General features: G+C 44.3%; 3 protein-coding genes across 3 annotated transcripts; 2 read left to right on the top strand and 1 right to left on the bottom strand.

Moving 5' to 3' along the window:
* The first annotated feature begins 28,114 nt into the window (after positions 1-28,114).
* LOC136624830 (dysbindin domain-containing protein 2-like) lies at positions 28,115-40,776 on the top strand. The gene is made up of 4 exons (XM_066598760.1): positions 28,115-28,236; positions 28,810-28,945; positions 35,739-35,876; positions 39,515-40,776. The coding sequence occupies exons 1-4, from the start codon at positions 28,219-28,221 to the stop codon at positions 39,703-39,705; spliced, it is 483 nt and encodes a 160-aa protein (XP_066454857.1). The 5' UTR covers positions 28,115-28,218; the 3' UTR covers positions 39,706-40,776.
* A 6,618-nt stretch (positions 40,777-47,394) lies between these two features.
* POLR2D (RNA polymerase II subunit D) lies at positions 47,395-52,596 on the bottom strand. The gene is made up of 4 exons (XM_066598749.1): positions 52,450-52,596; positions 50,505-50,685; positions 49,082-49,177; positions 47,395-47,982 (listed from the first exon to the last, which is right to left on the bottom strand). The coding sequence occupies exons 1-4, from the start codon at positions 52,520-52,522 to the stop codon at positions 47,904-47,906; spliced, it is 429 nt and encodes a 142-aa protein (XP_066454846.1). The 5' UTR covers positions 52,523-52,596; the 3' UTR covers positions 47,395-47,903.
* Positions 52,597-54,423: 1,827 nt separating this feature from the next.
* On the top strand, positions 54,424-112,609 carry AMMECR1L (AMMECR1 like). The gene is made up of 7 exons (XM_066598740.1): positions 54,424-54,668; positions 78,346-78,672; positions 86,401-86,511; positions 95,605-95,719; positions 101,248-101,338; positions 101,989-102,085; positions 105,648-112,609. Exons 2-7 carry the CDS (start codon positions 78,359-78,361, stop codon positions 105,757-105,759), a joined length of 840 nt encoding a protein of 279 aa, XP_066454837.1. The 5' UTR covers positions 54,424-54,668; positions 78,346-78,358; the 3' UTR covers positions 105,760-112,609.
* The last annotated feature ends 13,268 nt before the right edge of the window (positions 112,610-125,877 follow it).

Below are 125,877 nucleotides of genomic sequence, written 5' to 3'. Positions count from 1 at the left end.
ACGACCGATGCGATTTTGCGGCTGCTAAGCTCCCTCCCACCTCCCTTTTCCAGCAGTTCCCATAGGAGTCTATGGGACCGGCCACCATAATGCGTCCAAAGATAGGTCCAGACTCCAGACCTATCTTTTCCGGTCCGCCTAAAAGCAGCTATATGCACTATTTTTTTCCAGCCAACCGATTTTACGCCCCCAGACATCTGAACAAATGCAATGGAATCCAAAGCTTCAGATGGTCGCCATTTTTAACCGATGTTTTATCGTGGCAAAATCGCAGCAATAAAACGCCCGTGTGGATAAAGCCTTAGTGACTGTTTACACGGAACAGCTGAGGCTCGCATTCACTAAAGCCACTCTTCAAACACTAGGCCCATGTAAAAACATCGGCAGGATAAAGGCACACAGCCTTTTTTTTTTTTGGTCCTGAAAAATCAGTCCGGTTTTTCTGCGCTATTTCCATCTTTTTTGTGTGTGTTTTTTACGTACATTTAAAATACACTTTCTGATTTTCTTTATTTAAGTTCTGATCGGCACAGTTACAGGCGTTGGAAACAGATCATACTCTCATCAGGCAAGTGCAATCTGTTTTTTTTAACACATAGACTTGAATGGGCGATTTTTACATGAAAATCGCACCAAATAGGTTCTATTTCTGTGCAATTTTGGACCAATTTTGATGCAAAATTGCAGGTTGCCCCCTTAAGTGACGAGCCTATTTTTCGCTTTAAGGACCAAGTGATTGTCATCGCCGCATTGCAGGAGCCATAACTTGTAGACATAGCCGAATGAGGGCTTGGTTTCTTTATGGGGACAAGTTGTCCTTTCTAATTGCACCCCTGGGGGGACATATATTGTATTGTATAACTTTTATTTATTTTTGGGGGGAGGGATAGAAAAACCCCTTAGAAATTCCTTGATTGTTTCCGGGTTTTGATCTTATGGCATTCGCCATTTGTTAAGAATAAAAAAATGATACATTTCTTATCTGGATCAGAACATTACTGCAATACCAAGTTTATGTAGATTTCTTTATTTTTTTACTACTTTTGCACAATAAAAACACATTTATAAAAAAAAACTATTGAATCTGCATCGCTGCATTCTAATAGTTCAATCGCTAGGAGAGTTCACTGCATTACTTATATAGTGCATTCTACTAAGCCTATGACAGCAGCCTATTAGACTCTGCCAGAGGCGGGGTGTAATAGGCATAGCTACATGGCAGACATGGAGGCTATTGTCGGGCTTCCAGCTGCCATGGGAACCTTGCAAGCACACAGCAGGATGCCGATGGGTGACAGAAGGAACCCGCTTTCCCTGTCATTTGCTTAAATGCTGTAGTTGCTATTGATTGCGGCATGGAAGAGGTTAAACTGCCTGGATCTGAGGTTCCTCCACATCTGGCAGTTAGAGCAGGAGGCTGGCTGTCAGTAGTTGGCTAAGTCATCTAATTTATGGTGCTCATACGGCAGGTTCCCTGGAGTCCACGGAGGTATTTCTTTTACTTATCCGGATCCCTAATCCAGGACTGTTACCCCTGTAAATCAGCGCGGACCGTGTAGCCAGTTTGCTGGCCGCACACTGTGTGCTCGCACTCCCATAGCAATCAATGGCACACCTGCACGCTCCACGCTGACTTTCAGGGGTGACAGTCCTGGATCAGGGATCCGGGTAAGTAAAAGAAACGCCAGTGAAAATACGCAACCATTTCTTCTCCTGAGACAACTTCCTCTCAACTGCGGTCACCTTTGTGCAGTCGGTGATTATTTTCTTCTTAAGAGCGGTACTGTGGGGATGTGTGTTCGGAGGAGAATGAGTCATTGAGTTACTGCGTTTCTATTTGTTCTCCAAAATGTAGACACAAATGCATTCACGCACTAGTGGTTGTTTCGCCAGAACCGCCATTGCCACAAGAGAAGTACACACAAGTACGTGAAGGACCTGAGGAGGTTAGATGAAAGCTAGAATCTGATTTAAAAAGCCCACCACTCAAAAACTTAATTCATTAATTCATCACCTTAATTAAAGAAAATGCAGAGGAACAATAGTGTGAGGGCTCTTTCCCATGAGTGGATATACAGCGACGGCGTTTTTACGTTTTCGTGCCTGAATGGGCGTTTTTCCACGATCACGGACAGCGTTTTCTCGTCCATTCCCACGACCACTAGCGTCCTTTTTAATGAAAACCCTCGCTCTGCCGAAATCCTCGGGATGTTTTCCAGTGCCTATATAGAGGCACCTGTAAACTTTTCGCAGCGTTAGATGCTGCAAAAATGCCTCGCCCTCCCTTCTCTTACCCTGCTGCCATAGGAGTTTGTAGGACTATGTTTGGCTGGAAGTAAGATTGGTTCCAATGCATCCCAAATTTTTAGGGCTCTTCTACACTGAATGATAAATCTTAACAATAATCGTTATGCGTAAACGCGAGCAGAGACTAATCGACAAACGACAATTCATTCACTGTTCAATGTCTGTAGACATAAAAATTAAATGATGACCGGCCTTTGTAAACAGGCCATCATTCATCTATGAACGGCGAATTAAGACGAGCAGCTGGAATGATCTCCGGCCCTCTCCAGCTCCATTCACTGAGCGAACCTCGCTCCTGTGTGTAAGCATAGGAGCAAAAACTGCTGAGACAATTGGCCTGTGTAAAAGGACCCTTAAATGCTGCAGATTATCTTAATGTTAATTGTTAAAAAGTTTCTTTCTGCACCTAGTTTATTTTGTGGATGAAGAAAAACTGCGCTTCACAGGGCAGCAAACTTTGAACATCCATATAAACTGTGGAGATTGCCTTGTCCCGTTTAGAAAGCTTGTTTTCATATATCCTATTAGGGCCTATTTGGCGTGCTTATTTATTGGCCAGAGTGTAGAGGGGTTACAAAGAAAACAGCTCTCTGGAAGACCAGACCTGTCCTGCATTACAGAGACGACTACTAATTTTAATAGGCATTGTGTAATGCTTAATTTGCCCTGTGGAGGCACTGCAGGGAAACTGAAAACTTACTGTCAGATTTCCCCACAAATGTCCCCCCAAGCAGGGGGAGATTTTGTGATCAGCTTAAGGTCAAAGAACCCTTCTAGCAAATAGGTATTGTTGAAGCAGAGAACTGCTTTAGGCTGCCTGTCCACGGGCGTAGCGATATCCCGCGGCAGATCTCCTCCGCGGGAGCCGCTGCCGGAGAGCAGGAGACAGCTGACGGTTCTGACAGATAGGCTCAGTGCAGAGAATCACGGCAAACTGCAGCATGCTGCGATTTGAATCCCGGGAGTTGAGAATCGCTATGATTCTCCACTCGTGGACGCCGCGGTTGCGCTTTCCATAGCAACGCTATGGAAAGCTTCAGACAGTGTGATCCGCTGGCGATTTATCACTGAAGGAATCACACTCGTGGACATGCAGCCTTAAGGGATTCTGGAGAGTTACAGACCTGGCTTGGATGCCACCACCCTACTTTGCTATAAGTCCTAATATCGGGTTTTTTAGTCCCACGCTCTAATTTTCTTTCTCCTTGTTTTATGTTTTTTCCACAATACTCTTGTCGGTCATGACAATGTTGTGGCATGGTGGCCTCAACACAGGCCAAGACCGATCGCCTTGTTATGCAGGTCAGGGGTTAATGCACCATGTGCAGAGACTGCTGGTGTTGCCTTTCTTTGCTGCATGGATTCATGCTGGACTAGTCATGCCTGGGAATAGGGTGGAGGTGTGGTTTTCTATTCACTCTGTTAGGGCTCCTTCCCACAGACGGATTTCCGCCGCATAATACGCGGCGGAAATCCGCTGCGTTGCCCGCAGCTATTAGGTTCTATTGAAGCTAATAGCACAATGCTTACGGTACGGAACTCCGCACCGTAAAATCACCCGTCCTCACCCGCGGCATGCTCTATTTGCCACGGGTGTACGCGCGGACGGCTTCCATTGCAGTCAATGGAAGCCGTCCATCACGCTATCTTCCGCTGTAGCACAGCGGAAGATAGAGTGAAACCGCTTCCCCGCCTACCGCCAGCCGCGTCATGTGACGCGCCGTCATGTAACCCTGCGGCGCGTCACACGCTCTATTGCGCATGCGCGCCAAAGCGTCATGCGGGACGTAGGACGCCGGATCCGGAGGTAAGTATTAGGGTCTCTGGGGGCTGCAGTGACGGGCTCCGGCGCGGAATTCTGCGGCGGAGCCCGTCACGGCCGTGGGAAGCCAGCCTTAGTTTTCAGGTGCAGAGTGGCTTTATATTCTCACCCCTCCTTGTGCTCAGTGCTGCTTATTCCGTTTCATAGTGGGAGTTTGGAGCTCTGCTGTGCTGGGTGTTTTTCTGCTTGCAGATAAGCTCCTGCGGATTCCTTTTCAGTTGTATTTTTGCTTTTCATTTCTGTTTTGCTTTGCTGTTCGGTTCATCTCTCCAGGGGTCCCATATACATGAAACATAGTCTATCAAGACATTTTGCAGAAAAACACAATAAAAATAGCAAAGGGTTAAAATGAGTTCCATTCGAAGTTATTAAACAAAAATCCATGGCGTCCCTCAGAAAAAAAAAAATGTATTGGATATACGAATTGAGCACATTAACACCGAACGGCTTAAATGAAGTTTTAGAAAAAATATAATAAAACAAAAAATAAAATATATAGTTATTTTTTAAACTTTGTAATTATATTTTTTATATATATAAAAAACTATAAAGTATTATAGACATTTATGTTTTGAGAAACATTTTAGATATATATACATGTATTTAGAATGTTTGTTTACGAGATTTTTAAATTAGATTGTAATTTATAGGATAGTTTTCCCTAACCCTTCGTGCACCAGGTGAGGTAATTATTCACCTTTCAATTGATCAATATATGTAAAAAATTGCCCGAGGCGCATTTTAATTTTATATGTTCCAGGGGTCCCTGTAGGAAGAATCAGGGTCCAGGATGTAGACCGTGGGGTAGTCTTGAGCTGGACATTGGTTTTCTCCAGCAGGTTTCGGGGTATTTTGTAGCTTCCAAATTGTATAGTGTGCACACATCATCGACCAGATCAGACACAAGCTATCAGTCTCATATCCAAAATGGCTCTCTGGGCAGAAACACCCAGACAGCCCCTTTTATTGTAAAGCGTAACACCTGCCCTTTAATGAGCGTGCAACAGATTACATCAGTAACATATAGGATTCTCATTTGTCGCATCATATAGAATCCCCCCTCCTTCTTGCCCACCTTCTCTCAAGTCCAATGTATAAGCAAGTCTTTGTCTTACAAACATGTGCTCAAACTTGAAACTGAAAGTAAGTATCTCTTTGTTGAAGAAGATTCTGTGTGGGGGGATGGGGAAGGACTGGGAAAACACTCAAGATGAACACAAGCAATAACATATAACACTGTGATTTAACTCTTTCCTTATGCAGCAGAGTTCCACATTAGGCTGAAGTCACAAAACACATATCTTTTCACCATTGTCCAGCAATTACTATAATGAAATTATGCAATCATTAGCCTCTAAGAGTTAAAGTCACTACAGCTGCGTAACACATCTAGTTTAGTACAAATCAATAGACATTTTACACTGACTTATCATCATGTCTATCACAATCCCCCCTTAAAATGTCTATCCTCTAACTCTTCCCGTCAAATTTTCACAGTTCTCTGCGTGTGAGCCTATAATCGGAGCGCGTTGAAGGTTCGATTTAGGGTCTTCAAAGGGGTGTAGGACTTGTCCACTCCTTCTGGGGATGCATCCTGCAAACTCATTGTGGGAGCGGCTTTTCCAGCATCAGTTTCACAGGTCTCTCTGACACAGGGGATAACACAGCAGACTAGAACAAAAAAGATAATCAGTTCACATACAACAGCGACGCCCGTCTGTGCCAGGATCCTTTACCACCCGCTCATCCATGGCAAGTACTGGTCCCAAAGGTTAGCTCTTTTTAGTTAGTGCGGTCAGCTTCTTTAATGGCAACTGCGTCTTTACCCGCGGGTCACGTGTCGTCTGGGATGTAGGTACAACAAGTCTCCCCTATCATCTTACAGACACTCCCCCTTTTAGCTAAAATCATATCTAAGGCCATTCTATTTTGAAAAGTCATAGTCGAGGTAGGTCCTATTGGTCGACTAGTCCCTATAAGGCGTCTCTAGTATAATTTATAAACCGCTGCTAATTATAATAAACATAATTAATCCAGTCAACATTTTATTTACCCTAATGATCAGGAAAATGGACTCGAATCTAGTTTTAACTTGGTCTCTAATTTTAAAACTCGTCAGGTACCCCCCTTGGCTATCCTATGACGTCAATGTACACGTGTAGATCAAAACTACCACCAGGAGTCTCTCTTCTCGCTCTAGTATAATGTTACAATACTAGTAGTATGCACAGGTACGCACAGCCTGGGACTCCCTAATCTTCACCCACACCAATGTCCCTCCTGGAGATAGCCCAGATGGTGGACACGTCCAGGCCGCCTGCACTGACCCTACACTACCTAGTGACAAGACTGGAAGGAACCGCCGTACCTATGCGGAAAACAAGAATAGACCAACATGACAGGATAACCACAAAACACAGACAGAGTTGGATCGAGATAAATTAACTATTGGGGGTAACCTCATTATCCTCAATGTTGTCTGACAGGTTGTGGAGGAGCATAAGGGCTTTACTAAGGCACACTCCCCTGTCCAATTACCCTCCAGGCGGGTCCTCTACCTCATGTCTCCACAAAGCCAGTAAACGTCTCCTAAGGACTGGACCTGATTCTGCATCCATTCCCCTCCTATCGTACCGTAGGAGGAGCAATCCCCGTTAGTGAGTTCCCCAAAAATCTCCCTCCACCCTGCCTATTTGCCTGGCAGGTGTAGTTTCCAGGGTAGTCAGTAATACTCTCTCCGGTGCAAAACACTTAAGTAGTTATAGAGTATTCTTTCTTCCACTTCTCACGGACAGTGTAATTAGCGGAAATGTTCGTGAAGAGACTAATAAACCACTCTTCAGCATCTACCGGGAGATTTAGGGGGACCATCCCCGAGTGTAGTCGGGCACTACCGCACACGCAACAGTTAGACTTGTTGCTCCTGTTAGCATTGTACCTCATCAACTCCAACCAGAGATTCTGGTCAGAGTAGCCAGTCGCTATTGTCAAGGTGTCCTCAAAGGTAGGGTCGGCTATGATCATCATGTTCGTCAAGGTCTTTATCTTACGGCAGAGGGGGTTAATTATGGGCACGGGACTAAGTGTGGCTTCCATTCGGGTGCATCTACCATATCCCTTATTTTTTTAAACTTCCCTAAGAGATCTGTCCTCCCGTACCAGTATGTCCCCAGACTGTAAGTCCCTCCATCCCCCGGGCTTGGATCTCCCATGGTTAATGTAAAAACTGCATTAAAACCAAGCAACATACCAAGTTCAGCCTTCCAATACCTGCTGTCATTATTCTCAAGGAGGGTTATACGACTAATTAGGGATTTCCCGCTCTTATCTTTCTTATTTAAGGCACTTCGCGGTTTATAGGACTAGTCTGTTCCTGCGTTCCATCCCACTAATCCCCAATAACGGCAGTCTTCTCCCCAGACGTTATCAGTGGCGCAAACATATTGTATTCCCTGGGTATATAAGTCATATAACCAGCCGGACTGGGCTAAAACTGGCCTGCGGTGAGATCTTGCGCCTAGACACGGGACCACAGTACAATAGTCGAAGGAATATGCGGCTACTTGTGCATTGGACGAGTTATACTAGAAGGTAACCATACCTTCATATTCTTCCGACTAAGGATTCCTGTTGCCACCCTCCTCTCTCACTAGCCCTAACCAGAGTAATGTCCTTGGCACAACTAAGACTGGTCTCCCGGATCTGAAGCTTTCTTACAGTATGAAGCATGGATCCATGTAAGTCTTTCGGCTAGTTTCACAGCTGTGGCAGTAGTCAGAAGCACCTGGTAGGGGCCATCAAATCGGGGCTCAAGAGGGTGTTTCCTGAGGAACTTCTTGACGCACACCCAATCCCCAGGCTGCAAGATATGTGTCCCAGTGTCTGCCTCTGAGTCTGGAAGAGAACACCTGTGCATAGGCTTTGGTTAGTTCTTTAACAACGGAAATCACATACTTAGTCAACACATCAGATTGTAATTGTAACTACTGAGGATAGTAACGACCTAGCCTTGGGGCTAGCCCAAACAATCTCGTAGGGAGATAATGTATGATCCCCCCTGGGTTCATATCTAACACTGAATATGGCTATTGGATGGCAGTCTTTCCAAAGTGGCGTCATTTTTAAGTATCTTACTTTTTAGCGTGCCACTACGTCTCTCCGCCTTTCCACTACTCTAAAGGTGATAGAGTATATAAAAAGGCCTGGGATACACCCAGAGCAGACATGACATGTTACATTCACCTGCGAAGTTTGTACCTCTGTCTGACTCTGAATCACTTCTGGTACCCCATATTCACAATTTACCTCGTTCATGAGCTTCTTTGCAGTTACCTACTTGTTTGCTTTGGTAACAGGGTCGGCCTCCAACCTGCAAAGACATCAACAACAAGCACGTATTCATACTTCCCAACAAGTGGGAGCTGAACGTAGTCAATTTGCAATCCCTGAAATGGGTAGAGTGGTCCCGGCAAGTGTGATGTGGCAAATGTACTTCTGCCCTGACTCACCTATGACATAGATCATGCTAAACTGGACAAATGATGCAGCAGCTACAGAGAACCCAGAAGTCGCCCGTCCTCTTTCAAGCGTCGACGTCATTGCTGCTTTACTAGGTGGGTCTTTCCGTCCATCAGCTGGGCCATCATGGGATACAGGAACTGTGGTAGGCAAGTGCTGTTGACTGTTCACCATACGCTGTCCTGTTTCTGCTGCTCCCATATTAGTCTATTTATCCTTTCCTTCCTTGCTGGCTTGTAACTGTAAAAGTCTTTAGCATATCAAAGTCCAAATTTTGTTAATGTCCAAAGTTTTTATCACTGACTCATGCTGTCAGTATCTTTCTTCTTTCTTCCACGGCTTGAGGGCCGCTGCCTTTGCTGTGCTGTTGGCGAGGGTGTCGTCTCTCGCTTCTCCAGTGTAGGAATCGGTGCGAACTCTCAACTTTGTCAGGTAGAAGTAGGGCCTCCATGAGACTCTGCACCGCTGCACCATTCTCAATTGGTTGTCCTGCTAAGGTAAAAACTGTCTGGCCTTCCATATTGGGCCGTAATCATGAGCTATGCCAGATGCATACCAGGAGTCAGTGTAAATGGTTGCCGTCTTACCTCTCGCCACTCTACTCGCCTCAGTGAGGGCCTTCAGTTCCGCTTCTTGTGCTGAGACATGCGGATGCAGAGTTTCTGCTTCTAGGACATCTTGTTGTGTGACCACTGCATATCCGATGTGGAGTCATCAATCCTCACCCTGGTACCATCTGCAAAAAGCTCAACATATGCATTATCAACAGAGGTTCCGGTAACTGTTTGCATACCTGTAGTTTCTTACTGTATTAGTACTAAATAATCGTGTTGATGTTCTATTTCACATGGCACGGAATCTTGTAGCACAAAATCATTTATTTCCTTTTTATCTTATTTTTTTTTAAAAACCCAATAGCTGATCTACAACACCTAGATCACCTATGACCCAGATCACCTATGCCTCCCCCCTTTTGAACCAGAATACTCAATGGAAAAAAAATAATCGCGTTCAAACTAGTACAACGTTGAAAAAGGAAACCAAGAGGCACAAAAACAAGCACTTTGTAGGTAAAGGTGACATTGTACGCAGCAAAGCCTGAGCGAAAATCTCTTTTTTTTTTTTTCCAGGTTGCAGTTAGCATTTTTTAACACAAGGGGGCGCAACACAAGTAAAATTTTACGTCACCCAGTGTAATAGTATTTCAGGGAATGTCCAGCTTTTAACTTTCACTCTCCTGTCGGAATATAATTATAGCTTCAGTGTAGACTGACACTAGAATATACAAAAGACTTAAGGAAAAAACTAAAGAATACGGATGAATTAACATCCTACTCTGGGCAATTTAGTCCCTCTTTCTCACATAAAAAGTAAAATTACTTCATCAAATTGCGTGAAAAAGTTTGCTGGGTGACTGTAAGGAAATTATTCCATCTGTAGGAGCCTTCCGTAACATCATCTGTCTGAACATCCATTGGAGAAGCAGGCAGTGGAAAACAGAGCCCCTGGGAACATGAGAGAGCGTCCCCTGTCATGGATTCCTGGCCTCTGTCCCCCATGCATCAACTCCAATCTTCCATGCACTATAAACCAGCTTAGTCATCTACTATGTCCCAAGCTGCATCTTCGAAAAGTTTGCTGGGTGACTGTAAGGAAATTATTCCATCTGTAGGAGCCTTCCGTAACATCATCTGTCTGAACATCCATTGGAGAAGCAGGCAGTGGAAAACAGAGCCCCTGGGAACATGAGAGAGCGTCCCCTGTCATGGATTCCTGGCCTCTGTCCCCCATGCATCAACTCCAATCTTCCATGCACTATAAACCAGCTTAGTCATCTACTATGTCCCAAGCTGCATCTTCACAAAGGTTTGTTTCCCTGAACTTATCACACATCCAAAGTGGCCACATCTTGGAGTGTAACAAAGTCTGGTCAAACAAAACCTTACTTCAGACAATCATGAGGTTAGCACTGGATACAGTGGCATTAGGGAATGTAGGCCTCCCAAGTGCAGCAAAATGGCCGCCAGAAGCAGAAAGGGGCGGGGCTAAATGTTTCCCAGGTGAGGCAAGATGGCTGCTGGAGGCGGAAGGGGCGGGGCTTAGTCCTATCCCGGATTGGAATGGCCGGAAGTAACATCACACACCCTGAAAGTGAGCACATGGGGGGAAGTAACTTCAGGGTGGGGGCAGGGCTCACCACATTTGCTGCAGAGTCACACTATGTGGGGTTTTAAACATTGCAAGTGCGGCCGCCATTACAGGGAGGGGCTGTAGTCAACACAAAGGCATTACATTGTTCATAAGCAATACACATCCCCCACTACACGCTTTGCCCTCTTGAATCTCTTTCCTACATTATACCACCTCCTAGCAAAAACTAGCTAAAACACCTTTCTTTCTGCTGGGCTTCCTGCTCATCTTCTGAAAACTTTCTACAGTCTATCTTACCATACTCATTTCTTTTCTTTCTGCTTATCTGTCCATAACCTGACATTTCTTTCTGCAACTTTTCCTGATCCTTTTCTTTGTAAAACGTTTCTACATGTTTTGCATATTCCAAAACATCCTGCACTGATCCCGTATTCTATTCTGCCTGCTTATTCTATCCTATTTGAAATTTCTGGACACAGTAAAACTCCTTTACCAAATTCCACCTCTTCACATTAACACTATAGGCAAAGGGAACAAACGGGTTAACTGGGAAAAGCTTTCAGTGGCTTAACTTCAGTCCACTCTCTTATCAGTAACCCTCCCCCAATAATAAACACTGCACATTAATTCTATAATACCGAACAGACAGGATTACTGGAGAATACCCACAACAGCTCAAGGTATATATCTCACCTACCTTTGCAACAACCCACCCTCTACTAGTAATCCCCAACAGCACTCCCTGCACACAATCTGAACAGGACATTTATCTACACACAGAGACTGACGATTATTTTCAATGACCAAGACCTCAACAATATCCGGAGATTTCTGCCGTCACACCACGGCTATAATTCCCGCGTATATACCTTTCCACATATGAGAACATAACACGCTCAATCATACAGGTGCATACGCGTATCATAAATTTTCCTAACCTCACACTAGTTACCTAGGAGTAAGTGTCTCTCTCTCTGGCGTGTTCCCTCAGACTTAAACAGCCAAGTCCGCCCTTCTGACACATTAAGCCTCACAGAATTTATCTCTTGGTCTTGTATACACAATCTTTAACCGTCTCAGACATATCATACCCAGCATACAGAATACCCCTAGACAGGTAACATGGTGATAATCGGGTGGACAGAACTAGAGTTATTACCTGCCTTTCAGTGAAGGTCTAGTCTGGATCAGATACAGGCAGATTAGCAGTTGGAAATCAGCTTGACACAGGTAGATTAAAATAAAGCAATCTTACCGTGTTCTGTAGATTTTTGGGCCCCTGAGTTCCGCATGCTATCTGCCGGTCTCTATACGTTCCAGGCTCTGACTTCACAGATCCACCTGCCCACCCAGGCACGCCACTGAGCTGGACATTGGTTTTCTCCAGCAGGTTTCAGGGTATTTTGTAGCTTCCAAATTGTATAGTGTGCACACATCATCGACCAGATCAGACACAAGCTATCAGTCTCATATTCAAAATGGCTCTCTGGGCAGAAACACCCAGACAGCCCCTTTTATTGTAAAGCGTAACACCTGCCCTTTAATGGGCGTGCAACAGATTACATCAGTAACATATAGGATTCTCATTTGTCGCATCATATAGAATCCCCCCTCCTTCTTGCCCACCTTCTCTCAAGTCCAATGTATAAGCAAGTCTTTGTCTTACAAACATGTGCTCAAATCTGAAACTGAAAGTAAGTATCTCTTTGTTGAAGAAGATTCTGTGTGGGGGGATGGGGAAGGACTGGGAAAACACTCAAGATGAACACAAGCAATAACATATAACACTGTGATTTAACTCTTTCCTTATGCAGCAGAGTTCCACATTAGGCTGAAGTCACAAAACACATATCTTTTCACCATTGTCCAGCAATTACTATAATGAAATTATGCAGTCATTAGCCTCTAAGAGTTAAAGTCACTACAGCTGCGTAACACATCTAGTTTAGTTCAAATCAATAGACATTTTACACTGACTAATCATCATGTCTATCACAGTCTCTATCAAGACGATTACGCCGCTTCTAGGCAGGGACCCTTCAGCTCCCCTGCTAGGTTAGGGCCAGGCTTCCTTCTCCCTGGAGTGGCGCTACCGTTCAGCATAGCATGGTGTGCGCCTATTTCCTACTGTGTGTACGTTCCCTGTTGCCGTGGGGTGTGTAGTACTCTGGTGTCGCATGGGCAACTTACTTTTGGGTTACATACTTCAGTTGTGGTGCGCAATGTTCTTCAGTGCATAAGCCTATCAGCTACTGTAGTTGTGAACATCACCCTGCGTCCGTACTGAGCGAGGTGCTCATGTGCTGCACGGACATGACAACTTTACTGCTCAGGTTCCTACTATACATATAGTTAAACCAGGTTATTCCTTCTGGCTCAGAATATCAGAAATGAACAGAATCCGGCTAAAATGGAGACCTATTGGTCTCATATCAGCACTACAATTGAATGGTTCCCTCTAGCTTCCATCTGAAACCCTTTTTCAGGGTCTCAGATGTAACCCATGACGTAAGCCTGGACGTATACCATAAACTTGATGTGAATGCCCCCAGATGTATATGTGTACCTACAGTCTGTATATCTTATGATATCAGACAAATAATGAAACAATACTCGATTACGTATGTGATGATCCACCGGGCCTCTAAGATGCCAACATATCTACTTCCATGTATATAGCAAATAATAGAATAACGATCTTAAAATATTTGTGTTGATAGTTTCTATCTCCGGTCATCAATAGTCCATCTGTTCTGTATAGACTTTAGAGCTTTGTTATACTTGTAAGCAGGAGTCTGTAAACACATTGATACATTGTTACCTTCTGAATGAGAGCAACGCCCCCCTCCGCTGCAGAATAGACACTCATATTTAGCAGAAGACAGACCTTCCTTCAGGAAGAATACTGTTTACAGAAGAGGCTGACAACTGGATTTAGGTTGTGTAAACTTGTAGTCTAGCAGAGAATGTTCTCACCCCAGTGGATGAATTATACACTTAGTGAGCGGTTTATTATAACCACAGGGATCTTTTATGTAGAGTGAGCGTGAAATAATTCAGCAACTACCAGAGGATATGGTCCAAGACATAATGGGTAAACAGCAGGATCTCCAAGCTTTAGATATGGGAAAAGGTCCCCTTCACACGAGCGTATGCGCATTTACGTGTGCTTCAGCGTAACATTTTTGCGCACTGAACGAGGCTTTTTTGCCTGTATATCGTAGTATTTTACTGTACTTTTCATTTGCGTAGGCAAACAAAGACACGCCACTATAAATGGCTAATTAGTCTAAGGAGTTTCAGATGTGTTCTTCCAGTGGAATTACGCATCTCTTAACGTATTGCGTGTGCATTTGTGCACCCCCCCCCCATTGACCTCTATGGTGGCCTTTCGTGTGCAAAAGCGCAGAACAGTAGCGCATGCTGCAGGTTTTTTTGCGTGACCAAAATGCGCATGCTTGTACGGAAATGTGAGCAAACCCACTAAAATCCATGGGTTCTTCTCCCTGCACATTACATGCATAAATACGCAGGCAAAGACGTGGGGCCTAATTGTGGGTGAAACACAGGAGCAAATATAAGAAAATCTGTTGCACTTATGAATTGTTCCAGACCATTAGTTATTAAAATTGTTAGAGGGTTTAGGAATAAGGCCAGTGTCACAGGGGTGTAAGCGCATTTCCGCCACATATTTGCAGAATGGGCATGGCGTATTTGCACATGCATTTGCGTTTTTTACTGTACTTTTTGCGTGAAAGAAAAAACAAAACGCAACCATGCTCCCATTTATAAAAATGTCAAATGAAGTTAATTAGCTCAGTATGTGCTATTTTCGTGTGCAAATGCTGTGTTGATGCGCACGAGAAATAGATTGCAGCATGCTCCATGTTGCACAGGTGCTTCATAAAGATGGCATTGGGCGAGAAAGCAATATTTTGCAATGTTTTATTTAAATCTGTCCCATTGTCTTTCCAGATAATCTCTAATCTATCATTAAATATCCTGATTTAATAATAATCTCACATTCAAGAATATCCCAAGGATTTTACTTATTATATTAACCCTAAGACCAAGTAACTTCCGTTGTTATATCCATAGATGATGTCAGTAATGTTGCTGGTCATTGCTCTTATTTTAGCTGGTCTTCTATTTCACACAATTTTATATAAAGGTTACAATTTTCCATTATTACGCCTTTTAAAAATGTAAAATGGAACAAGCACAATCTATATACCGCAGCCAAGCTGTGTTGGCTGAATGCCCGGCTGTCCCAGACAGTGCAGAAGGGCGGAGGCTCGTCTAATTAATAGAGGTCTTGCATATTGCCTAAAGCTGTGTCTTCAGTGTTATGAGTAATTCTGTCTAGGTTCATATGTTTGCGCCCATTTTCAGATGTATGACACATGCTTGGTTAGCGTCGGTTTGACGGATCTTTAGTTTATATGTTTGTTAAAGAAGGGAACATTGTGTGTTTGTTTGTTTTCTACAGCCTGTCTAAACATATAGGCTGGGTTCACACGGGATGGATTCTTCGTGGATTTGCTGCGGAATTTCTGTTCGGAAATTACACAGAATTTCTGCTTATGCGGCAAATCCGCTGACAAGCGCAGTTTGTTATCGAGTTTATTGTTGCGTATTATGTGCGTTTTTCTCTGCACGGAATTTCCGCAGGTTAATAAATCCGCAGAGCTTTGGAGCCAATTACACAGCACAGGATGTGATCCAACCTAATAGTATGTTTTTGGAGTGTGGGGAAAAAGCCATGCAAGCGAGTAGAATATAAGAATTGCATGCAGTTTTGCCTTTGATCAGATTTGCTCACCATGCTGCAAGGCAAGCATGCTAGCCAATGAACCACTGTGATAGATACATTTAAATACATCGGCACTAAAGATGAGCGAACCTACTCGGCCACGCCCCTTTTTCACCCGAGCGCGATTTTCGAGTACTTCCGTACTTGGGTGAAAAGATTCGGGGGACGCCGTGGGTGAGTGGGGGGTTGCAGCGGGGAGTGGGGGGGAGAGGGAGAGAGAGAGAGGGCTCCCCCCTGTTCCCCGCTGCTACCCCCCCGCTCCGCCACGCCTCCCCCCGCCCCCCCCGGCGCCCCCCGAATCTTTTCACCCGAGAAAATCGCGGCGCTCAATCGAGTAATTACTCGAAACGAGTATGTTCGCTCATCTCTAATCGGCACCTAACTTTCATTGGTCATAGCCATGCATCCCCGCACCCCTTTCCACCCACTTTAACAGAGTCCAAGCTTTGAAAATGCCTTGTATGGGTAGGGCTTTTAGGCCGCTCGCACACTGGGCAATGTTTACCGCAATTAGCACCGCACTGATCGTGGTACAACGTTTCCATATATTTCAATGGGGCCTCGCAGACCTGCGCTAAAATAAAACCCCACGATTTTCGATCACTGTCTGTTCTATTTTCCACGTTTTAGCGCTTTTCAACGGATGTTATCACCATCACGATGATTGGGTGCTTTAAAAAGTGCTGTCAAATGCCCGACACACATAGAATTATAGCAGAATTTGCCAGCATGAATGGAGCAGGAAAGCAAAATTCTGGGCGCAGATGTGAAACCACCCCAACATAGTTACATAAAAACTCTTTATAGGATACAAAAAGGTAAAAAAGAAAAGTAAGAAAGAAAAAATGTGTGCAATCAATACATTTTATTAAATGTTAGCTGAAATAATGATATAATTTTTTGTCATTATAACTGTAATGATCTGTACAAAATATTTCGAACACAAATTAGAATGATTGTTAAAAGGTATTAAAAAAAGTGAGGGCTTTTTTCAGCATTATCTCCATATAAAAAATTCATAAAAATTAAACCCCAGCATATATGTACCCCCAAAAAGTGTGCTAAAGTACAAACTGTTCTCCGGTTTTATTTCATACAGCCCTGCTGGAGTAAAGATAGAGAAAATATGAGAAGGCAAGAATCAAAAATTATTTTTCACAAGGGCTTATTCAGACAGGTGTATATTGGTCGGGTTTTCACGCCTGGCCGATATACGCTGCCCCTCTCTGCTAGGCGAGAAGGCGGGATGAGCTGGGAATGAGATTTTCTACACATGGCTTGTACTGTAAATGCTGCGGAACGTCTGCAGCATTTCCACCTTGTGAGAAGGCAGCCTTCATTTATAGTTAACATTTTTAAATTTATAGTCCTATGTACTCTTCTCTAGTCACTATCAAAGTGAATTCCTGCTGGTTTCCTGTAAAGTAAGTTCGCAATACGGCATTTTCCATGTACCTTTTTTTTGTGTCTTGTTGTAACAATGGTAGGAAAACGTTTTTCTGAGATTTTTTTTTTTAATGGCAAAGAAGTCCACTACTTGTGAACGTACTCTTACAGTACATATACTAAACATGTTCTATGTATGAACAATAGACCAGCAGGGGGCCACAGTGAGATGAAGTAAAACAAAGTATTAATATGTTATAGAAACATTTCTGTATATGCCAATGCAAGGCTAGTTTCACAGCTGCGTTGGAGTCTCTTTGAGGGCTTAGTCACACGGGCGCATCGGCGCCCATGTTACTGCAGAAGAAGATGGCCGCACTTCAGGACGGACGTCTCTCCGCAGCGCCGGAAGAAAGAACACATGACCGGCAATGGAGCCGGTCACATGTTCTTTTTTCTGGCGCTGCGGAGATTCGTCCGCATCTGCAGTGTGGCCATCTTTTAATGCAGGAACATGGGCGCCGATGCGCCCGTGTGACTAAGCCCTTAGGGTTCAAGTCCCCTACAGAGTCATAAAAAATGTAAAATAAAAGCAGTGTACCCCAAAATGGTACCAATAAAAACTACAGTTCATCACCACACAAAAAAACATGCCTTCACAGAGCTCTATCCATTGAAAAATAAAAAGTTATGAGACTTTGAATGCAACAATGTAAAAAAAAAATTTACAAAAGAAAGAGGCTTTTTATTGGGCAAAAATGGGAAAAAGCCCCCAAATAATAATTTCAGTATCATCGTAATTGTACCAACCCGCAGAAGAAAATGTATTATTTCTGCTGCATTATTAACATGATTAAGAAAAAAAACTAAAAAAAAAACAATGGCACAATTGGTGTTTTCTCTCAGTTTTACAAAAATTACATGTAGCCCAAAATGGTACCACTAAAAACTGCAGTTCACCACACAAAAAACAAGCCCTCATATGGCCATGTCAATGGAAAGAAGAAAAAAAAGTGGAGATGAAAATCCCCCAAAAATCGTGGCATCCTTTAGGCTGTGCCCTTAAGGGGTTAAAGATGATTTCCCTGAACTCCCTATTTACTGTAGTTTTCATTGTCCGTTCCCACAGTGACATCATCCTCACCCAGCTGGAAGTTGAAAAGAAACCCTTTATGTCTCAGCCTGTATCCAAGTTCAGTAAATAGCATGCGAATGATGCAATCTGACCCGCTAGTATAATGACACGTAACTAACTCGGCTGAAGCGCAAAAGATGACTGGCGAAGGGATAGACTCATGCATACACAGAAATGCCCACTCTACATAGTTTTAGTAATATCTCAAAATAGTGGTCCTAAAGGGCCATTCATCCTGAGACAAAACAGATATCACCCATAAATATGAATTGTAATAGCTGAAATTACTGTAGTGGTATAAGGGGTGCTGTGGTCGCAGCTGCACCCGAATCCTGGTGCCTAGAGGCCCTGAAACCACGTAAGAAGACAATATTATAAAGGGCACCTTATTACAGATTTTTGCATTGAAGCCCAATAGCTTCAGGCTAACCTTCCACTGATATGGCCAACAATAAGGATTCCAGAGAAGATGTCACACAGTTTTCTTTAATGCCAGATGATTGCTACCGTGTTTCCCCGAAAATAAGGCACCCCTGAAATTTGCAGAAGTCCCAAATATAAAGCACCCCCGATAGTAAGGCATAGTAAAGTGTGCAGGCAAGTCAAGAGGCCTGTCCCCTGCTGCCATCCCCGTTGTCTCCTACCTCCAGATGTATAGGTAGATCTGAAGTCTGCTGTTATCCTGTCCCTGCTGTGCTGTACCAGTGTGCTGTTGTGAGCCCCCCTTGCTGGCTGGAAAAGTCCATACTGTACGTTCTGTTCCTGCTGTACATGTCTGCTGTGATGAGCTCCCCCTGGTGGCCGGAAGCTGCAATACCATCCCTGCTTACAAGTGGTACAGGAACTTCTGTCTCCAGACAGGTACGTTACTTTACAGCCCTTATTTTTTTATGGCTCTGTGTGTGAGTCAGGCAACCTGTGTGTGATTCTTAAGGCTGGGTTCTCACAGAGCGTATTTCCAGCGGAAATCTCGCAGTTTGGCCACAGCGATAAACAGCGAGATTTCCGCTGGGAGAGCGCTGCTTCAAAACCCACAGCACTCAGCCGCTTGTTTTGAAGCGACCTGGCTGCACGCTTTTCCCTTTCTGTGACCGGTGAATCCGCACCACAACACCGGCTTCTCCCAGCTTTGCCGTGACAGATTTGCTGTCCCATGTGGACGAGATTTCTGATAAATTTCGTCCACAAAGCTGGCCAATTGAGGGATTAGCGGCCATAGATAGATTTGCCGCGGCGAAATAAGACACTCCCTGAAAATAAGACGTAGTGCATATTTGGGAGCAAAAATTAATATAAGACGCGTCTTATTTTCGGGGAAACAGGGTATTATTCTTAAAGGGGCTGTCCGAGTTATAGAATATGGGTAAAAGCCCTTCTGCAAGTAGATCTTTACTGAACTGACTCTTTCCTGGCCGGACAAACATCACCTGCCTACTCCGTTGTCAGAACTGCACAGATGCTGTGATCGTGGAACGCAGTATGTCTCCAGCGGGCGGAGCTGGAAACATCATGGAACTTTTAATGGGCGCATTTTTTTGGCAGAGAGAGCCGGATCGCAGGCAGAGGTGGACCGCCCATTGGACGGTCCACCGCTACCTTGCACTCAGAGCGCAACAGAAATGAAGATCTATATCTGAAAAGTAATCTGCAATGAAAAACTATAAAGGTAACCAAAAGTTCCTCATACCATAGAACATTTACCAATATGTTCAGTTTATACACCAAAAAGTAGTAACACTTTTTTTAAACCCTGTAATGACCAGCAACTTTTATTTTTTCATCCCCACTTTTCAAGAGCTATAACTTATTTTTTATTTTTCTGTTAACAGCCATATGATGACTTTTTGTTGTGGGATGGGTTGAATTTCAGACCAGTACTTTGTAATGTACCATATAAGGTATTGACAAAATGTTCTGTGGCTCAGTGTAAATGTGGCAATATTTTAATGGATTTTTACTTTTAAAAAAATGAAAACTTTTTTTCCCCCCCAAATTACTTTTTTTTTAGGAAGTGGGGTGCCAAAAAAGCTCCACAATTCTGCCATTAGGTATTTTATTTTTCTTACTACATTCACAGGGATAAATAATCTATATATATAAAATTGAATGTATGTCTGTCTGTCTGTCTGTTTGTCCTTTATGCGCTACTACACCATTCATCCGATCGCCATGAAACTTTGGGAAGTTGTTAAGTACACTCCTGGGAAGATTATAGGCATAGTACAAATATTCTATGATAAATGGCGCGCATGCGAGCGTCGACGACAGTTACGCCCCCCCACGTAGATCGTTCGATTTCCATCGTTGCCACTAATTCTCTCACTTCCTGATGTCGCAGAAACAGGAAATTTGGCACGAGCATTGATTATGTCATAAATAGGAAAAGGTAATGGGTCCCATCTGGATTATTCAATTCTAAGCGCCAAAGAATTGGCGTCCAAATTTTACGTACGGAATCTAATTTTCTCGCTTCCCAATGTCATGGAAACTTGAAATTTGGCACAAGCATTGATTATGTCATAAATAGGAAACGTTAATGGGTCCCAACTCGATTATTCAATTGTAAGCGCCAAAGAATTAGCGTCCAAATTTTACGTACGGAATGTAATTTTCTCACATAGAAACATGAAATTTGGCACGGGCATTGACTATGTCATAAATAGGAAAAGGTAATGGGTCCCAACTCGATTATTCGATTCTATGTGCAAAAGAATTAGCGTCCAAATTTTACGTACGGAATGTAATTTTCTCACATAGAAACTTGAAATTTGGCACGGGCATTGATTATGCCATAAATAGGAAAAGTTAATGGGTCCCAAGTCGATTATTTAATTCTAAGCGCAAAACAATTAGCGTCCAAATTTTACATACGGAATCTAATTCTCTCACTTCCTGATATATATAAATGAATGTATGTCTGTCTGTCTGTCCTTTATGCATTACTACACCATTCATCCAATTGCCATGAGACTTTGGGAAGTTGCTGAGTACACTCCTGGGAAGATTACTGGCATAGTACAACTGTCCTATGATAAATGGCGCGCGTGCGAGCATCGTCGACAGTTATGCCCCCCAGACAAAGATCGTTTGATTTCCATCTCAAGCACGAAAGCAAAAGGCATTACGAGCAACGGGATGAGTGTTCAACCAGAAAATGATGCATCCGCCGAACGTTTCACAAGACTATTGCTGGATATTGAGAATGCTGAGGTAACATGAAAGCTGTGCTGTGATTGGTGGCTACTTCTTATGCTACTGAGGTTGCATGAAAGCTGTGCTGCGATTCGTTGTTATATATAATACCGCAGAGGTAACATGAAAGCTGCGCTGTGATTGGTTGCTATTTTTTATATTGCTGAGGCAGAATAAAAGTTGCGCTGTGATTGGTTGTTATTTCTCTTACTGCTGAGGTAACATGAAAGCTGCGCTGTGATTGGTTGTTATATTTTATACTGCTAAGGTAACATGAAAGCTGCGCTGTGATTGGTTGTTATATATTATACCACTGAGGTAACATGAAAGCTGCTGTGATTGGTTGTTATCTAGATATATAAAAACGAATGAATGTATGTCTGTCTGTCTTCGCAGCAACGCGCGACGGGTAAGCTAGTGTAGAATAAATAATGACATATCTTAATAGCTCTGATTTTCAAATGAAAATATTTATTTTTTTATAAGAAAAATGGGAAAAGGTTTTTTTAAAATCATTTAAAAAAAATGCAATTGAACTTGTAATAGTTTGATTGCCTCTACATTATACTTCCTCCGACTGGCATCTTGGATGAACTATTAACTTTGACAGTGGCAGCTAAACACTTAACACCATTAGGGTGTTTTCCCATCTGCGCTGGGGATTCCAATTTCCTTCTCCATTTGGGGATCAGGAAAGGGGATCCCTCCCGCCGAACGGTTCCGTCTCTGGATGGAACCGAACAGTGCTGGGTGGTCCACATTGACTATAATTGGGTCCGCTCACTTTCCACCCAACTACCTAGCTTTTGGATGGAAGAAAAAGAGCTGCATGTGCATTCTTCTGGTATCTTTAGTCACATCTGTGACGGAACCTCTGATGCAGATGTGAAATTGCCCTAAATTGTGTGTTTTAGTAAATGCTTGTACTCCTCATGAAATAAGAATGCTGTTCTTCCTTAAAACTGAATGCTTTGCCATTCCTCTGCTATTCCTCCTAGAAATGTATGAATAAATTGACAAGTGGGTGTTACCAGTCAGAGGGTATTATAAGAAAAGATGTTCCAGCTCCAAGGGCATAACTAAAGGCTCAGGGCCCCCCGCCTATACCCATACCTAAATCGTGCTGCATACAGCTGCAAAAACGAATTTCCATACAAGATCTGCACCTTGGCATAATCTTTCCAAACATTACTCATTTCCTGCACTACATGAAAATTGGTTTGTAGCCCCTTAGGCCACTCTCACACACACAGACCGCTAACAGTGGTACAACGTTCTCATTGATTTTAATGGGGTCACTCAGACCTGCGATTGAACGCGATGTTTCTAATGCCGCGATTTTCGAGAACTGTCTGTTCTATTTTTGTGCTTTTTAACGTACCACATCACCCATCACAATAACGTGGTGCATTAAAAAGCGGTGTCAAACGCTGGACCATGTGTTCAAAAATACAGCTCGAAATTGCTGTAAAAATGCTATGATTTTGAGTTGCGTTTTCTGAACGCATGTGTGAGAGTGGACCTAAGATGTGTTCATGTTTTTTGTTGTACTTTTGAACCACAATTAAAAAAACACATTAAAAAACTGCATGCGGTATTCAAAGACCACATATGTTTTTAAGAAAGTTTATACACTACTAAAAACTGCATGTGTTTTTGATGCGTTTTTTTTTATTGTGTGTATAGTGTGCAATTATATACAGTATATATACAAGGAGATATATAACTTATAAGAGCCGTAGATAAATGGATTACAGTACTTACCACCACCTCCGGTCTCCTTTGCTCCCCGTCACTGCTGGCTGCGTAATTGGTCAGTGCACCACTGGCCGGACCAATCACGCGGCCGACAGTGCACTGATAGACTGCAGTTGTGACCAATCACAACTGCAGTCTCTCAGTGGAAGGGAGGAGCACACCAGGAAAGTCTGCAGCTTGTAATTGGCCGCTGGATCCCCAGGTAACAGCCCTCTCTTCCCCTAGCGTCACCCACTGCCAGCCCGTGGGCCGCGCCGGTCCCCCAGCATCACCCACAGCCAGCCTGTGGGGGTGAGACTGTATCTGGAAGAGGGCCTGTGAGCCCACGTTTACTTAGGGGCCAGGTCACAATTGCGACCTCTGTGACCTCTAGAGATATGCAAGTGTCTAGCGCACTTATTTTATCGGGAATACAAGTATGTATTAAAACAGACATGTCAGGAATGGTCACAGGTCCTCTTTAAGAGGAGGAAAAAAAGTAACTTCTGGTTCTTTCTTCTTGCTGGAATCGCTTCAAGCATGGACAGATTTCTGACAATGTTAAAGATATTATAACATGGTGATGGAAACTGTTATATGGGTCATGATCTATGCACCAGTTCAGGAATCTACAAAGTCTTCCAATGAGCTTTCAACAATTCTGCAGCATTCATGTGTTGTTGTCAGATATAAATATAATATGGTTCTGGGTTCAGCCACATCACAGAGAGAGGAAGGAGGGTGATGATGGATACAGCAGAATATCATAGGGGGGACTGGTGCAGTTCCTGTTGTGCTGCAAGCAGCAGAAACTAGTGAGTTACAGGGATTATTTATAGAAATCTGTTCCGTTTTTCTATAAGGCTGTACTAAAAATTCTTACCATATATTGTGGAACAGCACTTATAGCACGTGTCAAACTCAAGGCTTGCGGGCCAAATGCAGCCCGCCACATTCTTTTATGGTCCAGAGGCATAAGGCCCAGCGCTCCACTTTCCCTAGAGAATGCAGTTAGCACTTGGTAGAGGTGGTGGCACCAGCACAGGGAGCAGATGCCACATTGTGAAGTCATTAAACTGATTGGCCATTTCAATGGATAAGAGCATCTGTGCGCGTTTTTTGTACAAGCAAATATACAGTAAAAAAAACCAGTGCGCACGCAAAATACACCTCGTCCGATGCACAAAAAGGCTGGCAAATACACATACGCTGGCGTAACACAGACCTAAGAGTGAAAGAGAAAATGTACCAGATGATCCTCTGCACAGTCTCTCCACAGGATCTGAGACTCCCTTCCTGGCCCCCAGCTCATTGCCTCTGCTGTGCTGAGCTGTAGCCCATCAATGCCTATGCAGGTAATCAAGCCCCATTAAGCCTACCATTCATCCATGTTACCCAAATGGACAAGTCCAGGTATAGTTACATAGACCAACAACAGGTTCAGGCACCTCTCATGTTCTTTACTTCCACTACCACTGACCACCATTATTAGTGTAGTATGTCTCCACTGGAAGTATGGGTTGGCCGGGCTCACCTACAGGTAACGCGCAGGAGGCTACAGCCACGCCCACATGAGCTCCAAGCCTTAAACAAACGTTTTCTTCGCTGACGAAACTATGGCTGTGCATGCAATTGTTCCGAGAAGGCATAACAAAACCTGCTGAGCAAAAACTAGTAGCGCTTGGGAGGGTCATGAGCTCGGAGGTGGGCGTGGTGCCCACTCCGGAGCTTTGAGATTGGCTTGGCTGTAGCCTCAGGGCTAATCATTCACTCGGCAGCTCAGCTCGGGAGCTCGGAGGTTGGCATGGCTGTAGCCTCGGACTGATGACTCACTCGGCAGCTCATCTCGGCCCTTGGGAATCTGTGAAGGTGTGTGTGCGGGAGCTAATTGGGAGCTTTTGCCAGCTTTGGGCATGACCTGGGGTTACCTGTAGCTGAGCCCGGCCAACCCATACTTCTGGTGGAGACATACTACACTAATACCCTGACCACCTTACAGGATCAAGTGGTCAGTGTGAAAACCAGGATTTCTTTAAAATATAGTGACATGGAAAACTAAAAAGAAAAACCACCAGAAATTCATAAAAAATCTGTTTAATATAAAACTTGAATTTGCTGATGGTAGTTGTATGACTACTAACAGATGTAATATACCGTAGTACATCTGTGAGGTCTCTACTAGGGTCATTGGTAATGTCATCACCACCCTGCCATGATATTTTAACTCATAAATAACTTTCCCTCTGATGCCCTTCAGATCTCTGAGCAGCATATGTCACCTGTAGCAGTCTGTATTCTGTTTATAGAGCAGCTAAAACTGAAATGGAGCTCTTCAGATAATAAAACTAAATTAACATCTAATTCATTAAATTCCTTTATCCCCAAGGGGGTAACCAAAAGAAACAGGAATCTTCTTCTGGTGGACAGGGCAGTACTAGTACAGGCTACTGTTGCAGGTCAATGTCTGCGAAACCCTTCTGAGGCGGTATGCCAGCCACCACTGTTGGGGAAAGTTGCGATCGGCTCCAGTGATTTATTATTCAACCAGTTCTTTAGTTTTTTGTCTATTTTGGGATGACTGATTCATACAAGCAATGTGCAGCTGTAAAATTTTATTTCCTTTTGTAAAAGGGACACTTAAAATCCTTGTGCTGAAATTCCCCTGTTGTGATGGGGTTAAAATAGTAATTGTTAAAGATGCCAGCATGCTGCCAAAACTGCAGGTGACAATCGTGTGACAGGTGCCCTGATCCTATTGATCTATGTTTATCTCTAAAGTGCTGCCATGTTTTAGAAATAGCGTAGTACTAACACTGGCTCGTGGCCATGCTATGTACTAAGCTCAGGGCGAAATGTCCACTTGACGGCTCCCTTTCAGTGTCTCCCTGTCCTTCTTACTAAGATTGACAGTTCCCATTCGGGAAGGGGGGGGCGCCAGAGAGGTGCTGCCCAGCAGACATTTCTCCCTAAACTCAGCACATTGACGGCATAAAACAAAAAGTAGATCAATAGAATGGGGGCATATGTCACTAAATCATGTTACCCACAATTAGAATAGCTTGACCTTGCTGACAGGTTCCTTTTAAAGGGAATGTGACATATATATATGTATATGTGTGTGTGTGTGTGTGTGTGTGTGTGTGTGTGTGTGTGTGTGTGTGTGTATGTATGTATGTATGTATGTATGTATGTATGTATGTGTATAATATATATATATATATATATATATTATTTTTTACTAATTAAAACCAAATAGTGAAACATTTTCCATTTTTCTAGTGTGTTTTTATTTTACGATTGTAGATTTCTTTATTATATAGTCTGTGCATGGCTATTAGGGCAGCCATCTTGCCTTTGCTGCAGTTAACAGCATTTAGAGATGCTTTACAGCAGAACTCATGGGCCATTCACACAATGGACAGAAAGAGACACACTGATGGTATTAGTGTACCATGTCTCCAATGGAAGTATGGATGGAGACATGCGTTGGCCGGCCTCAGTTCCAAGGAACGCTCATGTCACGAGCAAAGCTGGAGATTGCCTCCTGCAGACACACCTTCCCGGCGGTGTACAGCCTCCATGCTCCTTCTACTGTTTAAGCGGCAAACTGGAAGAGCGGCAGCAGTGGCGGCTGAGCCCAGGCTATCTGTGACCCGCCAGGGCACAGGAGCGGAGGTGCGAGCGTGGCTCGCTGAGAAGGAGGCCAGCGGCGGGAAGACCATACTGCAGGACAGAGAGGGGCGGCATTGACGATGACAACAGGGCACCGGATACAGGGGCGACATGGACACTGACAGCGAGTCCGGTAGCAGCGGCTGGGGGTGGACAGGAGCAGAGATGGGAAGCCTCCAGGGACATGGAGACAGGAGCAGAGATGGGATGCTGACAGTGACATGTGTCAGCTGTCAGGAGCATTCTGTGGGCGTAACCTGGCCATCCCCCATAACTCAGGTCCGCCAACCCATGTCTCCACCCATACTTTCGATAGAGACAGAGTACACTAATACCCACACTGACTTCTATGGGAGAGTGTTCTAGACATGCTCTGTGACCTGTGCAGAGGTCGTTGTGCAGGGAGGGGAAGGAGGTGAGCTGTGATTATCACCTACTGTGATAATAGTGACATGAGTACTAAGAAGTGATCTCTACAGAACAGAAACTGTCAGGCTATTATTAGGGACCTTTCACACAACAGAGTTGTGGAATATTTCTTCCTGTGGAATATATTTAGAAACAAAATCTGCACTAAGATATGGATCTTGGCACGGAATTGAAAACCGCAGAATCCTGCCCGCAATTCCACATCAAAATCTGCAGTTAGCTGTGCGAATTTTGGTGCAGAATTCAGATACTGCATATTCCGCAAGGCTGTTGCAGAATATTCTGGCCTCTGTGAAAGGTTCTTCAGGCCTAGGGGTCATTGGGAAAACCGCAGCATATTAGGCCGCCTTCACGCAGGCTATAAATGTCTCAGGATGGAACCGAACAGCGCCGATCTGAGGTTTCCATGCAGATGTGAAACCGGCCTCACACAGTGAAACATAAGTGTCCCTCTTTGACCGACCAGAAAGTTGGGGGGTTAGTATTCTGCTCAGTATTCAACACCAGTATTTCTAAGCCAAAACCAAGTTTGAAATCTACAGAGAAGTATAAATGAATTATTTGCACCTCTTCTGTTTTTTGCACATACTCCTATTTTTTGCTTAGAAATTCTGATGCAGAATACCAGCCAAAGTACTGCCGTGTCAACGTGGCCTAAAGTGAAATAACAGTTGTGTGTCAATGGAATCAGCCAGAGCTGATGTGAATGAAGTTGTGAGAATAGAGCGAACATGCAGATGTAGCGGGACTAATTTTACCATATGGCATAACTGATACAGCAATGTGCTATTAGGGGTTTTACTGAGATCTTAATATAAAACTACTTCATTATCTTATCTCACCCCGAAGAGTTAAACAATGCCGCCTAAAGAGTTAAATGGCATATTCCGCTCTGTTACATCTGTATATATAGTCGGTGTCTGTGACACTCCATTCTCTGAGGATGAGTAATGGGACGTGAATGTTCCCGCCCCGCTCTGTGCTCACACTGTACGAAGAACTCCTGACAACTTGTGTACGGGGAGAGAGCTGCCACACTGCACACCCGGCTCCGACATGACGGCCAGATCCCAGGTAAGTATATCTGTACACTGTGTGCAATTTATATATATATTGTATATACTCTCTCTCCTGTCTGTTGGGGATCACCATACCATATTATAAGTCTGCAACCCCACCATGTGCGGTTCAGACATGTGCATGCCTCGTAGTGACACTGGGGGTGTTCCTGTATGATACAACAGCGTAGACTTCATTAGAGTGCTGCATACGCCCTATAGAAGCCCATGTATAGTAGCAGCTGTGCTTCCTATAACTTTACCTCCTTTCCGTTCTTCTCTACCGTAACAAATTTCCCATTCCTTGCCAGACTTGGGCATTTAAATGACCAGAAACTTTCCATAAAGCAAAAGTTTTGATACTGTCTTTACACCAATTATATTTTGCGGTGCTTGGAATAATGTTTACGCGTGAAAGCATACAGGGCACTCTAGTTTCGCATTGCCCTAAATGGAAAATCATCAGGAGCTGTTGATCCTCGTGGTAGTGACTAGCAAGCGAAAGACAATCTTAAGCCTTTCTGTTAACTGTATGAGTCTACGTCACCATATGCACTGTTGTAACACCTATATTTCCTCCGTCATTCAGGGACATCCTGTCTTCCAGAGCCAGAGCTCCAACACGCAGCACCTGAGGGATCGGCAGCGCTTTTTCGAGGATGTCTTGGCGCATGATGTAGACGTGTTCTGTCCTCGTATTCACCTGCTGAACGAGCGATGGAGACGTGAGTGCAGGGCGCTGGCTGCTGCTGGGTTATTCTACTATGAAGGGTTTAGCACTATCTCTTGAAACTATAAAATATACACAGCGGATTATTTTTTACAATTTTTCCACATATACTTACAACTTTTGTCAACAGCTTCCTTGCAAGCAAAATGCATAAAGTGCTGCATAGTGTGCGAAAAAGGAGAGACTGCAATCCCAAACACCTCCCATGTAACACTGAATAAAAAATACAGTGACAGCTATCAGAAGTGAGAATCATTGCAGTACAATCTGTGAATACAAGGAATAGGGTAATATACGGGAATTGACCTAAGCCTGACAAAGTGCACACATGAACAAGCCTAAATTCCCAGTAAAGGCTTATTCACATTCATTGGCTCTGCATATTTGCAATTGACTATACATGGACAGCATACTGACCCATTACAATCAATGGGGATATGAAATGTGTTTTTTACACAAATCAATGATCCGTGTAATAAAAATACGAAATCGCAGCATGCCCTAGTCTTTAGATATCAGTGACCTATTTAAATCAATGGGTGCACAAAACTATGGAACACACACAGGTGAAATCCGTAAGCGCTTAGTTCATCAATGATCATCGATAAGCAATACCAGAGAAAAAAATTGGCCCTCTTTCCTTTTGTTTTTTTGCACAGATGACACACAGTGCGGATATGCGCAACCAATACGGATGCAATATAGACATACACAGGGGAAAAAATTAGTCCGTTTTTCATGGACCAAAATCAGACATGCTCATCTAAATAAGCCCAGAGACATAGTGTGGTGGGAAGATGCATGAGCGCAGGTTAGACAAGTTTCATGGGTTGGGTGAGTCAAGGACCTTTCACACATGATGGAATATTCTGCAGCAGTGTTTCAGAGAATGCCATCCTTGAATTCTGCACCAAATCCGGACCCTGAATTGCTGGCAGGATTCTGCTATTTTCACTTGCGAATCAAAATCTGCACGTTAGTTGTGTGGATTCTGGTGCTGAATATCCCGCAGGAGGGCATATTCTGCAATGCATGAGAACAATGGGTGGAGAAACTACTTTAGGGACAAAAGGCAACTGTACCCATAGTATGTTCAAGGTATGTCTGGTGGAGCTATAAGAAAATATTATGGGAAGGAGCTCCTCTTACATTAGGGATTTTGTACATTATTATATAAGTGATATAGATGGGGTCCCACCTATGTGGCTTCCTCCTTTCCGGAGAATGAGGATATCTTGACCTCTGTCCTGCAAGCAGAATGGCTGGCTGCTGCCACATCCAAGCAGTGACTGGTTGGAGAAGCTGTTCGCATACATGCATAGCTATGTCAATTGGGAATTACAGAAAGAGCCTTGCCAATGTCGCTGGGGTCCCATGTCCTTCTAATAGTTGGGGGTCCAAGAGATCTGAAAGCCCCTAATGTAGCTCCTTTTCCATTTTTCCCCAACTGTGTTCTGCTCTGTTATTAGACTGCCCAAGCTCATAAAGACATCAGTTCTGATGTTGGGTATTAGGGCTCATTCACATCTGCACTAAGGGGTTTCCTTTCCCTGCTCAATTATGGGGGCAGGAAAACGACACCCAGTGGCTAAACAGATCTGTCTTATGATGAAACCGAACGGATCCTATTGACTATAATGGGGTCCATTCAGTTTCTGGATGGCCTTTTAGTATTTTACAGGTCAAAATAGCCTTTCCTGCTGTGCTATTTCATCCTGTATTTTAACGGCATTCAGCATCAGAGGTTCCCAACGGAATCTGTAACGCTGATGTGAACGAAAGATAAATATTGACGTAATGGTTATTCAAAGATAAATATTGACTTCCTGATGCATATACATGGGAAGAATGTAGTGAGGTAATAAAACTTAAAGATTAATAGTTACTTCTACTGTATCTATACAGTTCGAGAAAAATGGAGGCTATAGATGAGAGGTGTAAGAAGCCAAGGCTGGTGGCAGTAGGCAGATAGTGAAGGTGGTAGTATGGGATAGAGATGTGGAAAGTTCAGTGCTTGTGAAATTGCCAGTTTTTCATCAATTTGAGTGAATATAATTGTGTTGCAAGTTTAATGGGTTGGGTGAGTTTAGTGCAGGTGAGAACACTGGGTGGAGAACAAAGGCACCTGTACCAAATAGTCTAGTCAAGGTGTGTCTGTACTCAGCAGCACTGTCATACACATTCATCTGTACTTGCTCTGCTTTTTGTGAAAGGATTAATTATGTGTTTGCTGCTTTTTAATGTTGCAGATGATAAAAAGGAACAAAGACATATGTGAACTCTGAACATGTGCATTGAAACACAACTCATTGAGCACTATGGGCTAAAAACGGTATCCATACACATCTGTTCAAACATGCTGCATATTAAAAAAAACTGCCATGCACATAAAAAAGCACATAAATCCAGGTCGGATGTCATCGGGGTTGGAGGCGGAAGCGTCATTGAGGGCTTCAATCCCTTTGAAATCAGGATAGGTTATCAATTGTTGATCACCGAGTACCTGCTGCTCTGGATCCCCAGCGATCAGCTGATCACCGAGCCCACTGCAGCGTATGTCGTCATTTGGGTTATTAAATAAGACTTAAAGGGAACCTGACTTGCTGTCTTGTTGAGCAAGAATTCCAATCTGTGGGCAGCATATTATAGAGCTGGATGAACTGAAGAGATTGATATATAGTTCTGTGGGGAAAGATTCCGTTTTACTTATATTTTATTAATTGAAGTCCCTGCTCATTTTGAGCTTAGGGGTCCAGTGGGTGGTCCTATGAGTGATAGCAAGGTCTGTATGCACATTCATGCTGAGACGTTTGTCACTCACTGAGCAGGACTACCCGCTGGAGTCCTTCACACTGGCGAGTGCGATATCGCCAAAAGAAAAGTGCGTCAAAAATAGCATTTTCTTACACTTGATTTTTGGGTGTCAGTAATGCTTTTTCCTGAGAATAATATTGCATTGCTGCCTCACACGATTTTCTCGCGCGAAAGGCAATAGGAGTTTCCAATGATAAAAACGCATCGCACGAACACCACAAATTTGTGCATTGCGATGCAATAAATCTGAGGCTCCATAGGGAAATATGGGTGAAAAAAACCCTAAAAAAGCAAAAGATAGGACATGCTGCAATTTTTCAAATCTCGCAACATCGCAGGACAGGACACATCGCAAATGGAAATGAAACCATTGAAAATCATTGGCTTCTTTTTTCTGCGCTTTCACTCACTCTTGCATTGCTAAAAGATCGCGCAGGTTTCTCGCAAGTGGGAACACACCCTTAAAGATTTCTGCTTACTTTTAATAAATGGAAACATTAATGTTCACACCCCAAGTCCTAAATCTCTTAGGACAAGTTCACATATAGCAGAAGGGGAGCAGCAGAATACGTCTTACTGTGGACCCTTCCGTTAAAAGATAAGGGCCAGAACAACATGTTAGGTCAGGCATTGACTTGCAGAAATGCTACGTTCTAATAGCTTGTGCTGTGAAGACATTGTTCCATCTTTCAATTTGCATATATCTCCCAGAGGAGATTGCATGGCCTTATAAGTGTCCTCACACCTACTAGGTGCTCTCCCTAAGGCCTCATTCACACGAGCGTGTATTTGTGCGCGCGTATGTGAGTACAAACTCACGCGCCTATTAGAATAATTGTTTTTCTATGGTGTGTTCACATGTCCGTGTTTTACAGGCGTGCAAATGCGCAGCTACAAAAGATAGGACATGCGTGCACAGGATAGGTCCGTGCTGCATGTAAATATTCCCCGCGGGGAGTCCCCGCACAGTGCTGTCACAGTGTTCAGTGACAAGGGGACCCCTGCGGGGAGTAAAAAATTCGCTGTGACAGCTGTGGCAGAGGATAGTGATGTTCTCCAATTCATTGAAAGCAATGGGATGCAGGCAAGCGCTGCCTCCTGAATGCAGGCAAATCCCTGCCTCCTGAAAGGGCTGCGTCGAACAAAGACCTTTCAGGAGGTGAGGATTTTAAATTCCCGCCTGATGAAAGAGCTTCAGTACAGTGCCGGGGAGCCAAGCAACTAGAGGTGCCAAGCCCCAACAGCGCCGGAGAGGTGAGTATATATTTTTTACATTTTTTTACACCACCTAGGGATAATTTTCTAAATATAAGCCCTTCCCCGAAAATCACTGCAGTGCTCGCCTGCATCCCATTGCTTTCAATGGAGTCGCCAGCAGCACCAGGCCCCATTGAAATGAATAGGAGAACATCATGATCCTCTGCTACAGCTGTGGCAGCAAATGTTTTATTCCCCGCGGGGAGTCCCCTTGTCACTGAACACTGTGACAGAGCTGTCACACAGCTTAGTGATGAGGGGACTCCCCGCAGGGAATATTTACACGCAGCATGGACCTATGCGGTGCACGCATGTCCTATCTTTTGCAGGTGCGCGCATTTGCATGCCTGTAAAACACGGAGATGTGAACACACCATAGGGAACTAACGGTTCTAATAGATGCGTGGTTTTGTGCGCACATACGCACGCTCAAATACATGCTTGTGTGAACGAGGCCTGAGGAAAAACTCCCCCCCCCCCCCCCCAAATACTTTTTTTTTTTCATTTTAAAGCATTTTGATTTTTCAGGCTGTTTTTTTAATATGTTTTGAGGTTAAAAAAGTAACAAGACATCACCAAAAAGTAGAGGTCAGGCAAGTTGTTGGTGGTTGAAAAAAAGGCTTATGTAGAACAAATGGCAACTGTAAATTTAATTTTGATGACATAATATTTTTCGAGGTTGACAGTTTGCTACAATGTACCAAGTCTATGCAGTCTTCTGTGCCTTGACTTAACACTGATACATTAACCAGAAATTCCCATCTTAAAGTAATTTTTCGAGTGAAAAAAAAATGTGTTCCCCATGGATATAAATAATAGACAATCCTATACTCCCCTCTCCTGGCTCCACCGCAGCTCAACTGTGACGTAGTGTTGACAGTCTGCAGCAGCTTATGTGCGGGATGTCGCTGGCTTCTGCAGCCAATCACAAGCGCCTGTCTCTGATTGGCTACAGCAGACTGTGATGTTTCATAAACAAGCTGGAGTGACAGGCAGTTGTGCTGCAGGACACACAGGATGCCAGAGAGGTGAGTATAAACCAGTTCGTTATATTTGGGCATAGGAAAGATAGATGTTAAAAAATTAACTAAAACAACCCCTTTAATTATTTATGGCATTTCTGCACTTGTTTATGGCCCTCTTCATTAAAGTCTAAAGAACCGAGCAAGGAGGTTTTCAGAGGCTCCATGATATCATTTCTTTAGTTTATTAACAGCAAGCAGAGAATAGAACCACAAAGTATACAACGATTAAGTTTTACTTATGGAAATCACAGTGCTTTAATGCATTTGCCTTTTGTACAGGGTATTGTGCCCAGGAGATTGCAACATGACCTATTGCTCTCTCCCATGAGGATGGGCTTCCTTGGAAACCACTATTTTTGCTTTGTTTACGGGACATAATGTTCTATATAAAACGTGGCTAGGAGATGTGTTAGTAAGTCCCTGCAAAACAGTCATCCAGGATTTATTTTTTTTACCGGGTGTTGCAAAAACTACACCTCCCACAATGCCCCATTGCCAGTTAGTGACAAGTGCGCCTTCATGACTGAACAAACTGTGTCGTCATTTAAGTGTTTAACATGTATCAAGTGTGACAAGAAATATATCATCTGTCCGTCACAAAGAAAAAAATGATACAACATTGCACATGCCAAAATCTAACATTATAGGCTGCAATGTTAGACACAAATATATTTAGGCTTATAGGTGCATTCACATGGGCAAGCACTAAATTGGTCCAAGAAACTCGGACTGATAACGCGCTTGTAAAATTGCGATTCTGGTTGCTAGCACGGTATGTTATTTGCTTAACCATTTCCAATCCACTGTCTGACCTCTGAAGACATTATAATTTAAGGCTGTACAGCTCTGATGTTGGAAGACGCCCGTCAGGGTTCCCTTACTGTATATTGCCAGCCTCTCTGCTGCTGGAGCCTATCCAATGTGTCACCTCATGCAGTACTGGCTTTAGCCAGCAGATAGCACCGTTGTATAATGGCAGAAAAAGAGTAAGCCCCCTAGGAAAACCAGAATACAAATTGGATTGGAAAGGGGTAAAAAAATGCATTGCGTTGCTTCTATGTACTTCAGATTTTCACATGTGTGGAAAAAAAAGAAATCGCAGTTGTTACTAATAATTTTTAGTACAAATCACATCACACTCGCCTGCAAATCACAAGTGCCATGCAATTTTTTTTTGAAAGATCCCATAGGAAATAATGGGCTATTCCTTACGAGGAATCGCCCAAAAATAGGACTTGCAGCAATATTTCAATCTTCCAGCATCGCTGCAAGAGAAAAATAAATACATTGAAATCCGTGTTATTAACACGCGCAAGTTCCTTCCATATCACTATCAGATGGAACTCACCCATGTGAATTCACCCCAGTCATCAGATACGCATTATATATTGTGCATAGTAAGACCGCGTGCACACTAGCATATTTGGGTCTGTCCGCACACCGACCTATTATAGCCTATAGGGCTATGCAGAATGCAGTTTTTACATGCAGACTGGATATCTGAGTGAAAAAACTCATTGCATGTTTTATACTTGTCTGTCATGGACAAGAATCAGGACATGCAAAAGCACATCAATGTACGGGCAGTCCGTGTATCGGACATTGACATCCATGGGATCCATGTGGTGTCAGATGTGAGTTGCACCTGAACCTGTGTGCCTGGGCTAAAGGTGAATCTTTTCTCTCTTGCAGCTCCACTGGACAGTGTATCATCGATGGAAGTGAATATTGACTCACTGGAATTATCTGAACCACTGGACATTAGTGAGCTGGAATCCAGTGATACTTTTCAACAGTCCGAAGACCCCATGAGTCCATTAGTTACTCCTGGTTAGTAGTGTAACCTTCAGTTAGGTTGTCTAAAGTTACACGTATCTAGGTAACAGTCTTATATGAAGAAATAGAAAGTAATCCACTTTAGCAGCATTAAAATATAGCATGCTGCGCTATTCTGTCTGGGGTTTTTCACCGGATCTCCAAATGCAGCTTCCTATGCAGATGTGAATGCAGCCATAATTAGCTTGGCAAACTCCGCGTTTCTTGCTCTGATTGAGGTTTCCCCAGTATATTCTACACCTTAGCATAGTTCTGGTTGCCTAGCAATAGGTTATCTTAGTTATCTGCCATCCAGATAACTACCATTTGAATATATGTGGTTGCAAATACTGTATTTGTCACAGGAAACTAACCACAATGCACAACGCACACTCCTTGCTATAAAGGTTATTTTTGGATCCCTTTCAATTACACACTAGGATTGCGCAAGAAGAAAGGCTTGTGCGCCCATCGTCTGCTTTTCAGCTAATCGTTAAAATCAGTCCAACATAAAAATCATTATTCATTTTTATTAGCAGTTCCCCATGGGGAGTGCTGATAGCATTGTTTCCCGTGGAGAACAAAAGGATGCCTTCATTTGCATACGTAATTGGTATTTAAGTAGCTGAGTACCTACTTAAATACCAATTGATTTTCATGCAAAATGATGGCTCAAAGCTGTCGCTCAAACTGTCGTTTCAGCGATCTTTGAGCGATTATCTGCTCGTGTAAATGGGCCTTTAGATGAGGGAGAGCAAGATATTGAAAGGGTTGTCCAGTTGTTAACTATTAACAAACAGTTCTTTTTTTTCCATTTTTGGTTTTCCTCCCCCTTTTAAAAAAACATATCATCTATTTATCCATCGACATGGCTGTTTAAGGGTTTGTTTTTTGCGGGACGAGTTGTATTTTTCAATGGTGCTATTTATTGTACCATATAATGTTCTGAAAAACTTCAAAAAATTCTAAATGGAGTGATATGGGCTAAAAAAATAAAATTCCGCCATCCTTGGGTGCGTCTTGTTTCTACGGCTCGCAAATTGCAATAAAAATGACATGATAACTTTATTCTATGGGTCAGTATGAATTCTACGATACCAAACTTATATAGTTTTTTTGGCTGTTCTACTTGTATGTTTTACAAAGATATTTAATTTTTTTAATTATATTCTGCCGCCATCTTCTGACAGCCATAACTTTTTTATTTTTCCCTTGACATATTTGTGCGAGGGCTCCTTTTTTAAGAAACGTCCTGCACTCTCTATTGGTAACATTTTAGAGTACATATGATTTTTTCGATCACTTTTTATCACATTTTTTTCTTGGAGACGGGGTCGCCCCAGATGTAGTACCTCCTGTGCTTCTACACAGGAGCGATCATCGCTAGTGAATAGAAGTGGAGCGGCACTGAGATCATTCCAGCCCACCCGCCTCCATTCACAATGAACAGGCAGTTGTTCAGAGATGAAGAACTGCCTGTTTACACTGGCTTATACATTGTTCAGTTCTCTGCATGCAAAAACATGAATGACGAATGAGAAGCAAACAAATTCTCACTCATTGTTCTGTTGGCGCATGCATTTACTATGAAAGATAATTGGCTGGATGCAGGAATCCGAACAATTTATTGGCCCATGGAAAAACAGCTTAACACATGGATTTTTCTCATTCGCTTGATAGTCAGGCTATGTGAAAGGATGAATGATCAGTCAATGAATAAGCAAGCATAAAATCACTTGCTGGTTGGCTGTGCATCTTCCTATGCACAAGGGAAGACATGCAGCTGATCAATGACAGGTGTATGGGGACGAACGATTGTGTTAAAAAATGGTCATACCCATAGAGTAGTCTGCCGATTATCGGTTAGTGGTTATTAGCACAGGCCGTGGCGCTCTTCATTGCCTACCGTGTATATTTCATAGTGATGGTTCCTCTTATAGCTGCACTTAGGCCATGTTATAAATTAATATAACACTGGGAGCCTCTTCAAACAGCTGATAGGATGGTGTCCCAGGTAAATTCCCACCAATCGGATATTGATGATCTAGGTCATCAATATCTTAGTCCAGAAAAATGTCCTGTGGGCTGCATTCCCACGAACCTATATCGACTCGGTTTTCACGCCGAGCCGATATACGTCGTCCTCATGTGCAAGGGGGGGGGGGGGGGATGGAAGAGCCAGGAGCAGAAACTGAGCTCCCGCCCCCTCTCTGCCTCCTCTCCGCCCCTCTGCACTATTTGCAATAAAAAGAGGCGGGACGGGGGCAGGGCTAAGGGCCAAGAATTAGCCCCGCCTCTCCCGGTTGCAAATAGTGCAGAGGGGCGGAGAGGAGGCAGAGACTGGGCGGGAGCTCAGTTTCTGCTCCTGGCTCTTCCATCCCCCCCCTGCACATGAGGACGACGTATATCGGCTCGGCGTGAAAACCGAGCCGATATACGTTCGTGGGAATGCACCCTAAGGCTACTTTCAGACTAGCGTATTTAAAGCCTGTATTTGGTCCATGTTTTGTATCCGTAATGTGCCGCTAATGTCAATTTGTACATCCATTTACAGGCATGTATTCTTCAGTGCCGTGTCTTAAAAATGCAGTATGTGCTACCTTTATCCATATTCTGTAAAAAAAAATACACATTTTAGTCTATGGAAAGTGATTAAAATGCAGATACAACCGTATACCATCAGAATTTGATCTGGTTATGCATTCAGTGCTCATATTTTCTATTGGGCAAATACAGATCCCGATTTGCCTAGTACGAAATAAAATCAATGGCAGCAAATACAGATCAACTACCGCTGATATTACTTATGTTACACGCTTGCAATATCATCTGTATTATGGATGTGTTACAATGCACTTATGTGAAACTAGCCTAAAAAAGGTTTTCCAGTAATAGGACTTTTTGCCAAGTCAGGAGGGTCACATTTATGGGTGTCCTTGTTTGCTGTGACCATCCTTGATGTGTGAGGCTCCGGCTCTGCTCTAATAATGTTTGCATACTATGAGTTCATTTCATCGTTACATCACCTTTATTACATCCAGCTCTTATTATACTCTGTGAACATTGCCAACTTTTGATTATTGTAAATCAATTTAATGACCATTCTCTATATCGGGTCCATATGCAGTATTACTCCAAACCCCAGGTTAAATACTCCTCTCACTATTTGATACACAGTTTTTATAGCCAATTACTATAAAACAAGTTCTGGACTTTGAAAAGAATCCAACCTTCAAAAATAAATGCATGGAGCATATCCAGAACTATTAAGAAGTTGCCATGGTTAGTGTCTTAGCTCCATACTGCAATAAAGCAGTGACAACTTTTGAGCTGCTATGCTGTTGGTGACTTACTTAACCCTTTCCAATCCCATTTTAAATTCAGGGTTTCCTAAAAGACTTTCTCTTTTTGCTGTTATACAATGGTGCCATCTGCTGGCTAAAGAGAGAGAGGCTCCGACAGCACAGTGTCTGGCAATAGACGGTAAGAATACCCTGTCGGACGTCTTCTGACATTGGAGCTGTACATCAGAATGTAGGAAGACGTCAGACAGTGGATTGGAAAGGGTTCATTCTAATATTCGATGGTTTTGCTTTTGGAAAACTAGTCTTAGCACGGTGTGTAATATGTGTTCTTTTCTATTTTTATACCAGGCGACTTCCAAGGAATGGACTATTTTAGACTTCGCTTCCCATTTTCTCCTAGTCCTTCAGCACATGACATCAGCGGTGACACGAGCTGCAGACAAGAGGAAGCTGCGGATGAGCAATCCAAAGAACACATCCTCAATTTGGATTCTGAACACAGTGACCACAACAAGACGTCCTTGTCTAAAGAACAATAAGCTGCTGCCTCCTCTGAAAGGACTATGGTACTTCTGGGTAAAAAATGTATGATTGTAGATTATAAATGAGGCAAATGCAAAGAGCTGAGAGTTGTATGGAAGCTGCTGCCGTGTAAGATGGGCATTCATTAGCAATTAGCTCTTCACAATGCTGTATGCTTAGGAAAAATAGGTTTTTAATGCATTCCAGTGTTTTTTCACAGCACATTTCTGGTTTATTGCTAAGTACGGTCAGGCTGCCCTTTCAGGGGCCCATCTATTAATAATCATGTTCTAGGAAGAGAGTGTTGATTGGAACAAAAGTGTAACATCCTTCTATTTCCGTCCACACCATGTGAGGTCAGATGAAGCAGTAATATGACCTTAATCCTTAAGTGATTATATCACAGATTAAAATGTACCATTGGCGCCCTCTACTGAAAGTCCTGATGATGACAAGTGGCGATCCTGTGATCAGCTTCTGTCAGGTATGGATTGCTGAACTGTTAGATATCTGTTTCTATTGAAACCCTATTTGTGATACATTATTCAGGTTTCTAGACTGTTTTATTTTTTTCTAGTGGTAAAAATACAACATTTCTTATCATTCGGGAATGATATAAAACCTGAACAGATTATGTCTATTATAGCTGCGAAATTTGAATAATTCGTCCTGATGCAATCAATTAGCTCGGTAATATTTTGAAAAACTGTGTCATCATTCAAAGGAATTGCTGTTAGGTAAATAAATGCAATTGGGGTATGTTCACGCATTGAATTCTGCCTGAAATTCTGCACGCGGATTTAGCCCGGTCAATGGGCAAAATCCGCGTGTGGAATTCCGATACAGAAATGACCGTTTCCGCTTGAAGAAGTAAAAAATCCCATTCATTTGAATGTAGCTTGCTGAAATATGCTGCAGAAACAACCTGATTCAGATGTATGGGATGGATTTTCTGCTAAAAAGCTGCTGTGTGTAAATATATCCATTCTTTTCATTACTCCTTAGGATATATTGCACTGATAGGGTATCACTTTTAAGGGCACATTCAGACGACCGTATATCGGCTGGGTTTTCAGGCCCAGCCGATATACGGTGTCCCTCTCTGCAGGGGGAGGAGGCTGGAAGAGCCGGGAGCAGTGCTCTGAGCTCCCGCCCCCTCTCTGCCTCCTCTCCACCCCCCTGCACTATTTTCAATGAGAAGAGGCTGGATGGGGGTGGAGCTAATTCCCGAAACTTAGCCCTGCCCCCGTCCCGCCTCTCCTCATTGAAAATAGTGCAGAGGGGCGGAGAGGGGGTGGAGAGGAGGCAGAGAGGGGGCGGGAGCTCAGAGCACAGCTCCCGGCTCTTCCAGCCTCCTCCCTCTGCAGAGAGAGACGCCGTATATCGGCTAGCGTGAAAACCCAGTCGATATACGGTCGTCTGAAAGCACCCTTATGCAACATTTTTACCATTAAAATTCTACAGTGCAACACTTATAATATGCAGTTATATGAATCAGGAAAAGCTATTGAAGCCTACAATAAAATAATTAGAGACAAAAATGTTAAATAGTTTGTTAAATTTATTAAAATGATGCAGATTTTTCATGAAATGCTGTAAAATAAAATATACACTGATTATATTCAGCAGAAACCTTTTTGTTTTTCTTCATCTTGGCTGATGAATCCATGTGAAGTTTAATTAGAAACCCTTTTTTGGTCATTCTGTCTTCAAGAAAAAAATACAATAAAAAGTGATCAAAAAGTCATATGTATTCCGAAATGGTACTAACGCAAACTACAGGACGTCCCGCAAGAAATGCGCCCTTGCACAACTGTGTGGACAGGAAAATAAAGTTTTTCGGCGCAGAAGATGGCAGCAGAAAATAATTTAAATAAAAATTTAATCTCTTTGAAAAAAATAAAAGTAGTACAACAAAAATAAAACTATATAAATTTGGTATCGTAGTAATCGTATTGACCCATAGAATAAAGTTATCGGGTCATTTTTGTTGTAGTTTGTGCGCCGTAGAAACAAGACACACCGAAAGATGGCGGAATTTCAGGTTTTTTAAATTTTACTCCACTTAGAACTTTTTGAAAGTTTTTCAGTACATTATATGGTACATTAAATAGCAGCATTGAAAAATACAACACGTCCTGCAAAAAACAAGCCCTCATACAGCAACATCGAAGGATAAATAAAGGAGTTACAATTTTTAAAAAATGCTTTGTCACTAAGGGGTGAAATAACCTAAAGGGGTTGTCCCGCGCCGAAACAGGTTTATTTTTTTTTTCAACAGCCCCCCCGTTCGGCACGAGACAACCCCGATGCAGGGGTTAAACAAGAACACCGCACAGTGCTTACCTGAATCCCCGCGCTCCGGTGACTTCTTACTTACCTGCTGAAGATGGCCGCCGGGATCTTCTCCCTCGGTGGACCGCAGGGCTTCTGTGCGGTCCATTGCCGATTCCAGCCTCCTGATTGGCTGGAATCGGCACGTGACGGGGCGGAGCTACACGGAGACCCATTGAGAAAAGAAGAAGACCCAGACTGTGCAAGCGCGTCTAATTTGGCGATTAGACGCTGAAAATTAGACGGCTCCATGGAAACGAGGACGCTAGCAACGAAGCAGGTAAATGAAAAACTTCTTATAACTTCTGTATGGCTCATAATTAATGCACAATGTACATTACAAAGTGCATTAATATGGCCATACAGAAGTGTATAGACCCACTTTGTTTCGCGGGACAACCCCTTTAAAAATGAGATGTGCTGCTATTATAATTTTACAGAAACATTTCAATTACTTTCTGTTAAGAAATTTTTTTTCAAAAAACTCGTTGCACAGTGTAATCGTTCTGTTTAAAAGCGCCCTGCTTAATAGGCCATAAATGTATGAAAGATAGTATTTGACCATTTCAACCAATCAGAACCAAGCTGTTATTTTTCTAGCAAATTTTGGTTTGGGAGAACAAATTTTCTATTTGAGGAGAATGTCAAGTTGGCATAGGGAGTCTCATACATATAACCATGCTATGCTCCACGGGAAAAAGATATGCAGATAAGGGATGGAAGCCATCTTCCAATAGGTGGCACTGTGGAGGTACTTTTCCATCAACTATTTGTTAAGAGAAAGTGACAGGTGAGGGTATTATGTACCCAGGCTGGCTGACACTATGCATTGGGACCCTCTGAGCGGTACTGATGTCATCAGTATTTGATATATGCAGTCAGTTGCGGATGTATGCAACTATTTCTGCATACATTTGCATAGTTCTGGCCATACAACACAGAACGCAGTGTTTTAGCCCATGCTCTGTGGAGGGGCTGGCAATCTTACATAACATATGAATAATCAGAGTACGTGTATTTTCTGGCAGATTTTTGGTCAGAGCATCAAGTCAGGATGGAAGTAGGCAGCAGAAAACAACCGGATCTGAATTTCCTCCTCATACAATAAACCCCCATGAGGACAGTGTGCCTCATAGTGACGCAGCTATGGACGTCTGTTTACAGCCACAATAGCAAAATGTAAAATAGATGCATTTAATTGTATCAAAAAGTGTCATAAACATTGACTGGCATTCCATGTACCATTATTAGTGTGAAATTATGTCTATTTACAGTAGGTTGCTTTTTTGTACATTTTATTCCATTTCACCAATGCAACTTCCCAGGTGACCAGACTGAAAACTCAGAGAAAGAATAATCAAAGTCTACTTTTATTGAAAATCATTTATTTTTGTCTGAAAGTTTCAAAAATCATCAAGTCTAAAAACATGGCTGAAAGTTATATAATAAAAAGAAAAAAATTGTAATCTTTCCCTTAACACTTTCCAATCCAATTTCCCTGCCCCCGCACACTCCTCAGCTCTTATTTATTTTGGGTAGGAAATAGAGATGAGCCAGCATACTCGCTAAGGACAATTACTCGATCGAGTATTGTCCTTAGCAAGTACCTGCCCACTCGGAAGAAAAGGTTCGGCTGCCGACACGGGTAAGTTGCGGCAGTCAGCAGGGGGGAGAGAGGGAGAGAGAGATCTTCCCCTAGTTCCTCCCCACTCTCCCCCACCACTCCCCGCAGGCAGCCGAATCTTTTCTTCCGAGCGAGCAGGTACTCGCTAAGGGCAATACTCGATCGAGTAATTGCCCTTAGCGAGTATGCCCGCTCATCTCTAGTAGGAAAGCGTGTTGTGGATTCCTCAGAACTCAACAGAAACACATAAAAATGACCCGCCATGATTTTATTTGCAATTTTTTGAAAATTAAATGTGAGTTAATGTGTATATATAATTATATATGTATAATATACATATGTATATTACGCTATGCAGAAGAGAGATCTGACATCGGAGTTCTCTTCTGCACGTGTATATTACAGTATGCAGGAGAGAGGTCCAATGACGGAGCTCTCTTCTGCAGAGTGTTACAAATATGATGGACCTCGCCAAACTGTGGGGCTATGTAGGGAAATCTCAATGTTGGACGAGTTCTGACACTGGATTGGAAAAGGTTAAATTATTATCTGGAATATTACCCGATTGTGGCTTATTGTCATTATAATCACGTTATTCTGTTGGCACAAATTGTTTTAGGGCCTGCAAATCATTGTATTTGTGATGGCAGAAGAGTAGAATACAGATTGTTTAATGTAGCAACATCTTTATGTTTTCTGAGATTTGACAAAGTCACAATGCTGCACAGTAGGGGGCGCTACAGGTGTCATTTCACATTTCCCTGTTTTTTGAATACAAACAGGAGACTGGCACAGGTACAATGGGCGTAAAAATGCATCGGAATATTTCAACAAGTCCTGTTTGCATCGTTTTTAAGTAACTGATTTCTCTGCAGATGTGTAGATTTTAGAATAGTTCCTCTAAGGCCGGCTGTCCACCGGCGAGATGTCATAGCGAGATCCGCGGCGATAAACCGCACGAAAAGCTCGCATGATAGGATAACTATGGAAAGCGCAGCTCGACGTCCACAAGCAGAGAATTGTAGCGATTCTCTGCTCGCCTGATTCGCCGCAGTGAGCCTATCATTTAGATAGGCTCATCGCAGAGACCTTGTAGTGCTCCCCCTCGTGGTGGAATATTGCTAGCGATATTCCGTCCCGGCCGTGGACAGGCAGCCTACAGCGGCAACATTTGGTCAATGTGATGTATTTTGTGACCCCCCCCCACGTACGTATTGTGCTTCTGCAGTACAAGAACACTGAATCTGGTGCACTTCTAGATATTTTGCAACGTTTATAAGTGTGCCTCATTCAGACTAACTTCTAAAGAATCCTACAGATAGGTCTGATATTTGTTTAACATTTTTTATTTTATGGTAGAACGGACGGACGGCTTCCATTGACTTGGCCCGCAACAAAATAAAACCTGCTGCGAATTTTTTCCCCCGTGAGCAGAAAATTACAGTTGATTTCCGCTCAAGGGCAGGGAAAAGCGATTTTATATAGCATGTCTATAGGCAGTATTTGCTGCAGGATCCGTAGGTAAACGCCCGCTCCAGATCCTGCAGTACAAATACGCCTGTGTGCATTTGGCCTTATTGTTTAGCTTTAGGTAAATAAACAGTTAATAACTATAGCAAACAATCACTGCTGTCTTTTGGCATTAATTTGGATAATGTGTAAGCCAAACAATCCACACTTCTTGATACTTGTGAAAAGTATTTGATCTGAAAGCCATCAATGTTTCTATTGTGGCCTGAGCGGACAGTAGAGTGTGAAGGTCTTCCCCTTTGGGTGGTAGTTTGACCCTCCAATTCCTGGTGATTAAATTAGAAGGGTCTGATATTTGTGAAGGTTCCAAAAGTTCTCTGTTTGTTTGGTTTAAATGACATTCGTTCAGCGATTTGATGGGAGTGTCTAATTGTTTGGCGGGGCGTACATTTAGCCAGCTAACGGCAGAGCGATTGGCTGTCGGGAGGACAAAGCAATGATTTTAACATGCCCTCCTAGTGCATAACCATTGCCCGTACCGTTGTGACGTACCTTACAAGCAGCAACCAAGACCATTAAATTAATTCGCCTTCTTAAACGCACGCGCCAAGGTCTCAGATTCACGGATTATTTTTATTTAGGCTTGCGCAGATTTTGTTACTAGATTTTAGGTCACTAAAAGGCCAATACATAAAACTACATGCATTTTTGACATGGATGACCAAGAGATTATTTACATTCCTATGACAAAAATACTATCGTTTGTACCACCTAGTTTTTTTCATATAACTCTTGCGCAATTCCTTAACATAGATCGCCTAGAATAGGCATTTTTTCTTACTTGTATATTAACCCCTTAATGACGCAGCTCCCCCCCCCCCCCCCCCCCTTAAAAAAAAAAAATCTTATCTCCTTTATTTATCCATCAATGTCGCTGTATGAGGGCTTGTTTTTTGCGGGCCGAGTTGTATTTTTCAATGGTGCTATTTAAAGTACCATATAATGTACTGAAACGTTTAAAAAATTCTAAGTGGAGTAAAATGAGAAAATAAACTAAAACTCCGCCATCTTTCCGCGCGTCTTGTTTCTACGGCGCACAAACTGCAACAAAAACGACATAATTTTATTCTATGGGTTGGTATGATTGCTACGATACAAAACTTGTATCGTTTTTTCTTTTACACTATACTATTTTTTTTGTCAAAGACATTTAAATTTTTTGAATTATTTTCTGCGGTCATTTTGTGCGCACAATAACTTTATTTTTCCGTTGATGTAGTTGAGCGAGGGCTCATTTTTTGCAGGATGTCCTGTAGTTTCCGTTAGTACTAATTCGGAATACATATGACTTTTTGATCACTTTTTATTGCGTTTTTTCTGGGAGACAGGGCGACTGAAAGTGCATTTCTGGCGTTTTTTTTTCCCCCCGGACAATGTTCACAGGGATGGCTTGATAGGCAGTCTCCCAAGGCAGCCAGCAGCCATGACACCTACACGGCTCCCCCGATCTCACTGCGAGGAGGGGGGGGGGGGCGGCATTCAGGGCTTTAAATGCCGCTGTCAGAATTCAGCCACTGCATTGCAATTCTATAGTGAAAATCTGCACCATTAGTTCAATATATAGCAGATTTGTGCCACTGTAAGTAAATGATGTTTGTTAAAAACCCTATTCCCTTACATTGTACTGTACATTGCTGCAGAATTTGTGAAATCCACGGCCAACCTGCATATTAACTCAGACCTATGAATGTCTATTAGAGCTTAGAGCCAGTTTCACACAGCATTTAGCAGATTTGTCTTTAGAACTTCAAAAATAAAAATGTATTCTATATACCAACAAACATGACAGATTAAAGCACACACCACACACTTTTATTCAAACTAAAACAACCTTAACCCTAAAAGATTTTAAATAGTGGGCCATTTTAATGTAAATCAATAAAGGTATTAAACGTCTATTCTGTGAAGGGCTTTAATAATATGTAGATGGTTTTCTGCCCCTGTGATTTTATTTTTAATTAAAAGATTTTAAACAATTATTCACCTACAAGCAATTCTTACATTCATGTTAGACTACAAAGGGGAGAAGAAACAAAAGCCTTATAAACAAATCATATTAGAGAGTCTATTCTACCCACTTCCATTCTTGCTCAAAATAAGATTTCATACAATATGTAGAAGTAAACAACTTCATTGGTCTAATAACAGGACAATAATGTTTGAAGATGCAGCTAAATTAAGTGGGGATATAAAAAAAAAAAAAACAGTATTCTGTAAATAATTTGTTAAAAAATATTTATTCAAGCAACATTTTAGCTGGGACTTCTGTTCCACCTTCAGGATATTCCAAATAAGTCTGATAGTCATGGGTCCCAAAGATGGGATCTGCACCTATTTCTAGACTTGTCTCCACAGGTCCCAGTGTGGTTGGATGTGGTCATCAGAATTACAGACTGTTGAATAGTGTGTCTTATCTGCATCCTTAACCCCCCAGAGAAGTGAATGGGAGTCACAGAAACAGCTGCGGCAAGCTACAAATTTCTGAAGCTCACGATTGAGGGAAGCAGCATGCGCCGCTTCTGTAACTCCTATTGCCTCAAATGTTATGGAAGCAGTGTGGCGCAGCCCGCTTTGCTGTTCCCATATAGAAAGGCATTCGCTTCTTGACCATAACTGACCAAGAAGGGAATAGCCCTTTAAATATTAACACTGGAAAACAAAATGAATGAAGAGTCTCTACTGGAAACGAAGGCGGCTGTGTACATGGTGGAGAATGACGACTGGTCTTCAGTACTGGAAGCTTCTCTTTGTCTGAATGTCATCTAATATCTGCTGGAGCTCCTCCTCTTCAAATCTACCTTCAAGACTGGAGGAGAAAGCAGAAATAGCATTAGAAAAGTTGGATTAATATGGTATAATAGAAGAATTAGCAAAACAAAATAAAAACTGGAACGAAAAAACTCTGCTAATTATATGCAAAATGTGCCATGAGACACTGAAAACTCAAATTGAAAAATGTGTGTGGACAATTAACAAAAACCACAACCACAACCCCCCCCCCCCCCAATCAGTTTGTAGCCTAAGCAGTCACTTTTTTCCAAAAATGTAACAGGAGAGTGTGTCTGCTATATACAGATGGGGAAGGGGTTACCTGGCAGCAAACTGCAAATGGGGCAGTACAGCATGTGTAGCCTTTATATATGACATTTTACTATTAGAGCGCTGTCCTGATACAATGCAGCCCATACAATTCAGACAAGACACTTGACTAATACAAAGATATCACTTTGACTGGATTGAAAACTGTGCACTGGTTAAGGAGGATAATGGTAGGGCACGTCTGCTGTGGGAAACATCTCAAACCTAAGTGGTCCGAGATAACCCTTTTCTACAGTTTTCACGGGAAAGAGAATTTATAGGGGCTGGCGATAAAATTAGGCCACATTTCACTGCCAAACTTAAAAAACAAAAACAAAACTTGTCAAACTTTAACTAGCCCATTTTTACAAAGCAGACCATATCTTCATTGGCTGCTGCTGTTTGCACCCTCTTTCAGCTCTATTATTTCAGTTTTTTACTAAAAGGTGAGGGAGGAAAGGAGTCCTAAACTAGCCATTTTGCAAGTATTGTACTGGCCTGGACTCCCCTTCCCAGACTTCCCATAGTGACTAGCATAGTCCTGCTCTATCTGAGGCAGTGTCCCTATGTTGCTGTTACTGGTACAGCAAAATGCCAAACAGGCAGTGGATTTCAGAACAGCTGGTAGACAGATCCCTAGTGACAGACATTTCAAACTTAATTTTCAGTCGTGAGACAAGACAAAAAAATTAAGGCAAGTATATATTACAAGAATGATAAGACACATGTAGGGTGGGAGGTTGAGCAGGCGTTGTGTGACAAGTTAGTATACATTTAGATAAGAGTCTGTTTTTAAGAATTCCTCGGGAATCAGACAGTTCACGTACCTTGGAATTAAAGCTTTTGCCTCGTCTGCCGTTTCTGGACAAAGATTAGCTAAGCAAGCCAACTCGAACCTGTGCAGCTTCTTCTGTAAGAGCAGGCTAGGAGAAGAAATGAAAGTTTCAGTCTATTGCCATATCATAGGACATCTAGAAACATGCGGATGTACTTGTAACTAATTTTCGGAATCTTTCTTGCACATTTCTGTTCATATACACTTCACAATGAGGGTGAAGACATGTTTGCTGAGGACTTTGGACTGTGCAGACGGTAAGAATATATATGCACTGGGATTTGTATGCAGAATGTAAATAGCTATACACAAACTGCCATAGGGGACCTAAAGAACAACTACATCCCCAATCTCCTGAAACTACTGCTATACATATTGTGTACAGCCAGACAATTTTTCAGTGTGTAAACGACTGTCTCCGATTGAATGTAAGAGACAACGTTTGATATCCAAAAGATTTTAAAGTGAACCCGTCATGTCTTCACAACACCATAAACAAAGTTATGGTGCTGTTGAGGGACGTGACATGGAGCCTGGTGATAGAGATATATAATTATTTTATTATTATTATTATTATTTTTTTTTTTAAATACGTGTGCTCTCAGTGTCCTCCTTTGTAATCGCCGCATGGCACAAAGATTTGACTTTTTTCAGAGTCCGTGCACACCCTCCCCCCTTAGGAGTTATATAGGACTGTGCGCACACAGGACTCTGAAGAGCAAGTTTTTCGTGCTTCGTACCGACCTCACAGGAGAAAACTGCTAGATCGCGGAAGCAGAAGAGTATTAAAAAAAAAAAATAATAATAATAATAATAATAAAAAGAAAGAAAAAAAAAAAAGCTCTCAGCTGCCTGTCACATTCCCTAGAAGTTTATGCTGCTGTGGGGATGTTACTGGCTCCCTTTAACCCCCTTATGCTACAGGACATAAGTGCCTCTCACATAGGAGGTAAACTTACTGCATCGGGATGTAAACTTGTGTCCTGTGCATGGCGTGGGTTTAGGATTGAGCTTGCACCATCCTGCAGCAGAAGCCGGCTTCTCACTGGGACGGGGGGCCACTTTCCCTTCTTTGTTTAATAAAAAAATCCCACATATTTGGCATCATCGTATTTGTAACAACCTGTACAATAGATTGAACACACTATCCTGCACTCCAAAAAACAAAATAGGGGGAAAAAAACCCAAAACAAAACGACACAATAAGTCATCAAAAAAGCCATATGTACCCCAATATGGTACCAAAAAAAACTACAGCTACTCACGCACAAGAACAATCACTCACAGAGCTCTGTCCATGGAAAAACAAAAACATTATGGGACTTTGAATGCAATGATGCAAACCACCTCCCCCCCCCCCCCCCCAAAAAAAAAGGGGGGGGGTTACAGCGTCCATTAGCTCTAGTGATGGTTACCTTCTCACACTGGCAATGGTTTCTCTGTTCTTGAAGCGGCTGAACCTGGTTGTGTAGTTGAAGGTTTTCATAAAAACTTCAGATAACTCTTGTTCCTCTTCTGCACTTTCATTCTGCTGTTTTCTGTGATCCAGCAACATTTGCACTTCAGAATTCAGCAGCGTTTCAGCGTTCTCAAACTCTGCGCAAAAAAAAAAAATATATATATATATTTAAGCGAGTCGTCTGCTGTTACAGAGAAGATTTTGTATCCAGTAAACAAAGCTGAATGAGTTTCTGCAACCCTCTATAAAAAGCGTTCACTGCAGCTGGATTATTGCTGCTGGGAACGCAGGGAAAATTCGCCCGTGGACAGGAGCCCTTCGTGTTCACCGTTTCTGCCTTCTCCTTCCCAGGCTACATAGCACTATGTATTAGAGAGTGAAAGTATAACTTCCACTCTGCGCACTGGTGATCACGTGACCGTCAGGTGCCCACGCCACAGCAGAGCTGCAGGGTGGTACTTGACCCTTATGAACTCTGGTAGTGACTACTGTCACTACAGGGGGATGTTGTAACTGTGGCTCCTACGGACGCTTCTCTTATGGATGCCACAGCTACAGTGGAAAAGTGTGAAATAAAAAGAAAAAACCCCAAAAACAATGTAAATGACCACCAGTGGTCTTATGACATCTTGGGGATGTAGATGGTAAAAAAAAAAAAGTTACAAAAACAAAAAAAAAATTACAGAGGATAGATAAATAGAAAAGATGACCCACTGCCCATGCCAACTAAGACTGTCACCATATGCGCCCCGTACAAGCTATACAGATTATACATCAAAAAGTCTAACAAAATCAGGAACCCATTCCCATACTTCATTTTAGCGTAAATATACTAATTTTAAAAATAAAACTATAAAATGTAAAAAATAAAAAAAATTAAAAAAAATAAAAAAAAAAAAAAAGGCATTTAATTTTTTTTTAACACCAATAAAAAAAAAAATAAAAAAGAGAAAGTTAAAAAAAATTGCCCTGTATTATCACAGGGAGAGAGAAAAGAAGAAAAAACAACAACACATGGAGCAAAAGTAAATTGTTGTAGCTGAAGAAGAAAAACAAACAAGCAGGGCAGTAAAACAATCACTTGGGTCAAATCGCTAAGGCCACCTGCAGGCGGGCAGGTCGGATCCCGCTGCGAGACCCGACCCGCGCCCCTGCAGGGACCAGCACGGCGCTCACCTCTCCCTCGGCTCCAGCTCTATGATGTGCCGGCTGGCGAGTGACATTTGTCTGCGGGGCTCTGCAAGCCCCGCACAGAGATCGAACATGCAGCGATTTATTTTCGGCGTCTGATTTCACGCAGACAAATCACGGCCGTCTGCCTAGGATTGCGTTCTTTAATTCTATCTATTGCAGCTTCCATGGACGGAAATTCTGCTGGAAATCCCACCGCAGAATTTCCGCCCGTGTGCAGGGGGCCAAAGGCTGAGCTCACGCAGGGCGGAAATCCCACAGAATGTTTGCAGTGGGACCGCATGGAAATTGCGCAGCTTTAAGTCCCGCGGGTCCTCAAGCGGCTCCCTCTGCTGCGGACAGCTCTTCCCCATAGAGAGGAGAGGCCACAGCAGAAATGGCAATAAGATTGACATGCAGCGGCTCTGAATTCGGCGCAACGTGTCAGTTTCAGCGCGGCGTGGCTGCAGTGTGGGGGATGGGAGTTTTGCAAATCTCGGCCACTTTGCTGCTTTACCCTGGGACACAAGTTGCAGGCAGAGTTGCTTTCAGAGAGCCCGCAGGTAAATAATGCCCCGTGTGACCCCAGCCTAAAGAGTGTCTGGTCCATTAGGTGCATTAGCTGATGGCACCTCTGTGGGGCTTCTCTAAACAATAGTCAATGGAAACCGCAGCGGCGAAGGACAGCAGGCGCGCCCGGAGCAGACAGATACTCGGGGCATAAGTCTTACCTTTCGGGAAGAGCAGCTGGGAAGCATCCTCCTCCACATCCCCGGCGCGGGGCTCACTACCTCCCGTTGCCATGCTAGCTAGTGCACCGGAAGTCGCTGGATGATAGAGCAGTATTGTAAACACTGGAGGTGGGCAGCGAGTGCTGGCGCTCTAGCCTGTAGCGCGTCTCTATGGTAGGGGAAGCCCTGGCTGGGCTAAAGTCCTAGCTGCAGTGGGTGGAGGCACACGTGACGTGTGCGGCTGCTCCTATAGGAGCCGGTCATGGCTCTATCTGCCTGAGATCTGTGAGAGGGGCTTATTAGCATAGGAATTGTGTATTGCACTTCTCTAGCCCGCCCCCCCTCCTCTAGATACGGCTAGCAATGTGACGTCGCGCAAAAGTTACACAACTTTTTTAAAAAGTGTCTAAAAACTTCACGTTAGAAAAGGGTAAATATCTGTTTTGGGTTTTTTTTGGTGCAAATCAATAGTAACTTTATCTAAAAACTGGCTTTACACGAGTACAAGTATATGTGCGGTCACACAAGAGCCGTGTATTTGCAGAATGAACAATGCTTTTTTTTGCGCACGCATCAGCGTAAAAATTAAAAAAAGCACCGATGCGCCCGGCCAATGAAATGGGTAATTATTAGCCTAATGAGTTCCAGATGCGTTCCATTTTCTTGCGCAATTCCGCAGTGTTTCACACTTCTAGCATTTTGCTCTTCCCATTGACTTATATAGGAACTTTTAGTAGGCAGGAAAATGGAGTATGTTACGTTTTTGCGCGACCAAAATGTGCAAGAAAAAAAAACACGAATGTGAACAAACCTATTAAAACCAATGAGTTCTGTTTACTGTTTATTGCATGCGCAACATTTGCGTGTGCAAATACGCTCGTGTGATCCTGACCTTCTGCTAGATTTCTGGCTCACCACCACTATAGTAAATGCACCATTATGTTTTCCAGAACCCCTGGTCATAAGGCCGGCGACACACGGGTGATCCGATTTCTGCATGCGGGAGGCCTGAAGTGGAATCCGGCTCTGACCCCGGCCGGCGACCATGCGTTCCTTCTTTGCTTTTACTGCGGATGACCGTGGACTCTCGCTGTCAGTCATGCACAGTACAAGGTTCTTTTTTCTTTTAATATTTTTCCTGCGCCGTTGCTAAGCGATGACGGTGGTACCTGCGGCCTATACGTAATATCAATCTGGGATGGGCTGCTGGTCGGACACCCTCCATTGACTTCACTTTTATTTTGCCGCGTATTACGCGTAAGAGAGACCATTGTTCTCTATGGGCGCGTAATCAACGCCGGCTATGCGCATATACACTGAGTATGGAGATTTATAATCTGTATTCGGTCCATGATTTGCGGATTGTAATATGGCGCTAATGAAGATCTATTTACCTGTACGTATTCTTCACGGCCATATTTTATAGACGCAGGTACTTTTGTCCGTTTTGATCAAAAATATGCCATTACAGTCTATGGAAAGTAAATAAAATACGGATGCATCAGTATTTGCATTCATTGACGATTACTTCACACGGGCGAGCGCGATATCGCCGCGAGAAACGCATGGCAATATTGCATATTTGCTCATGCGATATCTGAGTGTCAGCCATGCTTTTTCCTGGAAAATAATCTCCTGCGATTTTCTTGTGCGATGAGTTTGTGAGTTCATGAGTTGCGATAAACCGGAGAGAAACATCACAGATGGGAATGAATCCATTGAAAATAATGGTTTTCATAATTCTGCACTTTCTCGCATCGCTCAAAAATTGCGCGATTTTCTCGCCCGTGTGAAGGTCTAATTTTTTTTTTTTTATGGACAAAAAAATAAACCCAACGAAAGCGAATACGGAGGCAAATACAGATGCGATACGGACGCAATTTCATGTGTAATAAGTCTGTATTACAATCCGCTCATGTGTGGTTACATAGGCATGCACATTACAGACACAGCTCTGCTGTGCATACAACCGCACACACACTCAGCTCTGCTGCATCGGCACTCCCTGCACACAGCAGGATGATGATGTCCTCGCATTGTCAGCCCGCAGGCTGAGTCCTCCCCTGCATGTGACCGACCACATGGTCCTGACATCATCAAAGGTCCTTTTGCTCCCTCGGATCTAGCATCTACCGGCCGGTTCGGTTCGGCTGCGGATGGCAGAGTCCGGCCTGGGGGCTGGAGAAATACAGGAAGCGGAAGCAGCGCTAGGCGAAGCGGTGAGATCTTGTATACACGTTCACAGCAGAGCAGACATTATTCCTCTCCAGCAGATGTGTCCATGAGTTCTACCAGTACTCTGATACCGTATTCTGCCACGACAACCGCCGATATAACGTGCGCACGTTCTGTGTAATACGTGGCGCTACTTTGTATCTCACCGAACGTGATAGTTCAAGTCATAAATTGCAGGTTGAAACAAAATGATCTATTTTGTAGCATCTTTTATTTAGAATCCTGCATTGTGCTATTCCTCTGTTATTCCTCCTGGAAGTATATCAATATATTGACAATTCGGTGTTACTGTGGCTGTCAGCACTGACGGGGTAATATCAGACGCCCCCAACCGCTAACACCCACTCGTCAATTTATTCATACATTTTCTAGGAGGAACAACAGAGGAACGGTACAAGGCAAAACTCTGAGGCCACTCTCACGCACGCCGTTCGTAAAACGTTGTGTTGCAAACGTGGCGTTTTACTGCTATTTTGATTGGCGCTTTCGAACGCATGTCGCAGTGTTCAACTGCGTTTTTTAACACACCCCAGCATTGTGATGGGTGATGAGGCGCGTTAAAAACCGCTTAAACACACGAAAATAAAGCAGACAGCACTCAAATATCGCAGTGTTACAAACGCCGCGTCCAAGCCCTGGTCTGTGCAGCCCCATTAAAATCAATGGGAGTATTGTACCGTGTTCGGAATGCCGCCGTAAAAAGCGTTCTGTGTGAGGGCAGCCTAAGAAAATATGCTCCAGAATCTCATGGTCAGGATGTTGTCTTCTTAGTTTATACAGTTTTTGTAAATATTTGTATTCCCCATGAAATAACAATTCTGGAGCACAGTGTGCCGTTCCTCTGTTGTTCCTCCTAGAAATGGATGAATAAATTGACGAGTGGGTGTTACCGGTTGGGAGCGTGTCTGATATTGTCCAGTCAGTGCTGTGTAACGACTAGAGATGAGCGAGTATACTCGCTAAGGCACATTACTCGAGCGAGTAGTGCCTTAGCCGAGTATCTCCCCGCTCGTCTCTAAAGATTTGGGGGTCGGCGTGGGTGCCAGGTGAGTTGCGGCGGAGAGCGGGTGGGGAGGGAGAGAGAGATCTCCCCTCCGTTCCTCCCCGCTCTCCCCCTGCCATCCCTGCCCCCCGCCGGCCCCCGAATCTTTAGAGACGAGCGGGGAGATACTCGGCTAAGGCACTACTCGCTCGAGTAATGTGCCTTAGCGAGTATACTCGCTCATCTCTAGTAAGGAAACAACCCTTTTGCACAGTATCACCAAATTGTCAATATATTGATACACTTCCAGGAGGAGTAATAGAGGAATGGCACAATGCAGACTTCTAAACAAGATGCTACAAAATTATTTTATGGGATGCAACTATTTATTAAAACAGACATGTCAAGACTGGTGGCAGGTCCTTTGTAATGCCTGAGGCCAGTATGAGGGGTTGGGGGGCCCACTTAAAACCCCCTGTATTAGCCAGAGTGGAGAGTCGCTGCAAACAGTAGGGGAGTCCTTGGGGATCCGGCTTGTCTGTGCATTATATGGACAGCCCATCTATTATAGAGGATGCTGTATCTGCAGCCTTCCCTCTGTAATAACTGCTGATGCCAGAGGGACGTCTCCTCCTAATCCGAAGACTGAGTTTTAAGACATGTCAATTCAGCATGTCGTATGACTAAGGCCGCCTGTCAATGGGTGTTGCGTAATACCGCTGCGGATTTCCACTGCGGGGGAGCACTAATGTCACTGTGATTTTTTGTGCAATTTTACAGAATGAACTTATCTTGTTAGGCAAATCTCTGCATACCGCGACTTTTAGACGCAAGCATTGGGCTGCACTTTCCATAATTATCCTATGGAAAGCGTGTCATGCGTGCGCCGCGTGCAATTTATTGCCGCGGGTCACGCTATGACAAATCGCTCCGTGGACAGCCAGCCTAACACCTTACCGTCTTTTCACAAGTGAGAACACAACGTCTCCAGAAATATGTAGGACTGAGGCTGCTTTCACACGACCGATAAAATAATGCGAGATTTGTGCGTTGCGAGACAAACAAATCTCTACGAGTATGGACCCCATTCTTTTAAATAGGGTCATACACATGAGCGATTTTTTTTTTTTTCCTGCATCACGGTGCGGAAAAAAAAAAATTGCGGCGTGTCCTATCTTTGGGAGTTCCCTCTGAACGCATCGCCCATTGTTTTCAGTGGGGCCAGCAAAGCATCACATGGCGGGCAAGCTTTCCAATTGAAAAGAATGGGAAACACGACTTTGCGCAGTAAACTAGATTGATTTGCGCGAGTATCTGTGTCCCTATACTGTGTTCTCACAGCGGCTTCTTGATTGGTATAAAGTGATGTTATCAGCTTGACTAGATGTGCTGATACACCCAGCCCTTATAGGGCGTGCCATAGCTTGTCATGGTCGACGCAGTCAAAGGCCTTGGTGTAGTTGATGAAGCACATGGCATTCTCGAGCTTTTTCCAAGGTCCATCGCAGGTTTGCAATATGTGCATATACCCATTCAAATAAATGTGTACCACCTCTACGATTTTCGGACCGAAAAGTAAACAGAAAAATTGTCTGTGTGCATGTACCCTTAACCCTTTGCAATCCTATTTTGGATTCAGGGTTTGCTAGGGGGCTTTCTCTTTCTGCCATTATACAATGGTGCCGTCTGCTGGCTAGAGCCAGTACTGCGGTATAGGACATGCTGCAGAAGCCACCGACCACAGTGCGGCCAGTAATATACAGTAAAAATACCCTGACGGACGTCTTCCGACATCTGAGCTATACAGCCTTCAATTAGAATGTCTTCAGATGTCAGACAGTGGATTGGAAAGGGATAAAGGGGTATTTCCATCTTGGCAGGATAGATTCCTTTACCACAAGATAGAGGATAATTTATCTGCCCACTGAGACCCCTACTGATCCTGAAATATCCCTGGAATTTTTTGACATTGATGTCCACACATGTGCAGTATCACTCAATGAACTTCAACGTGACCCGCTGGACAGAGCCGAGTTCAAGCCTTCTGCAATCTCATGCAGTCCAATTCAATCCAATGGAGCATATGTCACCAATGACCTGTGGGGGAAGGGGTGATATCTTGGAATCAGTAGGAGTCCCACCAATCAGCAAGTTATCCCCTATCCTATGAATGGGGGATAACTCGCTGAGATGGGAATACTCCTTTAAGGAAAGTCTACACATGAGCCTCCTCAGCAATGGAGGGGGTCCCTTCTGCTCCTATGCCATAGATTAGACATTTATCAGATGTCTGAACAGCTCCGCAATCTCAGGGACATTCATTGTATTCTCAGGGACTGTTTGCTCCACTGATCCCCTGGTCATGACATGTCTAGTGAGACCTTTAATCCCCAGAGGTGGAACTAAAGTATATCCGCACTAGACATGGACTTTCTCTTAGGCCAGTTTCGCACAAGTGTATTGTAATGGCATTCTTGCGCCTGTGATATGAACGTGTGTCCCGGCCCGCCTGCGGGGTTTACTGATCGTAGCAATCACTTCAGGTCAGTAGATCTGAGATCACGCTCAGACACATCCGTATTACGGGCGCATGAATACGTTGTTAATAGGGCGTTTTCCAGGGAAATACTATTAATGAACTATCATCAGGATAAGTAATCAATAGTTGATCAGCCATGGTCCGTTGCTCCGGACGCCGACCAATCAACTGAGTGGCGCAAGCTATCAGTACCGCAATAAGGGCTCACTCCCACTGGCGTTTTACTCTCTCTTGTGCTGCGAGAGCAAGTGAAAACACTCGCCTTGCAGCGCAAGGAAAAACACTGTAATATCGCCAGTGTTTTCAATGGGGCCAGGGGCAGCAGCGCTAGCCCCATTGAAAACATAGGGAGAATACTGCGGACTTCTGCCACAGCTGTGGCAGGAGTTTCCTTCATCCCCGCCACAAACCACTGCTTTCAATGGGACTGGCAGCAGCGCCGACCCCATTAAAAGCATTGGGATAGCATGCTGGACTTCTGCCACAGCTGTGACAGCTGTGGCAGGAGTCCGCGGTATTTTCCCTATGTTTTCGATGGGGCTAGCACTGCTGCCCCTGGCTCCATTGAAAACACTGGTGATATTACAGCGCTTTTCTTGCGCTGCGAGTGTTTTCACTTGCTCTCGCAGCGCAAGAGAGAATAAAACGCCAGTGGGTGTGAGCCCTAACACAGAGGTCGGAACAGAAGCCTACACGCCAACCTCCGTATAGTGGCCGGCGCTTGTAACTGCAGGCACAGCTCAGGTTGATTTCAATGGTAGCCATGCCTGCATTTACAAGTGCCGGCCACTACACGGAGGTCGGAGCAGAGACTTCTGATGCTTCTGCTCCGACCTCTGTGTATTTGCGGCGCTGACAGCATGCGCCCACTCAGCTGATCGGTTGGGGCCTGAGCGACAGACCCCAGCCGATCAACTATTGATGACCTGTGCTGAGGATATATTGTCTATACTGTCTGACCAGCCTCTAATAATAACCCCTTGCTAATGTCAGACTGGGGTACCCAGGGCCCACCAGTAACATTCATCCTGGGGGCCCAGTGAACAGTAAGTGCAAATATTCATATTCATATGTAGCGCAGTGGGTGTAATGTGCCTTGCGCCATTCATGTGATAAGTGGGGGACCCACTCCTGGCGCAGGGTCCACCGGGGATTTTCCTGATACCCGTGGGGCAGTCTGAGCCTGCCGCTTCTGTCACATACATAGTAGGCTCTTTTAATCTGCAGCTTTCATTGGGTTACACAAGAAGGGTGCCGAAGATTGCGCTCATGCTCATGGGTGTATGATAAAGCGTTGTGGATATCCGGCAGCATTTTACCGGTGTTCTGTGCCGACAGAGACCATGTATGGCAGCAAGCACATTGCGCATGCCTGTCTATTACACACACACGGCCATGCGCAGTGTGACTCTGTCAATTTTATTTTTTTATTCCCCACTCTATTTCATAGCGAAGTTGCCTTGACTCGCCGCCCGTACGCAATCTATGGCGTATGGACAGCATTTACATAGGCTGCCCATACAAACGGATAGGGCTCACGCTGCACGGTACGCAGAGAAATAGAGCATGCTGCCATCTATTTCTCGCACGTATCTACACGCTAATGTGCATGGATCAATGTAATTCCATTGACTTTCATTGACTCCATTCCCCGCGTGTCATGTGGCCGTGAAAAAACGCCCGTGGAAATGAGCCCTAAACTGGAGTGTCTTGCTGCTTAAGGGGGCGTCTGGTTAACATTTACTTTTTAAATATAGAGCCAAATGGGTTAAAAACAACAAAATAAATGGTATTTATCTGTCCTCAGTGCCATCAATCCAGCACTGCAGAGCCACAATTCACCCAATTTCTGTTGACAGCGGAAGTCAGGTGACCGGCGCCTGCCAATCAGAGGCTGTAGTATCACTGCTCGTTCTCCTAGCATCAGCGCTCACATCCTGGACGCCATGACACCAGGAGTTCTACACGGTGACGCTGTGGCCTCTGACTGGCAGGCGGCGGTTACCCGTCTTCCACTGGCAGCAGAGACCAAGTGAATAGTGCTGAGGACAAGTAAGCTCTAACCCATTTGGCTCTGTATCTAAAATATTAATTTCTAACCCGACAAGCCCTTTCACTTATGGAGTCTCTGCACATCTGGACCCCCTGCCCTTATTCAGTCTTTACCGAGTGCCAGAGCCTCCGGCAGAGTCCAGTTAACCCTTTCCAATCCAATTTGTATCCTGGTTTTCCTAGGGGGGGGGGCTTACTCTTTTTCTGCCATTATACAACGGCGCTATATACTGGCTAAACCCAGTACTGCATGAGGTGACATGATGGATAGGCACCGACAGCAGAGAGGCTGGCAATGTTCAGTAAGAGAACCCCAACGGATGTCTTCCAACATCGGAGCTGTACAGCCTTAAATCATAATGTCTTCAGAGGTCTGACAGTGGATTGGAAAGGGTTAAAAGCAGTCTCTTTATGGACAGCATACAGACCCATAGTATTCAATGTGGCAACGCACAGACTGCATGAAAAAACTCATGGCATCCACAATTCTGATCGGATTATTGGAAGAGACAGCCCTCAGATGCCATCTACTTTTTTTTTAAGTAAGGCTGAAACAAAGTGAGCCTGTTTAAGTTTTTATACTTTTACGGACGTGAAAAATGGATGGCATACGGAAAAAAAAACCGGACACACGGGCTGCAAAAGGACTGCAAACAGATGGAAAAACATCAGTTCTTCACAGAAGCAATGCAGACGAGATTTTTATCACAAGTGTGCACCTTGCACATGTTCTAGACACACCGCAGCTCTAGTCTAGGCGCTCTGGTATTGCAGTTTTACCCCATTAATAATGTTGTCTGATTTGGACAATGCCTTTGGGTTAGAAGGGTCCCCCAATACTAGGCTGTTCACAAGGTGTCTCGCAGCTGGGTCGGCCAGGGATACTCTACAGGTCACAGGTTAAGGCCCCCAGTCCACGGACGTGATTTTGCTGTCTGAAGCTTTCCATGGTGTTGCTATGGAAAGTGCCGGCCCCGTGTCCACGAGCAGAGAATCATTGCGATTCTTTGCTCACGGCCGGCAATTCTCCGCATGCTGCGAATTGACGCAATCCTCCGCAGTCAGCCTATTTGTCAGATAGGCTGACTGGCGGAGATTCAACTGCCGGATCCTGCTCTCGGGCGACGGCTCCCGCGGGACTTCTCAGCACTCGTGGGCTGGGGACCTAAGGCCGCCTGCACACAAATGGGTTGGATTCTGCATCCAGGAGCCCACAGGAGAATCCGACCCTGTGCCTGGCCGGCGTCCGCGCTATCTATATTTTGTCTTCATAATCTGTACTGCGGATGATGCACATGGCTCGCTTTTGGACATGCGCATTTCAGATTTTTTTTTTAAAACTCCTGCTTTTCCCACGTCAATTGCGGAAGTGCCGCGGGTCGGACAGCTTTCATTGACTTTGCGAAAAAATAGAGCATGCTGCAATTTTTTTTCCACGAGCTGAAAATCGCAGTCGCTGTCCACTCATGTGAGCAAACATGCGGATGCTCTATTGGTTTGAATTTATGTGGAATGCCATGGATCGTCCGTGCGAGGGATGACTGCAGATTCCACAATTCAAACCCGCTTGTGTGCAGGCAGCCTAACACTGCAGTAAGTGTTCAGTTTCCCTGCATGTAATGCACTGAGTTGCCGCCTCCTTGACAGCACCAGACGCTCGTATACCCACTATTTTCCTTGTTTCATAAACAAGGGTCTGGATCAGGACCCTTCCGTTTCTGGGAATCATCCCGGAAGGCAGACAGACCTCCTAATACTCAATGCAGTCTGTCGGGGTCTTTTGCTTCTGCTCCAGTGTCCTTCCTCGAACCCCAAAAAACCAACAGAAACCCACAGAGCTAGTGTGAACCTAGCCAGAAGGGGTGAAGGGAATAGCTGAATGAGCCTGTTGTGCAAAAATGGAATCTGTCCGACCTAAAAGAAGAGTTAAAAGAACTTTGGCACAAAGCAAGATTTTTTTTTATATCTGAACGATTGCAGTTTCTTAGCTTTATTTAAGAAGTCCAAGTTTATTGCTGTGCTTGTTCCGATACAAACCGAACTACATGACTACTTGATCATTGATCTTTATGTATTAATGTGTCGTATAGGGTTTGTCATGGGAGATCCTCTTTAAAGGGACTATATCACCACATTTTTTTTATTAATTAAAACCAGATAGAGAAACATGTTAAATTTTTCTTATGTTTTTAATTTCTTATTGTAGAATGTTTTTATTCTGTTGACTATACATGACTATGGCCGCCTGCAGACGGCCGGGTGAGATCCCGCTGTGAGAATTCTCGCAGTGGGATGCGGACCCCTGCCGCTGCAGAGACCTACGGCTCACCCGTTCCCGGCGTCTCCTCTCTGTGCTGTGTGCCGGCTGCCGGCCAGTCGGCGCGTGCGCAGAGCAGAGCCGGACCATCACTACTGACATTTCTGTGCGGGCCTCTGCGAGACCCGCACAGAAATAGAACATGCCGCAATTTGTTTTCCGTGTGTGTTTTCATGCGGACAAGTCATGGCTGTGTGCAGAATTTCCGCCCATGTGCAGGGGGCCTTAGGGGGCTGCCATCTTGCATGAGCTACATTAAACAGCATTTAGGGCAGGTTGCACCAACCACGCTGTTGATCGAGGTGACGTTAAACAGCAATCAGCCGTTGAACATGATTTAAGGAAAAAGTGTTGTACAAACACCATTTGAGCTAAGATTTGCAAAACTAAGTTCAAGTGATCTGTGAATAAAGGTGATTCAAGGAGCAATACTTAAGGGCCATTTAAACGGGACAATTATTGCGCAAAATTGGTTAAAACGTTTGAACGAATTTTGAGCGATAATCGTCACATCACAAAGTCTAAAGATTGCAAATTACATCATATCATTATGTATATGCCATGAGACAAAAAAACCCAAACCTGTTGTATGCAATCTTTAACTAAAACGTACACAGCTGATCCTCCTCCCAGACACATGATAACATAAGCCTTTATTGTGTGCTAACTTACTAGATATACACATCTTCATTTTATTACATAGCCATAAATACCTCTTTTCCCACAACCCTTAAACATGGACTTTAGCTCTCTGTCTAGTACAGAAGATAATGCTAGTTCATTCATGGCTGAGAGAAGCAAACTGTAGTCTAAAGGCCCATTAACACACAGTGGTAATCTGTCCCTGATTGAATTTTATGGACCATTTACACGTAACGATTATTGCTCAAAATTTGTACAAACAAACGAATTGGAGCAATAATCGTGCAAACTATATGCAAAAAAATGCTCACTGTTCATTCACTTGTCGTTATCACTGACTTTTAGTGAGCAAAAAAAAACTATCACTGGCTTCTCGCTACGTGCAAATGCTCCTCTGAGAAGCCGCGATCTAGTGATAAGTCTGTCGGTCTAAATGCTCTGCACAAGCGCTAACTATCTTAGTGACAACGTCAGTGCCCATGTCAGCCCGTGTAAAAGGAGCATTAGTTGCTATAACTATAGTTTGCTTTCCAGTTTTATTAATGAATGACTTAGCTGGATGTTAAACATGCTCAGAAGCTAATGTCACATCTATTACACTGGTCCCTATATTTTCATTTGCTACTAACATAAAACCAATTTGGTCAAAACTAGGCTCAAAACAGCAAGAAAAGGTGAAGCACTGAGCGAGAAGCCAGTGATGTATTTCAGTCTAAACGCTCTGCACGAGCGATAACGACCTTAGCAGTGACATCAGCGCTCGTGCAGTCGGTTAGACGACTGTTGACCCGTGTAAAAGGGCCAAAAGAACAGACCTTAATGCTTCATTAGTACAGGAGGACTATCTTATAAACGAGCACAAGTGGGTGACGTCACCACTAGTTGTTTGCGCTCGCGCAGAACGTTTAGACAGGCAGATCATCGATGAGTATCGCAGACTTCTTGCTCAGTGCTTCAAATCCTGTATGAAACACCGAGCGGGGAGCGTTTAGACGCAGCGAGAAGTGAGCGAACCAGCGATGATTTTTATGCTGGTTGAAAGTGAGCGACAAATGAAGAGTAAATGAAAAGCGCAGGATGGCTTTGTATTTAGATGGAATGATTACTGCGCATTTTTGTTTGTTTGAAAGAATTTTGCGCGATAGTCGTTACGTGTAAAAAGCCCCTAAGGATGAAGCTGTCCCTGCTATTTACTATGGTAATGGTCTGTCAGTCTTTTTATCTCCTCTTTTCTCCCTTTCGATGGGTTTGAGGAGTGCAGGTATCCATGGCTGACCATAGAGCCCCTCTGTGCTTTATAGCTGCCATTGTTCAAGATGTCCTTTTTTACACCATTTGGAACCTTAGGTTTTCAGAGAGGAGCTTTTGATGTTTAGCTCTCCTTTGACTTACCATCAGCTGGCCATAGGTGCTCTGCAGAACGTCTGATGAGGTTCACCTGGTGACATTTTAGCAGCATTTGGGCACTGTTAAAACTCACATCTCAACATGTCAGTTTTTCGGGCTCGGTTGGATGCATTCTGCACTTAGAGAAGATGACATTTAAAATCACACTTGAAAAGTTCCAACGTCCTGCCAGAAATAACGCACTTCATGAATTTACTTGGTCCAAAGTAAACTTCATTGAGAAAAATTCAGTCCATGGCAGATTTAAACAAAAAAAAAATCGCAGTCCTGGGCCTTGTAGTCTTTACTTTTCTCCACCCCTTCATCATATGGATGAAGTGAAGTTCTGTATGTCAATTTTATCAACCCAACACACTCGGCCCAGAGTGATCTTAGAAGTTTTCTGCTGTAGCAAACAAATATTTCTAATGTTTCTAATCTATGTATCTTCATTACATCATGGATAACTACTATATACAGTATTCCTATAACTCAAGAATTATTACACATTTAAACAAATAACATCAGAGAATTATGATCATCAAATACTGCAAATCAAGTCAATCAAGTTACAATATAATAATCAGTATCATCCGTACTGTTACTTATTTATCACATCCCATTCTTAGATTTATCATAAGACGTTTTCACAAGTTGATTATTATGCAATTATGCATAGTTTACCCCCAAAAGATATACTATTAATCCAATTCATGCAAATGATTTTGTACATAGCAGTATGCTAGCATAATATACACATAGTTATAAATCATTGTCCACACATAGACTTTCCCTGTCTGCACTAATCTATTTATTTAATATGCAAGAACTTTTCTTATTTACGTACAAAGAGCCTTACATGTGATAAAGCACACACGTGCATTGTCTCAGGTGTAGATGCAAACGTGTTACAAAGGATCCACAAACATTTAACATGGACACAAACAATAAATAAAAACAAAGGCCCTCCTACAGCAAATATTCCCATTGTCTGTTTTTTTAACTCATATGCACTGGGGCTCCACAAAATGAAGAGACTAAAAAAACAAAACCCTTATCTAAATTAAAGTATTTAAGTTCACAATATTCAGCACTGAAGCAAAGCCAGTGCTATCTGTTGTAGTGATATCACATGTTAATGAATGGCCAAGATTCTGCTGCTCTATTCTTAACCCCTTAACGACCGGGCCATAGTGTTTTTACGTCCTGCAGCTGCAGGACGTGTATGGAGGGAGGTAGCGCCGCTATCTCCCTCCATACAGCGCGGGCGTCAGCTGTTTATTACAGCTGACACCCGCGGGCAATAGCCGCGCTCGGCCGTTCGCACGATCGCGGCTATTAACCCTTTAAATGCCGCTGTCAATTCTGACAGCGGCATTTAAATCCCCCGAACGCTGTTTGGGGGTCCCGCACAGCCCCCCCCCGCGGTGAGATCGGGGGATCCGTGCAGGTGTCATGGCAGCCGGGGGCCTAATGAATGGCCCCAGGGCTGCCTTAGCAGACTGCCTATTAAGCCATCCACACAGGGTGGCTTGATAGACTGCCTGCAAAAAAAGCAGTATGACGTAATGCTATAGCATTACGTCATACTGCAGGAGCGATCAAAGCATCGCATGTTAAAGTCCCCCAGGGGGACTTCAAAGTAAAGTAAAAAAAAGATCAATGAAGTTTTTTAAATTGTAAAAAAAAAAAAAAGTTATAAAAGTTTAAATCACCCCCCTTTTGCCATATCTATTATTAAAAAATCTAAATCATAAAATAAAAATATGTATTTGATATCGTCCGTAAAAGTCTGATCTATCAAAGTAGTGCATTATTTTTTCTGCACGGTGAACGTCGTCCGAAAAAAAAAATAAAGAACGCCAGAAATGCATTTTTTTAGTTACCCTGTCTCCCAGAAAAAACGCAATAAAAAGCGATCAAAAAGTCGTATGTATTCCAAATTGATACTATCGGAAACTACAGGACATCCCGCAAAAAATGAGCCCTTGCTCAACTACGTCGACGGAAAAATAAAAAAGTTATCGCGCGCACAAAATGACCGCTGAAAATAATTGAAAAAAATTTAATATCTTAAAAAAAAAATACAAGTGCTACAGCAAAAACAATACTATATAAGTTTGGTATCGTAGTAATCGTACTGACCCATAGAATAAAAATATCAGGTCGTTTTTGTTGCAGTTTGTGCGTTGTAGAAACAGGACGCACCGAAAGATGGTGGAATGTCGTTTTTTTTTCCATTTCTCTCCGCTAAGAATTTTTATGGTTCAAAATGTCTTTATTAATTTTTTGCATTATATGACAAACTTTCTTATCTTATCGAATTAAATCACATTTGTTACAATAAAATTATTAAATTCTAAACTTTAACTTTCTTCTGGTATTCGTATTCCCTCAACGAGCCCCTTTTTGGCCGCCGGGGTTGTTATTATTACTGTTAGTTGCATTATACAATTTTCCGGAACTGTCAGCTTATAAAACAAATACTAAACACATACCTGCATAACCTGCAGTTTCAAGAAGAGAAGAGGGGGAGGAAGAAAGAAAGAAAGAGAACGAGGGGGAAGGAGGTGATAATTAGGGAAGATTAGGACATGGGGGGGGGGGGGGGGGCTCGGGGGAGACCGACCCACTCCACTTCTATTAGTTTTAGCTGGTTTAGGTGAGAGCTCTCCACTCCTAGGGGCCCGCGGCAACCAGTTGTGGGCGTGGTCGGGGAGGTGGAGTGGTTCCATTTGCCACCCATGTGGCCACCTCCTGTGAGTCTCGGATCTGAATCCAAGTGTACCACACCGCCAAAAATTTGTTGTATTTCATCTCGTCTCTGGCGCATAACTCCTCTAGATGCCTGATATTATCTAATGCTTCTAGCCACATTGTCCGCGAGGGCGGATCCGTAGATTTCCATTTTCTAGGGATCACCTGTCGTGCTGCTATTATGAAGAATCTCAATAGTGAGCTTTTGGCCTGTGCCAATGACCCGGGGAACATGGATAGTAAAGCTAGTTCCGGGGTTAGGATTGTTTGGTTGCCACTGACCCACGCGTGGAGGACCCCCACCTCTCGCCACAACGGGCCTATTAACGTACATGTCCACCATATGTGAGTAAAGGTACCTTTCTCGGATAGGCATCTCCAGCAGACATCCGGACATTGGGGGCAGAATCTGGCCAGTCTCTCCGGGGTCCTGTACCATCTCGTAATGACCTTGTAATTTAGCTCTTGTAGTCTGCTCGAGATGTTTATTTTGAAAGTCAGTGTGTAGGCCTTCTTCCACGCCTCCTCTGTATATGTGACTCCCAACTCTCTCTCCCACGTCCTCTCTAAGTCCCTTCCTCTATCCCGTGTGTCCTCTTCTAATAGGAATTTGTATAGTTCTGAGATTTTTTGAGTTTTTTTCGGATTATGAATAAACTGCTTCTCAAATGGTGTCAAGGGCATATTTAACTCTTCGGGCCTCCCCAGGGATCTTATATAGTGGCTTAATTGAAGGTACTGGTACCATGCTCCAGCCGGGGGTCCCCGATCTCCAATTACCTCCCTCAAGGGCTTAAGTCCCCCTGTCCCCAGCATGTCCCCCACCCTAGGAATCTCTGTTGGCCGTGAGTCTGTCATTATCTTTGTAAGAGATGATCCCTTGAAGAATAGAGGGATATCTGCGTTACCTACCAAGGGCGTCAAAGGGCCCGGTCTCGCTATTAGCTTTGTTTTTGTAGCTGATCCTATCCAGGTCACCGTGATATTTTCCACAAAGGGCGACAGTCCCAGATTTCTCAGACCCTTATGTCCCGGTAACCATATCAGACCCTGTCCTTTATATGGCACCGCGTCCTGCTCCATTCTCACCCAGCGCTTCTGAGGATTCTTTTTTGTTAGCTCTAAAATGCAGCGAGATAAGGTGGCCCTATAATATAGTGCTATGTTTGGGATTCCCATCCCTCCATGCTCCCGCGGTCCAGTAAGTGCCCTCCAGTTTCGTCGGGGTTGTCTGCCCCCCCATATAAACCGCATCATCATCCTCCTTATTCGGTTCAAATATGCCCCTGGTAGCTGAATCGGGACAGTTTGGAGGGTATACAATATTCTGGGTAGAATGTTCATTTTTATTGTGCTTATTTTGCCGAACCAGGAGAGGGGTATCGCCCGCCATTTGTCCAAGTCCTCCTCTAATTTAGTTAATAGTGGTTTATAATTTTTATGAAACAGATCAGCTATATCGGGTGTAATTGTAATTCCCAGATATTTGAAGCTGTCTTTATTCCATGTAAATGGGAAAGCGGACCTTATTGCCTCTATTTCCTCTTCTGGAATGTTTATGTTAAGGATCTCAGACTTGCTCAGGTTCACCTTAAAATTTGAGAGTCGGCCGAATATTTGAAATTCCTTTAATATGTTTGGGAGGGCGATTCTGGGGTTAGTTATATAAATTAACAGATCATCGGCGTACAACGCCGTTTTCTGCTCATCATTATTCAACTGTACTCCCTGAATGTTCTCATTTGCTCGCAGGGCACTCGCCAGAGTCTCCATAACAATAATATATAAATAAGGAGACAATGGACACCCCTGGCGGGTGCCGTTTTTGATCTGAAGTTGTTGTGATAGCCTTCCATTTACTCTAATCCGGGCCGATGGACCAGCATATAATGCCATCACCCATCCCAAGAACCGCGGTCCCAGCCCGATTTGCTTGAGGGCCGCCTCCAGGAACCCCCACCCCACCCTGTCGAACGCTTTCTCTGCGTCGACTGTCAGAAGGCATAATGGCTCTCCCGTGTTCTTAGCCCTGGACAGGAGTGATAGCGTTCTTATTGTGTTATCTGCAGCTTCCCTGCCAGGGACGAATCCCACCTGATCCCCATGTATCAGGTTGGGGATATGGGGCTGGAGGCGGCCCGCGAGCATCTTAGAAAATAATTTCGTGTCGATGTTCAGCAACGAAATCGGCCTATAACTTCCACATTGGGCAGGGTCTTTCCCAGGCTTGGGCAGGACCGTGATTACTGCCTGTAAGGCCTGTTTCGGGAAGGGGCAATCCCTGGTGACGGCATTAAAGGCTTCTAACATCATGGGAGCCAGTTGGTCACAAAATAGTTTAAAAAAGCGGGGTGTGAAGCCATCTGGGCCCGGGCTCTTCCCTAACTTTAGTGATCTTACTGCCTCCTTCAATTCCCGTGGGGTAAAGTCGCCTTCAAGGGCCTGCTTGTCTGAATCCTGGATCTGATTGGCAGTATGTTTTGCTATATATGAGTTCCTCTCAGTTATCCGTTCCTGCCCCTGCTCCCCCTGTCTCTCCTCTAGGCTATATAGGTCCTGGTAGAACGTTTGGAAGCTTTCTAGTATGCCAGCATTATGGTGAACCAACCCCTCTCCCGGTTTGTCAATTGCAAATATATACGACTGCTGTATCTTGGGGTTCAGGGCTTTTGCTAATCCCTTTCCGCACTTATTCCCAAATTCATAGAACCACCCTTTTGATTTATCTCTCTGGCAGAGAGATGCTTGGTCTAATATGCGGAGTATTTCCATCCGCTTAGAGGATATCTCTGAGACAACATTATCTGTCGGCAGTAGTTTATTGGTAGTCTCTAATTTATTGAGGTCCGCTATTAATTCCTCAAGCTTGGCCGTTCTGATTCTCTTAAGTCTCGCCCCATGTGCTATAAAAACTCCCCGCAAGACGCATTTAAGAGCCTCCCATTTAATAGGGGCTGGGGTGGGGTCCGTTTCGTGATTAGCTCTAAATTCGTCTAATGTTTGCTGTATCTCTTGTTTACAAACTGCGTCGTCCATTAGATTGTCGTTCAAGCGCCAACTGAATGGCGCACTATCCCTCTTGCCTATCCCCAGGGAACCCCAGACTGGAGCATGGTCCGACCATATAAACGAACCCATTGTTGAGGAGGGGGATCTATCTAGCAACCCATGTGAAATGTATAGATAATCTAACCTGTGATAGCTATTGTGTGCCCCTGAGCGGTAACTATAATCTTTTTCCCCTGGATGTAGTGTCCTCCACATGTCTATCAGTCTGAGGTTTGCTAACTTTGTTCTGAGTTTGTGTGTGGATGTTGGGGAAGTCCCCGACTTACCCCCAGATGAATCTCGTGCTGGGTCCATGCTGAGATTAAAATCGCCTCCTAGGATGGTACTGGATCCGTCTGCAAAGTTCGCCAATGCCCCCAACATCCGGATGCCGAACTGCTGCTGACCCTGGTTGGGGAAGTAAGCATTTGCCACCGTTAAAACTTCATTATGAACCAGTATCTTTATGAATACATATCTCCCAGATTCGTCTACCTTTGAGGATAAAAGTTTGTGAGGAAGACTTTTATGGATAGCGATCGAGGTACCACCTGCCTTCTTAGTTGGGTGTGGGCTGTGAAACCATGTGGTATAATGCCGGTGCTTACATTTGGGGACTTTCGTTTCCTGAAAATGAGTTTCCTGTAGAAGGACTATCATTGTTTTTTCTTTATGTAAGTGGTCAAGGATTTGCCCTCTCTTGGCCGGTTTATTCAGGCCCCTTGTGTTGTACGAACAGAATTTTAGGTCCGCCATCTAGGTTCGGAATGAGTGGCGTTTCTTACAAGTCGGTCTGAGAAGTTAGGTGGGTGGCTGGAGGGGGGGTGGGGAGGTATGGCAGAAAGAAGGGAAAATAAAAGATGGAGGTGTAGGGAGGAAAGGGGGGCCGCTAGGCGACCCCTGTGCAGCATTAGGCCGCTGCACGTGTAGAGTAGGTGAGCTACTGGCCTAACCTTTGCCAGTATGTGCACTGAGTGCATTTGGTCACCTAGGATGTGAGGCGTGGAGGGCTGGCTGTACGAGCTGCACCCTCCCGCGTCCCACCCCAGGCCGACTAGTTTTTAATAAGCAATAGGCCTCTGTTAACAGGCCTTGTTAGCTAACTCTTGAGGCACCTATGTTAATGTTAACATCCTCGCTATCTACATCAACATTTTAACAATAACTAAACAATTTCTTGCTCCACGGATTTGAATTGGGAAGGTTCGGGGGTGCTTAGGCTGTCGCGTCGTTTCGTCTCCCCCCGGACCGTGACTTAAAGGGTGGCACAAAATAAAACAATGAGGGGAAGAACTTTGCTACTGTAAATGCTGAGCCGTAGCACGTATGGAAAGTTAATCAACTAGAAAGCAACCACTTCTTGTGGCTCCCATAACGAGTGTTGTTTCAGTATATTCTGAGGGTCTTAAGTCAGGTAGTGTCCTTTGCTGATGTTCGCCTGTCTTGGCGTGATCTTGCTGGGATGGTTTGCCACTGTTCCTGAGCGGTGGGTGCTACTACAGTCGGTGTTTCAGGCCACTCTGGTAACGCTATCATTGGCAGGTTCAGTGTGCCTAGGAAGTTTGGTAAGTCCCCTAGTGAGCGAAACGTGGCCGTCTTCCCGTCCTTCCTGGCCGTTAGGGAAAAGGGGAACCCCCATCTATATGGGATTCCCTGGTTTTTCAGGGCTGTTAGTAACGGTCTTAAGGCCCCTCTTAAGCGTAGAGTATGTTTAGCTAGGTCCTGCAGAAGCAGGATCGGTTTGCCTTTGTAGTTTAAGTCCCCCTTTTCTCTGGCTTTACGGAGAATAATATCCTTTATTTTAAAAAAGTGGATCCTGCAAATAACGTCTCTCGGCCTGTTGGGGTCCGTTGGCTTGGGGCCCAGGGCTCTATGAATGCGGTCGATTTCGATGTGGCGCTCTGCTGGATAGTCTATGAGCTGCTGGAAAAATGACTGCGCCCATGCTTCTAAATGTTGCCCTTCTACTTCTTCTGGCAGGCCGCGTATTCTTAAATTATTCCTGCGGTTCCTGTTTTCCAGGTCGTCAATATGCATAATAATGCTTGTTATCTGATCGGCTTGGGCCTGTATAGCTTGCCTATGTGTTTCTAAAATGGCCGCTGTACTTTCTTGTGTCTCCTCAACCTGCAGGATTCTATGGCCCAGGTGCTGCATATCTGCGTGCATTTGTTCCATCACTTGCTTGTTAGAGGCTTCCAGCCTCTGAAAAAGACTATCCAGCTCTGACCGTGTGGGGATGGCCATGATACGGCTTTTCCACACTTCCTCTCCCTCTGTTGCTGGTGGGGTTCTCTCCCCTTTTTTTTTAGGGGTGGTGCCTGTGGTGTGGGATTCAGGGGTCTGCAGGGCCTGGGACCATGTTTTGGGGTTTTGGTTTTCCCCCTCCATATATGCTGGGGCTAGGGGAGAGAGTGCGCTGTGTGGGATGTCTGGGCTACTGCCCGCACTACTCACGCGTCCCCTGCCCGGGGGGGTGGTCGGCGGAGCTTCCCCTTCTGCTTCCTCTTCACTCCTGTGTCCTTCTCGGTCCTTTTCTCTGCCTCCCGGCGGCCTGCTGCTGTTACTTCCCTCAGGTGAGGGCTTGCTGTGCCGCCGGAGCTTATCCCCTGCCGGGGCTGCGGCCGGCGCCGTGGTCTCTGGCTTCGGCGCTCCCGCTCTCGCGAGAGCGGGCGCCATCTTGGATCCTCCCGGCGCCTCAGCCGGAGCTCCGAGAAAACGCTCCAGGGCGCCTTTCTTATTGCTTGCCGCGGGACCGGAGGATCGCGGCTGCCTTCTCTGCATCCTCAGACGTCCGTGGGTCTTTTTTTGGTCGCTGCTCGGTGCCTCAGAGCTGTCGACCGGGTGGTGGGCCGCTAAGAATTTTTAAAAAGTTTTTCAGTACATTATATGGCACAATAAATAGTGCCATTGAAAAATACAACTCGTCCCGCAAAAAACAAGCCCTCAAACAGCGACGTCGATGGATAAATAAAGGAGCTACGATTTTTTAAAAGGGAGTAGGAAAAAACAAAAATGGAAAAAAGCAAAAAAGCCTGGTCACTAAGGGGTTAAGGCCTCATGTCCACGGGGAAAATCAGTCCCGCTACGGATTCTCCATGGAGAATCCGTAGCGGGTCCCTCCTGCCCCGCGGACACGAGGGCTGAAAATAAGAATAAACTTACCCGCAGCGAACCATGCAGATCTTCTCTTCTTCGCGGCTGGATCTTCTTTCTTCGGCCGGCAGATGTGCTTGGCACGCCGGCAGCGTGCCGCGCGCACGCGCCGGGCATATCCGCCGGGCCGAAGAAAGAAGATCCGGCCGCGAAGAAGAGAAGACCACTGCGGGTAAGTTTATTCTTATTTTAGGTCTCCCGCGGATCTGGATAGCTTCCATAGGCTTCAATAGAAGCCTGCGGGAGCCGTCCCCACGGGAGACCCGCACCTCAATGGAGCATGTCCATTTTTTTTCATGCTACATATTTTTTTTCATTCACTTTTATTGACCATCCGCGGGTATTTATCTACCCACGGGTGGTCAATGCATCCCTATGGGGTGCGGATCCGCAGGCGGGAGAAGAGTTAAAATCCACCGCGGATTTTAATTCTTCTTTTCTCCGTGGACATGAGGCCTAAGGCCAATTTAGACACAACAATTCTCGCTCAAAATTCGCTCAAAGCCTTCTTTTGAGCAATAATCATTGAGTCAAAATGAACGGAACTTGTGGAGTTTTTGTGCACGATTCGTTCGTTGCTCAATTCTAGTTTTGAGCGATAAACTCTTACCAGCAATGCAGGCTGTTATCACAGTTGGCAGCACTGATAAGATTCTTTCAGCTCGTGTCCCGCTGGTAGTTCACAGCGGGGTGCGAGCTGTAAGCGCGGAGAGCAATGCAGCTGTTTGCTTATGTAAAATAGCTGTATTGTTCACCGAGCAATAGCGGCGGTGTCCCGCTCTGCCTTCATAGCTCTTTAGTAGCTATTTAGCTATTATAGGCTATGCAAAGATGATCGCTCAAAACTGTCACTCAGCCACTGAGCGATTTTTGAGCGATCATCTTTCAGTATAAATGGGGCTTAACAAACCCATTCTCCCAAAACAAAAGATTATAAAATTTTTAACCTTAAGGCCTTTTTACATGGGCCTACAGTCTTTTAAACCACTGCCCGAGCGCTGAGGACTTAAACTGAAAGACTAGCTGCTGGATCGCGGGCTCAGCGCTTCACCTTTTATGTGTAGGGCTGAGCAGGGAGCGTTTACACAGGACGAGAAGCCAGCAAGCCAATTAGGTTTTTTAAGCTGACTGAAAAGTTAGGTTAAACAACAGCGAACGACAAGTAAGCGATTTTTTTCGCATTCACACTGAACGATTATCACTCAAATTTATTCATTTGAAATCCAAAAAAAACGCTGAAATTCTGCTATTTGTTTTTTGGATTTCATTTTTACGGTGTTCAGTGTGCAAAATAGATAATGTGATAACATTCTTCTGTGAGTCGGGATGATTCTGGCAATACCAAGTTTATACAGTTTTTTAATGTTTTTTGCTATTTTTATACACAAATTTGTTTTTTCTTTTTACAGATTTGCTTTTTGTCGCCGCATTCCAAGGGCCATAGCATTTTTATATTTCCTTTGACAGAGCTCTATAAGGGCTTGATTACTCAACACTGTGACAGTGCTGCTTCAGTGATGAGGGGACTCCCCGCGGGGATTCTTTATGCGCAGCACGGACTTTATAGTCGTGTATTATAGGCACACTTGTCCTATCTTTTGCAGGTGCGAGTATTTTGCGCCTCTAAAAGACGAACATGTAAACACTTGATAGGGAACCAATGGTTCTAATAGACGCGTTTTTTTTGTACACATAGGCGCGTGGAAAAAATGCTCGTCTGACCGAGTCCTCAGAGTGTGAGGGGAAACCAGAATACCCAGAGGAAACCCAAGAGGAAACATGGGAAGAACATACAACCTCCACACAGATGTTGTACTTAGTGGGATTTGAACCCAGGATACCAGCGCTGCAAGGCAACCACTGAGTCACCAAATTTCAGCACAAAACAGGATAAATTACCATAGGGGCACACAGTAATAGGGGAACTGCAGGAACTTCACTGATAAATATTGTTTTATTTTTATGTACATAAATCTTTTCTTCTTCTTGGACTTTTATCTGTGAAGCTAATATGTTGTTTCATGCTCCACATTTGGGTAAGATCTTATTCACACAAACGAGTCCATGTTCTATCCACAAAAAATGGACAAGAAAACCATTGGATCACACATGGATGCAGTCCATGTGCTGTCCAATTCCCATGGATCTCTTAAAGGGGTTGTCCACAACTTTTACTATTAATTACATATCCTTAGGTCATCAGTAGTTGATTGGTGGGGGTCTGCTGCTCAACATTAACTGATTGCCGGGCCCACTGTAAGGCCTCCCTCACACAGGCGTTTTCAGCAGCATTGTCATGCATTATTGACAACGTTTTGGCTGCGTTTTCAGAGCAGCTGAAAACATAGCCAAAGATGCTGTTCTCTGGAGCTCCCGGCACTTGTCATCGCCGACAGAGGATATTTTACTAGTGACGGGGTTTGCCACTCAGCGGGCTCAGCCAATCAAGCCAGCGCTGGATGCACCAATCCCAGACATTCATTGAATGGCTGTGATTGGTGCATCGAGCGACGGCTCTGATTGGCGGAGACGACGCTCCTAAACCAATCAGAGCAATCTCTCGCTGGGAGGCGGGGATTTCAATCCCCAACACTAGCAATAGATGCTTTGTCGGCCATGACACGTGCCCGGCAGCCTGCCTGGAGCTCAGGAGAACAGCGGCGGGGACCTCGACTGCACCAGCTAGGTGAGTATTCCTTTTTTTTTAAGGCCGTGCAGCTAGTGCTTGCTGAAGGCAACAGGAATTCTGTGCAGCGTTCATTAGAAAAATGGAGATCCACGCAATGTAAACATACATTAAAGGGACAATTCTTATTTGTTAGACCTTATTATTATTCTGGTTAAGGAAAATGGAGGGATTTTAATGTGTATGTCCACATTGCATCTCTTGGCATAGCTTGTGTCCTTTTGCTACTTCTCTGTGTCATCAGTTTTTTTTTTCTCATGCGCAAGATAAAACTGAAAACTTTTTTTCTAGTTTCGCTCAGCAATGATCCATGAAGAACAGAGCAAACATGGATGTCATTCATGTGCTTTCCAGGGTTTTGTTTGTGCAGCCATTGGCTGAATGCTTGACTGTCACTTAAGAAATCAGACCAGAATAGGATATGCTGTGATTTTAATTTTTTTTTGCAAATAAGGAAGATGGAACAATACCTCTGCAGCGCCACCTATTGGATGGCAGCATTCCTGCAAATCAATGTCAGACCCTTTATACAGGTCTTTATAACAATGATTGGGAATAGGAAACCAAACCAGAGAACCATACACAGACAGCTGTTTTTGCCCCTCATCAGTGTGCAGTAGGTTTCTGGCTTCGCTGGTGAGAGGCCTATGACGTGAGTCAAGAGGGGTATTGTCTCTCCTTAAGGAGCATCCAAAAAGGAATGCCGTATAAGTCTCCTCAATCACCTCTTAGGTGTCTTCTCTCACCTTTTCTGGGTGCTCTTCTTGGGGAGAGACAGTGCCATCCCCCGACCCACTCACCCCCTAGGTGTCTCCACACACTTTTTGAGTGCTCTCCTTAAGGAGACACAACACCCCTCTTGACCTACCTTAATTTTTTTTACACAGCCCGTACAAAGGATTTTTTCACAATAAGGGTACACAGAAATAGCACTTTTAACTTCTTTGCTTGACCAAGACCCTAAGTGGGTCGAAACGTCGTGATAATGGAGGAATAAATTCATATCTGAATTTGCACGCCTGGTATGCTGTCACTGTTTTGATACATGGTGTCCCGACTTTTAACAACCAAGTGCAATCTGTGTTAAGGCCAGGCAGTGAATGTTTGGTTGCCCTACAGCACCTCCACTGGGGAAATTAAACATTACACCCTGCCCATTTAACTCAATGAACAGGACAGGTCCTCCGGAGCAAGAGACACTCTGAGACAAGAAATGAGGGTTCTGAACAGAGTTCCCCAGAATTCCATGATAAGGTATGAAAAAAAACTAGGCAACCCAGATAAATAGTCCACCTATAAAAAAATATTGCTATAGCTTATCATTAAAAATCTAATTATACAAAAGTGCATCGGTATACATGCACACTTACAGATTAAACTTATTACATTTTTTTTCTTTTACAGAAAAAAAAACGTATAAATCTACCCCCTACGTGATTCCACTGTCAATAGTTTACATTCGTCCTTATGAAGTCATGTCATATATAGTAGCATGACGCATAGCCGAGAGTTGCATTTGGCTACCCCTGTCTGCCCCATAAAAATAATTGAAGTGGCACCACTCCATTCATTTCTATTGGTCGACAGAAACATTCGAGCACAGTGCTCGGCTATGTGTCTTCGCCATTGCGTGGAATGGAGTTGCTGCTGTGCATGTGCGACCAGTAACACTACAGAAATGGGAGCCTGCATCTTGAACTGTAAAATAGGGGGTTCCATTTTTGAGATCGTTGGCGGTTCCAGCAGTCGGACCCCCACGATCTATCAGTTTTCACCTATCCAGTGATTGGGTGAAAACTTGGAAAAAGACAACTACAATCAGAATACCCCTTTAAGCTTCACTTACACAAACAAAAGGAAGATCCCATCGTAGTAAATAAGTGGTTTGTAACTCTTTTACTGCTTGCACTGTGTTGTAATTGGTGTTAAAATAAAGTCTATGTGGGTCAGATCATTACTGAGTCTGAAAAATGTATAACTTTTTAGTTTGAAAGTGGTAAAGGCCCAAAACGTGTTATCATAAGGCAATGCCAGTTCCAAGAAATGAAAAGCAAGGATACATTGTAATCACCTGTTCTACTCTCTGTTATCTGCAGGGTGCGTCACAAAATGGGGAAGAGACGCTGCGTGTCTGCTACAGAGAATAAGCCATCTTCAGGCTGCTGTGGAGTAAAAAAGCCCAAACTGTGCCCCTCTCCTGCTGGCAGTGTTCAGCCCCCAGTCCCACATAACTGCCAGCCTCACGAGGAAAAGACAGTGGGGCCAGGTGCTCTCACCCCACTCTCCCGCCCTAATGGGACCACAAGTGGGAGGGAGCAGTTGGTGGTGACAGCTGAAATGGGCTGCTACTGCTTTGATGTTCTTTATTGTCATCTGCATGGCTTTCCACAGCCACGTCTGCCACGTTTTACCAATGATCCCTAGTAAGTATTGAGGTTATACCAATAATTGTCCTACTTATTTCAGGATGAGTACAACGCTCAAATATGTTGCCGAATGCCGTGGGAAAATTTCACTTCTTAAGTTGTAATTTCACAGTGCATCCCCAAATGACGGCCATACACAGTCAGATCTGGTTGCAAATCTGCAAGGAAAAATATTTTTGGTATAAGCAATTTTAGCTACTCTTTACGTTGTGATGGTATGTTCACATGTAGCATGCACGCTAGGCATTTCCCTCTGCAGATTTGTGTAAGGAAAAGATGCTGCATATTACAGTACAAAGAAAGAATGAGATTTAAAGAACTTACTGTGGAAGTGTAGGAGGTTATTCACATGAGTGTATATCGACCGGCGTTTTCACGGCCGGGCAATATACGGTACAATGTCATGCATGGGCTCAGCTTATATGTAGTCGGGCGGGAGAAGACAGCTTAGCTCTGCTAAGCTGTCTCCCCCTTCCCTCCCCCTCACCGGCTCCCCTCCTCTCGGCTGTTTGCAATGGGTGGGGCGGAGCTAAGCTACCCTCCCCGCCCCTTGTCCGCAGCCAGCAATAGGAGGGACGAGACGGAGCTTAGCCCCGCTCCCTCCTATTGCAAACAACGGCAAGGGGCGGAGAGGAGAAGGGGGAGGGAGTTTAGCAGTCACGCTGCTAAACTCCCTCCCACCTCCCTTCTCCGGCCGCAGTCATTGGCTCCCATAGGAGTCTATGGCAGCAGCCGTAGTCAGACCAAGAAGATAGGATAGTCCTGGAATTATCTGCCCGGCCGCAGGAATACGCCTGTGTGATCTGATGCATTGGAATCCAGTACATCAGATGGTAGCGTATATCGGACGGTTGTGAAAACGCAGGCCGTTGTATGCTCGTGTGAATAAGCCCTAAGACTGTATTCACATCGGCAATTAGCATGGGCTTGTTCTTTCCAAGTTTGAGATGGACAGAACTCGCACGGAAAATAATCCATTCATTTGAATGAGTCAATTCTCACATGCAAGCTTTAACTTGAACCAATAGTCCGAGTTTAAAAAATAAGTGCATGTCCTATTTTTGTACGATTGTTGTTCAAGATTCTCCCAATATTTTCTATGGGAGTATTTAAACAACAAATCATACTGTCATGACGAGTGCGATCCATTTTTAATGCATTTTACTATGAGGACCACATGGAAAAAAAAAATGAAACAGGAACTGCATAGTAGTGAAAACAGATGTAAAGGGATGCAAATCGCGCATGAAAATCACAAAAACACATGAAAATGACATTAAAATCAAAGAAGAATGCTCCCATCCCCAATATCCCGAAAACCACCAGAAAGTTAATTTACTACATCTTCTTCCTCTTGTGGCCCTTTTACACGGGACATGTTAAATGACCGTACAAGCGCTGACGTCACCGCAAAGGTCATCAGCACTCGAGTATAGTGTTCACACAGGCAGAGTTCGCCACTGGATTGTGGGCTTTTTGTTGGCTTCTCACTTAGAACTTCACCTTCTATGTGAAGCGCTGAGCGGGGAGCGTTTACACGGAGCGAGAAGCCAGCGATCCAGCGATGGTATGCTGACTGAATAGTGAGTGATTTTTTTTGCATTTACACTGCTCAATTATTGCTCACATTTAGAGCAATAATCATCCTGTGTAAATGGCCCATTGGAGGGTGGATAAGGGTGGATAAGGGTTAATGAGCGGCTCACCAGCATAGTGCAGGACATCGTATATAAATGACCTCTAATTTGGTGTGTTTCCTTAAAAAGCTAAGCCTTTGAGCCCTCCCCCTCCCTTGTATGTATCTGGTGTGTCTATTGTCAACTCGAGCAGACTCATTCTTTACATACCTTCTTACCTTGGAATTTGATGTGTTGTTCATTATGTCCTGTTTGTTCTCATATCGCCAACGACATTTGTCTATTCTTTTAAAAAATCATTGAAAACAATATTGCACAGAAAATTGTCAGTTTTTAACTGACCAAAATCACACATATCTATGTAAATATGGCCTGAATTGACCCGCAGTGCAGATGTTAAAGCCTCAACATGTTTAATTATGTTGTGGATTTCAGCCCTGCAAATAAGTGGGATGAAATCTGTGACATATTTACATATCACATAAGCAGATGTTGCCATAAATTCAGTGCAGAATTGCAGCAAAATCCAGCCCATAGCATGCTATGGCAAAACGCAATTTCCTGCCCACGAGCGGAAAGCGATTGCGTTTTTCCACTTGTGAGGGACAAATCGCAGAATGCTGCAATTTTGTGCAGAATGACGCGGCTCCCACGACCATTGTGATGTCCTCTGTACTGCGAATGTGCACCAGGACACCGGCCGCACATCCGCAGCAGAGAAGAGAAGACAGCAAAGAGGTAAGCTGGGGTCATCGGCCGGGAATCGGGTTGAACTCTGCATGCGGGGTCCGACCTGCCCGTGCGCAGGAGGCCTAATATATAGTGAAAACAGCTTAAAAAATAATACACAGTCAGCACATAAACAGTATAGCAATGTATTTACAAACACTGTTCCCTCCAAACTGTGAACTTATGATAGAGTAAGGCTGGGTTCCCACTGGGCAGATTCCCGTCGGAAATCTCGCGGTTTGGCCGCAGCAAAAACCGTGAGATTTCCACCGGGAGAACCGCCGCGGTCTAAGCCGCGGCGGCTTTGAAGCGGCCCGGCCGCATGCTTTTCCATTGCGGCTGGCGCTCCCATAGAGGAGAGCGTGGCCGCGACGTAAATAAACAAAAAAACGAAAGTAAACAGACATGCTGCTTCTTTTGAAACCGCTGCTGCGGCCGCCGCAGCCGCGGTTTCAACCGGATTTACCGCAGCGGATTAGCCGTCCCGTGTGGACGAGGTTTCTGAGAAACCTCGTCCACATGGCTGGCTAATCCCGAGATTAGTGGCCGCGGGCGGTTTTGCCGCGGGCGGATCTGCTGCGGCAGAACCGCGGCAAATCCGCCCTGTGTGAACCTAGGCTAAGCGTACCCAAGTTTTCAAAGTAAGCTGCTGTGTGCGTACATGAGGAATAACCCTATATCTGGCCATTATCTGACTTGCATCATACATTTTATTATCATTTTTCCTCTCTGCAGGTTATATCTGTCATTTTCAGTTGTCTCTGAGCTGGTGAGTGGAGACTAACTGCAATGATATTTCTCATACACTGTGCACATAGGAGAGCCGAATATCTTCTTCTCTATCTCTCTGTAGCACACCCTCATAATAAAAAGTATCATGTCGTATGCTACAATGGTACTCAGCGGTGTAGATATAATTTCAGTAGCTGTAAAAGACCATAAACCTATGGCCGCCTGCACTCGTCTGCCTCAGGATTCCGCAGCAAATACCGCCAATAACATGCAATGGAAAGCGATTTTTCATGTACAGTAAAAATCGCAGCATGCTCTATTTTTAGGCGGATTCCATGTGGACTGCTTCTGTTGAAGTCAATGGAAGCCGTCCGACCTGCGACCCTTCCACAATCATCATTGCCTAGCGACTGCGCGGCAAAATCTGTACTGCGGATGTGCATCGGCGCACCTCCTGGACCATCCGTAGTACAGATTAAGAAGATTCTGGACAAGTACACCGGGTCACCGGCCGGGCACAGGGGCGGATTCAGCTGCGGGATCCCGCATGTGGAATCCGACCCGTTCGTGTGCGTGCAGCCTTTACTAGTTATCTGTTGCAGTGTCTGTGAGAGGCTGTACTTCTCTCCTTCCTCTCCATAGACTTCTGTGGGCAGCACGAGTCATCAACCTACTTAACTCCCTGCAGGTTTGTGAAACAAATTTAATGAAAGGTAGTGCATACTAGGCAATGGCTCTGTTGCAGAGAAGAAATGAAGAAGGTGAAGGTTCTTTTTGCACAATAAAGGAGAGTTTTTTGCACAATAAGTCTCTAGAGCCTTTCTGATCTCCTCTATTTTCATAGTTAAATGATCTTTCCAAACCACAGACTTTGGTCAGAAGGGTCTCCACTGTTACATCAAGGTTTACCTCATTAGTACTTAAAGGGGTTGTCCCGCGGCAGCAAGTGGGGTTAAGTACTTCTGTATGGCCATATTAATGCACTTTGTAATATACATCGTGCATTAAATATGAGCCATACAGAAGTTATACACTTACCCCCTCCGGTGCTGGCGTCCCCGTCTCCATGGCGCCGACTAAAGCTGCCTTCTCCTTCCATTAGACGCGCTTGCGCTGTCTGGTCTTCTGTTCTCTTGAAAGGGCCGCTCCGGCGTGCTCGCGCCTCACAGGTCTTCTGCGCATGCGCAGACCAGCTCTCCGGCGTGAGCACGCCGGAGCAGCCCCATTCAACAGAGCAGAAGACCGGACAGCGCAAGCGCGTCTAATGGAAGGAGAAGGCAGCTTTAGTCGGCGCCATGGAGACGGGGACGCCAGCACCGGAGGGGGTAAGTGTATAACTTCTGTATGGCTCATATTTAATGCACGATGTATATTACAAAGTGCATTAATATGGCCATACAGAAGTACTTAACCCCACTTGCTGCCGTGAGACAACCTCTTTAACACCTTAAGAACGTAGGCCTTTTTATTTTGATTTTATTTTGTCCCCTCCCCATTTCTAGAAAATCATAACACTTATGTATCCATCAACGTAGCTGTCTGAAGGCTTGTTTTTTTGTGGGCTGAGTTGTATATTTAATGTACCATATAATGTACTGAAAAACTTCAAAGTGGAGTGAAATGAAAAAAAAAATTAATTCCGCCATCTTGTCGAGGGTGAGTCTTGTTTCTACCATGTACACACTGCAGCATAATTGACATGATAACTTTATTCTATGGGTCGTTACGATTACTATGATACCAAATTTATGTTGTTTTTTTGCTGTACTACTTTCAAAAAATAAAATAGAAAAAACGTAAAATTGTTTTCTGCCATCTTCTGACAGACAGAACTTTTTTATTTTTCCGTTGACATAGTTGTGCAAGGGATCATTTTTTGCAGGGCGTCCTGTAGTTTCTATTGGTACCATATTGGAGTACATATAACTTTTTGATCACTTTTAAATTCATTTTTTCACCGTGCGGGATGAATAATGCATTATTTTGATAGATCGGAATTTATAGACACAGCGGTACTAAATATGCTTTGGTTTTTTTTTATTTAGATTTTTTGGTTTTAAATATGGGGAAAGTTTTTTTTTACCTTTTATTTATTTTTTAATAATTAATAAAACTTTTTAAATCTGATTTTTTTTTTTAGTCTTTTAAGCGACATAAACTGGCGATGGTTTCATCACTCCTGCAGTATGATGTAATACCGTATAATTACATTATACCGCGATCTGACAGGCAATTTATAAAGCCATTCCACAGGCATGGTTTGATAGGCAATCTGCAATGACAGCCCCGAGGGCTTTCAGAAGGCCCCCAGCTGCCATGGCAACCGAATGGCATCTGACGAGTTCATCGTACAGAGCCGTTCTGGAACCCTGAAATCTAAATGGGGCATTTAATGGGTTAACAGCTGCGATCACCAGGAGTGTTGATCGCAATGGTTGCGGGTGGGTGTCAGGTGTAAGAAACAGACGGCACCTACATTGTATGGAGCGGGATCAACTCCCGAACCACCATGATGGCCCTATACGTCGTAGAGTGTTAAGGGGTTAAAGGGAACCTGTCACCTGCCTAAAGCACCATAAACTAACTTATAGTGCTGTTAGAGCAGGTGAGAGCTGGGTGAGGTAATATTCATACTCACCTGCTTCCATGACTTGTATAGGAGATCTCGCGCACGGAACTCTGATAAGAGTTGGATTTTCAGCCGGCCTGTGGACTTTAGCGCAGGACAACGTGGGATCCAGGGAAGAGGTAAGTATGAAAAATATCTCACCCAGTTCTGTCACCTGCCGTGACAGCATCATAAGTTAGTTTATGGTGCTTTAAGCTGCTTTAACACTAGGGAGCGCGATATAGGGCTGTAAATATCGCCCCCATATCACACTCCCCGCCATGTGAAAGGGATTATCGCAAAATTTTAAGTTATCCCCTTTCCACAGAATAGGGGATAACTTTATGTTCAGCTCTGCAGGGATGCGTCTCCCAACTGTAGTGACATCACGCTGAATGTAGAGAAGGTCGATCATGTGCAGCTGCCATAGCATTCATTTCAATGAGGCTGATGGTAATTGACAAATATTTGTACCTCTGCTATCTCCAGCAGTCCTCTTGAAAGTGAATGGAGTGGCACTGTGCATGTGCAGCAAATCTTCTCCTCACTGTGGGGGGATATAGGTTGCAGTTAGCCCAAGGTAAGGAAAATGGGGAGGCCTCCATTCTTGGGATCGGTGAGGGTCTCAGAGGTGAGACCCCCACTGAATATAAAGTTATCTTCTGTTCTGTGAATAAGAGATAACTTTAGATATTGTGATAACCCCCTTATAGGTGTTGTCTTAAGGCCCAGGTACACGAAATGATGATCGCTCAAAATTCGCTCAAGCGACAGTTTGAGTGACAGTTTTGAGCAATCATCTTTGCATAACTCTAAGTAGCTAATTAGCTACTTAAAAGTTAATGCAGGCTGAGCGGGATACCATCGCGATAGCTTCGAGAACAATGCCACTGCTTTGTATATGCAAACAGCTGCTTTGTTCTCCGTGCTTTCAGCTGGTGTCCCACTGAGAATTTCCAGCGGGATACCAGCTGAAAGAATGCTATCAGCACCGCCCGCTGAGTTTCATACACAGCATGAGGGGAAAAGCCTCAGTTTTTTTCGTGCGGATCCAGGCAAAATCTTCGTTCTGAATTTCAACATGGAAAATTGCTTTGACAGAGCAAAACCCATGTGCGGATCCGCGCCAAAAACCGCAGCAGAAAGCTTGGGATTTTGATGTGTTTTTTGAGGCGGAAGTTGAAAAATTCCTCTGCGGTTCCTCCGTCTGAACATACCCTTATGGATTGCTGAATAATTAAGGTCATGTGAAAGAGACCTACTGCAGCCTGCCAAGTACTTTCCTTGCAGCAGAGATGCAGTATAATATTTAAATGTAGAAGACATATGGCGGGAGATTTATTAAGACTGCTGCATCAAACATCGGTCTTAATATGAAGGGCTCAAGGACAGAATTATTAAATTCCACTTTTACTGAAAGTTGATCATTTTAATTTGAAAGTTTCGCAACTCATCAAGACTGATGAGTCTGATACAATGAAATGGAACTTTGTACAATGTAGTACATGCCTGGAACATTTCCAAAGGTGAAAACATGGCTGAAAGTTATATAATAAAAAGAAATCTTATTTATCTTCCCCTTTATCATGATTTTACCCGATTGTAACTAAGTGTCATACTAATCATAGGGTGACATTTAAAAAGGCTTTACACCAGTCAGCGAAAGTGGATTCTGTATAATTTATGCCAAGGCACATGAAGCTGCTAAGTATGTGCTTAATACATGAAGAGGAGAGCGCCTCTTCCCTATAGTATTCTACTCACTGAGTAATACATTCAAGTATAGGGTCAGATCCACCATTCGCGCATAGAGAAGTGTCCTGAGCAGGCAGCCCTCTACTATGCCCATAAAACATAATAAGCTTTCCATAACACATACCTTACTTTTTATGTGCAGTTTTTTTCTTTTTTATATGTAACGCCACCACCTGAGCCGGGATCCGTTTTGTGTGCGCATGTGTATTTGTCAGGTTGTGCTTCATCTTACTGTATCTTTTCATTCCCCTTTCTCATCTCTAGCCCTCTTTTTGTCACATGGAAGGCTGGACGTGACAAGCGTCTTCGTGGCTGTATTGGTACTTTTTCCGCCATGAACTTACACTCAGGACTCAGGGAATACACCTTAACCAGGTACTTTAGGCAACATCAACATTTACTGTGCATAATCTTATCATATATAGAGTGTTGAGGTATCATATACATTGCTTCAGTAAAGGGTGTTTGTCATTTGAAACTAAATGTCATTTGAAAAAATGTGTGACATGTCGAAGGTTTTGATCGGTGGGTTTCAAATGATGAGACCACCCTTGATCACTGGAACAAAGGGACAGAAGCCCATGGTGCAGTGCTTGTGTCCAGGAATTCGGCACATGGATTTTGCCCATTTTGATACGGTTTTTAGAGGCGGAATTCAAGTAGAAAATATTGCTGTGCGTTCTGCTGTGAACATACCTGTAAAGATTAGTAAAAGCTACATAATCACCTACTTCCCACATCTCAACTTTTTACATTGGTGGTACAGCCGCACAAGGTAGATCTGTTGTGGAGCTTCCACTGCAGAAAATCTACAACGAATTGGCAGAAAATCTTCTGTGCCATTCTGGGGGAGGGGGGTTTTGGTGTGAAGAAGCTGCAGATTTCACCCTTTGCATTGTAAATGGTGAAATCCATACCGAAAATCGGCAGAATAAATTGACAGGCTGCAGATTTCAAAACCGGACTGCAGATTTTCGGTGGATTTTTTTGGCAGTGCATAGAGACAAAGGGTGAAATCACTGACAAATCCATAGTATTTCTTATTTTAAGTGGTTATTGCCACTATGGATTAGCTGCGGATTTTCACAGTGGATCTGCCTCATGTGGCAGTACCTGGAGTCACTTGAACCTCTTATATGTTGCTGCCTGGTAGTTTCTAAGAAGAACTGAAAAGAAATGGGTGGTAGAGGCCGTGACTCGTTGCCTCTTTTGCCTATGATCCAACACTGCTTCCACCTGAAGACCCTTTTGACCAGGCCAATGGTTGTGAACGAATGTTTGCCCCAACATTCATTCTCTTGATCATTGCCACATGTTGGCTGATCTGATATTTTGTGCTGCTACAAAATCATCAGTCAGCAGCACATTTCACTAAATGAGGGATGTACTACTAATGGCCCTTTTACATGGACAGACAGTCAAGGGCTGACGTCACCGCTAAGCATTTTCAATGATTTGAGGGAAGAATGATCATATGAACGATCGTTCACCCACCTTACAGTCTGAATCGGACCCTCTGAAGACCATTTAAACAATTTCCCATCTCATTGATCAGTGCTCGTCATCTGGCTCAGATCAAGCCATGTAAGAGGGCCTAAAGAGTCTGAGTATATTAAGCAAAACAGCAATATTTATGGAAACTTACATAGTTACATTGTTGTTGGTTAGAGAGCATGTTGCTGATGAAATTGAAGCACAAAGCACTTATGCCTGATGTTAGTTTTTTGCAGTTCGACACTTTGTTGCACTACACTAAAAAGTACCTTTGCACATTAGTCAAGTCATCCAAATCTGCCTATTTTGGTGGGACCGTAGGACTCTTACATATGTATGAGGACCTCCTGACTTTTTCCCCCCGACAGATCATGCTGGGAGGGAAAGAAGGATCAGTCGCATTGATTTTGAACACCCTATCCACCTATCCCCCTGAAGATAAGCTGCCGCCAGAGCTGTCTGGGTGCGGCATTCCCTACTTTTCCTAGTATGGAAGTTCAGCTGAACCAAGTTTTCGTTTCTATGGGAGGGCCTAGAGATATAACGGTATGCCGAATAAAAAATGTTTGGCTGACCGCTAGTAAAGGCGCTTGAGCAGCTTTGCTTTTACAATATAATTCCCTTAAGAAGGTTAACGTTCCTCAAGCCCACATGATCATACATGGTCAGTCAGGGTTTAAATCAGTGAGATTAGAGGGTCACTTTAAATCAAATTATAAATAAGGCTAAATTGAGCTATTTATATATTTATGCCTAATCATTTTTTTATTGAAACATTTTGGTTTTTACATAGCTGTAAATACACATTTTCTATCCTCATCATTGCACGTATTTGTCATTAAACCACCTATTACATCTGAATACAATCAGGTAGTAAAACAACCACAGTGATAAATTCCTAATTATGCTAATAACTCTTAATTAGTATCATTTATTAACAAATAACCCAAAAGTTGCTTATGCCTACACTTTATTTTTTAAGCTTTCCTGTGAATCATAGATCTAAGTACAGCTACTAGAACTAAAGAGGGAAAGGAAAACTATTTATATTGCTTTTATCATTTTTATATACCCTATTCCGGCATAAGCAGTATTACAGGTGAGAGCAAAGTAGGGAACCTCTGAAATCAGTTTTTCGCACCCTGGAGGACCCCCAGCATTTGTGCATTGAATGTTCATTGACATTTAAGAATTAAGGTCCATTTAGGCACAATGATTATCTCTCAAAAACCATCCTTGTGTCTAAATGTGCCTATCTTTCAGTTTTCTGCAAAACGATGGTCTTCAGTTTGTCTTAAAAACCATCGCTCAGCAGAACAGCTGATAAGCAGGACCGCACGTTGTGCTTTGCACGGGGACCGCTGATAACTCCTGATTGCATTGTCTCAGCTTTTCTCAGCTGTCAGCCCCGCCAGCAGAACAAAAGGAATTCAGAGACTAGCGGGCGGTCCTCTGAATAAATTCAGCTCCTGGCGGCTCACACGCTACTAATTGGTACTAATAGGCATTAGTACCAATTAGCAGATTATGCAAAATGATCGCTCAAAAGTCATCTTTTGAGCGATCTTCTGTGTGTCTAAACGGGCCTTAAGTGAGCTATTGAAGAGTGTCTCCCCAGCAATAACAACTGATCACAGGAGGTCCCAGTAACAATGCCCCTTTTCATCAGCAAGTTGTTGGCCTAGTTGCTTACTGAAAAGTGAGCAACATACCTATATATTGACTTTTTTTCTGAATCCCCCCGCCCCCCCACATAAATCCAATCTTCTATATAAGAGAGAGCATTATTATTGTACACCTTGTGTACACTTATTTGCTGTAATATTCATATAGAGCGGTAAAAATATGAATAAAGAATGGGAAATGTAACGCTTCATACACTGGACTCTGACCTCTCCTTTGCCCCCCATATCCAATCTCTGGCCCAAACATGCCACATGCACCTCAGAAATATTGCTAAAATACGTCCGTTCCTAACCACGGACACGCTAAAGACGCTCGTGGTTGCGCTCATCCACTCCCGGCTTGACTACTGCAACTCGCTACTCATTGGCCTCCCCCGCACTAGACTCGCTCCACTCCAATCCGTACTAAATGCAGCAGCTAGACTCATTTTTCTATCCAGTCGTTATTCAGACACCTCTGCATTATGCCAGTCGCTGCATTGGCTGCCCATCCACTGCAGAACTAAATTTAAACTCCTCTGCCTCACTCACAAAGCTCTGCATGGCGCTGCGCCACTATACATCGCCTCCCTACTGTCAGTACACCAGCCAGCCCGCTCACTCCGATCGGCTAACACCCTCAGACTAAACACCCCTGTAATACGAACCTCACATGCTCGCATACAGGACTTCACCAGAGCAGCACCCATCCTCTGGAATGCTCTACCCCAAGGCATCCGGACAATTCCCGATGCACGAAATGTCAGACGTGCCTTAAAAACGCACCTCTTCAGGGAAGCATACCAAATCTCCTGACCTAGTCCCTCGCCCCTCCCTATGGTGCTCCACCCTGTTTTGCCTTCTGATAAATGATCTGTACATAAAATTTCCTATTGCCTGTGTTCCCCAACCCCTGCACCTCCTGTACCACCCCCAACCCATTTGTGTCTAACCCAATGTATCTCACATTGTAATTGTTGCAATTGTTGTATTGTTTTGCATTTATCCATGCCTGAAAGCGCTGCGGAATAAGTTGGCGCTATACAAATAAAGATTATTATTATTCATAATCAGCTCTGTAGTAATAGTCATCACTGGTGGTTGTCAACAGCATTTGATTCTCATATACTGTACAGTATTGGGCAAAAGTTTTGAGTCTGACACAATTTTTGGTTTTCACAAAGTTTGCTGTTTCAGTGTTGTTTGATGTTTTAGTCAGATATTTGTATGTTACTGAGGTACAATTATCAGCATTTCATAAGTTTTAAAACTTTTATTGACAAATACATCGAATTATAGACAAAGACTCAATATTTACCCTTATTTTTCAAGACTTCTACAATCCATCCAGGCATGCTGGATATCAGTTTCTAGAACAAATCCTGACTGATGGCAACCCACTCTTGCCTAATCACTGTTTAGAGTTTATCAAAATGTCTTTATTTTTGTTTGTCCACCCGCCTTTTTGAGGCTTGACAACAGGTTCTCAATGGGATTGAGATCTGAAGAGTTTTCTGGCCATGATTGTTACATGGTGCTCCATCATGCTAGAAAAAGCATTGTTCATCACCATTCTTTCAAGTGTCCAAAACAGTCTGAAGGGGTCTTCATCAGAGAAAATAACTTTACCCCAGTCCTCTGCAGTTTAGTCCCTGCGCTTTCTGCAGAATGTCGTTCTGTCCTTGATGTTTTTCTTGGAGAAAAGTGGCTTCTCTGCTGCCCTTTTTGACACCGGTCTTCAAAAGTCTTTACCTCATTGTGTGTGCAGATGCACTGACACTTCTCTGCTGCCGTTCGTGGCCAGCTCCGCACTGGTGTTGAACCTATCCTGTAGCTGATGCCTTTAGGAGATCGTTCCGACACTTGCTGGACTTTCTCAGGTATCCTGAAGCCTTCTTCACAGAAATTGAATCTCTCTCCTTGAAGTTCTTGATGATCCTATAAATGGTTGATTTAGGGACAATCTTACAAATAGCAATGTCCTTGCCTGTAAAGCCCTTTTCATGCAAAACAATGATGACTGCATATGTTTCTTTGGAGATAACTATGGTTACCAGAAGAAGACAATGATTTCAAGCACCAACCCCATTTAAAGCAGCCAGTCTGCTCTTATACCTTTAGGCCCGTTTACATGCAAAGACAATCTTTCAAATAATTGAAAGATGGACAGTTTTAGCGATCATTATGCATAAAGTGTTAATGGACAGTAATGTCCATTAACACTTTCACCTTTATTTGCGTGTAAAAGGGCCTCTAGGGGCTGCATGCAGAGCCCAGCATGTGGGCTGAGCTCTGCACACAGCTGCATTGTTCTCTCACAGGCTGTCGGCAGAATACAATGTAATCTCCCCCACTCGCTGAGATCACAGCATGCGGTCTGTGTTATCTCTCTCAGGCTGAGGGATGGATTTTAAGCTCACATTAAAATCATTGTTCAGACGAAAAGTGAATGATGGCTGCGTTTACACGCAACGCTTATGACTAATTTGCTGCTGATTTAATGAATTTTGAGCGATAATCATTGCATGTAAATGGGCCTTTAGTCAGCATAACAGAGTGCTATCCACTGCCTTATCCTCGTTAACATTTATTCCTGAGCTAACGAGACGATCACTGAAATTATGTTAGTAGATCTTTTTGTGGCAGGCCTGAAATTCAGTGGTAATGGGGTTTTTGTGATTAAAATGACCCACCAGGCCTGGAGAAACTACCTGATACACACTGTGTATTAGTATATATCATTAGTCTAAGACACTACACCTGCTTTGATTAACCAGTGCTGGCCAGTCAGAGCAGCGTCTGGTGTTTTTGTTAGGGCCCTGGGTGTGAATCCACTGTGATAACCACCCAAACCTGGCTTTTAGACCAGACCTGGTACAGCTGACCCCAGTGGTCAGAGGCATGGAAGTAGAGAAAACTTATATGGGTAACTTGGTGTTAGCTAAGCAAGACGATGGGAAGACCACTGTCTATAAACAAGGAAGGCGTTCTGATAAGAACAGCCCTACACTGGAACCCTGGGGCTAACTATTCTTGACAGGAAAACAGGGACAGTGTACACAGAAAAGGACTGACTACCACAGAAATAGGAATGATGCACAGACTGGACAGAAATAGACAAACCCACACAGGCTAAAGCATAAGGCAAAGAACATACAAAATAAACAGATACAGATACCGGCTCCAAAGACATAACACTCCTAAAACAGGCGATCTAGATGTGTTGGGTGTCTGAAACAAACACACATCAATTCTGAGGCAAAGAAGGAGAGTCTCCAGCTCACTTAAATAGGAGAGTAGGGCGATGCCGAGGGTGACCTGGGTGAATGCCCTGGAATCTATTAAATACATGGAGGAACTTGTGAGATCGGACCGAGATCCGAGCCAGACAACAGATGACACACATAGCGCATGGAACGCATGGATAGACTTCAAGGGTTCGCCCGCGTTCTCCATGTGGCTCGAAGAGGGGGCGACTTAGGAGACGGGGACGGAACCCCCTCAGTGGACTGATGGACGGAACTTAGCCTCAGCCTTGACCTTAAGCCAGGCCTGGTACTGGGGTTAACCTCAACATAGTGCTAAGCACTTACCATAACGACACCTTAACCACAACATCTACACGAGAGAGATGTGGGAACCCAACACCCTACCCACTACCCAAGCCCAACATCCCTAACATCCCTTTCCCCCCCCCCTATCCTCTGGCTTCCTTTAAGCCTCCTTTTCAACCTGCTCTAATCCACTTTCACATTCTATTCTATATTCTTCTTTATACAGTTTTTTATTTTTTATTTTTAATACTAAAATTTATTTTGATTCTGGTTTAAACTAAAGATGGCTCTATATTCCTCCCCTCGGGAGGCCCAGCCGATGGGGATGCAGGGCGGATCGCCCACCCGCCTGACGGGTCTCCTCATGCCTGGTCCTCTGGAGGGGTACGCTTAAAGGTAGTTGGTTTCATAGTTGAAGGTTTTATTGACCGTTTAGTTATCTGATGGAAATTAGCAAACAATGGGTCTATGTATCATTACAAGATAAACATCCAACATTATTGTACGTAGACCTGCCAACAATGGAGATACAAGCACGTAACCTGTTACATGTAAAGCTAAACGAATAAACATATTTTGAAACAATAAATAGGAGAGTAATTGCTATTTAAGCTGCAGCCAGGCTGTGAGCAGTGAGAGAGCTTAACTCCCTCATTGCTAGTAGAAAATAGAACAAAGACTACATTTAAACATAAGAAGCAGAGCGATGTCTGCATCTGCCTGGAACAGCAAGAGGGCGGCAGACACAGGTAGCAGACCTAACAGTTGTAGACTACCGCTACAAACTATGCACAGTGCACATCAGGTAGTCAGAGAAGGAATTCGACCATCTATGTTTCTCCAGACCCGGAGGGTTGCTTAAAGTTATTTTTCATGGCAAGGAATGACTTTATTCCTTGCTATGGAAATGAACTGCAATTTATTGCAATTCATCTGATCAGTCTTCATAACAATCTAGAGTTATTGCAAATTGCCACTATAAAAACTTAAGCAGTAAAAACAAAAATTTGTGTCAGTCTTAAAACTTTTGGCTACGACTGTAGAAGAACAAGACCACTTAGCAGTGGCTGAACTAAATGCTTCACAATTATTTAGGGAATTGTATTTCCATGTATTTGGCTTATTTTAGTTGGGAATGTTCTTAAGGCAAGGTGCACGCTAGAAGTAATGCAAGTTGCACCGGAGACTCGGGTGCAACTCACATCGAACAGCACACAAACAACAGTCTGTGTGCTAACAGATATACATGGGCTTTGCACATTGACATGCATTGGCATGTCCTTTTTTTCATTTATGAAACAGATAACAATAGGACATCCCACACTTTTTTTAACGCCTACCATCCGTCTGTGTGAAAAAATGCCCATGTACCGTAAATATCGGCGTATAAGACTACCTTTTAACTCCAGAGAATCTTCTCCAAAGTCGGGGGTCGTCTTATACACCGGGTATAAGCTGTAGAGAAAAAAAAACAATACTCACCTCCCTCGGCATTCTGCAACGCTGCTGCAGGCTGTCGCTCCCTCCTCCTCGCCAACAGAGCATTGCTTTCTGAATGCGGGGCTTGAAATCCCCGCCTCCACAAAGCTAATGCTGTGATTGGCTAACTGAGGCGGCATCAGCGAATGAAAGCTGGTGCTGCGTTAGCCAGTCACAGCCATTCAATGACATTATTGAATGGCTGTGATTGGCTAACACAGCACCAGCTTTCATTGGCTGACGCCGCCTGAGTTAGCCAATCACAGCATTAGCTTTCTGGAGGCGGGGATTTCAAGCCCCGCATCCAGAAAGCAATGCTCTGTCGGCGAGGAGGAGGGAGTGACAGCCTGCAGCAGTGCCGCAGAACGCCGCGGGAGGTGAGTATTGTTTTTTTTTTTCTTACACCGTATTCCCGGCGTATAAGTCGACAGTTGGGGGGTCGTCTTATACGCCCAGTCACCTTATACGCCGGAATACACGATATATAGCCTTAAAGGCTATAATGGCGCCATGTGTTGTCTGTGGATAAGTACATGACCACAAATATATGTGTATTTAAGGACTATAGGGTATAATGAGTTTTAAAAAAATTATGCTATTTTAAAATGCATATGTAATTTGATTTAAAATAAATAAAAATCCTTTTGAAATTAAAAATGATGCTATTTTGCACTTTCAGTACAAGTTGTTTAACAGACTCCTCTCCAGATATATTTGTTTCTCCGGACAATTTGGCGTCGTTCTCTTTCCAGGGGTATTTCCTATGACTGTTGTGTGGGCATGTGGACAGTGGATGTACTGATTGATATGCACTGGGTGAATTATTAAAGGAAGCCTGTCACATTGAACATGCAGTCCAATTAGAAGGTGACTTGTTTTAGAGCAGGAGGAGCTGAGCAGATTGTGGGAAAAGATTGAGTGTATCTAGTGATTTCTTAATCTGAATGCTCACTTTGGGTTTAGGAGTCCAGTGGGTGGTCCTGCTCAGTGACTGATACGTATGTGACACCGCCCACTGGACTCCTAAGTCCTGAATCGGCAGGGACTTAAATATATAAACAACAAGTTATACAAAGTTTTTGCCTCTTTAAAACTATATATCAATCTGCACAGATCCTTCTGCTCAATAACCTGTTGCTGGCAGATCAGACACTATGTTCAACACGACAGCTTCACTTTAAGAAGCAAATGGTGACTTGTTTTATGCACATTTGCCTTCCATAACAGTAGTCTTTGTATTATTTAAAATAAAAACATATATTCCTGTTAACCTGCAGTGCCCTTAAGGACAGCCGCTTCCCTCCTCTAACCCGTGAGGAGCTGCCCAAGCTGTCTTGCTCCGTGTCTCTGCTCACCAACTTTGAGGATGTAGGCGATTTCCTGGACTGGGAGGTAAAAAGTTCCATGTGACTTTGGCTTGAATCCATACTGCACTATCTGCTCAGTTGCCAGTATTTTTGCAATGTCAATGACAAAAATGAGCATCTTCTCACTACTCATTTTTCTTCTGCATTTTTAATTGGACACAGAGGCCCTGGTGCATAATAACTGTTCTAACAAAAAAGTGCTGATATTGCCCTGGCAACCAATCAGAACCCAGCTTTCTTTTTTTTCCACTGCAGGGTGGAATATAAAAGAAATTATCTGATTGATTGCTATTCGAATGGATTCTGAAGTGTCTAGACTCTAAGATGGTGTCCTCAAAATACAGCGTGCATTTTCTGCAATATTTGAAGGATGTTGTCTGTGTTATGCAGTATTGTGGAGATGCAATAGTGAGCTTCTCCATACCTGATATTCGCAGTGTACTCTTGTGCTATGGGGGATACAGCTTCTTCACAATAAGTTCCTTTGTCTGAACTTGAAGAAAAGCATGAGGTTCTGTAAATTGCCTCAATGAGGCAGAGGGCTGTTTGTCAGTATTTAGAAGATGAGATGAGCTTGTAAAAATGGGAACATACCTCCATATATGATGCCACGTGTATACAGGGTGATTCAAAAAGAATGGTGCAAAAGTAAAGCTGATTTCTTTATACATGTATTGACATACAACAGCCAGAATGACATGAAAAGATGAACTCTTCAAGTTTTTATTGCACCTTACAGATGTTCCATGTTGGCATCATTGGTGACACAGTAGATGTCAAATTGGTAGTCCAGTTCTGCCCTGACACATCCTAGCATATCCTCTGTTATTGATACCACTGCAGTGGTTGTTTTAGATTTTCTAGTGTCACCAACGGAGCCCACATCAAACATCTATCAGGTGCAATAAAAACATGAAGAGTTCTTTAATCTTTTTATGTTACTCTGGCTTCTGTATGTCAATTCATGTATGAAGAAGTCAGCTTTACTTTTGCAGCATTCATTTTAAATCAACCTGTACTTTAGTATTACATGCATGGATGTGGCATCCCAAGTAAAGTAGTAGAAAATATTGTAAACAACACATTGTAAGAGCCCACTAAAGGCCCATTTAGACACAACGATTATTGCTCAAAAGCCATCTTGCACTTTTCGTGCACTATTTGTTCATCGCTGACTTTAAGCAAGATTAAAGTCAGCAATGAGCTTTCTCAGCGCTGCACACTAAGTTCTTATCAGAATACCGCTGATAGTATTCTTTCAGCTGGTATCCCGCTTAGAGTTCTCAGTGGGATACCGCTGACGGCTCAGAGAACAAAGCAGTTGTTTGTAGATAACAGTGCTCCTACTGTCACCTGCATACAGCAGGAGCCTTCATTTACACGCTAATAAACTCTTAAGTAGCTATTTAGCTACTTAAGAGTTTATGCAAAGTGATCACTCAAAACTGTCACTCAAACTGCCGTTTGAGCAAATTTTGAGCGATCATCTTTCATTGTAAATGGGCTTTTAGAAAAACGTATTTAGCCTGTGTATTATGCGAATATTTTACGCATGTAATATGTAGAAAATACACATGTAACATTTTTATGCGTACTTTATGCACTGGGCTATGATAATGGTGCTTAATACGTACCAAATTAGGACATGTTGTGCTTTTTTTCACAGGTGTAAAACGCAGGTGTGAATTGTAATGTAAATTAATGGGCTTTTAGCATTGCGTATTACGCACACAAAAAATACATCCTTTATACGTATGCTCATGTCAGTGAGCCCTACGGTGGTATTATATGTAGGCTGGATGGGGTAGGACCAGGTTGCTATGGGTATGCCATTTTGACAATGACATTGTGGGTGTACAGGAGACATTAGGCCATGCTGCCGATGTGTCCCAAAGTAACCGTGTATACAGTGTCCTGTTCCGGGTACTATGTAGTTGATTAGAGGCGTGAGAAGAGATATAATAGTGATACCGGAAGCATTGTGGCCCCCTTTACACCACTGAATGGTGCTTAAAAATAGGGAGCAGATTGTCCAGACTTACCAGCGAATACACCTGGAGATGAATGAAACAGGCAGTTTGCCAAATTGAGGGACCTTTTTAATGAGAATTTGGTTTGATCCAAGGAACTCAACACTAAAATACCACTGCCTGCCCTGTGCATTGCAAACTGTTAAACCACAAGTTCAGAGACTGACATTTATTTGTGGTACTGTTGCCCACCATGAAAAGAGCTTTGTTTATGGAGTCTGGGTTGTCTGGTCTTCTGTGTTCGGCAACCTGTGGTGTGGCCGGACCTCCTCCTGGTCACGTTACAAGCTCATTGGCAGTGCATGGAGGATGCTGTGAGATCTTTCAGACATTGTGACCTCCTGTTGTAACTTTCCTATTCCACTCAATAAAGGAATTGAGAAAAGCAGTGAGTAAGTTGTGTGTAGCTAAAATCTAAAGGAAGTAGTTGGTAATAATCTCCGTAATATCCCAACAAAGAGTAAATGGGAGGCGGTGGCTATGTGTGCTGTTATAATTTCACTACTTCGTCTTTTTTTTTTACATACCCACAGAAATGCCGATTTATTTTGATCTATATCTTATGTGTTGTAAACTGTAATAAAAAGTTTCTTTACCTCGCCCCCACCCCCCCAAAAAAATGCATGTGGAGAGATGAAGGGTGGCTCTATATGTTAGCTATAGAATACAGGAAGATTCATTGTAGTATTTGGATCTGGAAGAAAGGTTGGCTGTTTGGTGTATGATGCTGCTGAAAAGGGTTTTTCTTTTTATGACAAGTACGATCATCTAGAAATTGCTACCAAATCAGCATATCCTTATAGCTATTTTACGATATTATAGGCCCAAGCACGATACTAAATAATAGCAGCGTTTTGGTTTCTATGAACCTTTTTCAATCATAGGTATACTTGAAAAAGGTTCCTAAGAAGCTAAACTTTGCTATTTCTGTAATGTTTGGGACTGTAATGAAAGAACTGCAAGGATATGCTGATTTGGTAGCAATTTCTGTTGGTCCTCACTTCTGTGGTGGACCAACTCATTTTACAGTCTGGTATATTATTGTGGTGAGTGGATAAGTCACATCTAGTATTGTCCACATGTCTATATTGGTTGGATTTAAGGGCCTTTGACACCTATTTAACAGCACGTATTTTGGGCTAACTCATTTTTACAATAGGGTTTGATTAAAAATGTTGTACTGTTTGTTGTCCCCAGCTTCTACATATTACTGTATATAGACATTGCAGTCTAAATCTCTGTAGGACATCCATCAGTGAGGCTGGACCGATGACTTAAGGTAGCTTAATACAGGCCAAGAGTCGCTCAAATGAATGATTACGGGTGACTGCTGGCCCGTGTACATACAACCCCCAACAGGGCACTAAGCGAGAAGTCGCTCAGTAGTCGTTCCATTTCAGTGAGCTGATCACAATCTCTGAGCGACTACCTGTTTGCAGTGAATGGAGGCGGTCGGCCGGAAGAAATCTCTGGCCCACTCCTCATCCATTCCATTCTCTGAATGACTATTGCTCCTTTATGCAAGCACAGGAGTGATAGTTTATGGAACAGCTGTCGCCCAACAGTCGTACATTGTAAAGGTACCTTAAGGCCTCATGTCCACAGAAAAATCAGGCCCGCCGCGGATTCTTCATGGAGAATCCGAAGCGGGTCCCTCCTGCCCCGCGGACATGAGGCCAAAAAATAAGAATAAATTCACCTCTCCGGACGCTGTGGTTCTTCCTTCCTTCCCAGGCACATCCGCCGAGCCGAAGAAATAAGATACGGCCAGGAAGGAAGGGAGACCTGCAGCGTCTAGGACAGGTGAGTTTTAATTCTGGTACGGGTGTTCCGCGGATCCGGACGGCTTCCATAGGCTTCAATAGAAGCCTGCGGGAGCCGTCCCCGCGGGAGACCCGCACTAAAATGGAGCATGTCCGGATTTTTTCCCGCATGCGGATCCGCGCCTGCAGGGAAAAAAGACATCCGCAGGTATTTAACTACCTGCGGGTGTCCAATGCATCCCTATGGGGCGTGGATCCGTGTGTGGGAAAAACGCCGTGGATTTTAAATATTAATTTACCCGTGGACATGAGGCCTTAGTTTTCAGCACTTATCTCTTCTCTGTTGCACTTTTTATCAGGCAATTTATGACGACAACAAAAAGAAACTTTGTTGTGGTTATAAGTTAGCTGATAAGAAGGTCCAGGAGAGTAGAGAGTAGAGGGAAACTAAGCCCTTGGTACAGCCTCACTGACAGATTTTCTATTGAGACTAAAGGACCTTTTACACGCAACGATTATCGCTCAAAATTTGTTCAAACTACCGAACATGAGTGATAATCGTTACATGTAAATACGGGCATCGTGCACTATTCGTTCAGTTTTTGTTAGCCAAGTTTTTTAGGCTGGCATAAAATCCATAGTTTAATTGCTAGAAATTCATTCATTCATTTTGAATGCAGTTAGTTCAGTGTTTCCAGCAGCCACTGATAGCTTTGTTTTGCTTTGCATATTCAATTAGTATAACGTTTACTCAGCCAAGAGGAGAAAAATGGAATGTGTCAGCCAGATGTTTGCTCAGCTAGGAGAAGTGTTTATGCAATAACCATCGCCTAAACACACACCCAGCTGAGCAAACAACTTCTGGAGGAAAATGCAGGAGATTAAAGTCATTGACTTCACATGTTATTTTATGCAAAAATGTTGGCAGTTCGTTCATTTGTTCGGCTCTTTAAGAGATTATCTTCGCATGTAAAAGGGCCTTTAGACTGCAGTTTCTATATACAGGGATATGTAGAAACAGCAGAAAACAAATGATGCAACATTTGTAATTAAACCCTATAGCAAGAATGATTGTCAGCCCAAAATACATGCATTCAAGTAAAAAGAATGGCCCGACAAAGGTGTCCAGCGCCTTAAGGTCTGGCCATCTGTTCATAAGATGAACCTGAAGTGTTATTATTTTATATAGCAACTTAATAATACGAAAACAAAATCATCAGTTGAACCAAATAAAAATACCTGCAATAAGATGTAAACAAGACTGGGATAAGATTCCTCAACAGCTATGTGAAAGTTTGATCTCAAATTACAGGAACGGTTTGAATGCATTTACTGCAGCTAAAGATGATGCGATTGCATTATTGAGGTTGAGGGGCCAATAACTTCATTTTACACGAGTGACAAGGTTGTTGGATAAGTTTGCTCTTTGGAAACCCATTGCAGTGTAGTGGGATCCTTTGTACTACAACAATGTGTAGGATGTGGAGGAACTTATATGATTTGGCTGAAGGCAGTTCATGTACCAAAACTCATCTATACATAGTATTTCCTATCATCAGGATATAAACTTCAATTATCCTTTTCATAGGTAGAATTACATGTCATTTCTACATCTTTGACATTGTACGGGTCAACCAAGGCCCTGCTTTTAAGGGAAGCATAAGTATAATGTCCTGTATAAGTAAATACCATAATGCTTTTATATAGGATATTCACATTTGCCCTTTAAGAATGTGATTAAATTATTCGTCTCATTTTAGGTTGGAATCCATGGGATCCGGATTGAGTTCCTTAATGAAAAGGGGGTAAAACGCACAGCCACCTACCTACCAGAAGTAGCCAAGGAACAAGGTACATTTCTATGTGTAGAGTCTGAGATTGTCCTATTTGACTCCTACATATATTCCAGACATCAGCATTTATCACCTAATAATGGAATAGGTGATAAATGTTAGATTAGTGATATCTTTACGTGATGTGAGCACAGCAGTCACATGCAAAGTCTATGGAAACTGAATAAGATACAGGGCGATTCAAAAAGAATAGTACAAAAATAAAGCTGATTGATTCATACATGAACTGACATACAACAGCCAGAATAACATGAAAAGATAGAAGAACTCTTCAAGTTTTTAATGCACCTTAGAGATGTTTAGTGTGGGAGCCATTGGTAATACAGCAGATGTCAATTCGGTAGTCCAGTTCTGCACAGATGCGTCTTGGCATAGCCTCTGTTTTTGATTTCACTGCAGCAGGGATGCATTTTTTTATGTCATCCAGCGTCACAAACATCACCCACATTGAACATCAGGAGGATGCAATAAAAACTTGAAGAGTTCTCCTATCTTTTCATGTCATTCTGGCTGCTGTATGTCAATTTATGTGTGAAAAAAAAATCATAATGGATTATTATTATACTTACATCATAAAATATGAAAATCACATAACTATAACTTATAGATGGATTATATTTGTATTTCTCCCTATGCATCTCTTCTCAGATTGGGATCAGATTCAGACAATAGACTCTCTGCTCAGGAAAGGTGGCTTCAAAGCTCCCATTACTAATGAATTTAGGAAAAGCATCAAACTCACAAGGTGAGTAGTGCCATATACATCCTTTTTAAAAGGGGTTTCACCATAACAACATTTTTAAAATTGAAGTAGGCTCTGAGAACTGTGTCCAATAGGGAGCTTTCCTACACTGTACATTCCTGTTTCTGACATCTTTCCCTATGTACCCCAATGTAAGTTTACTTAGGAAGCCGAGGTCTCAGTTCTTGGTAAAATCTAGAGATGAGCGAGCATACTCGTCCGAGCTTGATGCTCGTTCGAGTATTAGGGTGCTCGAGATGCTCTTTACTCGAGACGAGCACCACGTGGTACTCGTCTCGATTAAACGAGCACTAACCATTGACTTCAATGGAGCCGGCAATACAGCCGGCTCCATTGAAAGCAATGGGCTGCCGGCGAGCGCGGGATGAATTTTCGGGAAGGGCTTAAAAATATAAGCCCTTACCTGAAAATCATCCTAAAATGTGTAAAAAGTAAAAAAAAAAATATACTCACCTTGTCCCAGCAGAACGATGTTAGCCCATTGAATTCAATGGAGCCGGCAATACAGCCGGCTCCGTTGAAAGCAATGGGCTGCCGGCAAGCGCGGGATGAATTTTCGGGAAGGGCTTAAAAATATAAGCACTTACCTGAAAATCATCCTAAAATGTGTAAAAATAAAATGTATACTCACCTTTCTGCTGCAGCCGGAGTTCAGCCGCGTCTGGCTGGCAGTTCTCCTGAACTGCTTTCTGTAGTATTCAGCAGGTGGGGATTTAAAATCCCCGCCTGCTGAATGAGCTGCCTCTGATTGGTCACAGCCTCACCAATCAGAGGCAGCTCTCACTCACACCCATTCATGAATTCATGAATGGGTGAGTGAGTGCTGCCTCTGATTGGCTCAGCGCTGAGACAAGGTGAGTATATTTTTTTTTTTACTTTTTACACATTTTAGGATGATTTTCAGGTAAGGGCTTATATTTTTAAGCCCTTCCCGAAAATTCATCCCGTGCTTGCCGGCAGCCCGTTGCTTTCAATGGAGCTGGCTGTATGGCCAGCTCCATTGAATTCAATGGGCTAACATCGTTCTTCTCTGCCACAGCTGTTACAGCTGTGGAAGAGGAGAACGATCGTTATGCTGACAGTGTGTGAGGGGGGTCTCACTCTTGCCACTATTGTGGCTTAATAGTGAGACCTCGGAGCCCGAAATGCAGCCCTGCATGTTGCTCCTCGCCTGCCCTATCCATTTTTGTGTTTTTTACATGACTTTGGTTATTTGCTAAGATTTTCACAAATGAAAACCTTAGCGGAGCACCAGTCATATACAAAAATGCTCGAGTCGCCCATTGACTTCAATGGGATTCGTTACTCGAAAAGAACTCTCGAGCATCACTGAAAGTTCGACTCGAGTAACAAGCACTCGAGCATTTTGGTGCTCGCTCATCTCTAGTAAAATCCTCACACTATAGAGCTACCTTAGCTGCCCCGTGTCTGTCTGCTACTTGAAGGCAAAAGTGGTCATCAAAGAGTGTGAGCACTGCAGCTAATCAGCAGCTGAAGTAAAGGCCCATTTACACGGGACGAATGTCAGGCAAACATTTCCCAACACTCGTCCATATGTATCCTCGCTCCCATGCTCTTACACAGGAGCGAGTATCACTGGCTGGCTCACAGACTGGCCAGCAGGGAGGATGGGCTGCTGTTTACACTGAACCATTTGTTCGGGATTTTAAGTTGCTTAAAACTGAACGACTCTCATCCAGTCATTCAGTTTCTGCATGCTTTTACATGGGACGACTATCGTTCAAAACCCCACGGGAGCCTGAACAACCAAAACGATAATTGCCCTGTGTAAAAGTGCCTTAAGCCAAGTTACCTCTTTAAAGGGGTTGTATCATTGCAAAAAAAAAATTGGGCGTTTTGTCCCATCGAATAAAACAAAAAAATAGGGCATCCTTACCTGTCTTCTGCCCCCCGGTATACATCTGAGTGACTCTTGCTGCCCCTTACAACGCACCTGCTGTGAATGTCCACTGGAAGTCAGGTGACCACTGTGGTCAATCAAAGGCTGAAGCATCACCATCTGAACAACTAAAATCAGTGCTCATATCCTGGGTGCCATTATGCCAGGAGTTTGGGATGTGGCCTCTGATTGGCTTGATTTGCTGCAGCAGTCACCTGACTTCCAGCGGATGTTCACACTGGTTGCCTGGGTGGGGGTGCGAGAGCCACTCAGCTGTGTACTTAGGGGCTGAAGGCAGGTGAGTATGTCCTATCCCATGTCCAGCTGTTCAGTTTTTTTATTTTGTAATCAGACAACCCCTTTAATTCCTTAGAACTGCAGTGCCACTTTTTTTGGTTATTATTCCTTCATACAAAGATAGACACATGGACAGCTAAGATAGATGTCATGTGAGGACCTTATCAAAGAGTAGTGTTGAGCAAACTGAAACAGTTGAACCCCATTTCAGGTCGAACTTTGCTAAAAGTTTTGGTTTGGAGTAAACCTGAACCTCGGGCATTTCATCTTGGCTGAACCCACTTTTCCTTCTTTCTTTTTTCCTTATTAATTTTGCCTTAAAAACAGCTTAAAAGTACTTAGATACTCTCCTAAATGAACTAAGAGTTTTATACGGGGCTTTTATGGCTCTCCGACTGTGTTATACATCAGTTTTAGGGGTATTTGTGAAGTTCTGGTTCAGTTCAAAGTAGTTTGGACCAAACCAAACTTTTTCTGAAATTTAGCAAACCAGCCAAACAAAACTTTTCAAAAGTTTGCTTATCACTACCAAAGAACACCACATTTCTCAGCTTCTTAGACCTTGGTCATTGTGGGGTTAGGAAGGACTTGGATTGATTTTAACTATAGACAATCTTGAATTTTATGGCTTAAGGTGGCTTTACACAGGACAACTGTCATCCAAATAGTCGCTTGATAGAATAAATGTAAGCAACAGCTGTCCACCAACCAGATGGCGAGCAAGATTCATTCACTAGTTGCTTCATTGCAGCTCACCTAAAAATAGTCACTAGTTGACTATTTATAGTCTTGTGTAAACAGGTGATTGTTCGTTGCAGAGAGGTGTGTTCTAGTTTGGCATACTCTCCTAAAGAGTGCTGATTGGTTCCCACCTTTTTTTGAACATTTTGTCCTTTCAATGCTCATTAGTCCTTGAAAACACGTAAGTACGTGCAAGGAATCCTCAACAGAACAGTCCCCATTGGTCTTTGAAAAAATATTTACTGCTACGGTCTCCGGCTAGTTTAGATCTTCGAAGATACACTCACTGCTGCGGTCACTATCTAGTTTTGCCTTCAAAAGAATTAGAGCTGCGGCCTCTTACATGAGCGAGTGATCACTTGAGGACCGCTTTCATGTATTTATGTGCGTTGAGTGGACTCAGCAACTAATGAGTGTGTGTTGGAGAGGTGTCGAAATTTCAAATACACTCCATCAAAGTACTTTACACCCACTAACTAGTCAGTGAACAATATTTCGTACACTTCAGCAACTGTTTCAAGTGACTATTCAAACAATAGTTGTGCCGTGTAAAGCCGTCCTGAACTTACGCTTTAACATATTGCAACACTGTGTTTTCTTATGCAGGTACCGCAGTGAGAAGGTGACAATCAGCTACACAGAATACATGGCCTCCCGCCAGAATGCACAGCAAAATGGCACTGTGCATGCACTGCCTCATTTTACGCATTACTCCTGACACAGCGCTGCCTACGCCGCAGCCCTGTTCCCCGCTCACTGGCAATGCCTGTGATCTCCTGACATCTGACTCCTCCTCAGCCCCCTCCTCCTGGTCCAGTTATCTATACTACTGCACCATCTTATGAGCTCCATCAGAGGAGGGAGCAGTGCCCAGAGACTTGCAGACACAAGCAGCCTTACCTCACCCCCGCTCTCTCCAGGGACCTTGAGTGGGAGGGAGAGCTAAATGGGAAGTTATGGTCTCCTTCAACCCCTCCAGTGTTAGGGGTCACTCACCCCAGACAAAGCACTTTTAGGTTTTTACATTCTATATTGATTTTTTATATATATATATGCATATATAAATACGGATATATATCTTTTTTTTTAACCTAAAGAAGAAGCGCTACTTTGTGGAACCTGCTCCCTTATTTCCCATCTTTGCCTGGAATGTGGCCGCATGACCTTTAGTGTGTTGCTTTACAACTTTAACTGACAATACAAGTCTTGAGCTGTAACTGCGACACAATGATAAGAGTGAAGTAATACACATTAGTTTGCCAGTATAGAAAATTCCTTTATATAGGGACGCCAGTTTCTATATATCACACCTTACAACATTTGAATCCCAAAGTTTGGGACATTTTAAGCCATTCCCCAAAATTGCATAGAAACTACCACTTTCCATGCAATCTAAATAGCTTTTACCATCTTGTTATCCGGTTTCGTGGGACAGTCCTGTGAAAAACGTGGCTGTTGGGAGGTGCAACATTAAAAAAGTTCTAAGCCTATCTTTTTGGTTATGCATAAAGCTATTTAGTTGTGTTTCTGTTTCCTATTATTTTCCAGTTCTAATAACAGAGTGTCAATGTTCAAGGGGTTTTCTGGACCTGCCGCTTGGGATCCTTGGCAATCAGCTGGTTGCCTGCCCTGCTGTCAGTGCAGTGGGATCAGAGGCGGAAGTGTCATAGATGGCTGCCTCCTATTACACCTCCATCACTTCTGCCTCCAACATTGGGGTCAAATGTGGAAGAGTAATAGAAGGAGGTACTCCCAATTGATTTCAATGGCAGTGAAGGCCTCTATGATACCTCCAACCCTGATGACGATGTCCGGCCCTGCTGCGCTGACAGCGGTCCAGGCGATCTATTGATTGCTGAGGATACCAAGCGTCCGGCCTCCAGCGTTAAACTATTGATGACCTATCCTGATGATAGACAATACGATTTGCCCAGAAAATCCCTTTAACGATAAATGTTTTAAAGGGGTTATCTCAAGATTAAAAGTTCTTCCCTATCCGTAACATAGGAGATAACTGTTTGATCAGTAGGGTTGTTTGGTCGGTATACTAATATACAGATGCACTTTTTAAAATTTGTCACGGTTACAAGACACATAGATGTGTTTTCTGAAACACAATTTCAGTAGAGATCTATCCATAATCATGGACATATCTATGGCAGCCATCAGATAACTGTGCAAAATGGCTTTTGTTAATCCCCTTAACGACACAGGACGTAAAGGCCTTTTAGACGGGACGACTGTAGAGTAAATGATGCCCGACACTCGTCCCCGCTCATACTAGCTCCCGTGTTAGTATTTTTCTCCTCGCGCTCCCCTGCCCCTCTGCATTGATATAACATAGCGGTCGTTCACTACTGAACAATCAGCGTTCAGCTCATCGTCCATCGTTTATGCTGCAGTACTGAACGGCCGCTGTGTTATGTCATTGGAGAGGGGCAGGGGAGAGCAAGGAGAGAAATCGCCTGCAGCCGCCCGTTCCCCTGCTGACCGCTCTGTGAGCGAGCTAGCACTACTAGCTCCAGTGCAATAGCACAGGAGCCAGGACACACAAGGACAAGTGTCGGGCATTGTTTGCCCGACATTTGTCCCGTGTAAACCCATAATCTATGTCCTAGCTGCCTGGTACTTATGTCAACAGGATGTGTGCATGGCATGGGCTCAGGAGCTTTAAAAAAATGTAATAAAGGTTATACAATGCATTATATGTATCAAAAAATGGTACCAATAAAAATTACAGTTGGCCATTCAAAAAACAAGCCCTCATATGGCCATGTCGACGCAAAATTTTAAATTTATGGCTTCTGAAAAGTGGAGATGAAAATCTCCAAAAATTCGTTGCATCCTTAAGTCCAAAACAGGCCGTGTCATTAAGGGGTTAAGAAGATTACACGGCTTTATTTATAACAAGGTTTAGAACAACTCCAGTAAAAAAAAAAAAATGCCCCACTGGTTCATACAGAAAAATGCAGTGAAAACGAAATAGAAATTTATATATTTACCTGGCAGCCTGCAGTCCAGCTCCGATTCCTAGCTGCCATTTCCCTCTTCCTGGTAGCCATGTCTGCAAGTGGTCTTTATATAACTAGCAACACTGGATATGCAGAATATGCAGATCGGATGTCATCAGCAGGTTGAGCTCCAAAAAAGTCATATCCATGTAACCTTGATAGTACTTGTGATAGGCTATATCAAATTAATGTATTAAAAGCTCTTTGCGACTTTCCTATTAACATGGTATAATGTCCTCAGAGGTTAAATGGGTTGTCTGGTTTCTAAAATTTTTTTTTAAAAAACACATAGAATGCTGTAAAGTTATAAAAGAAATAATACCTTACTGATCCCACACTACTCCTGATTTGATGCTTCCCAATGTTCCCCTCTAATCTGTACTTTCTGTTCCCTGTTGACAGAGACATCTGATTGTGGCATCCAATCACTGAGCACAGTGGTGACCTGCTACAGCCATTGATTGGCTGAAGTGGCCACATGTCTGTGTCAAGAAAGACTAGAACTGTAAGTGATTGGCTGCAGCAGTCACATGTCCATGCCAACAGGGAGCAGGAAGTAAAGAGATCAGCAAGCGTTAGAGCGATAATGTCGATGGATCAGTAAGGTGAGTATTACTACTTTTATTATCTTAAAGTATTTAACAGATTTGTTTGTTCCATTTTAATTTGCCAGACAATTCCATTAAATACTAGTTTTTAAAAGTGCTTGACAACTAATCACGCTGTCATTAGAGGGGCTGCAATCCAGAGTTCAAATCTGCCTTGTTACACACCAAACAACCTTGTGGCTGCAGCACATTTTTGCAGAAATTTAAGTTTAAGGGGTTGCCTGAGTTGTAAGAACTCTGGACAACCCCATCCCCATTAAAACAAGAAATGATCATATACTTACCTGTCCCCGCTTCCGCTGTGTCCCAGGATGGCACTTGGTTTTGGCTTGTTGCTGTTGACAGCTGCAGTCCCGCCCGGTTTATGGGACATCACAGAGGCTCCAGCCAATAACAGCTGAATGATCGATCACACTTAGCTGTATTATTGGCTGTTGTCCAGAGTTCTTACATCTCAGACAACCCCTTTAAAGGAGTTGTACCAAGATTGACTTTTATCACCTCTCCATAGCATAGGTGATAAAAGTCTGATCTGTGGGAGTCTTACTGCTGAGACCCCCACCGATCCCAAGAACAGGGGTCCTGTTCTCCCTCTACTCTTCACTAGAGGCTCACTGCACCCAGCTAAGGTAACATGGAGATTGAATGGAGTGGTGGTCGCACATGCTCGGCGCCTCTCCATTCATTTCTATGGGGTTGGTGGAAATAGCCGAGAACAAGAGCTCAGCTATCTTCAGCAGTACCATTATAGATAAATAAAGTGGCACCGCACATTCACGACTGCCAGCCGCAGTAAGGAGGAAATGGGGACACAGAACTATCATTCTCAGAATTGGTGGGAGCCTCAGCAGTGATTCCCCCACTGATCAGTCTTTTATCACCTATCCTGTTGGTATAATCCCTTTAAGGACAGACAACCTCTACGGTAACTGTAATTGTGGACATAAAGTGACTGTCCACATTTTATCTCCATGTCATTTGAAGGTCCAAAGCTCTGTTCTGCTTAATTTCTTAATACATCTTTTTAGCAATCGGCAGTTTGCTTTTGTGATAGAGTCTAAAATCCCCTACATAGGCGTAAAGTTAAAAGATACTTTTATGGTTTTCTGCAGCCACCACTAGAGGGAGCTTAATGCATACTATACTATTAGTAAGTTTAGTTTGTAAACAGCATCCAGTTAGCTCTATGCAGTTAATTTGGAGATATGATTAGAAAAAAAAAACACGGCTCGCAGGGTGCGTTCACACGAGCGTAGGCGTATTTACGTTCGCACGAGCGCAGCGTATAATCCCCGGAAAGAACGTTTTTCGCCGATCACGACCAGAGCTAGAAAGCGTTTTTGCGTTTGTTCCTACTTTTCAAACGGTCTTTTCGGCCATCGAATATTCGCCGGAACGTATTTCGGTTTTTCCGCGGGTTGCCGTTTTTACGCGCCGTAAAATCGCCCATGTGAACGAATACATTCGAAACCATTGCCTCAGATGGTCACGTATATACGTTTGGTCGCAATAACGCGGCGTTTATGCGCTCGTGTGAACGCACCCTGACCTTGCTACAGCTATTTCATTAAATACTTGTACTCTCCATGAAATCACAATGCTGGGACATATTTTCTCATATCTCTGATGTGCCGTTCCTGTTATCCCTCCTGAAAATGTATGAATGAAATAGATTGACCACTGGGTGTTGTCGTTTGTATTGGCAAAGGAGTGTGTTTCTACACAGTCTGGCAGCACTAATCGGAGAATGTCAGACTATGTAGTGACATCTGCAACTGGCAACACCCAGATGTCAATTTATCCTTATATATCTAGGAGGAAGAGTAGAGGTGCAGCATAACCTAGAACTCTAAGGCCGCCTGCAGACGGCTGGGTTGGATCCGGCTGCGAGATTTCTCGCAGCGGGACCCGACCCGAGCATCTGCAGAGAGCAGCGCGGGCACTCACCTCTCCCGCGGCCCCGGATCTTCATGTGCCGGCTGCCGGGCAGCCGGTAGGTGCGCAGAGCAGGGCCAGCGGCCGGTGAGTGACGTTTCTGTGCGAGGCTCTCGAGCCCCGCACAGAAATAGAGCGTGCCGCGATTTGTTTGCGTGCGAGATTTCGCGCGACCAAATCGCGGCCGTCTGCATAGGATTGCGTTTGGTAATGAAATCCTATGGCAGCTTCCAGGGGCAGAAATTCCGCGGAATTTCCTCCCGTCTGCAGGCGGCCTAAGAGAAGATGCTCCAGCATTGCTATTTTATGAACAATACAAGTATCCAGTAGAATAGACGTGTCAGATAAGCCGACAGATGCTCTTTAAAGGAAATCTGACATCTTGATCAACCTACCCAATCTGCAGGCATGATGTTACAGAGCAGCCGAGCAGACTAATATATAGTTTTATGGGGAAAGATTCAGCATAACTTGTACACTTGTATTTTTTCATTTTACAATGAGCTTAGTGGGCAGTCTTATCAGTGATTGGCAGCTAGCTGTATAAAGGCTCTTTCACATGGCTGTAGGCATTTTTACGTGTGCCCGCTGGCGCCGTAAAAACGTGTGAACAAGCGCACAAATCTAACGTTTGTGCGCCCGTTCAGACAGCACAGCCCCAGCTCATATACGACGAGGTTGCAATGCCGTTGGGCATGGGGAGACAGCTTAGCTGCCTCCCCCTTCCCGGCTCACCTCCTCTCCTCCGGCAGTTTGCAATGGGAGGGGGCGGAGCTAAGCTTCCGACCCTTTTCTGCAGCCAGCAATGGGAGGGTCGGGACAAGGTGGAGCTTAACTTAGCCCCCGCCCCACCCCCTCCTATTGCAAACAGCTGGAGGGGAGGAGAGAGAAGGGGAAAAGGGGGGAGAAGTTTAGCAGTCACGCTGCTAAACTACCTCCCTTCTGCGGCCGCTGTCATTGGCTTCCATAGGAGCCCATGCAGCGGCCGACATATTCCGCATGGAAAGTTAGTTCCAGGACTATCTTTCTGGCCCAGCGTAAAAGCACCCGGCGCTATATTGGCCCAGGCGGGCGCTTTTACGCCATGGGAATATGGCCATGTGATCTCATGCATTGGAATCCAATGCATCAGATCACAGTGTATATCGGCGGCCGTGAAAACGGCGGCCGATATACGCTCATGTGAAAGAACCATTAGATTGTGTATACAGAAAAAGCTGTCAATCACTGATAGGACTGAGATGTAAATGTACAAAATACAAGTTATACTGAATCTTGACCCATAAACCTATATATCAGTCTGTTCAGCTCCTCCTGCTCTATAACATCATGCCTGCAGTTTGGACAGAATATTCAAGGCAACTGAATCCCTTTATGAATCAGCCAGTATTTTGGACTTCTCTAGTCTAGATCCAAAAATATAGGATGAGATTTATAAAACTGTCTTAAAGAAAAAAAGAAAAAAAAAAAAAAAGAAATTCTCTGTTGCCTATAGCAACCAATCACAGCTTTCATGGTGCTCTTCAAAAATGAAAGCTGATCTATTCCTCTTTTAGGATACGTTCACACTGAGTGGAAATGGTGCAGAGTATCCGCAGCAGAAAATCTGCACCAAATTCTGCATAATTTCCTATTTGTTGATGCGGATCTACAGCTGATTTCACCGGTCTGCTGCAAATGCATACCATTGGTGCGGATTTTGCTGTGGATCCACAGCAGACGTTACCTCTTCAATTGCAAGGGTGAAATCTGCTACAGAGCTGAAACAGACGGTGTTGAAAATGGATTTTTACACCAAAGCACACTATATGTGAACGCATGTAAACAGGTTTCATGAATCTGCTCCCAAGCCTTCAAGTGTTGGCATTTTCCTTGCCAGGCACAAATCTAACTAATGGTTGACAGGAAATATTTAAATTAATTAGTAATTTTTATCAATTACTTTGTTTATATTTTGTTCATTTTAGCAGGAAATGCTTTTGTTATCCCTTTAAACATTACAATCTTATTTATACTCCATGGATTCTGTTTCTCTGATGACATATTTTATATTGTTCTGCCTGCTGGTAAACTGGAGAGGCAGTTCAGGGGAAGAGTGTAACCTCGTGTGGCACAGACAGGGAGACATGTCCTTGGTGTCAAGCTCTGTCTTCATCTTTGTCTTACCTGAGAACGCACACCATCTCGCTTCTCTGGCAGTAGACGAATAAGTATCCTGCCAGGCGCATCCCCCCCCTCCCTCCGAAGAATCATGCAAGATTGTTTTTCCTTTCATGCTGCTGAGAATAAATTTGAACTGATTGGATCAGGCAATGAAATGTTGTTGTGATTTAGAAGTCCTGGACTTACGTAATCTGTATTAATACACAAGAACACCTCTAAAAGAGCACTCTGCTTAAGGCCTCCTGCACACGGGCGTATTTGCATTGCGGAGTGCATGGCGGGGGCGTCCGCCTCTGGACTCTGCAGTAAATACAGCCCATAGTACTCAATGGCAAAATGCCACTTCATCTCCATGAACGGAAAGCGATTGCGATTTTCTGCTCGGGGAGAATAAATCGCAGCATGCTGCAATTTTGTGCGGGTTACCCACGGCCGGCTTCCATTGGAGTCAATGGAAGCCATCCGTTACACGGCACTTTTACACCTAGCACTGTGGAAGTATCGCTGGATACGTGTCACCCCCCCAGCGCCAGCCAACACATCCGCAGCATGTGCAGAAGCCGCCAGACAGGTAAGCAGGGGTCACCGGCCAGGCATCGGGTCCAACCTGCCCGTGTGAAGGCCTTAGGCCTCATGTCCACGGGGAAAATCAGATCCGCTGCAGATTCTCCATGTAGAATCTGCAGCGGGTCCCTCCTGCCCCGCGGACATGAGCGCTGAAAATAGCAATTTAAAAGCATTTACCTTTCCGTAGCGGGCGGCGAAGATCAGCTGTTCCTCACGGCCGGATCTTCATTTTCGGCCGGCGGATGAATTCCTGACGCCGGCGGCACATCGCCGGCACGTCGTCGACGTGCCGTGCGCATGCGCCGGGCACATCCGCCGAGCCGAAGCAAGGGAGATGCAGCCGTGAGGAAGAGCAGAGCTTCGCGGCCCGCTGCGGGTGAGTAAATGCTTTAAATTCCTATTTTAGGTCTCCCGCGGATCCGGACGGCTTCCATAGGCTTCAATAGAAGCCCGCGGGAGCCGTCCCCGCGGGAGACCCGCATGAAAATGGAGCATGGTCCAGATTTTTTCATGCTCCATTTTTTTTTAAATGCCTTTTATTGACGATCCGCGGGTATTTATGTACCCGCGGGTGGTCAATGCATCCCTATGGGGTGCGGATCCGCGCGCGGGAGATCCGCTGCGGATTTTAAATCTCATTTTGCCCGTGGACATGAGCCCTTAGTTGGTTTATGGTAGTCCACCCCAAAATGTTTGAAATAACTTAGACCAGTGATGGCAAACCTTTTAGAGACCGAGTATCTAAATTGCAGTCCAAAACCCACTTGCTTATCACTAGTGCATTGGCGCACTGACAGCAGGAAGACTATGGAGGAGGCAAGGGGAGCACTGGATAGTATGAACTCCGCTGCGGATACGCGGCCGATTTACAGTCGCAATCTGCACCAATGGTGCAGATTTTGATTGTTTTTGGATGCAGAAATTTCCACTGCAGACATTCTACATCATTTCCACCACATGTAAATATACCCTTTGAGGTATGCTGACATGTGCAGAGTGGGCTCAGTAGTAATAGTGTCCTATATATTACTACTGGGGCAGATATAGGGGACACTATTACTAATAGTGCCCCTCTGATACCCATATACTTACCTCTTCCCTGTCTTCAGAGCACCACTGCTTTTCTGCTCAGTGCTGCTGCAGGTGGAAGTGTGTGCACCTGGATGCCTCCTCCCTTCTCCTGCAGAACCAAGGAGGAGAGGTCAGGGGAGGAGGATCCCAGGTGCACACACTGCTGTCAAGTTTGTGCACCCGTAACACTGCCGCTGAGTGATTACCTGCCGGTGGAGTTGCGGTACCCTGGCTAGTAATCACTTTCATGGTGACATCGGTGCACGTGCCCACAGAAAGGGCTTTGCGTGCCATAGATTTGTCACCACAGACCTAGACCCATGAATGGCCGGAGTACAATCTCATCTACTACTATGCTCTGATCTTCTCCTGACAACAAAGTGACAGTAAATGGGACTGAAAGATTTCATTCCGGCTTACAGTGACAACCTAAAGTCCCTTAGTTTCTGGTTTGACTCTATGATCTCGGGTTTAACTCTATGGCAGCCTAGGAACTTCTAACATGTTTCTTTGTTAACCACTAGGATGTGGACTTGACATCTCACATTTTCCTAGTAAATTTCCCAGAGGCGCACGTATGGTCTTCTAAATCTTCTCACACCTACTAGGTACTCTCCACAAGGAGAAACTATACTATTCTCGACCCACATCATAGGACTCTCAGCCAGCAATTGACTGTACACGGATGAGGGAATATTACATGTTATATCCACGAATTACTTCAGAGGGGTTTTTGATGCACGGCGTTATCCTGATTGTCAGATTGGAGTTGAAAAGGAATTTTTCTTTTCCCCTAAGGAACCTTTCACACAGGCAGAATTTTCTGCACCAAAATCTACACGGCTCGATGCAGAACGAAAATAGCTGAAAATCAGTGTGCAATTCTGTATCAAAATGCGCAACTAGCCCTGCAGATTTGGTGTGGAATTCCACAGCATTTTCACAGAATAATTATACCCATGTGAAAGGTCCCTAAAATGAGGAAAATTGGCTTCTAACTCATGGGGGGTTTGCATTCTTCTAGATAAACATTGCAGAATTGGCTGAACTAGATGGACATGTCTTTTTTTTCAGCCTTACACACTTACTATGAGGGACAAAAACACAGAAATAGCAGTCTGTACATGAACATATTTTCATTTTGGAGAAGAATGGCTTTGGCTTAATGTTGCAAGGTCTGTTAAAAGGTCAGACACTGATTGGCAGGAAAGCTACCTTCTAATAGGTGTACCATCTCCAATTTGAATTCCCAAGAGAAGCATTTATGACCTTTCACACAGGTAGAATTGCTCCACAGGACGCAGGGGAATTCAATCACCCTGTATAGCCTCTCACCATCTGCCAGTAAATGAGAGCCCAAGCACTTTCAAGTAGCTCACTGCATGCTGTAAGTTGTAGCTTTGTGGACACACAATAGGGAGACAGGCCTTGTAATAGATCTTCTTGAACAGGGAAGAGCCACAGAGTGGCAATGAGCCTGTTGATGAGGTCCCATACCACACGTGACAAGGCCAGTCTTGCGTAATGCGAATCACCGGCAGGCCCTTCATCTTGACCTTCTTGAGAAGTTCAGGTATGAGAGGAAAGATGTACAGGAACTGGAATTCTGCCCAAGGAATTACTAGGCTATATACTTCTCGCGCCTGAGGGTCCTGAGTTCTGGACATGTAGATTGGAAGTTTGTGATTGAATGGATCGACTGGATGCCACAACATTAATGTCCAGATGACCCAATCTCTGATAGAGCGCCTGAAAACATGGTGGAATGTAACTCTCATTCTCCTGAGTCAATTGTTTTTCTGCTCCGGAAGAGGACTATCCAATCGTTCACACCCGGTATGTAAACTGCCGAGAAGGCTAGACAATCTTCGGCCCATGTCAGGATCTTCACTGCGGGTTCCCCTTTGGCGATTCATGTACATGATGGCCCTCGTGTTGTCGAGGAGACCCGTCACCTGGGCGCAAAGTGTTTAAAGGGGTTGTCCCGCGGCAGCAAGTGGGGTTATACACTTCTGTATGGCCATATTAATGCACTTTGTAATGTACATCGTGCATTAAATATGAGCCATACAGAAGTTATTCACTTACCTGCTCCGTTGCTAGCGTCCCCGTCGCCATGGTGCCGTCTAATTTCGATGTATTCTGGTGTTTTTAGACGCGCTTGCGCAGTCCGGTCTTCTGGGTGGTGAATGGGGCCGCTCGTGCCGGAGAGCTGGTCACCGCGTCGTCATCGTAGCTCCGCCCCATCACGTGTGCCGATTCTAGCCAATCAGGAGGCTGGAATCGGCAATGGAACGCAAGGAAGGAGAAGAAAATCCACGGAGCACCATGGGAGAAGACCCGCGGTGCACCGTGGGAGAAGACCAGCGGCACCATCTTTAAAAGAAGAAAAGAAGAAGCTGCAGAACGCTGATGCAGGTAAGCGCAATGCCATTTTTAAAAACTAACCTATGCTTTCTTTTTAACAGGGCAGAATGCGGGGGTAAGTGAAAAAAAAATAATTTCGCTTTCGCCGCGGGACAACCCCTTTAAGTAATAAAGGAATGTCCCGCATTTCCAAGACGGTTATTAGAAAGGTGGACTCAAAGTGCCCTACGCAGTGAGTTTCTGCAGCGTACTGCCACGGTTGAGGAGACAGACGTTCATTTTGAGAACCTGACAGTGCAGCGTCAGTAAGGAGGTGCTGATATGAATCTATGGGGAGTCTAGGCAGCAGAAAAAAACGGGAATTTTTTCTTACCGATAATTCCCTTTCTGGAAGACATCATGACAGCATACGCTGGAGGTTGCTCACCTGCTGACCTGAAGGGACAGGAAGAGGCAGAGTATAAAAAGAACCTCCCCTCCACCAACACCAGTGCGTTCCAAATGACCACAGTGACCAGCTATTTAACCAGAAGGTTTGTTTTTATTGACATCACACACCTCAGAAGTCAAAGCATACACATTACCTCGTGTTGGACAAACTAGGGTAACCATGTTGGTAAGGGGGGGAAAAAAAGCCCGTATGCTGTCATGATGTCTTCCAGAAAGGGAATTATCGGTAAGAAAAAATTCCCGTTTTCCCCATGACATCATGACAGCATACGCTGGAGGAATACCAAATAAGTGGCATGGGCTTTTTAGGGAGGGATTATGGCTTGGAGCACCTTCCTACCGAAGGATGCGTCCTGACTATATTTAATGTCCAGCCTATAATGTTTAATGAAAGTATGGCCTGAAGTCCATGTGGCTGCGTTACAGATTTGCTCAATCGACGCGTGCGCTCTCTCTGCCCAAGAGGATGCCACCGCTCTCGTTGAGTGGGCCTTCAATCCTTCTGTAGGGGGGATGCCCTTGGCCTTGTAGGCCTCCTGGATGGCTCTCCTGAGCCACCTGGCGATCGCATCTTTAGAAGCGGCCTTTCCTTTGGCCTGCCCCTGAAATTGAACGAAAAGTTTGTCAGACTTCCTGAAACTTTCCGTTGCCTCAAGGTACGCTAGTACCGCTCTTTTGACATCTATATTGTGGAGCTTTTGTTCTTTTCCATTTTTGAAATTTTGGCAAAAGGCTGGAATAACTATTGGTTGGCCCTTGTGGAAATCTGACAATACTTTAGGCTGGAAGGACAGGTCTAAAGAAAAAACTATTTTGTCTGGGTGGATAGTCATATATGGGGCCCTTCGTGAGAGGGCCTGGATTTCCCCCACGCGTCTGGCCGACGTAACTGCCACAAGCAGGGCTACCTTGAACGTCAGCCAGGCGATGGATAGATCCGTAATCGGTTCGAATGGGGGGGTCGCAGAAGGCCTGAAGGACTATGGTCAGATCCCAGGGTGGTGCCGTGGGCCGTGTGAATGGATGTAATCTGCTCGCCCCTCTAAGAAATCTCCTAATCCACCTGTGCTCCGCCAGCGCGAGATCGAAGAATGCCCCCAAGGCCGCAATTTGGACTTTGAGGGTATTCGGACTCAAACCTTTATCCAGGCCCGCCTGGAGAAAATCTAAGATTTTACGGACGTCTGGCTGGTCCAGCTGCTGGATGTCCTGGCCTAACCACTCCGAAATTTTTTTCCAGACTTTGGAGTAGATTTTGTGTGTCGAGGGTTTAAGGCTCTCGCTAATGGTGGAAATAACATTAGGGGAAGGACCCTTCCCTAGGAACTTTACCCGCTCAAGCACCAGGCCGTAAGCCTGAACTTGTGAACTTCCGGGTAAAGAAGAGGGCCCTGCGACAGTAGGTCCGGTCTTGTTGGAAGGTGGAAGGGCTCTCCCACTGACAGGGATCTCAGGAGGGGGAACCACGGTCTTTTGGGCCAATATGATGCTACAAAAATTACTGTTAGGGTTGACTGCAGTAACTTCCTTAGCAGGAGCGGGATTAGTGGTAGAGGGGGAAAGGCATACGCTAGGTCCCAATCCCAGGGGTGAGAGCGTCCGTGCCCAAGGCCTGTTTCTCTGGGCCTCTGGAAAAGAAAAGCCGGCATTTGGTGTTTGCGCTTGACGCAAAGAGGTCTACTTCTGGTACCCCCCACTTCTCCACAAGAAGGCTGAACACCTCTAGATGGAGTTCCCACTCTCCTGGGTCCACTTTCCTTCTGCTTAAAAAGTCCGCGGCTGAGTTCTCGGCTCCTTTTATATTAAAGGCCGATAGGGACTTTGTTGTGCCTTCCGCCCATTGAAGGATCCGCCCCGCCAGTCGTTGTAGTGGAGGATTCCTGGTGGTACCCTGGTGGCGAATGAGTGATACTGTTGTCATATTGTCTGAGAAGATCCTCACATGCTTCGCCACTAACCGTGTTTGCAGGCTACGCAGGGATTTCCATACTGCTTTAAGCTCCCTAAAGTTCGATGAGCTAGCTTTCTCATGAACGTCCCAGGCCCCCTGTACATAACCGCCTTCAAAGTGGGCCCCCCACCCTTTGGCGCTGGCATCGGTCGTGATTATTACTGCCGGGTCCAAATTCCAATCGGATGCCTGAGACAGGTTGTCCGACGACACCCACCAACGGAGTGAAGCTCTGGCTTCCGCAGAAATAGGGATTGTCTGATCAAGCGAAGCCTGCAACTTGTCCCAATTCTGGAGAATTAGTGACTGGAGTCCGCGACTATGGAACCGGGCCCAGGGGACCACGCCGATGCACGACGTCATTAGTCCCAGGATCCGCATTGCGTCTCTTATCGTTACCCTATGTTTTTTATAGAGGTTGGAACATTCCTCTATGATAAGGTGTTTTCTTAGGGGAGGAAGGGACGAATTTTGTAGACTGGAATCCAGGATGACACCCAGGAATTTCTTCCTGGTTTCTGGCTCCATGTTGGATTTTGACTCGTTAATAATCCAGCCAAGCTCCTTAAATAATTGCAATGTGGACTCCAAGTGTGATCTCAGAGTAGACGGGGAATCTGTCACCAATAGGAAGTCGTCCAAGTAGGGGATGATCATGACACCCTGATTTCGTAAGAAGGCCACCATTTCTATCACGACCTTGGAAAAAATTCGCGGAGCCGAGGAGATTCCAAATGGGAGGCAGACGAACTGAAAGTGGCAGATTTCCCCCTCCACCCCCAGCGCAAACCTCAGGAACTTTTGTGAGTTGGCGTAAATAGGGATGTGAAAATAGGCATCCTTAAGGTCTATTGTAGCCATTACATTATCTCTGGCAATTAGAGGAGTTGCAGTTCTAATGGTTTCCATTTTGAACTCCCTATATTCAATGAATCTATTCAGTTGTTTGAGATTGATAATGGTGCGGTGGGAGCCATCTGGTTTGGGAACCAGAAAGAGGGGGGGATAGAAACCTTTTCCCTGTTCCTTCTTGGGGACCGGGATAACCGCGCCGAGACCCTGCAGGTTCCGTACGCCCTCCAACAGAGCCTGTTCTAGGCCTAGAGACTGGGTTGGGGTTATCATAAATCTGTCCGGGGGGCGGGATAGTAGCTCGATCCTGTACCCCTCCGACACTAGGTGCAGTACCCACTCGTTAGTTGTAATACTACGCCAGCTATTGGAACAGCGAGCCAGTCTTACCCCTTCCGATAAGACCATCTTCCGGTCTTCCCCTTCCCGGCGTACGTGGACGAGGGATGAGGAGTGAAGGGTCTCTTGGGTGGTCTGGTGGCAGGCAGTCCGTGACTCTTGTCAGCTGCTTTCTCCAGCAGACGATCCAGGTCTGGTCCAAATATGCGCCCGCCCCGGACCGGTAGGGTACATAGCCTATTTTTGGAAGCTGAGTCCCCCGACCACTCTTTTACCCACACTGCCCTTCTGGCGGTGTTCGATAGTGCTGCTATGCGGGCTCCGAAGCGGACTGTTTCCATTGAAGCATCCGCCAGAAACCCTGTTGCCATCCGTAGCAGAGGGATGCCACTTGCGAACTCCTCCCTAGGGGCTTTTTGATCGACTAGGGCTGCAAATTGGTCCAACCAGATTGCCATGGAACGAGCCACGGAAGTGGCCGCGATGTTGGATTTCATGATCAGACCGGAGGTAGACCAGGCTTTACGCATGGTTGTGTCCACCTTATGGTCCAACGGGTCCTTTAAGTGGGACGTATCCTCAAAGGGTAATCCGGACTTTCTGGATACCATGGCAATTGCCGCATCGACTTTTGGTATCTCGTCCAAAAAGGACACCTCATCTCCCGGAAATAAAAGGCGTTCTTTGAATTCCCTAGGAATTAGCGGAGCCTGATCCACGCCCTCCCACTCATTTAGAATCAGCTGCTTGAGCCTGGCGTTTACGGGGAATGAAGATTTCCGTTGCGGGAGTAACCCCGCGAACATATCCTCCTGGACTGTGCGGGGTTGCCGCACGTCTTCCTCCACCTGCATGGTTCTGCGTACAGCTTTTAGCAGTTGATCCATGTCTGAGGTAGAGAAAAGATATTTTTTGTCCTCCTGCGTCACTTCCCCGTCAAAATCCATATTTTCCGCTATGTCGGAGTCGGACTCAGACACCGCCGGAACCGACCTGCGTGTAACCCCGGAAGGCCCAGGTTGGAGGTCCGAGAGGGAGGACTGCACTTCTTCCCGGACGACTGACCGAATTTCGGCCATAAGGGAAGTTTTTTCCTCCTGCATAACTTTTGCAGAACAGGTAGCACATAACGTTTTTGTGCAGGAGTCGTCGAGTTTGGTTAGACATACTGGACATTTTTTACTCCTTCGTCTAGCCTCCCTCGGTTTTTGAGTATCCCTGTCAGTTTGGAGGGTCTCTGGGTCCTCTCTGGCCGACATCTTGCGTCTTGCAGGAACGCTTCCTGTACTTAGGATCGTTCCTTAGCGTGGGGAAACACCACCAGCTGATGCAGGGGCAGCAGATTTATAAATTCGGCGCCGGCCGCGCCAGGCCACGCCCCCTTTGCGGAGCATCTGATGTCACCGCGCTGTATTCCGCCGCCCTGGAGCGCTCCTGTCGGCCCTGGACGCGGAGATGGCGGCCGCCGCCTGAAATGACGGCCGCAGTGGTGCCGGCAGCCCGTACTTGGACCCCAGCCCACGCAGTCCCCGGAAAGCGCCCAGATGGGGTCCTTCCCACTGGGGTTGCCGGGGCTGCCCGAAGAAAAACGCCGCCGCTTCGCCGGTAAGTCCTCCTCCGGCATGGGACAGCGTCGCTGGAGCTCTGCCGTTGCTGTCCTGAAGGGACAGGAAAAACACTGGTGTTGGTGGAGGGGAGGTTCTTTTTATACTCTGCCTCTTCCTGTCCCTTCAGGTCAGCAGGTGAGCAACCTCCAGCGTATGCGGTCATGATGTCATGGGGAAAAAGCGCGTTGAACCTTTCGAAGTAGTCGGATCTTCCGATCTAGAGAGTTCATTGATTGGGCCATTCTCTCGCAGTGGAACCACTGGAGAGGCTATGTGCAAAACTGCCCGAAGGGATTGGCCTCAAAAGGACGAGACCATCAGTCCCAGTACTCTCATGCAGTGACAAATGGTCACCGGAGACTAGATCTGCAGGGAGTGCACCTTTGACTGAACGAAGTGCACTTTCAGAAACAGGAGCAGAACCCTGGCCTGTGTCATGTCAAATGACAGACGCGCAAAAAAAAAAGTGTCAAGAGATATCCAACCAAGTCAGAGCTTTCAAAGCGAGTGGATGGCAAAAAGGAAGAATTGCTGGTGCACTCAAATCAGGAAGCTAGACGTCCTTGATGTCAATAGAGGACAGAAACTCCTCCAGTGCCATCGATGCTATAACCGATCTCAAGGACTCCATGTGGAAATGTCAGACCCGGGCAAAGTGATTTAACTTTAGTGCCATCCTTTTCGGGTAAAATGAAAAAGGTTTGAATAGAATACCTGGAAGCATTCTTAGGGAGGAACAGGGACTCTCTCACCACCTGAGAGGACAGAGCCTGTATCACATGAGTCAAAGCAGTGACTTGTGAAGGAGGAGCTGGGATTCTACAGCTGAAGAAGCGTTCAGGGGTGTGGACTGATATTTTATGGTGTATCCTGAGGAGATGAGCCCAGGAGCCTGATTTCTATACTAGGAAAGATCTTTAAAGGGGTTGTCCCGAGGCAGCAAGTGGGTCTATACACTTCTGTATGGCCATATTAATGCACTTTGTAATGTACATTGTGCATTAATTATGAGCCATACAGAAGTTATAAAAAGTTTTATACTTACCTGCTCCGTTGCTGGCGTCCTCGTCTCCATGGTGCCGACTAATTTTCGCCCTCCGATGGCCAAATTAGCCGCGCTTGCGCAGTCCGGGTCTTCTTCTTTTATGAATGGGATCGCTCGTGCAGGATGCCGGCTCCGTGTAGCTCCGCCCCGTCACGTGCCGATTCCAGCCAATCAGGAGGCTGGAATCGGCAATGGACCGCACAGAAGCCCTGCGGTCCATGAAGACAGAGGATCCCGGCGGCCATCTTCAGCAGGTGAGTATGAAGACGCCGGACCGCCGGGATTCAGGTAAGCGCTGTGCGGGTGGTTTTTTTAACCCCTGCATCGGGGTTGTCTCGCGCCGAACGGGGGGGGGGGGGGGTTTAAAAAAAAAAAAAACCCGTTTCGGCGCGGGACAACCCCTTTAAATAGATTATTAAACAGTATGTATGCAAGTACTTGGATAAAAATGGAGTAATTAACCAGAGCCAGCATGGGTTTGTAACAAACAAGTCATGCCAGACGAATCTAATTTCCTTCTATGACAGAATCACAGACTGGGTTGATCAGGTAAATGCAGTGGATATAGTAGATCTTGACTTTAGTAAAGCATTTGACAAAGTATCTCATACTGTACTTATTGAAAAAAATGACAAAATATGGGATTGACAAGGCAACTGTTAGGTGGATTCACAACTGGCTGAGTGATCGTACTCAAAGAGTGGTCATAAATAGATGTACATCCAAGTGGGAGAATGTGTCAAATGGGGTACCACAAGGCACTGTCCTAGGCCCAGTGTTGTTCAACATTTTTTATAAATGATCTGGAGAAGGGAATACTGATCAAATTTGCCAATGACACAAAGCTAAGAGGGATAGCTAACACTAGGGAAGAGAGAGAGCGTATTCAAAAAGATCTAGAAAAGCTTGCACAGTGGGCAGCGACTAACAGAATGGTATTTAACAGGGAGAAATTCTCCATCTGGGCAAGAAAAATGGAGGAAAAAAAACAAACCACAGAATAGAATTGGATCATAGACTGAACATGAGTAAACAATGTGATGCAGTAGCCAAAAAGGCAAACACAATTCTGGGATGCATTAAGAGAAGCATGGAGTCTAGATCACTACACTTTCTTGGTCAGACCTCATCTGGAATACTGTGTCCAGTTCTGGGCACCCCGCCTTAAAAAAAAAAAAAAAAAAGACAAACTGGAGCAAGTTCAGAGAAGAATTACCAAGATGGTGAGCGGTCTGCAAATCATGTCCTATGAGGAACAGTTAAAGGGGTTGTCCCGCGCCGAAACGGGTTTTTTTTTTTTTTTCAACCCCCCCCCCCCCCCCCCCCCCGTTCGGCGCGAGACAACCCCGATGCAGGGACGTACAGAAAGCTCACCGGAGCGCTTACCTTAATCCCCACGCTCCGGTGACTTCTATACTTACCTGTGAAGATGGCCGCCGGGATCCTCTGCCTCCGTGGACCGCAGCTCTTCTGTGCGGTCCACTGCCGATTCCAGCCTCCTGATTGGCTGGAATCGGCACGTGACGGGGCGGAGCTACACGGAGCCCCATAGAGAACAGGAGAAGACCTGGACTGCGCAAGCGCGGCTAATTTGGCCATCGGAGGGCGAAAATTAGTCGGCACCATGGAGACGAGGACGCTAGCAACGGAGCAGGTAAGTAAAAAACTTTTTATAACTTCTGTATGGCTCATAATTAATGCACAATGTATATTACAAAGTGCATTAATATGGCCATACAGAAGTGTATAGACCCACTTGCTGCCGCGGGACAACCCCTTTAAAGGATCTGGGAAATGTTTAGCTTGCAAAAAAGGCTGAGAGGAGACTTGATGTCTACAAATATCTGAAGGGCTGTCACAGTGCAGAGGGATCAGCCGTATTCTCATTTGCACAAGGAAAGACTAGAAGCAATGGAATGAAACTGAAAAGGGAGAAGACAGATTACATAATAGAAAAAAATCTGACAGTGAGGGTGATCCATGAGTGGAAGAGGTTACCATGGGAGGTTGCGAGTTCTCCTTCAATGGAAGTGTTCAAACAAAGGCTGGACAGACATCTGTCTAGGATGATTTAGTGAATCCTGCACAGAGCAGGGGGTTGGACCCGATGACCCTGGAGGTCCCTTCCAACTCTACCATTCAGAGTCCGAGATGTGAATGAACTAGGTCTCCCTGAACAGTGAAAGTAGTTGTCCCTAGGTCTCCCTGAACAGTGAAAGTAGTCGTCCCTAGATAGATTTGGTGGGGGATGGCCTTCATGCAAAAGATTTCATGGAGGCCGACTTGGAGTAAGGAGGTTAGAGATGCCAGTAAGGCCACAGTTTAAAAGAGGGTGTGCCATTTCGGTCCTGCAAGGGTTTCTTGTTTTCTGAGGTCCTGGGGCTGGAGCAACGAAAAGAACGAAACAGGCAGTTTCTCCTGTACAGATCTCACATGGCTGGGATTTATTTTGTGTAAGATAAAACTCTTCCCATAAAGTGACCTTTGAAATAATCTTGTCCAGTCTGGCGCCAAAGAGGCATGAGCTGACGAAGAGGGGGGGTGACGTGTTAATGAACACTTATAGAGGCAGCAGCTATGCCAGGATTTGAGCCATAGTGTTTAGCGCAAGGTTACCGAAGCAACTTGAGCCAATAGTCTGGCTGTATTTAGATAGATATTCCCCAGCAGATAGGCTTGGTGGGGGAAGTTTAATTCTTCCGGAGGAGATCCAGAAAGAATGTGCCGATGTAGTTGCTGATCCCACTGCTTCAAAGGAATCTTTGGTGAAGAATTCTAGCTTTTTGTCCCACACATCCTTAAAAGGACTAAGCATCAGGCATAAGCAAGATGGTACGTTTGGACAAACGGGAGACTGGGGGGGGGGGGTC

The sequence above is a fragment of the Eleutherodactylus coqui genome, chromosome 1 (assembly GCF_035609145.1).
Source record: "Eleutherodactylus coqui strain aEleCoq1 chromosome 1, aEleCoq1.hap1, whole genome shotgun sequence".
In the NCBI taxonomy this organism is placed as follows: Eukaryota; Metazoa; Chordata; class Amphibia; order Anura; family Eleutherodactylidae; genus Eleutherodactylus; species Eleutherodactylus coqui.
The sequence above is the reverse complement of the archived record's forward strand: the minus strand, read 5'-3'. Positions and strand labels throughout refer to the sequence as shown.

What these genes read in the sequence shown, in the direction of transcription:
- LOC136624830 (XM_066598760.1), top strand. An exon ending in GCTGAACGAGCGATGGAGAC is followed by an intron (nt 28,946 to 35,738) that starts GTGAGTGCAGGG and finishes TCTCTCTTGCAG; the next exon opens with CTCCACTGGACAGTGTATCA. An exon ending in GAGTCCATTAGTTACTCCTG is followed by an intron (nt 35,877 to 39,514) that starts GTTAGTAGTGTA and finishes TTTTTATACCAG; the next exon opens with GCGACTTCCAAGGAATGGAC.
- POLR2D (XM_066598749.1), bottom strand. Translation starts at nt 52,522, where the DNA reads ATGGCAACGGGAGGTAGTGAGCCCCGCGCCGGGGATGTGGAGGAGGAT. An exon ending in ACCATTGCCAGTGTGAGAAG is followed by an intron (nt 49,178 to 50,504) that starts GTAACCATCACT and finishes TTCTTCTCCTAG; the next exon opens with CCTGCTCTTACAGAAGAAGC. An exon ending in GCAAAAGCTTTAATTCCAAG is followed by an intron (nt 47,983 to 49,081) that starts GTACGTGAACTG and finishes TTTCTCCTCCAG; the next exon opens with TCTTGAAGGTAGATTTGAAG.
- AMMECR1L (XM_066598740.1), top strand. Translation starts at nt 78,359, where the DNA reads ATGGGGAAGAGACGCTGCGTGTCTGCTACAGAGAATAAGCCATCTTCA. An exon ending in GCGATTTCCTGGACTGGGAG is followed by an intron (nt 95,720 to 101,247) that starts GTAAAAAGTTCC and finishes GTCTCATTTTAG; the next exon opens with GTTGGAATCCATGGGATCCG. An exon ending in AAAAGCATCAAACTCACAAG is followed by an intron (nt 102,086 to 105,647) that starts GTGAGTAGTGCC and finishes TTTCTTATGCAG; the next exon opens with GTACCGCAGTGAGAAGGTGA.